Here is a 142,957-nt window from a genome sequence, read left to right as displayed (position 1 = left end):
GGGTTTGGCGACATGTATGAAGCGAGGGCCAGCCAACGAGAGTGTACAGGCCGCAATGGTGGGTAGTGTATGGGGCTTTGGTGACAAAACGGATGGCACTGTGATACACTGCATCCAGTTTGTTGAGTAGAGTGTTGGAGGCTATTTTATAGATGACATCACCGAAGTCGAGGATCGGTAGGATGGTCAGTTTTACGAGGGTGTGTTTGGCAGCATGAGTGAAGGATGCTTTATTGCGATATAGGAAGCGGATTCTAGATATCATTTTGGATTGGAGATGCTTAATGTGAGTCTGGAAGGAGAGTTTACAGTCTAACCAGACACCCAGGTATTTGTAGTTGTCCACGTATTCTAAATCAGAGCCTTCCAGAGTAGTGATGCTGGACGGGCGAGCAGGTGCTGTCAGTGATCGATTGAATAGCATGCATTTAGTTTTACCTGCGTTTAAGAGCAGTTGGAGGCCACGGAAGGAGAGTTGTATGGCATTGAAGCTCGTCTGGAGGTTAGTTAACACAGTGTCCAAAGGGTGTCCAAAGGAATGCGGCTACACAGTATTGTTTCTTATCGATGGCGGTTAAGATATCGTTTAGGACCTTGAGCGTGGCTGAGGTGCACCCATGACCAGCTCTGAAACCAGATTGCATAGCGGAGAAGGTGCGGTGGGATTCGAAATGGTCGGTATTCTGTTTGTTGACTTGGCTTTGGAAGACTTTAGAAAGGCAGGGTAGGATAGATATCGGTCTGTAGCAGTTTGGGTCAAGAGTGTCCCCCCCCTTTGAAGAGGGGGATGATCGCAGCTGCTTTCCAATCTTTGGGAATCTCAGACGACACGAGAGCTTGAACAGGCTAGTAATAGGGGTTGCAACAATTTTGGCAGATCATTTTAGAAAGAAAGGGTCCAGATTGTCTAGCCCGGCTGATTTTTAGGCGTCCAGATTTTTTTAACCCGCTATGCTCCTTTGGCTGTTTAGACAGGTAGCCCAATGCTGATATTTTTTCAGGATCACAATTAGTCTGCCTGTCTAAACGCAGCCTTTGAGACACCGCTCTCCCACCCATCCAGGACATCTACTCGAAACGGTGCCTGAGGAAAGCCAGCTGCATCAAGGACCCCACACACTAGAAGTCGACCGATTATTCGGCATGGCCGATTTCAAGTTTTCATAACAATCGGTAATCTGCATTTTTGGACGCCGATTACATTGATCTTCACGAAGAGACTGCGTGGCAGGCTGACCACCTGTTACGTGAGTGCAGCAATGAGCCAAGTTAAGTTGCTAGCTAGCATTAAACTTATCTTATAAAAAAAACTATCAATCTTAACATAATCACTAGTTAACTACACATGGTTGATGATATTACTAGTTTAACTAGCTTGTCCTGCGTTGCAAATAATCTATGCAGTGCCTGTTAATTTATCATCAAATCACAGCCTACTTCGTCAAACGGGTGATGATTTAACAAGCGCATTCGTGAAAAAAGCACTGTCGTGTTACCAGTGTACCTAACCATAAACATCAATGCCTTCTTAAAATAAATACATAAGTATATTGTTTTTAAACCTGCATATTTAGTTAAAATAAATTCCTGTTAGCAGGCAATATTAACTAGGGAAATTGTGTCACTTCTCTTGCATTCTGTGCAAGCAGAGTCAGGGTATATGCAGCAGTTTGGGCCGCCTGGCTCGTTGCGAACTGTGTGAAGACCATTTCTTCCTAACAAAGACCGTAATTAATTTGCCAGAATGTTACATAATTATGACATAAAATTGAAGGTTGTGCAATGTAACAGCAATATTTAGACTTAGGGATGCCATCCGTTTGATAAAATACGTAACGGTGCCGTATTACAAATATATATAAAAATCGTCCGATTTTAATTGGTATCGGCTTTTTTTTGGTCCTCCAATAATCGGTATCAGTATCGGCATTGAAAAATCATAATTGGTCGACCTCCACCACACTCCCCAGCTACGAGCTGTTCACTCCCTTACTGTCTGCCCGACAGTATCGGAGCATGAGGTCCGATACCATCAGGCTCAGAGACAAGAAAATATGTTTTGCCCTCACTATAGAAGGCTATATCGGTTTACAGGACTAGTAAAGGCCCAGTGCACTACTTCTGGAAGATGTTTTTTTTTTTATTACAGATTTTTTAGGGGGTGCTGCACCCCTACTTCCCGCGGCTATGGCTTCATACACTCATCACAACTGGTACTACCAGACTCTTATTATGATTGCTAAATACTGCACAATTTAAACACTTCCCCAAAACACATGTAAATATTGGACTATAAATTGTGCCTTCCTGTATTATATTTATGCTAAAATGTTTATTCTATTCTACTGAGCCATTTACTTTATGTTCGTATTCTTACCTTTTTATTATTTCTTATTGTTATTGCATTGTTGAGAAGGACCCTGCAAGTAAGCATTTCGTTGGATGGGTATCCCATAAGTACCACTATTACATCTTGAAACTTTCGAAGTCACTGAGATCTCTTCTTCCAGCCATGGAGGCCAAAATAATGGGTAACTTGGCATTTTTATACATGACCCTAAGCATGATGGGATGTTAATTGCTTAATTAATTCAGGAACCACACCTGTGTGGAAGCACCTGTTTACAATATACTATGTGTCCCTCATTTACTCAAGTGCGTCCATTATGTAGGCCGCTACCTGTATCTCAGATTTGCTTTTTGGATACTCTTTGTCAGGGGTAGGCAACTACACTGAACACAAATATAAACACGATTTGACTGAATTACAGTTCATAAAAGGTAATCAGTCAATTGAAATAAATACATTTGGCCCAACTCTATGGATTTCACATGACTGGGAGTACAGCTATGCATCTAGTAGGGGAGTGGATCAGAAAACCAATCAGTTTTTCGGTGTGACCACCATTTGCCTCATGTAGTGCGACACATCTCATTCTCATAGAGCTAATCAGGCTGTTGATTGTGGCTTGTGGAATGTTGTCCCACTCTTCAATGGCTGTGTGAAGTTGCTGGATATTGGCGGGAAGTGGAACACGCTGTCGTTCACGTTGATCCAGAGCATCCCAAACATGCTCAATGGGTGACATGTCTGGTGAGTATGCAGGCCATGGAAGAACTGGAACATTTTCAGCTTCCAGGAATTGTGTTCAGATCCTTGTGACATGTTGCCATGCATTATCATGATGAAACATGAGGTGATGCAGTGGATGAATGGCACTACAATGGGCCTCAGGATCTCGTAACAATATCTCTGTGCATTCAAATTGGCATCAATAAAATGCAGTTGTGTTCGTTGTCCGTAGCTTATGCTTGCCCATACCATAACCCCACCGCCACCATGGGGCACTCTGTTCACAACATTGACACCAGCAAACCGCTCGCCTACACGACGCCATCAACCCAGTACACTTGAAACCAGTATTCATCCGTGAAGAGCACATTTCTCCAGCTTGCCAGTGGCTATCAAAGGTAAGCCTTTGCCCACTGAAGTCGGTTACGACACCAAACTGCTGTCAGGTTAAGACCCTGGTGAGGATGATGAGCACTCAGATGAGCTTCCCTGAGACGGTTTCAAACAGTTTGTGCATAAATTCTTCGGTTGTGCAAACCAACAGTTTCATCAGCTGAGGCTTATGGTAGAGAAATTAACATTAAATTCTCTAGCAACAGCTCTGGTGGATATTCCTGCAGTCAGCATGCCAATTGCAAGCTCTCTCAACTTGAGACATCTGTGGCATTGTGTTGTGACATTTGCACAGGAGTGGCTTCGGGACAAGTCTCTGAATGTCATTGAGTGGTCCAGCCAGAGCCCGGACTTGAATCCGATCTAACATCTCTGGAGAGACCTGAAAATAGCTGTGCAGCGACGCTCCCCGTCCAACCTGACAGAGCTTAAGAGGATCTGCAGAGAAGAATGGGAAAAACTCCCCAAATACAGATGTGCCAAGCTTACGTAATGGCGCCGGAGAAGATGGCTGCCGTTTATTGGCTCTTAACCAACAGTGCTATTTCTTTAGTTTTTTTTCGCATTGTTTGTAACAACTTACTTTGTACATAATGTTGCTGCAACCATCTTGTATGACCGAAAAGAGCTTCTGGACATCAGAACAGCGATTACTCACCTTTAATGAGTTGGACGAGAGGGATTTACTCCAGACACCCGAACAGGCCCTCATCCCCATCATTTGCAGGAGAAAGAGACGGAAGAGGTATCGCAGAAGGAGACCGGGGTACCTTGTGAGGATCTGCCGATGAGTGGCTAATCTGCCTTTGCCATCAGTCCTATAGGCCAACATACAATCTCTGGATAATAAATTGGACGAACTAAAAGCACGTATAGCCTACTAACGGGACATTAAAAACTGTAATATCTTATGTTTCACCGAGTCGTGGCTGAACAACGACATGAATAACATACAGCTAGCAGGTTAAACACTGTATCGGCAGGAAAAAACAGCAGCCTCTGGTAAGACAAGGTGCACTATATCTAAGGAAGTCTCGAGGTTTTGCTTGCCTGACGTAGAGTATCTCATGATAAGCAGTAGACCACACTACCTAGAGAATTTTCATCTGTATTTTTCGTAGCTGTCTACATACCACCACAGATGGATGCTGGCACTAAAACCACACTCAATGACCTGTATAACACCATAAGCAAATAGGAAAACGCTCATCCAGAGGCGGCACTCCTGGTGGCCAGGCATTTTAATGCAGGGAAAAAAATCAGTTTTACCTAATTTCTACCAGCATGTTAAATGTGCAACCAGAGGGGAAAAAAACTTTAGATCACCTTTACTCCACACGCAGAGAAGTGTACAAAGCTCTCCCTCGACATCAATTTGGCAAATCTGACCATAATTCTATTATCTGACCTGATTCCTGCTTACAAGCAAAAACTAAAGCAGGAAGCACCAGTGACTCGGTCAATAAAAAAAGTGGTCAGATGAAGCAGAATCTGAGCTACAGGACTGTTTTTCTAGCACAGACTGGAATATGTTCTGGGATTCTTCCGATGGCATTGAAGAGTACACCACATCTGTCACTGGCTTCATCAATAAGTGCATCGATGACATCGTCCCCACAGTGACCATACGTACATACCCCAACCAGAAGGCATGGATTACAGGCAACATCCGCACTGAGCTAAAGGCTAGAGCTGCCGCTTTCAAGGAACGGCACTCTAACCCTGAAGCTTAACCTGTTGAGGACAGACGTTCTGCTAGCGGAACCCCTAGCCAACAGCCAATGGCATCGCACGGCGCGAAATACAAAACCAACTAAAATACCAAATTTCCATTTTCTCAAACAATCAACTATTTTACACCATTTTAAAGATAAGACTCTCGTTAATCTAACCACATTGTCCGATTTCAAAAAGGCTTTACAACGAAAGCAAAACATTCGATTATGTTAGGAGAGTACATAGACACAAATAATCACACAGCCATTTTCCAAGCAAGCATATGTCACATAAACCCAAACCACAGCTAAATGCAGCACTAACCTTTGATGATCTTCATCAGATGACACTCCTAGGACATTATGTCATACAATACATGCATGTTTTGTTCAATCAAGTTCATATTTATATAAAAAACTGCTTTTTACATTAGCATGTGATGTTCAGAACTAGCATACCCACCAAAAACTTCCGGTGAATTTACTAAATTACTCATGATAAACGTTGACAAAATACATAACAATTATTTTAAGAATTATAGATACAGAACTCCTTTATGCAATCGCTATGTCCGATTTTAAAATAGCTTTTCAGCGAAAGCACATTTTGCAATATTCTGAGTACATAGCTCAGCCATCACGGCTAGCTATTTTGACATCCGCCAACTTCGGGGTCACCTAAACTCAGAATTACTATTAGAAAAATTGGATTACCTTTGCTGTTCTTCGTCAGAATGCACTCCCAGGACTTCTACTTCAACAACCAATGTTGTTTTGGTTCCAAATAATCCATAGTTATATCCAAATACCTCAGTTTTGTTGGTGCGTTCAGGACACTATCCGAAGGGTAACGCGCGAGCGCATTTCGTGACAAAAATAAAATAAAATATTCCATTACCGTACTTAGAAGCATGTCAAACGCTGTTTAAAATACTTTTTTTTCCTATTTTTCTCGTAAAATAGCGATAATATTCCAACCGGGCAACGTTGTATTCATTCAAAGAGAGAAAGAAAAACATGGCGAGTTCTCATGACCGCGCATCTCCAGTCTCACTGTCCCCAGGCTGACCACTTACAAACTCTGCTCCTATACTTTGCCCAGAGACAGCAGACACCCCATTCCACTTTCTGGCGGCTTTAGAGAGCCAATGGAAGCCTTAGAAAGTGTCACGTTACAGCACAGATGCTGTAATTTCGATAGAGATGTAACAGAAGGACAACAAATTGTCAGGCAGGGCACTTCCTGCATGGAATCTTCTCAGGTTTTGGCCTGCCATATGTGTTCTGTTATACTCACAGACACCATTCAAACAGTTTTAGAAACTTTACAGTGTTTTCTATCCAAATATACTAATTATATGCATATTCTAGTTTCTGGGCAGGAGTAGTAACCAGATTAAATCGGGTACGTTTTTTATCCGGATGTGAAAATACTGCCCCCTATCCCAAAGAAGTTAACCTCTCTGGGCTAGGTGGCACCAAATCGTCCCACCTACTTAACAGCCAGTTGAATCCTGTGGCGCGATTTTCAAATACCTTAGAAATGCTATTACTTCAATTTCTCAAACATATGACTATTTTACAGCTATTTAAAGACAAGACTCTCGTTAATCTAACCACACTGTCCGATTTCAAAAAGGCTTTACAACGAAAGCAAAACATTAGATTATGTCAGCAGAGTACCCAGCCAGAAATAATCAGACACCCATTTTTCAAGCTAGCATATAATGTCACATAAACCCAAACCACAGCTAAATGCAGCACTAACCTTTGATGATCTTCATCAGATGACAACCCTTGGACATTATGTTATACAATACATGCATGTTTTGTTCAATCAAGTTCATATTTATATAAAAAAACAGCTTTTTACATTAGCATGTGACGTTCAGAACTAGCATACCCCCCGCAAACTTCCGGGGAATTTACTAACAATTTACTAAATTACTCACGATAAACGTTAACAAAAAGCATAACAATTATTTTAAGAATTATAGATACAGAACTCCTCTATGCACTCGATATGTCCGATTTTAAAATAGCTTTTTGGTGAAAGCACATTTTGCAATATTCTAAGTACATAGCCCAGCCATCACGGGCTAGCTATTTAGACACCCAGCAAGTTTAGCCTTCACCAAAATCAGATTTACTATAACAAAAATGTTATTACCTTTGCTGTTCTTCGTCAGAATGCACTCCCAGGACTGCTACTTCAATAACAAATGTTGGTTTGGTCCCAAATAATCCATCGTTATATCCAAACAGCGGCGTTTTGTTCGTGCGTTTTAGACACTATCCGAAATGGTAAATCAGGGTTACGAGCATGGCGCATTTCGTGACAAAACATTTCTAAATATTCCATTACCGTACTTCGAAGCATGTCAACCGCTGTTTAAAATCAATTTTTATGCAATTTATCTCGTAAAAAAGCGATAATATTCTGACCGGGAATCTCCGTTTCGGTGAATAGAGGGAAAAAAAGAAAGACGGGGGCGACCAGTGCACGCGCCTAAGCCCACTGTCCCCTGATCGGCCACTTGACAAAGGCGATAATGTGTTTCAGCCTGGGGCTGGAATGACGACATTCAGCTTTTTCCCGGGCTCTGAGAGATTATGGGAGCCGTGGGAAGTGTCACGTTGCCGCAGAGATCCTTTGTTTTGGAAAGAGATGTCAAAGAAAGCCAATAAATGGTCAGACAGGCCACTTCCTGTAAAGGAATCTCTCAGGTTTTTGCCTGCCATATGAGTTCTGTTATACTCACAGACACCATTCAAACAGTTTTAGAAACTTTAGGGTGTTTTCTATCTATTCTATCTAATAAGTATATGCATATTCTAGTTACTGGGTAGGAGTAGTAACCAGATTAAATCGGGTACGTTTTTTTATCCGGCGGTGTAAATACTGCCCCCTAGCCCTAAGAGGTTAAAGAAATCCCGCTATGCCCTTAAACGAACCATCAAACAGGCAAAGCATCAGTACAGGACAAAGATCAAATCGTACTACACCGGATCTGACGCTCATCGGATATGGCAGGGCTTGCAAACTATTACAGACTACAAAGGGAAGCACAGCCGAGAGCTGCCCAGTGACACGAGCCTTCCAGACGATAAATTACCTTTATGATCGCATCGAGGCAAGTAACACAAACATGCATGAGAGCATCAGCTGTTCCAGACGACTGTGTGATCACACTCTCCGCAGCCAATGTGAGCAAGACCTTTAAACAGGTCAACATTCACAAGGCCGCAGGGCCAGACAGATTACCAGGACGTGTACTCTGAGCATGCGCGGACCAACTGGCAAGTGTCTTCACTGACATTTTCAACCTCTCCCTGTCTGAGTCTGTAATACCAACATGTTTCAAGCAGACCACCATAGTGTTATTGGGCACAGGGACCAAGGTAACCTGCCTAAATGACTACCGACCCGTAGCACTCATGTCTGTAGCCATGAAGTGCTTTGAAAGGCTCACATCAACACCATTGTCCCAGAAACCCTAGACCCACTCCAATTTGCATACCGCCCCAACATATCCACAGATGATGCAATCTGTATTGCACTCCACGCTGCCCTTTCACAGCTCATCACTAAGCTAGTTCCTGGGACTAAACACTTCCCTCTGCAACTGCGTCCTGGACTTCCTGATGGGCCACCCCCAGGTGGTAAGGGTAGGTAACAACACATCCGCCACGCTGATCCTCAACACAGGGGCCCCTCAGAGGTGTGTGTGCTCAGTCCCCTCCTGTACTCCCTGTTCAATCATGACTGCATGGCCAGGCACGACTCCATCACCATCATTAAGTTTGCAGATGACATAAGTGGTACGCCTGATCACCGACAACGACGAGACAGCCTATAGGGAGGAGGTCAGAGACCTGACCGTGTGGTGCAAGGACAACAACCTCTCCCTCAACGTGATCAAGACAAAGATGATGATTGTGGACTACAGGAAAAGGAGGGCCGAGCACACCCCCATTCTCACCGACAGGGCTGTAGTGGAGCAGGTTGAGAGCTACAAGTTCCTTGGCGTCCACATCACCAACAAACTAACATGGTCCAAACACACCAAGACAGTCGTGAAGAGGGCACGACAAAACCTATTCCCCCTCAGGAGACTGAAAAGATTTATCATGGGTCCTCAGATCCTCAAAAGGTTCTACAGCTGCACCATCGAGAGCATCCTGACAGGTTCCATCAGTGCCTGGTATGGCAACTGCTCGGGCCTCCGACCGCAAGGCAATACAGAGGGTAGTGCGTACTGCCCAGTACATCACTGGGGCCAAGCTTCCTGCCATCCAGGACCTCTATACCAGGCGGTGTCAGAGGAAGGCCCTAAAAATTGTCAAAGACTAAAGCCACCCTAGTCATAGACTGTTCTCTCTGCTACTGCACGGCAAGCGGTACCGGAGCAACAAGTCTAGGTCCAAGAGGCTTCTAAGCAGCTTCTACCCCAAGCCATAAGACTCCTGAACATCTAATCAAATAGCTATAGTTAGTTAAACTATAGGCATAAATAATCCTGAAAGGGTAACCTTGCAAAACCTCTATTAGGTAAACGGAAGCATCCTGTTACGGAGTCTAGTTGATAGGTAATCGACTAGTCGGACTGTTCCCCGCAATCCGCGAGTAGGGATTTGTACAATGCATGAACAAGGCTATTGAACTAGACATTGGTGTCTGTCTTTATTACTTTATCCAATATATCATACTGAAACATGGTATCAGAAGTGGCTCGAAAACCACACGTTTGTTATTTTTGTAGCTAAGTACAGTATAGGCGCGGTTACGTTCCATATGCGAACACACGCCGATTCCTACTCCTAATCACAACACTGATCAACTAGTTGTTAGCTGGTTAGCTAGCATCACTACCTACCTCGATGACTGAAGGCAAAGAAATCTCCTATTCCATCGCTATGGCAGCGAACATTCCGCCACCAAATCCCATGGTTCTCACAGGGGACTGGAATACTAATTGGGACAATTTCAGGGATGAATTCGAGGACTATGCGCTGGCGACCGGTCTACATGAGAAACCCAACGAGGTACAAGCGGCAACTCTGAGGAGTTTAATGGGCAGCGAATGCAGGCATATCTACCGGCACAATCTCACCCTCACAGCGCGACAACAGGCTATATTGGATGCATTGGAGAATTACTTCAAACCCGCCAGAAACGTAATTTACGAGCGGTTCGTTTTCAGAAGCTGCAAACAGGAAGAGGGTGAGTCAGTACACAACTTTGTAACCCGTTTGAGAGAAAAATCCGCCACTTGTGAATACGGGGGATTGAAAGATGAATTGATTCGTGACAAAATAGTACTGGGAATTGCAAATGAGGATACGCGCCGGCGTCTACTGAGAGAGGCTTAACATTAGTAACTGCCATCAAAATGTGCCGCACTGCCGAAGTCACTGACATGAGAATGAGAGCAATGGAAATCGAAACCCCACGCTCCGACGTTGATACTGTTCACGCTGTTGCTAGGCAGACATTCAGGCAAAACCAATCGAGGCTGAGTAATTCACCACGAACGGTGAACACAGAGAGCCCAGTAGCATGTAAATACTGTGGGAATACGCACACACGTGGCAAAGAGCACTGCCCTGCCTATGGAAAACCATGCAGAGCTTGTGGAACTAATAATCACTTTGCAAAAGTGTGTCTCAAAAGCAAAAGAAGGGTGAGTGAGGGCAAGATTCACTGTGTTGATGATGTCACTCAATGTTCAGAGCTGAACAGTGAAAGTGACATTTACATGCATGAACCCAGTGTACACTCAAGAGGGAAGAAATGGTTTGTGACACTACGATTACACAACAAGCAACAACAATGTCAACTGGATTCCGGTGCTACATGCAATGTAATGAGCTACAAAGACAAAATCAATCTGGCACCTGACACACATCTATTGCCCAGCGACACTAGACTAAAGCTGTACTCAGGAGAGCTAATGAGCTCTATGGGCACCTTTGAGACCGAATGTGTTATTCGGGGAGGCAAACACAAGCTGGAGTTTGAGATTGTGAAAACCAGTCAACATCCTCGCCTCTCAGGCTCTACATGCGAACGCCTGGGACTGATGCAGTTCACTGTACCAAATGACCTGCACGTTGTGGATCATGTCCAGCATGGACCCCTGTCCAAAGAACAACTACTCAGCAGATATGACGATGTATTCAACATGCCCGTTGAATCAGTGCCTGGGGAGGTACACTTTGAAGTGGATGAGAGCATCACTCCAGTCCAGTGTGTTCCTCGCAATGTGCCCATTGCAATGAAAGTGGCTGTGAAGACCCAGCTGGACAAGTATGAGGCCGATGGCCACATGACATCTGTGACCGAACCAACTGACTGGATCAGCAATATGGTCATAGTGAAAAAAACAGAGAAGCTGAGGGTCTGCATCGACCCAAAGCATCTGAACCAAGCACTGAAACGATCCCACTACATCATGCCGACACTAGAGGATGTCCTCTACAAGCTTCCCAAGGCCAGGATTTTCACCTTGGTGGATGCCCGAGATGCATTCCTTCAATGCAAGCTGGACGAAGAAAGCCGCTTCATGACTACCTTCTGGACCCCCCTGGGGTCGGAAACGCTGGCTCAAGCTCCCGTTTGGTGTCTCAGTGGCACCTGAGGTATACCAACGCAAGCAGCACGAGTTACTGGCTGGGCTCAAGGGCATTGAACCCATCGCTGATGATGTCCTGATCGTAGGCTGTGGTGACACAGATGAAGAAGCAAACCGCGAACACGATGTGAAGCTCCTGGCACTGATGGAGCGCTGTCGATCAGTTAAGCTTCGTCTTGGCCTGAAGAAGCTACAGTTCGAGGTGAAAGACGTCCACTTCCATGGCCACATTCTCTCGGCAAAAGGCCTGAAGCCGGACCCAGACAAGGTCCGAGCGATCCTCGACATGCCAAACCCATCTGATGCAAAAGGAGTACAGCGTCTCATCGGTTTTGCAAACTATCTTGCGAAGTTCATGCCACACCTATCAGCAGTCTGTGAGCCTCTGCGCCGATTGCTGGACAAAGACACACCACGGCACTGGCTACCCAAGCACGAGCCCGCGGTGCAGGAGATGAAATCTCTGGCTTCAGCCATGCCAGTGTTGCGCTACTACGACGTCACGAAGCCTGTCACAATCCAGAGTGACTCCAGCCAAAGGGGACTTGGATGCTGCCTTATGCAGGAAGGCCAACCCGTTGCGTTTGCCTCGAGAGCGCTCACCCCCACCGAACAGAACTATGCACAAATTGAGAAAGAGTGCCTCAGCATCGTCTTCTCCTGTCAGCGATTCCATCACTACTTATATGGTCGAGAGCTGGTCACCGCTGAAACTGACCACAAACCACTCATTGCCATAATTAGTAAACCTCTCCTCAACGCGCCCAAGAGGCTTCAAAGCATGCTCCTGACTCTGCAAAACTACAGCCTGAAGGTCATTTACAAGCCAGGACCAGAGATGTACATCAGCGACACACTGAGCAGGGCAACGGCACAATGTACAGGCAGAGGCACTGCCTATCAGCGGCAGGCCATCTGTTCGCTACAGCAGGAACAACAAGATGTTCAACAGATCAATCAGGCAGACTACTTAAACGTCACAGATCACCGCCTAGCCCAGATCAGGCAACACACTGACAAGGACGAACACCTACAATCACTGAAGTCCATGGCTCTTGCAGGTTGGCCATACCTGAAAGAGGAGACACCTTTCACATTGAGAGAATACTGGACCTTTCGAGATGAGATCAGCGTGCAAAATGGCGTCTTGTTCAGAGGTCAGAAGGTCATTATTCCCAAATCACTACGTCCAGAGATGCTTACCCGCATACACTCCAGTCACGTTGGAGGTGACGCATGCTACCGCCAGGCTCGTGAAACATTATACTGGCCAAACATGCAAGCAGAAATTAAAGACTTTGTCAGCAACTGTACCACATGCAACGAGTACGCTCATGAACAGCAAAAGGAAACCATGATGTCACACGAACTGCCCACAAGGGCCTGGCAAATCGTCAGCATGGACTTATTCAGCCACAGACAAAAGGACTATCTTCTCATTGTTGATCACTACTCTGACTATTGGGAAATTGAACTGCTCCCTGACTTGTCTGCAGAGACGGTCATAAAGCGCTGCAAGGCGCAGTTTGCCAGGCAAGGTCAGCCTGACAAGGTAATCACGGACAATGGCCCACAATTCACTGCACCGTTCAAGCGTTTCTCCTCAGAATGGGAGTTTGACCACGTGACCTCCTCTCCAAGACACCCAAAAGCAAATGACAAGGCAGAGTCAGCTGTCAAGATTGCAAAAAACCTGTTAAGCAGGGCCGCGCGCGACAGCAACGACCCATGGAAAGCGATCTTACAGTGGAGGAACACACCCACCGAAAACATGGACAGCAGCCCAGCACAACGCCTTCTGTCCAGACGTCTGAAGACTACCATCCCCGTAACTAACAAGCTACTTGAGCCCTGCGTCATGGTTGGCGTCACAGACAAACTGCATCGCAGAAAGCAGCTTGCTAAGTGCTTCTACGACCGGACTGCTCGAGATCTACCAGAGCTGGAGGTGGGTGAAACGATAAGGATGAAACCGCTGCCGGGAGACCACACAGGACTTTGGAGGCTGGGCATGTGCCTACAGAGAGTTGCACCACGCTCTTACCTGGTGGATGTTGGTGGCTCCCTCTATCGTCGCAATCGAGTGGATCTGCGCGTAGCAGAGCAGACAAACCAGAACACGCCATACACTCACCTAGATGAGCTGGATCACAGTCCAGGCCTAAGGGTAAGAGGCGCAGAATTGAGACATGAGCCAACTGAAGGTGAGGCTTCTACCCCACCAAGCTCTCCAGCTCGTGGCCCTAATCCTACCCCTGTCAGAGCCCATACTTACTCACGGGTGGGTCGGCTGTGCAAGCCACCGGACAGGCTTACTCTGTAAGCAAGAGACTGTGTTAACTTGTCCTCCTGTTTATAAAAATAAAAAAAAGAAAGGAAGATGACAACTGAAGTAAAAAGAAAATGTCATGCTTTTTTAATTGTTATGACTTGATTGTTAAGAATTTAATGTTATGCTGTTATGTTTGCACTTTCTATTGAAAAGGATGATGTTACGGAGTCTAGTTGATAGGTAATCGACTAGCCGGACTGTTCCCCGGACTCCGTGAGTAGGGATTTGTACAATGCATGAACAAGGCTATTGAACAGACATTGGTGTCTGTCTTTATTACTTTATCCAATATATCATACTGAAACACATCCTTCTCTTCATTCAGTGAATTATTGATTGTTAATCCCTTCTGGGGGCTTTCTTTAAATTTGGTCTGGTTTTCAAAACAGGGTTTGCACATGTTGCTTGAAGTAGTTCGATGTGGCACTCTGAAATTACTGGAATATCTTAAATATATTTATCTTAAATCCTATATTTTCTTAAATTGGTAGCCTACTTTAAAAATATCTGAATTTAAATGAGAGGAGAACAGAATGATAAAATATGTTAATATTATTAAAAATATATTGGTCTTGCGAATGAATTTCCAGGCAGACTACCGAAAGTATTTTTTTCTCCCCCTCAAGTGTTTCGTGCTCTGGTTGTCAGGCGAGCACGCTCATTCCAGCCATACTTCAATTTAGCCAGGCAGGTACAGACTTGACTAAGTCGCTGCCAAACATCACTGCCTGGCAGGATATTAATGTTTATGAATGGGTTTTACCAGACCCAACCAACCCGCAAAGTGGAAAAAAAATGCGTAAAATACTGACATTGTGAGCATGGGTGAATCAGCCCTGAAGAGCCTCACGAAGGGGGAGAGACAAAGTTGCAGCAGGGGCTAGCGCCAGTTCTACATTGCATGACCTTTTCTCTGCAGTAACCTCCAGAGCGTCAGCACCAACAAAACAACCAGCAGCACAACCAGACCAACAGGTACATAAACATTTCAAACATGAATTAGTTATCTGTATAGCTACGTTTTGAATGATGAAAAGAGCTTGCTAGCTAAAGTTAGCAAACTGAGTTTACCAGCTAGCTTAAGCTAGCCAATTAGCGAGCTAGTTTTCTTAGCCAAGGAACTGAAGCTGAACTGCTGAAGTATTAAACTATTTATAGATAACTATAGCACTTTATCTATGCCTCCTTCAAGGAAGTTGATATGGGATAGTGAGTGTGTTGAATGAGTTGGGCGAAATGATGCTAGCCAGCATACGTTAGCCAACTTGGCTAAAATAGATAGCAAGCCACTACAATGTTAGTTAGTTGGCTAACATTTGGCTAGTTAGCTAGCAAACTCGACCACTGCACTGTTAATTTCTGTATACAGAACACTAACGTTACATTTTTCCATCAAAGCCATTGAAGATCTACTAAGTTATGAACTAGGCATCATTCAGCACCATTGTTGAAAGTAGTTTCTACATCTGCTCTTTATGGCAAACAATAACGTTAGACATCTAATACATTTCTCATGAAACCATAGTTTTAATTACCATTGTTCTATTTGTTTGTTTAATGTCTAATATGGTATGTATGTTTATTATGTCTGTTCAGTGATTATAAAGCTACAGGCATGGGTTTGAAGGGAATATTAAAATATTTGCAATATGTAGGTACGGTAATACTGAGAAGTTAATAATTGTTAATTGTTTTCTTGCTTGCAGAAATCTCAACCTGAGTCCTCTTCAAACCTCTCTTCATGGGTCCGAAACAATGATTCATGGCGTGCAGAGATCCTATGGACAATGAAGTGTGTCTTCTCCCACTACTGCAAAAGTGCGGAGGACAACTCCACAATTTTCACCTGGATGTTTCCAGACAGTGCTATTGCCAAGTCATATGCCTGTGGGGAGAAGACAGCCTACATGATCAGTCATGGTCTTGCGCCATACTTTCGGCACCACATCCTGGACAAGTTGCAGAAGAATGAAGGTTATGTGTTGCTTTTTGACGACCCCACAACCAACAAGGTTAACATGCACTATCTGGACTCGCACTTCATGGGACATGACACAGCTAAGGACTGTCTTTCTCACTTCACAGAGTTGAGAGAGAAACTTAACATGTCTCACCCCCTACAATTTTGATGGATGGACCAAATGTTAACCACAAGTTTTACGAGAATTCACATCTGTCCTTGCAGAAGCCACAGATTTAGAGCTAATTTACACTGGAACATGTTCCTTGCAGTGTCGACAAAGCGTTTCGAAATGCATTTGACTTCATAAACTGGGGTGTAAAGGGCACTTTAAATACTTTCTGTAGACTGATGCATGACGTTCCAGCAAGACGGGATGATTTTGTGACAATCGCAGGTTCCTCAGTTTTCTCTAAAGTTTTGTTGACATTACTGGGTAGAAAACAGAAGTTGCAACTAGAGCCTTAGAGGTTTTACCAAACCCAGTAACAATTGTACAAGTGGTCAAAAGCGATAAATCCTACAGAACACCGACATGCATTACATTCACAGCTGTAAAAGAAGCAATAGCAGACCAACTTCTCCCAGCAACCAGTTTGTTACCTTCAAAGCTACCATACTGATAGTCCCATAATCACATTCCTGACAGCAGACTGGGCAGACCTATTGACCAATGTCATGAGTAGAGTCTTGAAGAAAGAGGTGAGACACACTTACACAGCCCCCAAAACTCTCAAAATGCTCTGTGACAGGTTGATGCCGTGGACATTGGGATTTCAACATGTAAGGTGCTAAAACAAGTGGCTAGCAAAGTGAGTGAGAGCAGGACTTTTTTTGTTTAAGTGACACAAAGTACCTCTTTCAGTTGTTGAGGCTCAAAACCCCAATCAAGTTCAGTTTTGTGAGACAGGCTGCTTGTCCCGACCCACAACAGATGGCATGGAATCTTGCATTTTGAGAGCAAATTCAAACATCTTTTCACACGCTTCATTGACCTGAAGCGTTTTCCTCAGGCATGATGTCACGATGCCCAAAGGCAGGTGGAGTGCTTCATACAACAGGAGGTGTTCAGACATCGCGAGTATGATCTGCAGAGGACTGCTCTGGACACCTTTTTAGAGCATCTGAAGGGTAAGGAGAACTACAGAGACCTGTGACAAGTAAATTGTCAAATTGTCCTTGTGCTCTTCCACTGACAGACCTCAGTAGAAAGGGGGTTTTCAGTCAACTCCGCTCTCACTGTTGTCAACAAAAAGGAGCAGTGCTACACAGCACAGAGACTGGTGTATGACACTAGAGAATTTGGGTAGACCTCACCAATTACATCCTCCTCCAAGGCAGAAATATCAAGACTACCTAGATGCACAGCAGGACCACAGGATGGCAGAGAAAAGAAAAGGGGAAGAACAAAGACCTGAAAGAGACGCCTGGAAAAGGACATAGAACTCCTGCAAAAAGAAATGGAAAAGGTAGCTGCAGAGGCAGACCTCAAAGTCCAGAGAATGTATAATCCAGTTTAGCAGCTTCTGAAGATAAAAAGGTTGAGCTTGGACTGTTGTGAGCAGTTGTTGTGACACACTCACTCACTCTCTTTAGTATAATTTTATTAACTTTATTGACATGGATTCAAAAAAATATATGTATTCAGAGATAGAAAGGTCTGAATGATCTATCAGGTGAGTGGTGAAGTTGATCTTTGCAATATCCACACTCTGTTAAATGTGTGCTATACCATAGATGTTTTTTCATTAGACAACAGGTCGCTAGTTTTCTCACCTTCATCCACCATTTGCTTTCAACGTCTTTCTTTCAACCATTATGACTACCGTAATTTCCGGACTATTAAGCGCACCTGAATAAAAGCCGCACCCACTGAATTAAAAAAAAAGATATAATTTTGAACATAAATAAGCTGCACATGTCTGTAAGCCGCAGGTGCCTACCGGTACATTGAAGCAAATGAACTTTACACGGGCTTTAACGAAACACGGCTTGTAACAAAAATAAATAGGCTTTAATGAAACACGGCTTGTAACAAAAAAAAAAAAAATTAGCAGTAAGCTTTAGTTGTCTTTTTGCACTGAGTCAATTCCTCACGCTGCTGTTTCCAACGTCTTATCATCGACTCATTAAGACCAAGCTCCCGTGCAGCAGCTCTATTTCCTTTTCCAACAGCCAGATCAATCGCCTTCAACTTGAAAGCTGCATCATATGCATTTCTCCGTGTCTTTGCCATGATGAGAGTGACAAAATGACTACCGTAATCAGAATGATGGGAAGTTTCAGAGCGCTTGATTTAATCTAAACAGTAAACAAAAAAGTTGTTTGACCTTAACCCGTTCGGCAATTTCATTTGTCTAATGAAAGCTTCATGCCGCCAAAAAACTGAGCACGTCACAGAATGTGTTTTTTTTTGAAGAAAAAAATTGAAAGCGGGAAAAATCCATATATTGTTTAAGCTGCGAGGTTCAAAGCCTGGGAAAAAAGTTGCGGCTTATAGTCCGGAATTTACGGTATTAGCTAAACAGCTTGTTGCATAGTCTCATCCCTCTGATATGCTGTTCAGACTGCCACCTGTTATACTGTGTATATATAATGTCAAGAATACATCTGAACATACATCTCTCTCTTCCCCCCTCTCTCGCTCCACTTCAATGAATTTTATTTACATAGACATTTTTTTAGATGGTTGCAAATGGTTAAACACAACATTTTGGCCTGTAACTAGTGCTGAGCGATTAGTGCTTTTTGAGGTCAGTTCGGTTTCAGTCAGATTCTAAAAAAATTATCAGGGTTTTTATCTCATTTTTTTTTACATGAAATGCACTATGCATTATTTGGGTTGAATGCTGTAACAACACTGAATAAAACAATTCATAAAAGGCCCATGATGGTAGTGACTGCCGATTTACTGATATCACTTATTAACCATCGTTATTCACATTACTTAAATCAAATATTTGTTTTATTTGATAACTTCATTATTTCATTCCAAGTCATCTCATCTCTTTAGAGCTGCTGCCTATGCTGTAAATAAATAAGGCATACTTTTATGATTGTTGAATACCAACTATCAATCACTTAGATCATGTATTTTCAGGCTCACGAAGCAACTGCTTTCTATCCTTCTTGATTGAGCATTCTCTCTCTTAGTCTGTGTCTGCTCCACACCGTCCAGACAAGTTTAAGCGGGCTCGCAATGGATTATGGTCATTGTAGTTAATTACCATGTTTTCTGAACTAAACAATGTAGGATATTGTCCTGTTGGAAACTACAACTCCCTACTACATCGCACAGTTCAGGCTTCATCTGATTTATCTGTACAGAAACTGCACATTGTGCTCACAGAAAACCCTCGAAATAAATGGAATTCCAGTAACTGAACTGATGTCGGGTCAATTGGTTGTTTAAAAAACAAAAAATACCAAACATTTCGGTTTAATCGCTCAGTACTACTGTAACCTAAAATAGTTTGCTTGATTGTTGTCACTGAGTCTTAGTTTAAAAAACGTATCATGTTGATCTCATTGACTGTCCTGATGGTTGATCTATAGCTCCATTAATTAACTAGAATTCTCCAGCAGCAGTCTGTTGTGGCTTCAACAATGATTGCGGCTATAGTTTATAAATAAAATTAAACATATATTGGGATATCAATTAAACAATATGTACACAATTGCATAGTTACCACACTACTTAGTAGCTATTCATTCTTCAGAGTCTAAGATGTTGGGGGGTGCTAAACTGACATATGGAATTGTTTTAATTTTAGGACCTTTTAGGTATTAAAAAAATATATGGATTTTGGCCTTCTAAAGCCCATAGACAAGCATTGAATAACACGTTCATAAATGGCAAAATTAACAGTAAAAAAATAAAACTTTTTTTTGTTGAGAGAAGTTTTAAATAAAAAATATTCTTATTTACAATGACAGCCTACCCCGGCCAAACCTGGACGACGCTGGGCCAATTGTGCGCCGCCCTATGGGATTCCCAGCCATGGCTAGTTGTGATACAGCCTGGAATCGAACCAGGGTCTGTAGTGACACCTCTAGCACTGAGATGCAGTGCCTTAGACCGCTGCGCCACTCGGGAGGTCAATAAGAAATATATACAGTACCAGTCAAATGTTTGGACACACCTATTCATTCAAGGGTTTTTCTTTATTTTTACTCTTTTCTACATTGTACAATAATTCTGAAGACATCAAAACTATGAAATAACGCATGGAATCATGTAGTAAACAAAAATGAAAATATTTAATATTTGAGATTCTTCAAAGTAGCCACCCTTTGCCTTGATAGCTTTTCACACTCTTGGCTTTCTTTCAACCAGCTTCATGAGGTAGTCACCTGGAATGCATTTCAATTAACAGGTGTGCCTTGTTAAAAGTTATTTTGTGGAATTTCTTTCCTTAATGCGTATGAGTTGTGTTGTGACAAGGTAGGGGTGGTATACAGAAGATAGCCCTATTTGGTAAAAGACCAACTCCATATTATGTCAAGACAGCTGAGCTAAGCAAAGAGAAACGACACTTCATCAATACTTTAAGACATGAAGGTCAGTCAATGCGGAACATTTCAAGATGCAGTCGCAAAAACCATCGAGCGCTATGATGAAACTGGCTCTCATGAGGACGGCCACAGGAAAGGAAGACCCAAAGTTCATTAGAGTTAACTGGATCTCAGATTGCAGCCCAAATAAATGCCTCGCAGAGTTCAAGTAACAGACACATCTCAACATCAACTGTTCAGAGGAGAATGGGTGAATCAGGCCTTCATTCACAAATTGCTGCAAAGAAACCACTACTAAAGGACACCAATAAGACTTAGAGACTTGCTTTGGCCAAGAAACACGAGCAATGGACATTTTATTTATTTTATTTTTATTTAATCTGGCAAGTCAATCAAGAACAAATTCTTATTTACAATGACAGCCTACCAAAAGGCCTCCTGCGGGGACGGGGGCTGGGATTAAAAATAACAACAACAAAAAATATATATATAAATAGGACAAAACACACAATATATATATATATATATATATATATATATATATATATATATAAATAGGACAAAACACACGTCTCGGCAATAGAGACAACACTACATAAAGAGATACCCAAGACAACAACATAGCAAGGCAGCAACACATGACAACAACATGGTAGCAACACAACATGACCACAACATGGTAGCAGTACATAATATGGTACAAACATTATTGGGCACAGACAACAGTACAAAGGGCAAGAAGGTAGAGACAACAATACATCACGCAAAGCAGCCACAACTGTAAGTAAGAGTGTCCATGATAAAGTCTTTGAATGAAGAGATTGAGATAAAACTGTCCAGTTTGTGTGTTTGTTGCAGCTCATTCCAGCTGCTAGCTGCAGCGAACTGAAAAGAGGAGCGACCCAGGGATGTGTGTGCTTTGGGGACCTTTAACAGAATGTGACTGGCAGAACAGGTGTTGTGTGTGGAGGATGAGTGCTGCAGTAGATATCTCAGACGGGGGGAGTGGAGGGCTAAGAGGGTTTTATAAATAAGCATCAGCCAGTGGGTCTTGCGACGGGTATACAGAGATGACCAGTTTACAGAGGAGTATAGAGTGCAGTGATGTGTCCTATAAGGAGCATTGGTGGCAAATCTGATGACCGAATGGTAAAGACATCTAGCCGCTCGAGAGCACCCTTACCTGCCGATCTATAAATGATGTCTCCGTAATCTAGCATGGGTAGGATGGTCATCTGAATCCGGGTGAAGAGGAGCGATTACGATAGAGGAAACCAAGTCTGGATTTAACTTTAGCCTGCAGCTTTGATATGTGCTGAGAGAAGGACAGTGTACCATCTAGCCATACTCCCAAGTACTTCTATGAGGTGACTACCTCAAGGACTAAACCCTCAGATGTAGTAAACACACCTGTGGGGAGAGGGGCATTCTTCTTACCAAACCACATGGCCTTTGTTTTGGAGGTGTTCAGAACAAGGTTAAGGGTAGGGAGCTTGTTGGACACCAAGAAAGCTTTGTTGAAGAGCATTTAACACAAAATCCAGGGAGGGGCCAGCTGAGTATAAGACTGTATCATCTGCATATAAATGGATGAGAGCTTCCTACTGCCTGAGCTTTGTTGTTGATGTAAATTGAGAAGAATGTGGAGCCTAGGATGGAGCCTTGGGGTACTCCCTTGGTGACAGGCAGTGGCTGAGACAGCAAATGTTCTGACTTTATACACTGAACTCTTTGAGAGGGATAGTTAGCAAACCATGCCAAAGACCCCTCAGAGACACCAATATTCCTGAGCCTGCCTACAAGAATTGAATGGTCTAACGTATCAAAAGCTTTGGCCAAGTCAATTAAAATAGCAGCACAACATTGCTCAGAATCAAGGGCAATGGTGACATCATTGAGGACCTTTTAAGGTTGCAGTGACACATCCGTAACCTGAGCAGAAACCCAATGTCCATACCAGAGAGAATACTATAGACCTCAAGAAAGCCAGTCAGTTGATTATTGACAAGTTTTTCCAACACTTTTGATAAACAGGGCAAAATAGAAATAGGTCTATAAGAGTTAGGATCAGCTTGATCTCCCCCTTTAAATAAAGGATGAACCGTGGCTTCCTTCCAAGCAATGGGAACAGGTACAGGCCGGTGCTGATGGAGGACGATAGCACCCAGCAACAGTCAACAAAGAGCTATTTGAAAGTTTAATGCTTAAAACCTTGAAATCATATTGTTTGGGGACAGACTTGGTGGAGACAACCGAGCACTGAAGGTGATCCTTGGTAAAGATTGCCACTCCCCCACCTTTGGAAGATCTTTCTTGCCGAAAAAGGTTATAACCAGAAGGATTAACATCAGTATTCAAAACACTCTTCCTTAACCACGTCTCAGTATTGACCAACACATCTGGATTGGAGCTGTGAACCCACACTTTCAGTTTATCCGTTTTAGGTAATAAGCTTCTAGTGTTAACGTGCAGAAAACCCAGGCTTTTACGAGAGCAGAAATCAGTGAAGCAGATATCAGAGCAAAAGTCAGAATTGGGGCTAGCAACAGTAGATGGGCCAGGGTGTACATGCACATTTCCAGATATCATCAACTGTAATACAATCAAGGCACGGAATAGGACAGGGAGAGCTCTGCAGTGCTCATTTATGACATCTGAATTTGCATCAGATGGCAACAAGATCATATTGTACTGCAATTTCATCAGGTAAGATGAATACAAAGCCGGCGAGAGGTGTTTAGAATGGGATGGGATGCCAAAAGTCTGTGTAATCAATAAAGAGTCAAGAGTCCCGAGTCTGGGAACAAACATAGTCTGTCCCACGGTTGGGTAAAGAATGTTCGTAGTCAACAAAGCATGCAGGAGTTAATAGGCAAATAGCAAAATGCACAAGAAAAAAATAAATATGTAACAACTTGGGCCCCAACAGTGCGTGTGTGCTGGAGGCGAGCGAAAGCTTGGGAGAGAGGGGTGAGTGTGGTGGGGGCACCTGTACCAGACGGGGAGACAGTCCAGGGCAGACAGTGAACAGATCGGCAGGTGGAATCCAAGCAGCAGTGCAACAGGAGTAGGTGTCACACCCACTTGGGAGAAACTTTTATTTCTGGATTCTAATTTCTTGTAGAAAATGCCAGTTGATGGTCTTTGAACAGCAGGAGGGGGTTTCAAAGGGGGCTTCAAAGTCTCCTTCCACTTGTTGGGCCCAAAGGCCTCGACACCTTTTACTTCACACATCAGTGCTAATTGAAGTTGTATCTGGTCTGTCCTAGCAAGCCTGACAGCCCAAAAAATCCAAGTTTATCCAACTCAAAATCTATCCTTTTGTAAAAAAACATGTAGACAAATGTGAGAGCTCACATGCAGCTGTGTCTCACTCTCTGTCCTTTGGTCTGATTAGTCAAAATTTGACATTTTTGCTTTCAACCGTTGTGCCTTTGTGAGACGCAGAGTAGGTGAACGGATGATCTCCTCATGTGTGGTTCCCACCGTGAAGCATGGAGGAGGAGGTGTGATAGTGTCACCAGCAAAGCACCCCCACACCGTCAGTGATTTATTTAGAATTCAAGGCACACTTAACTAGCATGGCTACCACAGCATTCTGCAGCGATACGCCATCCCACCTGGTTTGCAGTTAGTGGGACTATCATTTATTTTTCAACAGGACAATGACCCAACACACCTCCAGGCTTTGTAAGGGCTATTTGATCAAGAAGGAGAGTGATTGAGTTCTACATCAGATGACCTGGCCTCCACAATCATCAGACCTCAACCCAATTGAGATGGTTTGGGATGAGTTGGACCGCAAAGTGAAGGAAAAGCAGCCAACAAGTGCTCAGCATATGTGGGAACTCCTTCAAGACTGTTGGAAAAGCATTCCTCGTGAAGCTGGTTGAGAGAATGCCAAGTGTGTGCAAAGCTGTCATCATGGCAAAGGGTGGCTACTTTGAAGAATCTAAAATATATTTTTCTTCTATGTAGAAAATTGAAAAATTAAAGAAACACCCTTGACTGAGTATGTGTGTCCAAACTTTTGCCTGGTACTGTAAGTATTCAGATCCTTTACTCAGTACTTTGTTGAAGCACCTTTGGCAGCAATAACAACCTCAAGTCTTCTTGGGTATGACGCTATAAGCTTGGCACACCTGTATTTGGGAAGTTTCTACCATTCTTCTCCGCAGATCCCCTCAAGCTCTGTCAGGTTAGATGTGGAGCGTTGATGCACAGCTATTTTCAGGTGGAAGGTGATCCTTCGCCCCAGTCTGAGGTCCTGAGCACTCTGGATCAGGTTTTCATCAAGGATCTCTGTACTTTGCGCCATTCATCTTTCCCTCGATCCTGACTGGAGTCCTAGTACCCCCACCATGCTTCACCGTTGGGATGGTGCCAGGTTTCCTCCAGACGTGACGTTGGCATTCAGGCCAAAGAGTTCAATCTTGGTTTCATCAGACCAGAAAATCTGAGTGAGTGCATGTGTGCACACAATCAGAGCAGGTGGTCAGTCCAATTCAAGTGTTCAGCAGTCTGATGGCTTGTAGATAACAGGCTCAGAGACAGTTTCTATCAGACGTTGTGCTCCGATACTGTCTACCTGATGCTTTTTATTTTTGATTGAACCTTTATTTAACTATGCAAGTCAGTTAAGAACACATTCTTATTTTACATTGATGGCCTACCCCGCCAAACCCTCCCCTTACCCAGACGGCGCTGGACCAATTGTGCACCGCCATATGGGACTCCCGATCATGTCCGGTTGTGGTACAGCCCGGGATCGAACCAGTATCTGTAGTGATACCTCTAGCACTGAGATGCAGTGCCTTAGACCACTACACCACTTGGGAGCCCAAGGGAGTGAACAGCCCATGTGTGGGGTCCTTGATAATGCTGCGGCCCTTCCTCGGGCACCGTTTTGAGTAGATGTCTTGGATGGGTGGGTGCACGGTCCCAGTGATTTACTGGTCCATCTTCACCAACCGCTGGAGGGTGTTGCAGTCGTGGATGGAGCAATTTCTGTACCAGGCCATGATGCAACCAGTCAGGAAGTTCTCAACGGTGCAGCAGGAGTGTTTGAAGGGGACCCGGGGTGCCAAATTTATCCAGCCACCTTAGGAAGTAGAGACGCTGTTAATCACTTTATTGGTCAATTGCACACAAGGTCCAACCCCTTCTGAAAGACACACATATACGTACATACATACATACATACATACATACATACATACATACATACATAAAAAGAAACGTCCCTTTTTCAGGACCCTGTCTTTCAAAGATAGTTCGTAAAAATCCAAATAACTTCACAGATCTTCATCATGAAGGGTTTAAACACTGTTTCCATTGCTTGTTCAGTGAACCATAAACAATTAATGAACATGCACCTGTGGAACGGTCGTTAAGACACTAACAGCTTACAGATGGTAGGCAATTAAGGTCACAGTTATGAAAACTTTGGACACTAAAGAGGCCTTTCTACTGACTCTGAAAAACACCATAATAAAGATGCCCAGGGTCCCTGCTCATCTGCGTGAACATGCCTTAGGCATGCTGCAAGGAGGCATGAGGACTGCAGATGTGGCCAGGGCAATAAATTGCAATGTCCGTACTGTGAGACACCTAAGACAGCGCTACAGAGAGATGGGACGGACAGCTGATCGTCCTCGCAGTGGCAGACCACGTGTAACAACACCTGCACAGGATTGGTACATCCAAACATCACACCTGCGGGACAGGTACAGGATGGCAACAACAACTGCCTGAGTTACACCAGGAATGCACAATCCCTCCATCGGTGCTCAGACTGTCCGCATATAGGCTGAGAGAGGCAGGACTGAGGGCTTGTAGGCCTGTTGTAAGGCAGGTCCTCACCAGACATCACCGGCAAACAAAGTGCTCTTCACTGACGAGTTGCGGTTTTGTCTCACCAGGGGTGATGGTCGGATTCGTGTTACATTGAGGCCTGTACTCTGAAGCGGGATCGATTTGGAGGTGGAGGGTCCGTCATGGTCTGGGGCGGTTTGTCACAGCATCATCGGACTGAGCTTGTTGTCATTGCAGGCAATCTCAATGCTGTGCGTTACAGGGAAGACATCCTCCTCCCTCATGTGGTTCCCTTCCTGCAGGATCCTCCTGACATGACCCTCCAGCATGACAATGCCACCAGCCATACTGCTCGTTCTGTGCATGATTTCCTGCAAGACAGGAATGTCAGTGTTCTGTCATGGCCAGCAAAGAGCCGGATCTCAATCCATTGAGCACGTCTGGGACCTGTTTGATTGGAGGGTGAGGGCTAGGGCCATTCCCCCCAGAAATGTCAGAGAACTTACAGGTGCCTTGGTGGAAGAGTGGGGTAACATCTCACAGCAAGAACTGGCAAATCTGGTGTGCAGTCCATGAGGAGGAGATGCGCTGCAGTACTTAATGCAGCTGGTGGCCACACCAGATACTGACTGTTACTTTTGATTTTGACCCCCCCCCCCCCCCCCCCCCCCCTTTTGTTCAGGGACACATTATTCCATTTCTGTTAGTCACATGTCTGTGGAACTTGTTCAGTTTATGTCTCAGTTGTTGAATCTTGTTATGTTCATACAAATATTTACACGTTAAGTTTTCTGAAAATAAACTCAGTTGACATTTCTTGTTTTGCTGTTTTGCATATGCTACCGTTCAAAAGTTTGGGGTCACTTAGAAATGTCCTTGTTTTCCATGAAAACATATATGAAATGAGTTGCAAAATGAATAGGAAATATAGTCAAGATATTGACATGGTTATAAATAATGATTTTTAATTGAAATACTAATTGTGTCCTTCAAACTTTGCTTTTGTCAAAGAATACTCAATTTGCAGCAATTACAGCCTTGCAGACCTTTGGCATTCTAGTTGTCAATTTCTTGAGGTAATCTGAAGAGATTTCACCCCATCCTTCCTGAAGCACTTCCCACAAGTTGGATTGGCTTGATGTGCACTTCTTACGTACCATACGGTCAAGCTGCTCCCACAACAGCTCAATAGGGTTGAGATCCAGTGTCTGTGCTGGCCACTCCATTATAGGCAGAATACCAGCAGACTGCTTCTTCCCTAAATAGTTATTGCATAGTTTGGAGCTGTGCTTTGGATCATTGTCCTGTTGTAGGAGGAAATTGGCTCCAATTAAGCGCCATCCACAGGGTATGGCATGGCATTGCAAAATGGAGTTATAGCCTTCCTTTTTCAAAATCTCTTTTACCCTGTACAAATCTCCCAATTTACCACCACCAAAGCACCCCCAGACCATCACATTGCCTCCACCATGCTGGACAGATGGCATCAAGCACTCCTCCATCATCTTTTATTTTTTCTGCATCTCACGAATGTTCTTCTTTGTGATCCAAACACCTCAAACTTAGATTCGTCTGTCCATCACACTTTTTTCCAATCTTCCTGTGTCTGTGTTCTTTTGGCCATCTTAATCTTTTCTTTTTATTGGCCAGTCTGAAATATGGCTTTTTCTTTGCAACTCTGCCTAGAAGGCCAACATCCCGGAGTCGCCTCTTCACTGTTGACGTTGAGACTGGTGTTTTGCGAGTACTATTTATTGAAGCTGCCAGTTGAGGACGTGTGAGGCGTCTGTTTCTCAAACTAGACACTCTAATGTACTTGTCGTCTTACTCAGTTGTGCCCCGGGGCCTCCCACTCCTCTTTCTATTCTGGTTAGAGCCAGTTTGCGCTGTTCTGTGAAGGGAGTAGTACACAGCATTGTACAAGATTTTCAGTTTCTTGGTGATTTCTCACATGGAATAGCCTTCATTTCTCAGAACAAGAATAGACTGATGAGTTTCATAAGAAAGTTCTTTGTTTCTGGCCATTTTGAGCCTATAATTTAACCAACAAATGCTGATGCTCCACATACTCAACTAGTCTAAAGAGGGACAGTTTTATTGCTTCTTTAATCAGACAACAGTTTTCAGCTGTGGTATTATCATTGCAAAAGGGTTTTCTAATGATCAATTAGCCTTTTAAAATGATCAACTTGGATTAGCTAACACAAAGTGCCATTGGAAAACAGGAGTGATAGTTTCTGATAATGGGCCTTTGTACGGTGATGGTTGCTGATAATGGGCCGTAGATATTCCATTAAAATCAGCCATTTCCAGTAACAATAGTCATTTACAGCATTAACAATATCCGCACTGTATTTCTGATCAATTTGATGTTATCTTAATGGAGAAAGAAAATGCTTTTCTTTCAAAAACAAGGACATTTCTAAGTGACCCCAAACATTTGAACGGTAGTGTACATATACAGGGTTTTTGGAGAGGTGCGGGGGGCTGCCACACTGGGTGCCCGGGGAGCTGCTGTTAAGTGCCTTGCTCAAGGGCATAACGACACGCAATGGCATCTAGGATTTAATACCAGCAACGCTCCGGTTGCCAGCTCACTTCCCTCCAGATTTTTCCAGTCAGACCTGGTATTCAAACCGGTAACTCTCTGGTTGCTGGCCCCCCACTAACCGCTACACTACCTGCTGAACACATTTTTCACTTACCAGGGGGTTACCCCATGCCACCGTATGTGTGTGTGACATTAATATTTGATGAGGAACATAGTGGTGAAATCATCATTCACCTTATTTCAGCGTGCATCACACATTCTTGCCTTGATCCTAAGAATATTGGATCTATAGGCTACTCTCATCCAAGCGCTCATGTTTTTTACAGAATTATCTGGTGATTGACTGTCTAGACTAGGAGTGTATGTGAGTGACCACCTAAGAAAGGTATTTTGTTATCTGCTCTCTGAACAGCCTTAAAAAATGGACCATAATTTCAGGTCCAATACCATTGTTGGGCCACGGGTGTGAAAGATTCAGCAGACTGCTGGCATTACACATCTGGCTAATAGACTACTGTAGCTCTGCAGGAGTCACTTTTATTGATAACTTTGACACCTTCTGGAAACAGAAGATACTCTACAGGAATGACGGAGTCCATCCAAAACATCTTGGCTCCTGGACTCTGTCCGCGCATTTCAAGGCTGTGTTGAAACAATGACTGGTAAATGATCCAAGACCAGCTCAGTTAATCCCTACCATTGTGACAATGAGTTGTCATAATGCTGCATCAAATGTACATGATCTTAGGGGCATTGGCAAACACAATGTAAGTAATTTAATTTATGTACCCCTAATTGCACCGTATACATCTGTTTATCCTACAGCTATTGTAAGCAGTAATCATGAGCCTATAAACCAGAGTTACACTGTTAGCACTGACGCGGTGTGCAATTGTAGGTAGACCACTTTATGCAGCTCACCCTGCACTATCAGCTCCAATGTAAATAACATGAGTAAGTCTACCTCTGATAAGCTTCCCAGTAAAGCATTAAAAACAACCAAGCAACCCAGAAAAGTGCCCATATTAACATATGTAGCCTAAGAAACAAGGTCCATGAAGTCAATAACTTGCTTGTAACAGATGCCATTAATATTCTATCTCTGAAACTCACTTAGATAATACCTTTGATGATACAGTGGTAGCAATACATGGTTATAACATCTACTGAAAAGACAGAAATGCCAACGGAGGCGGTGTTGCGGTCTATATTCAGAACCACATTCCTGTAAAGCTTAGAGACTATCTAATGTTAAATATTGTTGAAGTAATATGGCTACAGGTTCATCTGCCTCACCTAAAGCCCATTCTTGTGGGAAGCTGCTATAGACCACTAAGTGCTAACAGTCAGTATCTGGATAATATGTGTGAAATGCTTGATAATGTATGTGATATCAACAGAGAAGTATATTTTCTGGGTGACTTAAATATTGACTGGCTATCATCAAGCTGCCCACTCAGGAAAAAAACTTCAAACTGTAACCAGTGCCTGCAATCTGGATCAGGTTGTCAGTCAACCTACCAGGGTAGTTACAAACAGCACAGGAATTAAATCATTAACATGTATTGATCACATCTTTACTAACGCTGCAGATATTTGCTTTAAAGCAGTATCCAAATCAATAGGATGTAGTGATCACAATATAATAGCCATATTTAGGAAAACCAAAGTTCCAAAGGCTGGGCCAAATATAGTGTATAAGAGGTCATACAAGAAGTTTTGTAGTGATTCATATGTTGATGATGTACAGTGGCTTACGAAAGTATTCACCCCACTTGGCATTTTTCATATTTTGTTGCTTTACAACTGGAAGAAAAAGATTTTGGGGGGGGTTTGTATCATTTGATGTACACAACATGCCTACCATTTTGAAGATGCAAAATATTTTTTATTGTGAAACAAACTTGAGCATGCTTAACTATCCCCCCCCCCCCCAAAGTCAATACTTTGTAGAGCCACCTTTTGCAGCAATTACAGCTGCAAGTCTCTTGGGGTATGTCTCAAAAGCTTGGTACATCTAGCCACTGGGATGTTTGCCCATTCTTCAAGGCAAAACTGCTCCAGCTCCTTCCTTCAAGTTGGATTGGTTCTGCTGGTGTACAGCAATTTTTAAGTCATACCACAGATTTTCAATTGGATTGAGGGCTGGGCTTTGACTAGGCCTTTCCCCTTAAACCAGTCGAGTGTTGCTTTAGCAGTATGCTTAGGGTCATTGTCCTGCTGGAAGGTGAACTTCCGTCCCAGTCTCAAATCTCTGGAAGACTGAAACAGGATTCCCTCAAGAAGTTCACGGTATTTAGCGCCTTCCATCATTCCTTCAATTCTGACCAGTTTCCCAGACCCTGCCGAGGAAAAACATCCCCACAGCATGATGCTGCCACCACCATGCTTCACTGTGGGGATGGTATTTTTGGGGTGATGAGAGGAGTTGGGTTTGCACCAGACATAGCGTTTTCCTTGATGGCCAAAAAGCTCAATTTTAGTCTCATCTGTCCAGAGTACCTTCTTCCATGCCTTTTGGCAAACAGCAAATGTGTTTGCTTATTTTTTTTCTTTAAGCAATGGCTTTTTTTTCTGGCCACTCTTCCGTAAAGCCCAGCTGTGTGGGGTGTACGGTGTAAAGTGGTCCTATGGACAGATAGTCCCATCTCCGCTGTGGAGCTTTGCAGTTCCTTCAGGGTTATCTTTGGTCTCTTTGTTGCCTCTGATTAATGCCCTCCTTGCCTGGTCCGTGAGTTTTGGTGGGTGGCCCTCTCTTGGCAGGTTTGTTGTGGTGCCATATTCTTTCCATTTTTTAATAATAGATTTAATGGTGCTCCGTGGGATGTTTAAAGATTCAGATTTTTTTTATAACCCAACCCTGATCTGTACTTCTCCACAACTTTGTCCCTGACCTGTTTGGAGAGCTCCTTGTTCTTCATAGTACCGCTTGCTTGGTGGTGCCCCTTACTTAGTGGTGTTGCAGACTCTGGGGCCTTTCAGAACAGGTGCACAGTATATATACTGAGATCATGTGACAGATCATGTGACACTTAGATTGCACATAGGTGGACTTTATTTAAGATAATTATGTGACTTCTGAAGGTAATTGGTTGCACCAGATCTTATTTAGGGGCTTCCCAGCAAAGGGAGTGAATACATATGCACGCACCACTTTTCCGTTTATTAAAAACAAAAAAAGAATAAACAAGTAATTTTTTTTATTTCACTTCACCAATTTGGACTATTTTGTGTATGTCCATTACATGAAATCCAAATAAAAATCAATTTAAATTACAGGTTGTAATGCAACAAAATAGGAAAAACGCCATTGGGGATGAATACTTTTGCAAGGCACTGTAAAGAATATTTGCTGTTCTGTGATGTGTTATGAGGAGCAACAAGATGCTGCACTTGACGCATTTATGAAACTACTTATTCCAGCTACTAATAAGCATGCACCCATTTAGAAAATGACTGTAAAAACTGTTAAATCCCCTTGGATTGATGAGGAATTGAAAAATGGTATGGTTGAGAGGGATGAGGCAAAAGGTATGGCAATTAAGTCTGGCAGCCCAACTGATTGGCAAATGTGCTGCAAGTTAAGAAATCATGTGACTAAATTAAATAAAAAGAAAAAGAAACTACACTATGAAACAAATATAAATTATATAAAGAATGATAGTAAAAAGCTTTGGGGCACATTAAATGACATTTTGGGAAAAAAATGTATTGAATCAGATGGCTCATTCATCACAAAGTCCCCTGATATTGCAAACTACTTGAATTACTTTTTCATTGGCAAGATAAGCAAACTTAGGGATGACATGTCAGCAGTAAACGCTGACACTACACATCCAAGTATATCGGACTAAATTATGAAAGATAAGCATTTTCTTTTGAATTCCGTAAAGTCAGTGTGGAAGAGGTAAAAAATGTATTGTTGTCTATCAACAATGACAAGCCACTGGGGTCTGGCGATGTGGATAGAATATTACTGAGGATAATAGCATACGATATTGGCACTCCTATTTGCCACATCTTCAATTTAAACCTACTAGAGAGCGTGTGCCCTCAGGCCTGGAGGGAAGCTAAAGTCATTCCGCTACCCAAGAATTGTAAAGCCCCCTTTACTGGCTTAAATAGCTGACCAATCAGCCTGTTACCAACCCTTAGTAAACTTCTGGAAAAAATGGTGTTTGACCAGATACAATGCTATTTCACAATAAACTAATTGACAACAGAATTTCAGCATATAGGGAAGGACACTCAACAAGCACAGCACTTACACAAATGACTGATGATTGGCTGAGAGAAATTGATGATAAAATGATTGTGGGGGCTGTCTTGTTAGACTTCAGTGCAGCTTTTGACATTATCGATCATAGTCTACTACTGGAAAAACGTATGTGTTATGGCTTTACACCCCTTGCTATAATGTGGATAAAGAGTTACTTGTCTAACAGAACACAGAGGGCGTTCTTTAATGGAAGCCTCTCAAATATAATCCAGTTAGAATCCGAAATTCCCCAGGGTAGCTGTTTAGGCCCATTGCTTTTAAAATGTTTTACTAACGACATGCCACTGACTTTGAGTAAAGCCAGAGTGTCTTTGTATGCGGATGACTCAACTAGGGGCGGAAATCGCGGAGGGGGACGGGGGGACATGACCCCCCCATCCTGGGAAAAATAGGATTTGTCCCCCCCCAATATATCACTGAAACATAACTATGTAATTTAAATAATATTAATAATACGCAATGAAAGCAATTGTGCTGATTATAGACACTTAATAGCGCGTTTTTAAGTTTCAAAAGATTGCGACCCCCCCCACCCTTTTCCTCACAATGGTTTGATCCACTGGCAAGGTAACAGAGGGGTCGTAGCCACTGTCTGAAAGGCACTCAATGAACGTAACTGACGTGAGGTTAATCCAGTCAATCGCGCACACACACCAGCTGAATATGCAGAGCTAGCGCGCAAATATGAACTATTAAGCTAGCTAGTACCTATTCCATTTATGTGGCCTCGTCAAAGATGGAATCTTTGCTATCGTCAATTTATTCCGAGATCAGCATGCAGATGATGTAAGTTAGTGCTTCAAAGTCCCTGTGATAAGGTTAGCGATAAACTGAAGTCCAAACTGAACAGAACTACACTCTCTTCTACCATTGTCTTAAATATATTTAATGGTCTCATTGCAAAAGCTAAATTGTCGCAAGGGAACTTTTATTTATTTATTTTATTTAACCCGGGTAGCAAAGATTATAGCAAACACCACTGAAACTGAATTGGTGCTCGCTAGCTTTGCAAATTCAGCTATTGTTGGAAGCCAGCCAATATGAAACAAACTATTAAAATTACAAAAGGTTGCAGCATATGTTGTGTAAATGGTGAACTCATACAGCTGTCAACTCGTCATTTTAATCCGTTTCACATTTGCTAGCTACCTTTTAGATCGAAGCCCAAATAGAATGATAAAAGATAAGATGATAGAAGCCCATCTCCTACTGTAAATAACCTACACACTGTGTGTGTGTGTGGGTGTAGCCAGCCAGCCAGGTAGAAAAATGGCAGAAAAATAAAAGACGGACATCAGAGTATTTTTCAGTACACCAAAACGCAAAGTAAGAACCCTAGTAGCCTAATATCTCAAAGACTAGTTGATTAAATGTTCATAAGAAAGAAATGAAATTCCAATGGAAATGTTTCACAATGATGTCATTAGGCAGAGCAGGCAACAGATGGCACACAGACAGCAGAGTTGGGGACAGATATGCAGGGACAGACTGGCAGAGACAGGGAGTCTCAGGTAAGTTTGTTGAGTCTTTGTTTGGCAACATTATGAAAGGTTCTCCATTTTTTTTACTTGTAAAATAGGAACATAATTGGAAAATGCCATGGATACCCCCACTCTCAACTTAAACTGGTGACTGAACTCAGATTTGTTAAAGGCAATGGTATTGCTGTTGTGAGTAGTTGTGTAGTTTTGGGTACCGGTAGTTAGGAGTACGGCAAACACCTTATTTCTTTGGTTCCTCAATATACATTTACCATATTACAATGTAGGCTATGTGTTACAGCACTACTTTTGGTGTCCCCCTCAGGAATTGCTCTTGAGAAAATTTCATGTAATTGTCCCCCCCAAAGTTGATATCAGATTTTCGCCCCTGGACTCAACGCTATACACGTCAGCTACTACAGCGAATGAAATTACTGCAACACTCAACAAAGAGCTGCAGTTAGTTTCAGAATGGGTGGCAAGGAATAAGTAATCCCTAAATATTTCTATAACTAAAAGCATTGTATTTGGAACAAAACACTCACTAAATCCTAAACCTCAACTAAATCTTGTAATAAATAATCTGGGAATTTAGCAAGTTGAGATGACTAAACTGCTTGGAGGAACCCTAGATTGTAAACTGTCATGGTCAAACATATTGATGCAGTAGAAGCTAAAATGGGGAGGTCTGTCTATAATAAAGCGATGCTCTGCCTTCTTAACAACACTATCAAGAAGGCAGGTTCTGCAGACCCTAGTTTTGTCGCCCCTTGAGTACTGTTCAGTCGTGTGGTCAGGTGCCACAAAAAAAGTTGCAATTGGCTCAGAACAGGGCTGCACAGCTGGCCCTTGGATGTACACAGAGAGCTAATATTAATAATATGCATGTCAATCTCTCCTGGCTGAAAGTGGAGGAGAGATTGACTTCATCACTACTTTTATTTATGAGAGGTATTGACATGTTGAATGCACCAAGCTGTCTGTCTAAACTACTGGCACACAGCTCGGACACCCATGCAGACCCCACAAGACATGCCACAAGAGGTCTCTTCACAATCCCCAAGTCCAGAACAGGCTATGGGAGGCACACAGTACTACATAGAGCCATGACTACATGGAACTCTATTCCACACCAAGTAACTGACGCAAGCAGTAAAATTTGATTTAAAAAACAGATAAAAAAACACTTTATGGAACAGCGGGGACTATGAAGCAACACTAACATTGGCACAGACACACACACACACGATAACATATGCACTACACATACACATGGATTTAGTACTGGAGATATGTGGTAGTGGTGGAGTAGGTTGCCTGAGGGCACACAATGTGTTTGTGAAATCCGTGAATGTATTGTAATGTTTTAAAAATTGTATAAACTGCCTTAATTTTGCTGGACCTCAGGAAGAGTAGCTGCTGCTTTGGCAGCAGCTAATGGGAATCCATAATAAATACAAATACAACATTTGAGCTGGTGTTGCATTTTTCCTTTTGTGAATTTGGTGATAATTAATTTCAGTGAAAAACATTAATATGATGCCTTATTATTTCTGCATAAAAAAAATTCTCAATTCATTAATTAAACAGTTGGGCTTTTAGGTGTGTGGTTAAACATTGACATTATCATTACGCTATTTTCTATAGAGAATTGATGCACTGTTGCCATTAGTAATTGTGTGTCGCATTTATGGGGTCTGGGATTAATCACACTTCCTGGAACACTTCCTGTTGTTGAGGGTTTTGTTATCCTTTACCCATTTGGTTTGCATTAGGCCTACTGGCTGAGCTTTTGCATAATAACACCTACTGTGTAGGGGGAGGAGGAGGAGGGTGCACGCTGCCTGGCTGCCACCTGTTTTTCTGTTTGTTTTCGAGAGAGCATGCATTCACGTTGTAATTAAACTGATGCAATGAAACAGGACCCTCCGTCATACAGACAGTGACTCGGCAGCTATGGTTTTATGACCACGTCGCGTTTGAATAAATGAGCAGTAAATAAGCCCTAGTCTGTCGTTTGCCCGCCTGCGCCAAAACACTGGCCACCAGACAGGCTGCATCATGGCTGGCACCTAGCCTAGCTATTGTGCTGGTCCCTGCCGCAGTGAGCCAAGCACTGATTGTCCAGAGAAGGGAGGAGGCACATACATAGGCAGACAGTTCATGATAGATGGCAGGAGAAAACAGTGGTCTATTCTGTTCGTCTGATACATTTGATACCACTTCTACCTATTCAAACTGAAGTTCCAAAAAAACTCAACCACTCAACAAGGATGCTACATGTTTTTTTATTAAACCATTTATTTGTGCACGAGTCACCCTCCATCTTGGCCCCGACTGGCTGAAAAATTTGCAAAGAAAGAGATTTATGAATCTAGCCGTAGCACCAGAGGTGCCGGCCTCTTTTGTGGGAGCAAAAGGCTATTTAAATATTGGCAGCTTTGGGTTCACACCGCTGGCAATCTGCAGAATAGAAAGCAGCAGAGGACATTATTTTCAAAGCCATTCAACACAGATATTTTCCCCTTTTTGTTCACTGACGTCTTTTTCTTCCATGAACTGGATATCAATCAACCGACACCTCTTTAGTCGGTATAAAGCTTAAGAATATTACCCAGCCCCCCCCCCCAAAAAATGGGTTCTATAACTGATTCAAGTACTTTTAGCCAGATCCTAATTGGTATGTCAAATTTTATGTTCCTTTTGATTGCATAGAAGGCCCTTCTTGCCTTGTCTCAGATCATTCACAGCTTTGTGGATGTTACCTGCGGCGCTGATGTTTAGACTGAGGTATGTATCGTTTTTGTGTGCTCTAGGGCAACGGAGTCTAGATGGAATTTGTATTTGTGGTCCTGGCAACTGGACATTTTTTGGAACACCAGTCTTTTTGTCTTACTGAGATTCAATGACAGAGCCCAGGTCTGACAGAATCTGTGCAGAAGATCTCGGTGCTGCTGTAGGCCTTCTTGGTTGGTGACAGAAGCACCAGACCATCAGTAGACATTTGACTTCAGATTCTAGTAGGGTGAGGCCGGGTGCTGCAGACTGTTCTAGTGCCCTTGTCAATTTGTTGATATATATGTTGAAGAGGGTGGGGCTTAATCTGCATCCCTGTCTCACCCCACAGCCCTGTGGAAAGAAATGTGTGTTTCTTTTGCCAATTTTAACCGCACACTTGTTGTTTGTGCACACTAATTTTAGAATGTTTTATCTTTTTCCCCCAACACCACTTTCCATCAATTTGTATAGCAGACCCTCATGCCAAATTGAGTAAAAAGCTTTTTTGAAATCAACAAAGCATGAGAAGACTTTGCCTTGGTTTTGGTTTGTTTGTTTGTAAATTACGGTGTGCAGGGTGAATTAGTGGTCTGTCGTACAGTAATTTAGTAAAAAGCCAATTTGACATCTGCTTAGTACATTGTTTTCACTGAGGAAATTAACTAGTCTGCTGTTAATGATAATGCAGAGGATTCCCCCAAGGTTGCTGTTGAACTTGCCTTCGATAACAGATATTTTAAGAGACTAGGACCATTATACTGGCAGTCATTGTGGTTTAGGCATTTCGAGGCACCATCTGAACCATATTTTTAGTTTGGCATTTTTTTGTTAATTTAGCTAGGTGACATGCATATTTCAATCCCAACCTTGTGACGATAAGTGGGCAATGGTCTCTTTATGTGCTGAGTGTCCTCAGCGTTCCCCCTGCTCATGAGTATTGACAGAGACTGAGGTAAAGAGAGCGAAGGACGGGGAAAGGGAGTGACAGAGAGAGGCCCTGTCATGGGTAGGTTGCAGGCAGAGCAGGCTTCAGACCTCAGGCATGCCATGAACCATGCAGCCAAAGCCAGAGTTATATTCAGCAGAAAATGCCTCGATCTGCTTCTTCATGTCAAGCCAGCAAACGAGAAATGTATTTAACGTATGAAGAAACATTCATTTCAAACCGCAGGGTTATAAATCGTTATCTCAAGCCCCTTCAGTTAGTTTTTTCAACTCCATTAATTTGGCCTCCCCTAGCTCCCGCCCCAGATCAGAGGGACTCACTAAGAGCATTGTTTCCCCTGCCAAATCCCTTGGCATATCTAGTTTTATGTATAAGCCGTGAAATATTTGGCAGGAGGAGTGAATAACTTGCATTAAAGGTATTTATGAGATTGTCCTCAAGAAACCTTTCTTTATATCAGCAGTTTGACTGTTCTATATGACAGTGAACTTAATTTTTGAGAAGGTTTTGAAAACCCCTTTCTATAGTGAGTGATGTCCGACGTGTCCTTGCCAAACCTAAATGTATTAATTATGATACGTTTACAAACACAGGCGCTCTCCATGAAAGAACGTTTGCATGTTTGGCGTCTCCTTCTCTGCCCACACTCTTATGTATTACAATTTCCAACAGTTTTTATTAAATAAAAATATATGTTCGATTTGATCCTCACCCTTACCTGGAGCATAGATTTACACTGGATGTGATAGAATTTAGAGCAGAGTATGGATAAGAACTTTATTGTGGTTGAGTGACTTCTAAACTTTACACTGCAAGGGGAAAAGATTTAAAAGTGAATGATGCATATTAACGTGTTCACTGTGAAATTCCCTTTGGAAAATCCTATTATTTGTAACATAGACATACTGTATATCATTACTTATTTGTTTCATGTTCTTAATTTTATATATTGGTGGTAGTTTGTCTTTTAAGCAGCTTATAATTAAAGTATTTGCTAATCAGATGTATGATTTATATCATAAAAGAACTCTACATACTGTAGTACTGCCAGCTTCAACTGCAAAGACACTGGTCGTGGCCAAATGGAGAACAACGTTTGCCATCATTCCTCTCCCTAATTTGCAGTTGACATGTCATCCAAAAAACACAGAGACTATGGGGTTAGTGAGTTAGCTGAGTTCATTCAAGCAGCCGGTTGTAATTGTCCCTCATTTTCATCAGAAGGTTTGGATGCAGCCTGAGCCCTGCGTCTGCGTCATCCACTCATACCCAGTGAGCTGTGTTATTAATCTATCAGCAACACATTTCTCCCTGGCTGGGAGCATGCGTGATTCTGCCTTGTTTATAACTTTGTTAGGTCAGACTGGATAAAGACAGGACTGAGGAGACATCCTCCTCCCCCATTTCAGGGAGTTTGCAAAGTAAACACCTAGTTTGGTAGACTACTCTCTTTTGTTTTATCTATCCACCCTCTGTAACTGCTCAATGGAAAGCAATGGGCGTAAGTACAGTGTCTTCAGAAACTATTCATACCCTTTGACTTATTCCATTTTGTTGTGTTACAGCCTGAATTCAAAATGGATTAAATATCTTTTTTCACCCTTCTACACACAAAACACCATAATGACAAAGTGAAAACATGTTATTAGACATTTTTGCAAATGTATTCAAAATTAAATACAGAAATATCTAATTTAGTATTCACACCCCTTCGCTTTGACACTCCAAATTGAGCTTTGGTGCATCCAATTTCCTTTGATCATCCTTGAGATGTCACTACAACTTGATTGGAGTCAAACTGTGGCCAATTCAATTATTTGGACATGATTTAGAAAGAAACACACCTGTCTACAGTTGTGGCCAAAAGTTTTGAGAATGACACAAATATTAATTTTCACAAAGTCTGCTGCCTCAGTTTGTATGATGGCAATTTGCATATAATCCAGAATGTTATGAAGAGTGATCAGATGAATTGCAATTAATTGCAAAGTCCCTCTTTGCCATGCAAATGAACTGAATCCCCCAAAAACATTTCCATTGCATTTCAGCCCTGCCACAAAAGGACCAGCTGACATCATGTCAGTGATTCTCTCGTTAACACAGGTGTGAGTGTTGACGAGGACAAGGCTGGAGATCACTCTGTCATGCTGATTGAGTTTGAATAACAGACTGGAAGCTTCAAAAGGAGGGTGGTACTGGAATCATTGTTCTTCCTCTGTCAATCATGGTTACCTGCAAGGAAACACGTGCCGTCATCATTGCTTTGCACAAAAAGGGCCTCACAGGCAAGGATATTGCTGTCAGTAAGATTGCACCTAAATCAACCATTTATCGGATCATCAAGAACTTCAAGGAGAGCGGTTCAATTGTTGTGAAGAAGGCTTCAGGGAACCCAAGAAAGTCCAGCAAGCGCCAGGACCGTCTCCTAAAGTTGATTCAGCTGCAGGATCGGGACACCACCAGTACAGAGCTTGCTCAGGAATGGCAGCAGGCAGGTGTGAGTGCATCTACACTCACAGTGAGGCGAAGACTTTTGGAGGATGGCCTGGTGTCAAGAAGGGCAGTAAAGAAGCCACTTCTCTCCAGGAAAAACATCAGGGACAGACTGATATTCTGCAAAAGGTACAGGGATTGGACTGCCAAGGACTGGGGTAAAGTCATTTTCTCTGATAAATCCCCTTTCCGATTGTTTGGGGCATCCGGAAAAAATCTTGTCTGGAGAAGACAAGGTGAGCGCTACCATCAGTCCTGTGTCATGCCAACAGTAAAGCATCCTGAGACGATTCATGTGTGGGGTTGCTTCTCAGCCAAGGGAGTGGGCTCCCTCACAATTTGCCTAAGAACACAGCCATGAATAAAGTATGGTACCAACACATCCTCCGAGAGCAACTTCTCCCAACCATCCAGGAACAGTTTGGTGACGAACTGTTTCCAGCATGATGGAGCTCCTTGCCATAAGGCAAAAGTGATAACTAAGTGGCTCGGGGAACAAAACATCGATATTTTGGGTCCATGGCCAGGAAACTCCCCAAACCTTAATCCCATTGAGAACTTGTGGTCAATCCTCAAGAGGCGGGTGAACAAACAAAAACCCACAAATTCTGACAAACCCCAAGCATTGATTATGCAAGAATGAGCTGCCATCAGTCAGGATGTGGCCCAGAATTTAATTGACAGCATGCCAGGGCGGATTGCAGAGGTCTTGAAAAGGAAGGGTCAACACTGTTTTCAATCAAGATCTCAGCCATCACTATCTCATTGCCTGCACCCACCCCTCATCAGTATCAAACACTCCCTAAAACACTTCTGTGAGCAGGTCTTTCTAATCGACCTGGCTGGGGTATCCTGGAATGACATTGACCTCACCCCGTCAGTAGAGGATGCCTGGTTATTCTTTAAAAGTGCCTTCCTCACCATCTTTAATAAGCATGCTCCATTCAAAAAATGTAGAACTAGGAATAGATATAGTCCTTAGTTCACTCCAGACCTGTCTGCCCTTGACCAGCACAAAAACATCCTGTGGCGTTCTGCATTAGCATTGAATAGCCCCCGTGATATGCAACTTTTTAGGGAAGTTAGGAACCAATATACACAGGCAGTTAGGAAAGCTAAGGCTAGCTTTTTCAAACAGAAACTTGCATCCTGAAATACAAACTCAAAAAAGTTCTGGGACACTGTAAAGTCCATGGAGAATAAGAGCACCTCCTCCCAGCTGCCCACTGCTCTGAGGCTAGGAAACACTGTTACCACAGATAAATCCACTATAATTGAAAATTTCAAGCTGGCCATGCTTTTGGCTACCCCTACCCCGGTCAACTGCCCGGCACCCTCCACAGCAACCCGCCCAAGCCCCCACCATTTCTCCTTCACCCAAATCCAGATAGCTGATGTTCTGAAAGAGCTGCAAAATTTGGACCCCCTACAAATCATCTGGGCTAGACAATCTGGACCCTCTCTTTCTAAAATTATCTGCCGAAATTGTTGCAACCCCTATTACTAGCCTATTCAACCTCTCTTTCGTATCGTCTAAGATTCCCAAAGATGGGAAAGCTGCCGCGATCATCCCCCTCTTCAAAGGGGGTGACACTCTAGACCCAAACTGCTACAGACCTATATCTATCCTACCCTGTCTTTCTAAGGTCTTCGAAAGCCAAGTTAACAAACAGATTACCAACCATTTCGAATCCCACCGTACCTTCTCCGCTATGCAATCTGGTTTCAGAGCTGGTCATGGGTGCACCTCAGTCACGCTCAAGTTCCTAAATGATATCATAACCGCCATCGAGACATAAGAGACATTACTGTGCAGCCGTATTCATCGACCTGGCCAAGGCTTTCGACTCTGTCAATCACCACATTCTTATTGGCAGACTCGACAGCCTTGGTTTCTCAAATGATTGCCTCGCCTGGTTTACCAACTACTTCTCTGATAGAGTTCAGTGTGTCAAATCGGAGGGCCTGTTGTCCGGACCTCTGGCAGTCTCTATGGGGGTGCGACAGGGTTCCATTCTCGGGCCGACTCTCTTCTCTATATACATCAATGATGTCGCTCTTGCTGCTGGTGATTCTCTGATCCACCTCTACGTAGACGACGCCATTCTGTATACTTCTGGCCCCTCTTTGGACACTGTGCTAACCATACTCCAGACGAGCTTCAATGCCATACAACTCTCTTTCTGTGGCCTCCAACTGCTCTTAAATGCAAGTAAAACTAGATGCATGCTATTGAATCGATCACTGCCTGCACCTGCCCGCCCGTCCAGCATCACTACTCTGGACGGCTCTGACTTAGTTAGACTGTAAACTCTCCTTCCAGACTCACATTAAGCATCTCCAATCCAAAATTAAATCTAGAATCGGCTTCCTATATCGCAACAAAGCATCCTTCACTCATGCTGCCAAACATACCCTCGTAAATATGACCATCCTACCGATCCTCGACTTCGGCGATGTCATCTATAAAATAGCCTCCAACAATCTACCCAACAAATTGGATGCAGTCTATCACAGTGCCATCCGTTTTGTCACCAAAGCCCCATACACTACCCACCACTGCGGCCTGTACGCTCTCGTTGGTTGGCCCTCGCTTCATACTCGTCGCCAAACCCACTGGCTACAGGTTATCTACAAGTCTTTGCTAGGTAAAGCCCTGCCTTATGTCAGCTCACTGGTCACCATAGCAGCACCCACTCGTAGAACGCGCTCCAGCAGGTATATCTCACTGGTCACCCCCAAAGCCAATTCCTTCTTTGTTTGCCTTTCCTTCCAGTTCTCTGCTGCCAATGACTGGAATGAACTGCAAAAATCACTGAAGTTGGAGACTCATATCTCCCTCACTAGCTTTAAGCACCAGCTGTCAGAGCAGCTCACAGATCACTGCACCTGTACATAGCCCATCTGTAAACAGCCCATCTATCTACCTCATCCCCATACTGTATTTATTTATTTATCTTGCTCCTTTGCACTCCAGTATCTCTACTTGCACATTCATCTTCTGCACATCTACCATTCCAGTGTTTAATTGCTATATTGTAATTACTTTGCCACGATGGCCTATTTATTGTTTTAACTCCCTTATCTTACCTAATTTGCACTCACTGTATATAGACTTTTTGTTTTCTTTTGTTCTACTGTATTATTGACTGTATTTTTTGTTTATTCCATGTGTAACTCTGTGTTGTTGTATGTGTCGAATTGCTATGCTTTATCTTGACCAGGTCGCAGTTGCAAATGATAACTTGTTCTCAACTAGCCTACCTGGTTAAATAAAGGTGAAATGCTTGTAATTATACTTCAGTATTCCATAGTAACATCTGACAAAAATATCTAAAGACACTGAAGAAGCAAACTTTGTGGAAATTAATATTTGTGTCATTCTCAAAACTTTTGGCCACGACTGTATAAGGTTCCACAGTTGACAGTGCATGTCAGAGCAGAAACTATACCATGAAGTCCAAGGAACTGTCCGTATATCTCAGAGATTGTGATGAGGCATATATCTAAGGAATGGTATAAAACAATTTCTAAAGTGTTGAAAGTTTCCAAGAGCACAGTGGTGTCCATCATTGGGGAATGGAAAACATTTGGAACTATCCAGACCTAGAACTGGTCGTCCAACCAAACTGAGCAACCGGACAAGAAGGACTTTGGTCAGGGAGGTCACCAAGAACCCAATGACCATTCTGACAGAACTATAGAGTTCCTTGGCTGAGACTGGAGAACCTGCCATAAGGACCAACAGCACTTTACCAATCTGGGCATTGTGGCCAGACGGAAGCCACTCCTGAGAAAAAGGCACTTGACGGCATGCCTGGAGTTTGCAAAAAGACGTGAAAGATCATAAAGCAAAAAAAACTTCAAGATTGCTCTTCACCACCGCTTCCTATCTAACTTAACAGAGCTTGAGAAAGTCTGCATGGAAAAATCAAATCAAATCAAAGTTTATTTGTCACGTGCGCCAAATACAACAGGTGTAGTAGACCTTACAGTGAAATGCTTACTTACAGGCTCTAACCAATAGTGCAAAAAAGTTATTAGGTGAACAATAGGTAAATAAAGAAATAAAACAACAGTAAAAAGACACACTATATACAGTAGTGAGGCTATAAAAGTAGCGAGGTTACATACAGACACCGGTTAGTCAGGCTGATTGAGGTAGTATGTACATGTAGATATGGTTAAAGTGACTATGCATATATGATGAACAGAGAGTAGCAGTAGCGTAAAAGAGGGGTTGGCAGGTGGTGGGTGGTGGGACACAGTGTAGATAACCCGGTTAGCCAATGTGCAGTAGCACTGGTTGGTTGGCCAAATTGAGTTAGTATGTACATTAATGTATAGTTAAAGTGACTATGCATATATGATAAACAGAGAGTAGCAGCAGCGTAAAAATAGGGGTTTGGGGGGCACACAATGCAAATAGTCCGGGTTGCCATTTGATTACCTGTTCAGGAGTCTTATGGCTTGGGGATAAAAACTGTTGAGAAGCCTTTTTGTCATAGACTTGGTACTGCTTGCCGTGCGGTAGAAGAGAGAACAGTCTATGACTGGGGTGGCTGGGGTCTTTGACAATTTTTAGGGCCTTCCTCTGACACCGCCTGCTGTAGAGGTCCTGGATTGCAGGCAGCTTAGCCACAGTGATGTACTGGGCCGTACACACTACCCTCTGTAGTGCCTTGCAGTCGGAGGCCAAGCAGTTGCCATACCAGGCAGTGATGCAACCAGTCAGGATGCTCTCGATGTTGCAGCTGTAGAACCTTTTGAGGATCTGAGGACCCATGCCAAATCTTTTTAGTTTCCTGAGGCGGAATAGGCTTTGTCGTGCCCTCTTCACGACTGTCTTGGTGTGTTTGGACCATTCAAGTTTGGTGTTGATGTGGATGCCAAGGAACTTGAAGCTCTCAACCTGCTCCACTACAGCCCTGTCGATGAGAATGGGGGCGTGCTCGGTCCTCCTTTTCCTGTAGTCCTGTAGTCCATGCAGTCGTGGGTGAACAGGGAGTACAGGAGGGGACTGAGCACGCACCCCTGGGGAGCTCCAGTGTTGAGGATCAGTGTGGCAGATGTGTTGCTACCTACCCTCACCACCTGGGGGCGGCCCGTCAGGAAGTCCAGGATCCAGTTGCAGAGGGAGGTGTTTAGTCCCAGGATCCTTAGCTTAGTGATGAGCTTTGAGGGTACTATGGTGTTGAACTCTGAGCTGTATTCAATGAATAGCATTCTCACATAAGTGTTCCTTTTGTCCAGGTGGGAAAGGGCAGTGTGGAGTCCAATAGAGATTGCATCATCTGTGGATCTGTTTGGGAGGTATGCAAATTGGAGTGGGTCTAGGGTTTCTGGGACAATGGTGTTGATGTGAGCCATTACCAACCTTTCAAAGCACTTCATGGCTATGGATGTGAGTGCTACGGGTCTGTAGTCATTTATGCAGGTTGCCTTTGTGTTCTTGGGCACAGGGACTATGGTGGTCTGCTTGAAACATGTTGGTACTACAGACTCAATCAGGGACATGTTGAAAATGTCGGTGAAGATACCTGCCAGTTGGTCAGCACATGCCCAGAGCACACATCCTGGTAATCCGTCTGGCCCCGCAGCCTTGTGTATGTTGACCTGTTTAAAGGTCTTACTCACGTCGGCTACGGAGAGCGTGATCACACAGTCGTCCGGAACAGCTGATGCTCTCATGCATGCCTCAGTGTTGCTTGCCTCGAAGTGACCATAGAAGTGATTTAGCTCATCTGGTGGGCTCGTGTCACTGGGCAGCTCGCGGCTGTGCTTCCCTTTGTTGTCTGTAATAGTTTGCAAGTCCTGCACATAAGACGAGCGTCAGAGCCGGTGTAGTATAATTAAATCTTGGCCCTGTATTGACGCTTTGGCTGTTTGATTGTTCCTCGCAGGGCATAGCAGGATTTCTTGTAAGCTTCCAGGTTAGAGTCCCACACCTTGACAGCGGCAGCTCTACCCTTTAGCTCAGTGCGAATGTTGCTTGTAATCCATGGCTTCTGGTTGGGGTATGTACATACAGTCACTGTGTGGACGACGTCCTCGAAGCACTTATTGATAAAGCCAGTGACTGATGTGGTGTACTCCTCAATGCCATCCGAAGAATCCTGGAACATTTTCCAGTCTGTGATATCAAAACAGTCCTGTAGTTTAGCATCTGCTTCATCTGATCACTTTTTTATAGACCGAGTCACTGGTGCTTCCTGCTTTAATTTTTGCTTGTACGCAGGAATCAGGAGGATAGAGTTGTGGTCGGATTTACCTAATGGAGGGCGAGGGAGAGCTTTGTATGCGTCTCTGTGAGTGGAGTACAGATGATGTAGAATTATTTTCCCTCTGGTTGCACATTTAACATGTTGATAGAGATTTGGTAGAACTGATTTAAGTTTCCCTGCGTTAAAGTCTCCGGCCACTAGGAACGCCGCCTCTGGGTAAGTGGTTTTCTGTTTGCTTATTTCCTTATACAGCTGACTGAGTGCGGTCTTAGTGCCAGCATCTGTCTGTGGTGGTAAATAAACAGCCATGAAAAGTATAGCTGAAAACTCTCTAGGCAAGTAGTGTGGCATGCAATTTATCAAAATATATACTTCAGGCGAGCAAAATCTAGAGACTTCCTTAGATTTCGTGCACCAGCTGTTGTTTACAAATATGCACAGACCCCCCCCTCATCTTACCGGAGTGTGCTGTTCTATCTTGCCGGTGCAGCGTATATCCCACTAGCTGAATATCCATGTCGTCATTCAGCCACGATTCCGTGAAACATAGGATATTACAGTTTTTGATGTCCCGTTGGTAGGACATTCGTGATCGTACCTCGTCTAATTTATTGTCCAATGATTGCACGTTGGCAAGTAGTATTGACGGTAACTGCAGCTTTCCCACTCGCCTTCTCCGTGTCCTGACCAGGCATCCGGCTCTTTGTCCTCTGTACCTGCGTCGCTTCCTCTTGCAAATAACGGGGATGTCGGCCCTGTGGGGTGTTTGGAGAATGTCTTGTGCGTCTTCCTTGTTGTAGAAAAAAATCTTTGTCTAATCCGAGGTGAGTGATCGCTGTCTTGATATACAGAAGCTCTTTTTGCCGTAAGATATGGTTGCCGAAACATTATGTACAAAATAAGTTACAAATAATGCGAAAAGAAACATATAATAGCACAATTAGTTGGGCGCCTGTAAAACTACTGCCATTTTAGAGCAAATCAATTTTTGGAGAAAATACCCAAATACAGATATGCAAAGTTAATAGAGACATACCCAAGACGACTCAAAGCTGTAATCGCCGCCAAATGTGCTACTACAAAGTCTTTCCTCGGGTGTGAATATTTATGTAAATTAGATATTTCTATATTTCATTTTCAAGAAATTTGCAAACAATTCTAAAAACATGTTTTCATTTTGTTATTGTGGGGTATTGTGTGTAGATTTGTGAATAGATTTAATACATTTTGAATTCAAGCTATAACACAACAAAATGTGGAACAAGTCAAGTGGTATGAATACTTTCTAAAGGCACTGTAGTTTGTGAAAATCTTAGTGTTAGGTAGTAAAGTTGAATTGTGAATCATAGTGAAGTTAAACTGACTATCTTGCAGTTAATTAGGTCTGGGACGATGCCAGTATCGCAATATGCCTTAGTATTGCACACAATATTTACATACAGCAGATTTTTAAAGGACTAAATTGTTTGGTCTGCTTCGTGTTTTCATTTTTGCCATTAAAAAAATATTGCGATACTGATATCGTCACAGCCCTAATAACCATGCGAGTGATGCTAGTAGTATTTACGTCTGCTGCTATGGGAGTAACTAGATACCGCTTTATCTTTGTTAAGTGGCTCTAGTTCAGGTTATGCGATCTCATGACACACACACACACACACACACACACACACACACACACACACACACACACACTTCAACCCCCTCTTCTCCATTCCCACTTCTCCATTGCTCGCTCGCTGTGTCTGACCCTTGGGTCACTGTGCAGTGACTCTGAGGCTTGTCTAACTGGGCCTCTTGAAACTCTGGCCTTTACATTCCAGGGCCCCAAGGAGGGGGTCGTAGCCAGGCTTATTAACAGAGAAGGAGAGGGGGGAGAGAGAGGGAGTGTGGGAGAGAAGGAAGTCTCTGCCGGCAGGGATTATGTGCTGTTTCCTTGCCTGGAAGCTCTTGCCTTGTACCCTCCCACTCTCTCTCCCAGCTGAGCGGTTCTCCCACAAACTAAAGGAAACGGCAAAAACGTAAACCTGCTATTCTCCAGCTGCCACTGCCTTCTCACTGACTGCCCTTCTTGCTTTATTTTGTGCTCCCTCTTTCCCTCTCTCTGTGCTGCTGCTGGTGTGTGTGTGTGTGTGTTGTGTGTGTGTGTGTGTGTGTGTGTGTGTGTGTGTGTGTGTGTGTGTGTGTGTGTGTGTGTGTGTGTGTGTGTGTGTGTGTGTGTGTGTGTGTGTGTGTGTGTGTGTGTGTGTGTGTGTGTGTGTGTGTGTGTGTGTGTGTGTTTCCATTGCCTTTTTCTGCTGTGCCGCAGGCACACATAGTGTAGAGGATTGGTGAAGATACTGATGGGGATGCACAGCTGCACGGAGGAAGCAGAAGCCGGTTCTCACTCTTCAGCTCCCCATCCCAACAACGGGACTACTGCCATCCTCCCTCTCCGAAGATGGGGAGGGGGGGGGGGTCGCCATATAGGAGCTCAGAAACATGGAGTGGATCCGAGGAGGGAGAGAGGAATCTTTTCACTCCTGGTGCTGGATGTCATGCTCTGCTATGCGTAGTGGTGAGTGTTTGGTTCTCTCTCCTTCTCCTTCTTTTTCTTACTCTGTGGAACAGTTACTTAAGCACCTAATGGTGCTCTTAGGAATGCGCGGGTTCCGAAACTGATGCTTCATATTCTTGTTGTTCATTATTTGTTGATTATGTTTATGATCTCTATTTTCTTATCATCATTTTCTATTTTCTTATCATACTTTTCAATCTTTTCCTTTTTCTATTTTGATTTCTAACTTTTCTCGGTCTCTAGTCGGCAGAGAACTGTTGATGTATTATCTGTTTGAATTGCAGTGTTACAGTGAAAGAGGGCTTTGTGCTTTTGAATCGTGTTGGAGGGTCAAGGTAGAGGTGGGGGGGGGGGGGGGGGGTACAAGGTAGGGTGATGGGGGAAGGGAATGTGTGTGAGGGGGTTGTGTGTTTTAAACAAATCAGATTCATAATATCAGGTCAATAATAATGGCATAAACTCAGCAAAACTGCTGCTTGTCTTTTTCCTCAGCACAGCTCACAGTGCTTGTCAACTCTGCTTGTTCTAGTGAAACATGCCTGCCTTAAACTGGAAAAGGACTGAGCCTCAACTGTGGCTCATTGGTGTTATCGTATTACTGGTGCCATCTTCATTGATTTATCGAAAGCATTTAGTTTATCATTCTATCTTACTAGGAAAACTTAAACATTGGTTTCACTAACAGATCACTAAACTGGTTCCATGCATATCTTAGCAATAGAAAATATGTTTTCATAGGACACAAATCACAACTTCTTGGACTCAGTAGAGGTGTACCTGAAGGCTCAGTATTGGCCCCCCTTTTCTCTATATTCATAAATTAATTACTTCTAATTTGTCAGAATACACGTGTTCACTTATACACTGATGATACAGTGCTCTATACATCAAGTTCAAATATTTTACAGATTTTAGCGCAACAAAAATGGTTTCTAGCAAAGATGTTGGTTTTAAATAAAACAAAGTCCTTTTTCATGCTTTTTGGTACACAGCAAAGAATAAACTCCACAACTGGCAATTTCAAAATTCATGCAAGTGATAGAAAAATGTTGATACCTGGGTTAGAGGATAGATTCTGAATATCTTTTGGAAAGCATATTGATTATATTACTATAACCTTAGGTTACTATAAAGATCTAAGAATTGTTTTACTGTATCCATTAGAAAGACCTTAGTAACCCAACTGCTGCTTCCTGTCCTAGACTATGATGACATCTATCACAACACAACTAAGACTCTCTTTTATAACAATCTTTGCAGATTCATTCTTGTTTGCCATTATAAGACACATTGCACAATGTATGAATCAATAAATTGGCTGTCACTCCCAAACAGATGACTGCATTGGTACCAATTTCTTTTAAATGTGTCAACTTAAATTTCACAGTATATATTAAGGAACTTAATTTACAAGACTCACACAATAGCAATGGCAGCAATGACAAATTCCAAGGGCACATCATGTCATTTGGAGCAAGATCTTTCAAACACAAAGGCCCAATTGACTGGAATAATTTACCTATGGAAATCTGAGAATTAAAATCACACAGTGAGTTTAAGAAAGCACTTTTTCAAATGTTAAGAACAAACTGTGTTTTAACTAATAGAATCATCACAATGTGAAAATATTTGTAAACATGCATGTATATTTTATAGGTACTTAGATTTATTCAGGGGTTTTTCTGCATGGAAAAGTCTTGTGCGGGCCGCCTAAGTATTTTTTGGGGCGCCTATGTCCAAACAGTAAAATGTGTAAATTGCAGGAAATTTGCTTTAAAAAATAAATAAAATTGTCACTGCTACCAGCAGGAGGGCCTCTAAAATGTTCAGTCAGCGAATGCACCATTGGCCACGCCCTCACCATGGCCACAACCAAAGTCCCATTTTGATCCAGAAATTACCCTGGTTTTATTATTTGTATTAGTAGTTGCACAAGTTGTTATTAGTTGTAGGCCTATTAATAGTTGCACAACTACTTTTTTTATGCGGTTAATATACGTTTTTTGTGTTTAAGAATTTCATTGTTATTATTATTATTATTATTAGACAGCCATATTATTATTTTTACTAAGTATTGTTTTGATTTGTTTTATTGTATTTGGACATTCTTGCAAACGAGATGGTGCATCTCAAGAGATTTCATCCTGCAAAATGCAAAATAAATAAATAAATTGTGTTGCAGCTCATTGAGCTAATTTAGAGTGTGCCATTTGTACTGTGTGGTTCACTGTTTGTCCACAGACAGAGGCACAATCCTCACTTTGTCAGGCTCTGGACTGCTAGTATGCCTCATGAATCCTGATTCAAATGAAAAAGTTATTGAAAGGCTGCTTGTTGGCATTTTGTTTGGGGTTCGTCTTTATGAAGTAGCATCTCGTAACTGGTTATGAGGAAAATATGGCCTTTTGTTCAGAGAAACTTTGCTATTTTGGCATCAAAGGATTTCATTTTAGCATATCAAAGAAGTGTGTGAATTCGACTGCTGAAGGATTAAAAACAGCCTGATAAAGACAGTGCACACAATAACTTGATTATTGTGGATAGTCAGATTTAATATATTAGTACGTTTAAAACATTTACATGCTTTGCAAGAAAAACTATTTCCCTAATAATCCTGTTTATATGGACACGTCTGAAGACAGTCTACCTGATCTGACTTTTGATGAATGTAGAAAATCGGCAATCAAAATACACGTTTTACCACATTATATTTTTGCTAAGCCTATTTGATTCTGAGTTCGGACATATCGAGTTTGTATGGAAAAACTATTTCTTATTAAAAAAAATTAATAACCCCCTTTTCATGGTATCAAATTGGTAGTTAGTCTTGTCCCATTGCTGCAACTCCCGTATGGACTCGGGAGAGACGAAGGTCAAGATCCTCCGAAACACAACCCCTCCGAAACACAACCATGCCAGACTTCTTGACACACTGCTCGCTTAACCCAGCTTGCCACAGGAGTTGCTATTATGCGATGGGACAAGAACATCCTTGCCGGCCAAACCCTTCCCTAACCCAGACGACGCTGGGCCAATTGTGCACCGCCCCATGGGTCTCCCGGTTGCGGCTGGCTGCGACAGAGCCTGGACTTGAACCAGGGTCTCTAGTGGCACAGCTAGCACTGCAATGCAGGGCCTTAGACCACTGCGCCACTCAGGAGGCCCCTGTGAAAACTATTTCTAAGATACATACTTTCAGTTTTTCTGAACACACTTCACTTGCTCATAAGAGAGAGGCTTGCACTACCGGTGTTGGCGCATGTGAAGATCAAATACGCTGCTGGAACGGCGATTAAGCTGTTTACATGCCCTAATAATTCGAAAGATTTGTTCAGAAAACCAGGTTTTTTAATCGGTGTATGCTTACTTCAGTTTTGACCTTACGATTTAATATAAGCAGTGTGTTTACATTAATATTTCCATACTCGGCCTACTGCCATAATCAGTTTAATATCGAATTATTAGTGTGCATGTAAACATACTCATTGTTACACATTATATTTTTATAAATTGACTGTGACATTGTTTAACTTCCCAGGATTATAACAGGGTTTGATTCTCCGAATGTCAGATGTGATTGGCTGACAGCCGTGGTATATCAAACCGTTTACCATGGGTATGACAAAACATTTATTTTTACTGCTCTAATTACATTGGTGACCAGTTTATAATAGTAATAAGGCACCTTGGGGGTTTGTGGTATATGGCCAATATACCACGGCTAAGGGCTGTGTCCAGGCATGACGCCCTTAACTGTCGTATATTGGCCATATACCACATCCCCTTGTGCCTTATTGCTTAACTACTGTATCCTCGCTCAAAGGGATCAATCAATCTGATTTGTCTGACTGATTAGAACTATGAAACGGGTTGAGTTGGTTCTTCTCACTTCTCATTAGACTATATGAAATCCCATTAGACTATATCAAGGACCCTATCATTTGACATGTAGACACAGGCTTTTTAACGTGAAATAGCTACTAGCAATACTCTGAGAATTACAGTCGATTTTACTCTGAATGACGCAGCAACTTTATTTAGCCTACACACAGAATATTTAGCCTCCTTGATGGAGTTCTCTGCTATGCTCTTTTAGAAAAAAGGGTTCGGAAAAAGGATATTTGGCTGTCCCCATAGGGGAACCTTATTTTGGTTCCAGGTAGAACTATTTTGGGTTATTTCAAATGGTTCTCCTATGGGAACAGCCGAAGAACCCTTTAAGGTTCTAGATGGCACCTTTTTTTCTAAGAGTGTATACAACTGTGGTGAACAGCACAACCCACTGTGAATGGAGAGACCTGGAAATAGCTGTGCAACGACGCTTCCCATCCAACCTGACAGAGCCTTAAAGGATCTGCAGAGAAGAATGAAAGAAACTCCCCAAATACAGGTGTGCCAAGCTTGTAGCGTCATACCCAAGAAGACTCGAGGCTGTAGTCACTGCCTAAGGTGCTTCAACAAAGTACTGAATAAATGGTCTGAATACTTATGTTAATGTGATATTTTAATACATTTTCGAATATGGCTGTAACGACACAAAATGTGGAAAAAGTCAAGGGGTCTGAATACTTACCGAATGCACTGTATGTTTACATTGCCAAAGCAACTGAAATAGGCAATAAACAAAAGTGAAATAAGTAATCAGAAATTAACAGTAAACATTCATCACAAAAGTTTCAGAAGAATAGAGACATTTCAAACGAGTGTCCATCCATCAGATGTCCCTGTGACACAGGAATGAAGTGTTTTGACAGGCGTTAATGGACTGCTTTCTCCTGCGAATGTTTGTATTTCAGAACATGGCCCCCGGCCTGGAAAAGGAAAGCAAAAAAAGGTAGAGTAGCGCTAGCATGATTTTATTTTGGTCTCCGCTCGCTGTCACTGCCAACGTCTTTTTCTGGGGCACAACTTGAAGTGTTCGTATGAAGAGAGGCAAGATATCAAGGGCATTGACTGTCTGTCATCCCTGCACTTTTATAAATACACACAAAGTATGTCCTCTACAGAATCTAGTTCTCTATTTTGGGCATGTAGGTCACTATCTCCTGAAGTAGCAGAATCACACACCTTCCCTAACGAGGCCTGATGATGAAGTCATTGTGGTTTTATTTTGGGCAGATAGAAGTGGCTGCTGCTCCACATTACAGGCCCTTCAGTCATACACCTACTTCTACTGCTCTCTCTCTCTCTCTTTCTCTCTCTCTTTCTCTCTCTCGCCACATGGCTTTCTGCTTTCAATCTGTCCTCCTTTAATCCCAGCTATCTATCACATCCCACCAGCTATTCTTGGTGTGAAAGTAACCTGAGACAAACTGAACTATAGGTGCCTTCTAGGAGATGTGCGCTTCTATAATACAGCAGTGTAGCTTCAACTAATTTCTGGAAACACGGTGGCAAGAACCACCAGACTTGTGAAGCCAGAATGATTTCTTTTTGGCTGTTTTGGTGGAGATCTGGTGACATCTTTTACCTGTGTCCGGTCGGGGTGAGTGTCTTATTAACCTGTGTTGTACCTTAAGCTTATGTCAGGTGTGTCTATGTTTCTGCCTCTGTAAAAGTAAGTTGTCTGTGTCTGTACCAGGTCATGTCTTTTTCTATGCCTTGGATAGGCATCTGTTTATCTATAATGTTGTTTAGCCCGTGTCTGTATGTCTGTCTGTGACAGGTTACTCAGTGTGTCCCTCCCTCAGCCTCTCATCATTCTATGTATTAGTCTCATTGCTGTTAGTGGGGAATAGAAGGAAAAGCTCAATTAGCCCTAGTGTTTTATTAACTGCTAGCCTGCCGCCAACTGCTAGTTGCTAAGTGACTGACAGAGGCACCATTCAGGATGAAAACACAACCCAGAGACCCTAACAGGAACTAAGACTCAGATTCAGGAAACGGATTTTCTCAGAACAGCAGGAAAAGAGAGAGAGAGGCTTGCGACGTGTACTGTATGTTGCCATGGTTTGAAGGTGTTATGAGTTATTTTGTGTATGGACTGATTTTTATTAATGTCATTTTTGGCGCATGTGATGCTGAGCCATAGTTAAGGGGTTTAAACAAATGACCAGATGTGAATGTTGATATCATTATTACACTCATTGATTTGGCCTTGTATAAATCAGATATGATATGTTACAAGCCCATATTCCATATGGAAGAAATTGGTACAGTTAGTAGGTCTATGTCAATTAAATTGATAGGGCATCCAAATCCATCAAATATATGCAATACACTCAGCAAATATGCAGACACACACATGTGTGCGTGTTTGTAGTGTTGGACCTGCACAGGATAGAGCTCTCCCACTACTGGCTCCCATCGGGTTGGTTGTACAGAGAATGATGTCATGTCTGCCATGGCGACTGTGTGTCCCTCCACCACTGATCCGTTTCTTATCCAGCTGTCCTGACTGACACAAAACAGAGAATGAAAGGGGGGGGGGGGGTTGTATTTTCACCCTCAATGCCACCCACCACCATTCCCAATTCTCAAGCAAATGTATCCCTTTTTTTTATTTAGCCAGCTTTACATAGATAAATGTATTCACGACTAATAAAAGAGATTAGGGCCAGACTAAGAGACTCTGCCCAAACTTGAACGATTCCAACACGTTATTTATGTAAAGTGCTGATGTTTCTTCTCTGGCTGGTTGCTTGCCGATTTACGTATTGTAAAATTTCAATTAAATGCAGATTCTCAAATAGCCACCTGTCACTTTTAATAGCCGGGCAATGGCACACATTTCAGCAGATAAATGCCTGTTTCAAATAAATGGCAGGTCAAAATGAATTGTTTACGAGGTTTAATGTGTTGATTTGTTACATTAAATATTTCAGTAATGACTGTAAATAATTATGTCAATCATCCATTTTTATCACTAGTAAGAAACTGCTAGACATTGGCTGCTAACAGCTGAGAACTGCTAGCTTACTGGCAAGCACAAAACCAGTCAAAAACTTTGGAAGTACAGACTCCAAGAAATCGGCCGATCTCCCTCTAGTGGTGAACTGCTGAAAATTCACAGTCAAAGATGAGAATTATTATTCTGTCAAGAAAAAGTTCTTTTTGTATTTTTCTTTATGGAGGCATATTAAGACAAAAGAAACGTGACAGTGTGTAAATAATAACACATTAGTGCAGGAAATTAAGAAATTGGTTAAAATGCTGGAATTAAACAATTAACAATGCAAATAAGCAAAAGCTGTGTGCATTAAGGAAATAGAAGCCTGGCTCAAATAGAAGCCTGTCTCTAATAAGCACCTGTTGTGTTCAGTAATTTAAACAAATAAACACCTGGGCTATTAATTTAAGTTTTACAGTATTTTCCATTGGGCAGAACTAAGTTGTCCAATTTAGTTTTTCATCAGTTTAAGAGCAGTTTATTTTGGGCAGTTACCCTGTGTTTGAGGGTCAAGAGATCATGGGGCAATTTGTCTCCTCTCCTTTGGAGCTGACAGGACCTCGTCCTCTGTGTTTGCAAGGGGGGCTTGTTTCATTGGCTTGTGAGTTGTGTGTTGGGCTGACTGGTGTGAACCACATGACACTAGCCTCTGGACCATTTTAACCACCTCTGCTCCAGGCCGGCTTTTTGATGGGCCAGTCATACATACATACATGCATGCATACATACATACATACAGACAGACAGACAGACAGACAGACAGACAGACAGACAGACAGACAGACAGACAGACAGACAGACAGACAGACAGACAGACAGACAGACAGACAGACAGACAGACAGACAGACAGACAGAGGTGGGGGTGAGTGGGAGGGGACTGTGAGGGGGAGGAGTGGACGTGCCGTACTTAGGGGGTATATTTGGAAATGGCTTCAATAATAATATTTTTTGTCTCCATCGTGTGTGTGTGTGTGTGTGTGTGTGTGTGTGTGTGTGTGTGTGTGTGTGTGTGTGTGTGTGTGTGTGTGTGTGTGTGTGTGTGTGTGTGTGTGTGTGTGTGTGTGTGTGTGTGTGTGTGTGTGTGTGTGTGTGTGTGTGGAGGGGGTGGGGTAGAGGTGGAGGATAATGCAGGCACAAAAGGCTAAGGCAAACATTGGCTGTAAGACAAAGGACTGCCCTATGCAGGTCACCGGGGGGTTAACTCGTCCCATTGTCTGGCACTAGTGATCGTAATTGAGGGAGGTTTTAAACCCCACTGGCAAATTAGGGACTCTGCAACTGAGTGCTGAGACACTGGGGTGTAGGGTAGGGTCATGGTCAAAGCCTGGAAGATGGGGAGAGAGAGGAAGGCTGTAGTTTGGACAGCAGTCAGTCAGACACAGCACCACACAACATGGGGTTGGGTTAGCACAGAGCTTGAATATTCACTATGGTATTATCATAGCCAGGCTATTTACTCAGACCAGGGGAGCCAGGGGGAAAGCACTCCCATCCCTTCCCATCTATCTGATGAACTATGGATGTTAGTTGTTGAGTAAAAAGTGATTGTTTTTGATATTATCAACATAATATTACACAGTTGCAATTAGAATAATACACATTTTAAAGGCTACAGTTCTCTAAAGACAAGGTGCTTTGACTGTAAATTCAAAATCAGAAAATATTATTCTTGCTTCTTGGTGACAAAAAAAATCATTCTTATGTCAAACCATAAAGAAATGACCCTAATGTATAAATTACTGTCATATGTTTGGTTTAACAAATATTTTATTATCCAGTTATCTACTGATCTAATCAGCAGTTTGCCCACAATAATGATAGTTTAGTCGAGCATTTACAATAAGGGTAGTAACTATTTATTCAGTTATGACACACTTTACCACATGAAATGCTTTACCATAACATGACAATGGCGTGGTTATTATGTGCTAGTAAAGCTAGAGGGGAAAACATTCTTGCTATTGTTTTTTAGATTCTCCCTCATCTTTTTTACTAAACGTAAATCTACTATTAATTGGGTTTATTTTAAGAATGTACATTTTAGGAACCATTTTAATTCTAGAGAAATGTGAACATTCCACTCAAATCAGGTACAGGACAAATATCTATTTACTATTTTTCAAAATGTTTCAAGTGAGGGTGTGTGTATGTGTGTTATTCTGTGTATGTGTGACTAAAGGGCTGTAGTGAGACAGGTTTAGAAGCTTTTAAGGAAGATTGGGGGAGTGGAAACCTAACACTGCTTGGCTGTTGCTCTGTGTACATGAACCTTACAGCTGCTGGATTGAAAGAGGGAAGAGGGAAGAGAGTGAGGGAGTGTGGTGTGCGCAGTAATTAGTTGTCTGGTTTTCTATTGACCAGTCTGGTGCGGGGGCCTTGGGGACTGTTAAATTTGCCATTAAAAGTGAAAGGATTACGCACCCAAAAGAAATAAAAGAGCCAATGAATAGATGGTGAGCCAAATGGAGGACTGCTGTTTTCCCCTCTTTTCCCCTCCATCTGTCCTGACATATTTTCCTGTAAAAACCAGAAACCTGGTGAAACCTCATTCTTTTATGATGAGTGAATAATAAACATATAGGTCATGATATGTTTATGTAGTGGTTATGACCACCATTCTTTAAGGAGAACTAAAATAGTGTTTCTATAATAGTATGTTAAGGGTGATTCCTCACGACATTTAATCAAAAGGGTGCTTTGGAGGAAGTATTGTTGACATATGTTTGACATTTGTATCTTCTAGTATAATTGAGAAATAATTAAAGTTGGAATGTTTGTGACATTTTGTCCTTACTCAGGCCTCCTTTGTGATTCATGACAACATAATGTTTTATTTGTAGGTGCTAAAGCAAACATTGGTGTCATATTGAGCTTTACCGCTTGCTCTATTATAGGAGTAGTATTTTGATTTCAATAACAATGATCATAGATTAATTTATAAATATTGAAAATATTGAAAATAGACTATTTTTGATTTTGCAATATGTTCCATATATTGTTTAACATAATATACTCTACGGGCATATCAAAGCTACTTTCAGTTATGATCCAATTTGTAAGCATTACCAACAATGTGAATGTGAAAATAGATTTTTAAATGGTCACCCTATGCTGGTGATTTGCAGGATGTGCAATGATACAAGTGAAAGGTGGGCTGTGATTGGTTACAGTGCCTACTATGCCAATTTCTCTGTGTAAAATGGGCCATACCTTTGAAACTAGCAGAGATCCCACTCTGGAACTTTGATATGCCCATAGAGTATACTATGTTCAACAATATATTGACAAATTAGCCAAATATTTTTTTTATCAATGTAAGAAAACAAAACACTACTCATATTAAAGGAAGCTGTAGTGCTTCATATAACACACATTCTTGCTATGTAGCACCTACAGATGAAACATTATGGAGTAATTATGGGGTAAGGCCAAAATGTCACAAATGTTCCAACTTCAATTCATTATCAAATATGTCAACAATTCTTCCTACAAAGGACACTTTTATATGGATTAAATGTCATGAAAATCCAACAAATCCTGGTCTTTTTCTTGTTCTAGTTTCATGAGGAATCACCCTAAACCAGGGCTCATCAACTAGATGTTTTTTTCATCAGCGTTTTATTATGTTTTCTGGAACATAATTACAAATAATTTGTAGATTGACATAATCATTTCAAACCTTGCTTACATGTGTATACTATCAGATGTGACTTTCTATTATGTATGGGAATACTTGGGAACAGATTTCTAAAATTCAAATCACTTGGAGCTGGTTTCCGGGTGTTTTTATTTTGCTCAGAACTTAGGGGGCCCAATAAAACCACCAAAATAAAACCACTACATTTGGCACGTGACCCGTTAGTTGGGGAACCCTGCCCTAAACTCACTGTCAAAGTTTCAAACATTGGGCAGCGCATGTTTGTCATAGAAGGCTATTTCCAAATCATTTCCTGGTGTTCGCCATGAACGGTGCGACATTAACTGTGCGTGCCTGCGTGCATGTGTTCAAATGTGTGTGTTTAATAAAACTCCTGCTGTGATTGGTCTCACTTTCAGAGAGAGAGCTCGAGACAGACAGGCAGAACATCTGCCCTAGTCATTGGGCCCACAGAGAGAGAGAGCTAGAGACAGACCGACAGACAGACGGCCAGAAAAGAGGGAGACCAAAAGAGACTGTTCTCGGTTGCTGCTCACTTACAGTCTAGCCCGGTCAGTTCGCAGCAGGGGTGAGCTGTCTAAAGCTCTCTGTCGCCAGACATATGGGGGTCTGGCGTGGTGGGGGGTCAGGAGTGCGGCTAGGGGGAGGGGGGTCAAAAGCCCCAGACCAAGCAGTAACACGATCTCCTTGTGATGACTGCCAAGGTCTGTTTGAGAGGGACGGTGGCGGGACGGCTGGTTGAAGAAATGGTGCGTACAGTATGAGGGATCTGTCATAGTGAGTTAACATTAGCCTTCTTGTGCGTAGCCTGCTGAACTGTAAGCCTTGAGCATATCTTTGGGATGACAGAGGAATGATGTCATGTTCTCTCTGTTTGTCTAGCTGGTACAGCTGAGGAGAGGCGGAGGGAGACCTTACTTACTCTATGACTCAGTTAGGACACACACAGTTTGGGCCATCAGGACACTATCCAAACAAGAAGATAAAAACCACAGGCCTTTTTCTCTTTTGGGTTTTGTAACTCTCTCACCACAAAACTCTATGGCTCGATTAGAAAAAAATGTAATGACTTCAAACAACTTTTTTGTTGCCTTTGTTGGATTGTATTTTTCCTTTGATTGGGTTTGACATGATTTGAACTCTGAGTTTGTTTAAACTGGAGGATTTTATCAGACTTGGCTCATATTTCTGGCAGGCAGCTTTTTGATCCAGGCGAGAGTGAGCACCCTTGTAGATAAGACACCCAATCTGGTTGAGATCCCGGTGTGATTACCCCAGTGTAAATACAGCAGAGAGACTGGCCTACAGTTGGCCAGGCAGGGAGGGCCTGAAGGGAATCAGACAGAGACCCAAATATCCAATATGAATTTATCACTGTGTATCATATGTTTTAATGTGTTTGATTCCATTCCATTTATTCTATTCCAGCCATTACAATGAGCTCGTCCTCCTATAGCTCCTCCCACCAGCTTCCTCTGGTGTATGAGTGTCACAGAAGAACAGTTAGAAGAATAGAAGGCATGAATCCCAGTTTGTTACAGCATATCAATATCATAAAAGAAAAATAACAATATCACAATGAGTACATGCAGACAATAATGCAATTTATTGTGGATAGTACAATTAATATAATAGTTTGATTAAAACATTTACATGCTTTGCAAAGTGAACGATTTCCCTAATAATCCTGTTTACATGGACACATCTGAAATCAGGTTACCTGATGGCACTCGGATAAATTCGGACATATGAAGTTTGTATGTGAAAACTACTTCTCAGACACATACATTCAGTTGTTGGCCCGCTCAGCTGGTGCTATCACATGCCGATTAAGGTGTTTACCAGTGGCGGTCAGTGCCGTTTAAGATGAGGGAGGACAAAAAAAATGTATGAGCATATCCTTATTTCTATTACAGCATATTGGATGACTGTCATTCATATTCCATTCAGCCAGCTCAATGTAACAGCGACAGGCTAATACATGATACTCTAATTTTCCCTATACCCATCATGAGGTTACTACAACCTAGCCTATGAATGAAACGTATGTGCACAGGTTGAGAGAAATTTGAGTAATCAAGGTGACAGACACTGACACATTGAATACGGCCTTGCATACTCTTGCCTGCATCTAGCTGATCTAGTGTGTAATCATTTGTCAGAGGGGATGGATGCTGTTTCACAGGCTCCTAACCAACTGTGCTATTTTGTTGTTTTTTTTGCATTGTTTGTAACTCCTTTTGTACGTAATGTTGCTCCTACCGTGTCTTATGACCGAAAAGATCTTCTAGATGTCAGAACAGCGATTACTCACCTCGAACTGGAGAAGATTTTTTCTTTAATGAGTCCAAGGCGAAGGATATTCTGCTTTGTCGAGACAAGGCCCAAATCCACGTCATCCGCGTGAAGAAAGGATAGAGAAAAAGGTGGAGGAGGGCGTGGTGCCTTGTAAGAATTTGCTGACGAGTAGGTAAACAACCACTACCATCTTTTATTGTCCAACGTGCAATCATTGGAAAACAAACTGGACGATCTACGATTAAGAATATCCTGCCAACGGGACATTAAAAACTGTAATATCATATGTTTCACTGAGACGTGGCTAAACAACGACACAGATAATATGGAGCTAGCTGGCTTCTACGTGCATTGGCTGGACAGAGCAGCTACGTCAGGTAAAATTAGGGGCGTGGGTGTGTGTCTATTTGTCAATAACTGCTGGTGCGCGATGTCTAATATTAAAGAGGTCTCGAGATATTGCTCGCCTGAGGTAGAATACCCCATGATAAGCTGTAGACCACACTATCTACCAAGAAAGTTCTCATCTATATTATTCGCAGCCGTCTATTTACCACCACAAAACAATGCTGGCTCTAAGACTGCACTCAACGAGCTGTATAAGGACATAAGCAAACAAGAAAATTCTCATCCAGCAGCAACACTCCTAGTGGCCGGGGACTTTAATGCAGGCAAAATTTATTCCGTTTTACCTCATTTATACCAGAATGTCACATGTGCAACCAGAGGAGAAAAAAAACCTCAAGACCACCTTTACTCCAAACACAGAGACGCATACAAAGCTCTTCCTCGACGTCCATTTGGCAAATCTGACCATAATTCTATCCACCTGAATCCTGCTTACAAGTAAAAACTAAAGCAGGAAGTACCAGTGACTCACTCAATACGGAAGTGGTCAGATGATGCGGATGCTACGCTACAAGACTGTTTTGCTAGCACAGACTGGAATATGATCCGGGATTCATCCAATGGCATTGAGGAGTATACCACCTCAGTCACCGGCTTCATCAATAAGTGCATCGATGACATCATACCCATAGTGACCATACGTGCATAGCCCAACCAGAAGCCATGCAATACAGCCAACATCTGCACCGAGCTAAAGGCTAGAGCTACCGCTTTCAAGGAGCGGGACACTAACGCCCTCAGACGAACCATCAAGTAGGCAAAGCGTCAATAAAGGACTAAATTGAATCCTACTACACCGGCTCTGACGCTCGTCGGATGTGGCAGGGCTTGAAAACTATTACGGACTACAAAGGGAAATCCAGCCGCGAGCTGCCCAGTGACACGAGCCTACCAGACGAGCTACATTTATTTTATGCTCGCTTCGAGGCAAACAACAATGAAGCATTTATGAGAGCACCAACTGTTCCGGACAACTGTGTGATCACGCTCTCCGTAGCCGATGTGAGCAAGACCTTTAAACAGGTCAACATTCACAAAGCCGCGGGGCCAGACGGATTCCCAGGACGTTGTACTGAAATCATGCGCGGACCAACTGGCAAGTGTCTTCACTGACATTTTCAACCTCTCCCTGACCGAGTCTGTAATACCTACATGTTTCAAACAGACCACCATAGTCCCTGTGCCCAAGAAAGCGAAGGTTACCTGCCTAAATGATTACCGCCCCGTAGCACTCAGGTCGGTAGCCATGAAATGCTTTGAAAGGCTGGTCATCACTCACATCAAAACCATAATCCCAGAAACCCTAGACCCACTCCAATTCGCATACCGCCCCAACAGATCCACAGATGACGCAATCTCAATCGCACTCCACACTGCCCTTTCCCACCTGGACAAAAAGAACACCTATGTGAGAATGATGTTCATTGACTACAGCTCAGCAATCAACACCATAGTACCCACGAAGCTCATCACTAAGATAAGGACCCTGGGATTAAACACCTCCCTCTGCAACTGGATCCTGAACTTCCTGAGGGGCTGCCCCCAGGTGGTAAGGGTCAGCAACAACACATCTGCTTCGCTGATCCTCAACACTGGGGCCCCTCAAGGGTGCGTGCTTAGTCCCATCCTGTACTTCCTCTTCACCCACGACTGTGTAGCCAAGCACAACTCCAACACCATCATTAAGTTTGCTAACAACACAACAGTGGTAGGCCTGATCACCGACAATGATGAGACAGCCTATAAGGAGGAGGTCAGAGACCTGGCAGTGTGGTGCCAGGACAGCAACCTCTCCCTCAATGTGAGCAAGACTATGGAGCTGATTGTGGACTATTGGAAAAGAAGGGCCAAACAGACAGGGCTGAATTGGAGTGGGTCGAGAGTATCATGTTCCCTGTTGTCCACATCACCAACAAACTATCATGGTACAAACACACCAAGACAGTCATGAAGAGGGCACAACAACACCTTTTCCCCCTCAGGAGACTGAAAAGATTTCGCATGGGTACCTAGATCCTCAAAAGGTTCTACAGCTGCACCATCGAGAGCATCCTGACCGGTTGCATCACCGCCTGGTATAGCAACTGCTCAGCATCTGAACGTAAGGTGCTGCAGAGGGTAGTGTGTATTGGCCAGTACATCACTGGGTGCAAGCTTCCTGCCATCCAGGACCTATATACTAGGCAGTGTCAGAGGAAGGCCCTAAAAATTGTCTACGACTCCAGTCACCCAAGTCATAGACTGTTCTCTCTGCTACCGCACAGCAAGCTGTACCGGAGCGTCAAGTCTAGGACCAAAAAGGCTCCTTAACAGCTTCTCCCCCAAAGCCGTAGAATGCTGAACAATTTGTCATATGGCCCCCTGGACTATTTACATTGACACCACCCCCCCCTCTTTGATTTTACACTGTTGCTACTCACTGTTTATTATCTGTGCATAGTCACTTTACAAATTACCTCAACTAACCTGTACCCCCGCACATTAACTCTGTACCGGTACCCCCTGCATATAGCCTCGTTACTGTTACAGCATGTACATTTCTTGTGTTACTTGTTTGTTTTTTTTACTTTAGTTTATATAGAAAATATGTCAATATTTTCTTAACTGCATTGTTGGTTAAGTAAGTAAGTAAGCTTCTCTCGGTAAGGTACCTGTTGTAGTCGGCGAGATGTGACAAATAAAATTTGATTTGATTTACAGTTGCAAACAAAAGTTTCTATTGGACAAATTCAGGTACGTTTATTCCCGTTTCGTTCTGTTTGCTTCCGTTTAAAAAACGTTTTTCAACAGAATCTGCAAAATTAATACACCGCTGATTACACTTAAGCACAGTTCACTTTCATAGCAGCCACATACAAACAGCATGATCCCTTTGGTCGTTGTATAATTAATTCTCACATCTACGTGCTCTCCTCCTCTCACATTTTCCCTTCACTTGTGGACTTCAGTGTACAACACACATGATGTCTGTGACCAGGCGAAAAAACCTTTCCAAGCCAAACCTCCATATCATAACTGCTAACCACTACACACAAACTACATCGCTGTCACCATATTAACGTCATAGTCAACATAGCTACTAGAAATAACGCATTAGTAAACCCGCTACAATCATGCAGTACTATGTACAGTCTACAGCAAGCAATTTAGCAGTTACAACGGCGGGTCCAGGTGCCAATAAATTAATACAATCAAAAGCTTTCTTTGACTTGGAAGACTTCCAGTTTGATGCCCATAGCCAGCTAGATAACATAGCATCGCCCTCTGTTTGAGCCGGGTGTTTGAGTAGGCTAAACTAGCTAGCTGCATTCGCTAGTGTTGATGATTAGTTATTTGAGAAGGAGACAAGTCAAGACGCTGGACCGGGTGATTCAGTTTATAGTAAGGCAGTTTATTATGAGACAAAGATATTTGGCAAAGCGTGCACGGACTCCTTCGTTTAGCTCATAGGGAACTAGCAGAAGAGAGCCCCGAAACATAGTATACATCCAATTTATACAATGAAATAACAGTGTGTTGACGTTGAGTCTAGTAGGTCCGCTCTCCTGACTGGTCGATGAGTGGAGGGACGGTCCACTCTCCAGGTGGTGTCGACTTCCCATTGGCCCTTGGCAGTGTCCTTTGTCCTCGGAGTCCAACACACCTAAGTGTGTGTGTGTGTGTGTATTTCTGGTAATTCGTGTCTGGGTGCTTGCGATATTCATGGAATGTTGTTCTTTACACCAGTGGTCAGTTCGGGTGGCTAGGGCTTAAGTCAGCCATCTGTCTCTGGGTGTGGTCGTGATTGGTATCAGTTGGTCGCTCAATATGTCTCTGGAATTTTGTTGTGTGCTGTTGTGAAACATGTTGTGCTGTTGCCCTCCTTATATATCATTAGGTAAAACGTTAGATTATCTTTATTACACTAGCTAATTCAAAGTGAAAGTGAAAATAAAAACTAAATATCTCTCTCTCTCTTGCTTCTCCTTCATTTTTGAAGAAATTAATTTGTTCAAAACTGTTCAACAATTGTCTGTCTTTCTCTTTGAGTCAACTACTCACCGCATTTTATGCACTCCATTGCTAGCTGGCTGTAGCTTATGCTTTCTCTGATCCTTTGATTGGGTGGCCATGTTAGTTGATGCTGCAAGAACTCCGATAGGTTGGAACACATTCTCCGGAAGTTGTAATGATTGCGGCGTACAGTGCATTCGGAAACTATTCAGACCCCTAAACTTTTTCCACATTTTGTTACGTTACAGCTTTTTTCTAAAATGGATTAAATAAATGTTTTTCCTCATCAATCTACACACAGTATCCCATACTGACAAAGCGAAAACAGTTTTTTTATTTTAGCGAATTTCTATAAAATAAAAAACAGATACCTTATATACATAAGTATTCAGACCCTTTGCTATGAGACTCGACATTGAGCTCAGGTGCATCCTGTTTCCATTGATCATCAACTTGATTGCAGTCCACCTGTGGTAAATTAAATTGATTGGATATGATTTGGAAAGGCACACACCTGTCTATAAAGTTCCACAGTTGACAATGCATGTCAGAGCAAAAAGCAAGCCATGAGGTCGAAGGAATTATCCATAGAGCTCTGAGACAGGATTGTGTTGAGGCACAAATCTGGGGAAGCTTACCAAAACATTTCTTCAATATTGAAGGTCCCCAAGAACACAGTGTCCTCCATCAATCTTAAATGGATGAAGTTTGGAACCACCAAGACTCTTGCTAGAGCTGGCTGCACGGCCAAACTGAGCAATAGGGGGAGAAGGGCCTTGGTCAGGGAGGTGACCAAGAACCCGATGGTCACTCTGACAGAGCTCCAGAGTTCCTCTGTGGAGAGGGGAGAACCTTCCAGGAGGACAACCATCTCTGCAGCACTCCACCCATCAGGCCTTTATGGTAGAGTGGCCAGACTGAAGCCACTCTTCAGTAAAAGGCACATGAGAGCCTGCTTGGAGTTTGCGAAAAGGTGGCCCCTAAAGGACTCTCAGACCATGAGAAACAAGATTCTCTGGTCTGATGAAACTAAGACTTAACTCTTTGGCTGAATGCCAAGCATCACGTCTGGCGGAAACCTGGCACCATCCCTACGGTAAAGCATGGTGGTGGCAGCATCATGCAGAGGGGATGTTTGTCAGCGGCAGTGACTGGGAGACTCGTCAGGATCGAGGGAAAGATGAACAGAGCAAAGTACAAAGAGATCCTTGATGAAAATCTTCTCCAGTGCACTCAGGACCTCAGACTGGGGTTCACCTTCCAACAGGACAACGACCCTAAGCACAGTCAAGACAATGCAGGAGTCTCTGAATGTCCAGAGCTCGGATTTGAACCCGATCAAACATCTCTGGAGAGACCTGAAAATACAGTTGAAGTCGGAAGTTTACATACACCTTAGCCAAATACATTTAAACTCAGTTTTTCACAACTCCTGACATTTAATCCTAGTATAAATTACCTGTCTTAGGTCAGTTAGGATCACCACTTTATTTAAAGAATGTGAAACTGTCTGAATAATAGTAGAGAGAATTATTTATTTCAGCTTTTATTTATTTTATTACATTCCCAGTGAGTCAGAAGTTTACATACACTCAATTAGTATTTGGTAGCATTGCATTTAAATTGTTAAACTTAGGTCAAACGTTTCAGGTAGCCTTCCACAAGCTTCCCACAATAAGTTGGGTGAATTTTGGCCCATTCCTCCTGACAGAGCTGGTGTACCTGAGTCAGGTTTGTAGGCCTCCTTGCTCGCACACGCTTTTTCAGTTCTGCCCACAAATTTTCTATAGGATTGAGGTCAGGGCTTTGTGATGGCCACTCCAATACCTTGACTTTGTTGTCCTTAAGCCATTTTGCCACAACTTTGAAAATATGCTTGGGGTCATTGTTCATTTGGAAGACCCATTTGCGACCATGCTTTAACTTCCTGATTGATGTCTTGAGATGGTGCTTCAACATATCCACATAATTTTTCTCCCTCATGATGCCATCTATTTTGTGAAGTGCACCAGTCCCTCCTGCAGCAAAGCACCCCCACAACATGATGTTTCCACCCCCGTGCTTCATGGTTGGGATGGTGTTCTTCGGCTTGCAAGCATCCCCCTTTATCCTTCAAACATAACAATGGTCATTATGGCCAAACAGTTCTATTTTTTTCATCAGACCACAGGACAAAAAGTACGATCTTTGTCCCTATGTGCAGTTGCAAACCTTTGTCTGGCTTTTTTATGGCGGTTTTGGAGCAGCGGCTTCTTCCTTGCTGAGTGCACTTTCAGGTTATGTTGATATAGGACTTGTTTTACTGTGGATATAGATACTTTTGTACCTGTTTCTACCAGCATCTTCACAAGGTCCTTTGCTGTTGTTCTGGGATTGATTTGCACTTTTCACCAAAGTACGTTCATCTCTAGGAGACAGAACGCATCTCCTTCCTGAGCGGTATGACGGCTGCGTGGTCCCATGGTGTTTATACTTGCGTACTATTGTTTGTACAGATGAACGGGGTACCTTCAGGCGTTTGGACATTTTTCCCAAGGATGAACAAGACTTGTGGAGGTCTACAATTTCTTTCTGAGGTCTTGGATGATTTATTTCGTTTTTCCGATGATGTCAAGCAAAGAGGCACTGAGTTTAAAGGTAGGCCTTGAAATACATCCACATGTACACCTCCAATTGACTCTTATTATGTCAATTAGCCTATTAGAAGCTTCTAAAGCCATGATATCATTTTATGGAATTTTCCAAGCTGTTTATTAGGCACAGTCAACTTAGTTTAAGTAAACTTCTGACCCACTGGAATTGTGATACAGTGAATAATATGTGAAATAATCTGTCTGTAAACAATTGTTGGAAAAATGGCTTGTGTCATGCACAAAGTAGATATCCTAACCGACTCGCCAAAACTATGGTTTGTTAACAAGAAATTTGTGGAGTGGTTGAAAAATGTTTTAATGACTCCAACTTAAGTGTATGTAAACTTCCGACTTAAACTGTAACTAACCTGACCTAACAGAGCTTGAGTGGATCTGCAGAGAAGAACGTGAGAAACTCCCTAAATACAGGTGTGCCAAGCTTGTAGCATACCCAAGAAGACTCGAGGCTGCAATCACTGCCAAAGTTGCTTCAACAAAGTCCTGAGTAAAGGGTCTGAATACTTATTTTTTTGCAAAATGTTTATAAAAACCTATTTTTGATTTGTCGTAATGGGGTATTGTGTGTAGATTGATGAGGGGGAAGAAAACAGTTTAATAAATTTTAGAATAAGGTTGTAACCTAACAAAATGTGGAAAAAGTCAAGGTGTCTGAACACTTTCCGAATGCACCGTCTATGGAAGGGGGTAAGAACCACGAGCCTCCTAGGTTTTGTTTTGAAGTCAATGTACCCCGAGGAAGACGGAAGCTAGCTGTCCTTAAGCTACACCATGCTGCTACCCTACAGAGTGCTGTTGGGGCTACTGTTGACCTTCATTGCAAAACAGTGTGTTTTAATCAGTTATTTGGGCACATGTGAATATATTTTGTTTAGTTTCATCTTAAAAGGATAACTTTTTTTAATGTTTCACTGTTTTTATGAAGTTCACTAAGGATGGTCCTCCCCTTCCTTCTCTGAGGAGCCTCCACTGGTGTTTACATGTCCTAATAATTTGAAAGATTGCTCAGAAAACCAGGTGTTTTAATCGGTGTATGGTTACTTCAATTTTGACCTTAGGCAGATTAAGATAAGCAGAGTAAGGTGTTTACGTGACTTTTGCATAATCGGCATACTGGCACACTCAAATCAAAACACAATGTATTTGCCACATGTGCCGAATACAACAGACCTTACATTCAAATGCTTACTTACAAGCCCTTAACCAACAATGCTTTAAGAAGCTAAGAAAAAAGAATGTGTGAAGTAAAAATAGATGAGTAGAAAATAGAAAATAAAAGTAACAAGTAATTAAACAGCAGCAGTAAAATAACAAGCGAGGCTATATACAGGGGGTACCGGTACAGATTCAATGTGCGGGGGCACCGGTAAGTCGAGGTAATTGAGGTAGAGTTAAAGTGACTATGCATAGATTATAAATGGAGTAGCAGCAGTGTAAAAGAGAGGTCTGGGTAGCCCTTTGATTAGCTGTTCAGGAGTCTTAAGGCTTAGGGGTAGAAGCTGTTAAGAAGCCTTTTGAACCTTGACTTGGCGCTCCGGTATGGCTTGCCGTGCGGTAGCAGAGAGAACAGTTTATGACTAGGGTGGCTGGAGTCTGACAATTTTTAGGGCCTTCCTCTGACACTGCCTGATATAGAGGTCCTGGGTGGCAGGAAGATTGGCCCCAATGATGTACTAGTCCGTACGCACTACCCTCTGTAGTGCCAACTGCCGAGCAGTTGCCATACCAGGCAGTGATGCAACCAGTCAGGATGCTCTCAATGGTGCAGCTGTAGAACCTTTTGAGGATCTAAGCACCCATGACAAATCTTTTCAGTCTCCTGAGGGGGAATAGGCTTTGTTGTGCCCTCTTCACAACTGTCTTAGTGTGTTTGGACCATGACAGTTTGTTGGTGATGTTGACACCAAGGAACTTGAAGCTCTCAACCAGTTCCACTATAGCCCTGTCGATGAGAATGGGGGCTTGCTCAGTCCATCTTTCCCTGTAATCCACAATCATCTCCTTTGTCTTGTTTAATATTGAGTTTAATATTGAATTATTCGTGTTCATGTAAATGTGTGTCACAGAAAGTACACTATCACAGTTCAGAGATTGTGACTATGTTCTAATATCCAGACTGGCAATAGGCTAAAACCTAGAATGAATCAATGTCTCAGCGGCATGCATTGTAAGTGGTATCCTTTGCTAGTATGGACGTTGGAACGTAGCTCCAGTTTATCCACCACCAGAGGAAAGGAGGCTGTCTGTCCTCCCTGGATGAGGAGCCTGTATCCTGGCCTCCTGATTGGCTCCTTCTAAATAGAAAACACACACAATGCTCACTGTGTGCCAACGATGCACAGCAACAAATATTTCTGATAGTCTCTCTCGCGCGCTGGGACTTAGGCACGTGTGGAATGAAGCCTGGTCTGCTCTGAGTCCTCCTCAGGAAAACACTGATGTGAGAGAGAAAAATAACAGAGATGGAGGAGGAGAGCTTCACTCCCGCCAAGCGCTCAGCGCAGCCAAGTATTTACGGTTTTATATGAATGCAATTAGCTAGCGCCCAGCTTTGTTTTAACCAAATCACACTGCGATATTATCATAGTGGAGTGCTGCTTGCTTTTGCGCTGTGTTGATTGTTTATGATTACTGCCGTACAGGCCAGCTTGCGCTATAGCCCCTCCACCAGACAAGGAGAGCACAGTGTCATCGTTTCCACACAAGCTTTGATGTGGTTGATGACCTGAATAAATTATTCGTTTTTTTCTTTTAGATACTGTGAAGTTTAACTTAAAATAAGTCTCCCAGCCAGGATTCATTATCCACTACATCAGGTGGTGTGTGTCTGTGTTTGTGTGATGTTCTGCTCTTACTGTGCGCTCTGATCCAGTGGTGGAGGTAGGCTGGCGGTGGCTCTGCACTGTGCTCTGTGGTAGTCATAAACCATACAGGCTGATCTCTCTTGTGTCTGCATAGAGGAGCTATGTACATCACCACACGTTTCTTATGGCCAGTTCAAGTTTGTGGATGTATTAATTATTGCAAGTGTATGTCCGTAATCGTTTTTTGTATACATATGTGAGAACAAAGGTGTTCTGATTTTCTCTTGTTCTTGGTTTGTTTGTGTCTATTCGGCATGTGTGACTGTTTGAAATATCAGTGTGAGTCGCTAGCGTTGTCGCAGTGCTGCTTACTGCTCCTCGCTGTAGAGTCACTCTGGCTCCACTCTTTGTCTAGATGAACTTTGTTACTGAGGTGCTGGGGTGCAGCTTGGGCGGAATTTTAAGTGTGTGTGTATGAGTCTACACGTGCGTATGCATTAGTGTTTTAATTCACAAGCTGCTGTGCTGACAATGGGGTTGACCTTTGTGTGTGTGAGTGCACGCACGGCTGTCCGTGTGTGTGTGTGCCTGTGTTTGCTGTTTACGACGTGCATATGGCAGGGTCATCCACATGATCTGAGAGCTGGGGAGGTGCAGGGGGTCTGTGAACTATGTAGTATCCAGGGGAGAAAATGTGTGTTTTCCCTCCTTGCGTCGCCTCCTTGTTCTAGGGATCCTGCGGTTTTCTTAAGCATTCATATGGAAATGGTGGGGTAGGTTCTCACGTTAACTTGATGTGGTAATGAATGGCAGCCAGTGTTTGGGCTGACTAATAGCTGGCTTAAAGCTGAGATCTGCATTAGGGGAAAGAGCGCCACTGACCGCCACAGGCACATTTGTTATTGTTTTTGTTTTGTTTCTTAAAACCCGGAGAGGAGCTCGAGCATCAAGAATATTTGTTTAATCTACTCTAGGGTTGGGGCGGTATCCAGATTTTCATATCCTCATACCGTCCTTCTCTCACACTGGGATTTACGGTATTACCGATTTAGAACACAAGGGGGCGCACACAAAAATACGCAAAAAAGCCCATTGGGCGTCTATTACCAGAATGCTAACAAAATTAGCACAAGTAATAATACATTTCCATGGAGACTGCTAGCTAAATATGCTAACGAGCGCAAACGAAAATTGCAAAGACAGGCAATACAATACAGCTCATAAAGTTATACATAAATAGGTATAACAAAATTATAATCTTCCTGTGTTTTGTAAACACAGATCTAAAATGCTTCTTATTGGAATTTCGGCTCAATTTCAAACAAAGTTTGTGCTTCAGTTGCACTTCTACACTCCAATGAAAATTCACAAATGGGCATTCTATCCAAAGACAGGCTGTGTATCTACTTTTCTCTGGTTCTTTTCTCTATGTAGCCAGCCTACTTTTCTCCTGTAAAATGCAAGATTAACTTTAAGCAAAACATTAGAAAATGTAGCTGGTTATATTCTTTTTATGATAAACATTAGAAATATGATGGCCATGCATTGTTTTTTTTCCCCAAATATACCTTGCTTTTTCATTTACTTGTGTGGCTGCCAGCCAAATAGTGTTGCACTTCTGTTGTCATCTGATGACAATGAAGCTATTTTCTGCAGATTGTGTGGCACTAATGTATTTTCTGTGAAGGAAAACTATAGTTGCACGTCCCTGATCACTCTATTGAAGCAAAAAAACACTGACTTTCAATATAAAACGTGACCCTGTCAATAGACAGCTGGACTCACCTGCTCCCGCTTTCTCCTGTGACTGGCTCGACTGTTTTGGGGAACTACAGTAAGCTTCATAATGTAAAATAATGTGACAGGTGAAATGAAGAACGCAATCTGCTTTATCTCCTAATGTATTGCACAAGCTTACTGCATGTATTTACTTAAAAAGTAGCTACAAATATATTCAAATGTATTGAAAAACGTAAAAAACTAAATGTTTCAAAGGTATTGACGGTATTGAAAAACCATCCTGTGGCTATTTCCAAATACCCCGGTATACGGTATACCGGCCAAGCCTAATCTCCTCTGCTGTTCTATCACGCATGCACTGATGTGCAATCAGAAGAAAAGTAAACAGTGTTCGTTGTTTGAAGTAATGTCTTTGTTGGTGTAATATCGCAAACGGACGTGGCAGTTTCACCACTACGGATTCCAGCTTTAATGCCACTGGCGGCCTTCGGCTCCCGGACCAGGAGAGAGCTGAAAGGAAAGCACATTCCAACAGCACTATACACACTCACACTCACACACATTCTGAAACTCACACACACTCAAACTCATACATTCACACACATATGTGCACGCACACTCACTCTCACCAACAGACACTGAAACTCGTTCTCATAATGTACACACACTTGCACAATTAGGTACACATGAATATACAGTAGACGGATAGTCATGCCCCAAGATTCGTCCTCTTCTGTCATTTTGTATCCTTTCCCCTCCTCATGCTCTCTCTTTCGTGTGTTGCCCAGCCAAACTGTTAGTATAGCTCTATGACCATGATTCTCCTTGACTAAGCGGATGCATTTCCCTTTCCTAAGCGGCCTTCTTTTCAATTTACATTTTGATTGGTTTTAAGTTTTCACTGTAAGCCACCTAGGCAGTTTTTTCTGCCTTAATACCCAACAATATTACTCAATGAAATACTGACCAATTTCAAAGTTCTTTGATTTTTTTTTCTCTTAGATCAATTGAATTTGACATTTGTTGTTCAGATTTTGCGTTATTAATTTTAGTTATTGTATTTGTTTAAATTGTGTATTGCACTCAATTTGGCTAAGCAATATTTTAAGTGTAAAATGTCATTCAACATCCTAGGCTTCTTGCCAAAACGTACTGTGGCTGACTAAAGACGAATGAGTCACAATGTATAACCTCAAATGTTCTTTAATTCAATTCCATGGTAATTCGTAAACAAATGAGATTGTGTTTTTATTTGCATTTTAGATTATCTCCTTGTATTATATGTGAATTTATATCATATTTCAGGACCTCCATCTTTAATACATTTCTATTGCATTTCCTTGTATGTGTTCCTGTCATACAAAGTAAAGGCATCTCCAGACTGAACTATATCAGCAAGGTTCCATAATGAGATTTGTCTCAGTGGATTTGCTGTTTTTGTCCTACAGGATTAAATGCTATCACCCGATCGGCTGCTAATATTACTCTGTGTTGCAAAACGGTTAAATACAGACAGGGTGCTGTTTGTGCACTTATTTATTTTAAACATTTTAAAAAGAGATATACTTATTTGTTTCTTAAAAATAATTAATAGCTCGTTATTTCAAAAATATGGAATCACACATTGAACGAAATGTTCTTTATTCAAACATTAATTGGCAGTCTTTTCCCCCCCATGTGTCAAACAAAATCATCTTCACATATTAAAGAATAATCACACATTTTTACATAACTTTTATTTATTTTTCATCTGAGAAACCCCATTTAAAAACATGTTTACATAAATTATATAGGTTGTAGTAATTATGTCTGCTCAGAAAATGAGAGAAAATGGTCAGCCTTGTATTGCCTTCTGAAATCTATAGGCTGCTAAAGCATGTGTAATTTTTCCCTGAAATTGTAATATTATATTTAGATTTTGGGGGGAAATATATATTTAGTTAATTTGCATGTTTATTTAGTCATATGTATTTAGTAATATGGGAGTATAGAGTTCCCTGACTGTATACCATTTAATCATATAATTTTGATCTTGATATTTACCGTTTTCTTTATGACATTTTCAAGACTGTCATCAGCTCATTAGCAGTGATGTGTAGTGCATTAGGTAAAAGACACCATAGTGTGGTGATCACTAAAAGAGCAACCACTCTCCTAAATGACTGTGTGCTGCTGTTTTGTTTCTCCATTAGGCCTAATTTAAACAACAATTGAGCAGGACAAGCAGACGGTGGGCTTGTTAACACACACAGGCTATTTGTAAGGCGGCGCGGTGTGTGTGTCTTAGTGAGAGGGACGCTCCTTCAGTGGCGTTCTGACGACGAGTGTCTTTCAGTGACGATCCACTCCACCACCACAAGTGTCCTCTTCTCGGTGAATAGGGAGGATTTGTTGCTTTCCACCTAATTAAAGGGCCTTCTGAGTTGTGGTAATGGGACTGGCTTCTTTGTTCTGAAGCACAACAGCATCTTCTAAAGCTAGTGTTTTTCTGTGGCGACAGAAGCAGGGTATGTGCGGAGCCTTACATTATGATGACACAAACAGTAGCTGGCTTTCACACTGCTTTTGTGATTATCTCTCACACCGTGCATAGGTTCTGTATCCTAAAGTAGTCTACTGCTTAGCCTATCCTCTTACAAATGATATACATGAGTTATATCAGATTCATTTGTCAAGCTAAATTTGTTGAAATGAGAGGCTTTTCTGTGTTTGTATGTACTACACAACTGTACCAATCTACCACAGCATTATCCTAGTTTCTGTGTTTGTGAGAGAGTCGTAACAAAAATTTTATTTTTGCAGTCAACTCCAGAATTTGTTAACAATAAAATTATGGAAAACATTTCTGAGCACTGCCAAATATGGTATGTGTGTAATACAGTATTCTGGCAGAGTTGTGGATTTTAGGGAAATGTACTCAAATGACTTTGTCAGCTCATGTTATTTGCTTTAAAATGAACCATTTAAATGTAATTCGTCAGCTTGTGTAATTCTCTTTTTAAATGAACTTTTAAATGTTGTGGTAATTTTGGGAACCATGAAGAGCCAGATTAGTAATGATGTTTTCTTCTGTTGCCTGCCTGCCTGCATGCCTTAGGCTAGTGTTGGAGGGCCCTAACTACGTAGGATGGGGAGATTATGATGCACTCAATGCTTTGTGTGGGTGCCTGTGGGCTTGACCTGAGAGAGGGTGTGACAAGCCTTTGTGGGTGTTTGAGAGGGGAAGAGGGATTGAGAGCGACAGTGTCGGTGTTAAACTAGTGTGTGTGGGGGGTGGGGGGTGTATGTGCACTAGTACGTGGGATGGTGGTGGAAAGCAACAGTGTCAGTGAAGGTCCCCTCCCCAAAGCACACAGTACCGGGATCAAAACTTCAATGCAGAGATGTCACATGTTAGCTTATGAGTCACATGGTATGCTGCCCATCCAATCGCCATTCAAAAAGGCAAGAATGGTCTAGACACGACCAAAACGTAGGGGACAGACAGAGTTATCCATCTGACAACTGAATGGACTGTGCATTTCTCCAAGTTTTGAATATTTCTAAAGTTTCCCTTGTGGCTCATTGACATTCTCTGCTCTTAACGATGTGTAGTGGTTCTGTGCTAGGATCCTTGGGTCACCTCTCTGCTGCTCTGACATTGCGTCGCTAGATTGTATTGTAGTGTGTAGTTTGCTGATGCTGCTGCTGTCTCTAGGCAGGGCCATGGTGACGGAGCTGCTTGTTTGCATTCAGGTCACGGGCCAGGCTGACCATCGGAGATGGGCTTGTGATGAGGATAGCTGGTGGGGGAGAGGGGGGGGGGCAACAAGGACCGAGACAGTGACTTGCACCGAGGAAATGAAAAGATGTCTCGTTACCTTTTAATCGATTTCTGTTGTGCTGTCATTCAAATGTGATGAGCCAAATGTGATGGATGGTTTACAATATGTGCAATATCAGGCTGGACCCACTTGGTCCAATGCTGAAAGCTTGCTTTAATTCTTCTCGGCTTTTCATTATAAGTGGTGGTCAAGGTTAAGTTGAAAATTGTGTTGAACTGAATTGTGTCTTATCATGATGACATGACTGATTTTTTCCAGCACTTGCTGTGGCTTGACTATTTTAGGCGAAGATGCTCATAGCTATTCATTCTATACAAAATTGTATATTTTATATTATGGCAGTACTTTATCCCATGCAGATTAGTTCATTAAATAGACTGAGATTGCAGAGAGTAAATATAACACATTAATTGCTTCTAGAATAACTGAATTCAATGTTATTAATAATACTATAATGAATGCAAGTTAAAGTATTTGCTGTATTTTATCATTGGGTTTGAGTGTGCCCGTCTTCATGTTGCCCTACACAGTGGCTGATTTTGTCAGTCTTTCCGTGTCGGTGTGGCACATATCTTCACAGAGAGGTTTAAACTCGTACCCTCCGCGCTCTGTGACCACGTTTGGGCTATTGTTCCCACCGATGGGGCACTGTCTGTGTGGCAGTCCTTATGTCCTCTCCTGGCCAATGAGCCCCAGTCACATACTTATCTCCCTCCCTATCTCCACCACTCTCTCCCTCTTAGTTTCTCTAGACTTCAATACACATTTCTCTCCTCAGATGTCTCACCATATCTCTCACAACTCACTCTTTCACCCTTCAGACTTAAATTGTTCATACGTTGACATGCTCCCATATAAGGCATGTAATTAGCTTTATTTCAAGCAGTTCAATTGAATTAGCAAAGTACAACTTATTTGTTAAATATCTATTATTGACATTCATGAATTTGCATATAAAAGTCATACTAATTTTTGATTATAAATCCTCACAAACCGAACTTATCATACAGACTGAAGCTCATATACAAATATATTGATGTGGTTTTATTTGACCAAGAAATACCTACGTTAATGAATTTATAATCTGATGCTTAGTTTTCACACAAGTTGAATCATAAAAGTAACAGAAACAATGGTTCAATTGTTTTAGTTTGATTGGTATTATTTGAAAGGAATTCATAATAAACTATTCAATGTCAGTTTATAATACTATATAATATCTAATGTAGCCTAGATTATTATCACAATATTAATATGACAGAAATACAAAAGGTTGGCTTCAAATAATATACTTTCTTAACCTCAGCTTCCAAAAACATTTTAACTAAACATTTAAAATCATACTTAAACGGATGTTTATGTGAACATGTCAGTATGGTGTATTTCTATGTTAATATTTTAAATCCATTGTCATAGTTGTATGCACTCTGTGGTTTGTATTGTATGTTGATTCAAGTTTTCAATTATACTAATCTGTTAGTCCATTTTACCCACAATCTACCATTTAATTTGTTCCTTGCCACAACATGCCATCTTAGTAATTTACATGTATTCATCATATGCATTTAGATGCTTATGTTCACCCAGGTTTCACATAATTGCCTGGATGTGTTTTTTCTGTAGCTCAGAACAAAGTGCTTAGGAAGTTCATCTGTTCTCTTTTCTATCTCTGTGGTATAACCCCAACACCAGCCCCCTCAGTCTGTCTGTTAAAGTGATGTGGTTGTGTGTTTATGCACTGTTTCCTTTACTGTGTGTTGTTCTGTGGTGGATGTGGGCTGTGGCAGCAGTAGAAGTGGTGGCAGCAGCAGTAGCAATGCGTTTCAAGGCAGGCTAGTGTTCATTATGGAGGCTTTGATTGTTTTAGGGATCCTGAGGACACAATGCCTTTGTCTTCTCACTCCACACATTATTTTTCTTCCTCTGCCTTTGAATTTGCTCATTTTCTGCCCCGTTTTGTCCTGCTTATGCCCCGCCTCCTCCTCCTGCATAGCAACATGTCAAATGGACAGCAGTAGATAGCTGCTTCTCATTGCAAGGCTCTAGAATTTAGAACTACGAAAATCAACATAATTATGTTTAGCAAGTTTTCTCTCCTGAATTAGATTTTTTTATGTTCTATTGTAATCACATTTTATTGTGTAAAATAAGCCATCATTACCAGTGACAATAGACATGGGTCATATGTTTAACTCGGCATTAAAAAATATGTTACATTTACGTCTGTATTTAGTTGTATCCCTGACAACGTGCGTAGCATACCAATATATTCAAGACAATAGAGTAAATGGAATAGGAACTTCTCAATAAATGTCCTCAATTATATTCACATAGCAAAATATCAATTGTTTTGTTGCACATTTGCTTCTAAACAAAATCTATGTAAAATAAGTCACTGATTAATTAAGGAATACAAATCAATAACCAATATTTTTTAACAATTTAGATCTAAAAATAAATCAAATTGTAACATGAGGAATACAATAAAATACACAAGAATGGAGCTATATACAGGAATTACCAGTACCAGATCACTGTGGAACTATATACAGGGAGTACCAGTACCAGATCACTGTGGAGCTATATACAGGGAGTACAGGTACCAGATCAATATGGAGCTATATACAGGAATTCCCAGTACCAGATCACTGTGGAGCTATATACAGGGATTACTAGTACCAGATCACTGTGGAGCTATATACAGGAATTACCAGTACCAGATCACTGTGGAGCAAATGATGTATGTGTGTGTGGGGGGGGCGTTTGTGTGTTGTGTGTGTGTGCATGTACTGAATGTGAATGTGTGTAGGTTTAGTGTAGGCCCTAGTCACACTTTTACAATAATTTTTCTTGCCTAGAAGTCTATTCCTACTTTTTGCATTTTACTGCAAACTCATTAGTGAGTCAAAAATAAGAGGTAAAAAGTCATGGCAAAGATGTAATACATGTGCAAGCAGAGCTTGTGCTGATGGGGCTGCAGATCATTGTGTACACATCCTCAATTGAGCAACGGTGAAATGTTGACATTGATCTTCTCACTCTTTTGCTAAGGCTATTGGTGAGTTTGGGAGAGCTAATCCACCTAATGCACACACACACACACACACACACACACACATAAACATACGCACAGCAGGAGGTTAGTCTAACTGAAAACACAAACTATATAAATGTCAGATGTAATTTTGTTTGTGTTGAAACCATCATTATCTTGAGTTGTTTTGGTCTGGGCTTTTATGTTGGGATAGACTGCCATTTGGGATTTACTGTTGATTGCGGAAAGCTGAAAATAGTTATTATTTAAGCATTGTTTCCACATTTTTTATAATACAAACAAATAATACTTAGAAAACATCATTAAACAAAGTATAATAAAAATCTTCATATGCACAGTATGAATATGCAATCATTAACTTACTTACCTTTTTAAAATATAAAGGAGGCAAAGGAGATATAATATCACTTTAAATTGATGTGACCATTTTCAAAACAAGCTAAAGAGTAAAAATGTGAAGTTAGAAATATTTTCAGAAATGATCATGTTTTAATGAATACTGAGGACATAAAAAATAGATATATTTTATAACAAAAATATTTTCCTAACTACATACAATTCCAGCTATTTCTCTGTACTTCATCATAGTGATAATAACTGATGCTAATGAGTCATTTTATTTACCATGGATTCATAATTATTAATCTAAATTAATGGTGGGGGAATGTATTAAAATCACAATATCAAAATATGACAAGATCAATAGATATAGTGGAGGACAAATTATACCAGTGAGTTGTACTGAAATGATTAGATAACCGCTATTATCTAAGTCAGTTATAACAAGCTAAAATAAGGTTAGTCAATGATTGAATAATGGTTCTGTTGTAGCATCAGTAAAAAGAGATTGAAATGAAAATTAGTCTTATAAGAGAGAACGGAAAAATAAACACTGATCTGGCCCACAACACGAACCAGACCTGAGCAGAAAAAAAATGCTTGCTAAGCTATCTGTTTCACACATGCACGGACAGAAGGTTCGATATTCATTCGATCGATGAATGAAAAGGCACAATGGCAAAATCGGACGGGCTCCTTTTCAAATCCACGTCTCCGATGTCCCCCCCGCCACCCTTCCACAGTCTGTAGTCGCTCGGCGGCTGGTGTGGCAGGCACAGTGGAAGGAGAGGAGAGAGAAAGAGTGAGGGGAGAGCAAGGGTTACATCAAGGCTGCTCCCTGGACCGTGCAAACAAGTCTAGACCAGTGACCTGTTCAATGGCTCCTTTTGAGGAGCGGTGCAAGTTCGGTCAGGGCGAGGAGAAAGCCAGGCGGGCCCTTCTTTTCAGTGCCGGAGCAGCTCAAAGCCCGCGGCTGCCAGGAGGTAAGGAGGGCCGGGAGGGCAGGCATCTGCTTCCATGGTTACGGGCCGGGTATGGGAACCCCGCTATTGAGGAAGCTCCGTTCTCATGCTCCCTCTGAGGCAATGTCACGCATTTTAAAATACGGGCGGGCCGGGCTGGGGCGAGGACCATATCCACAGCAGCAGCAGAGTGGTAAATAAAATTATAGCACATGGCATGTTTGAGGAAAAAATAGGAGTAGGGGGATACGTTTGGGGATGGGGGCGGCGGGGTGCGTAGTAGAGAGGAAAGGAAAGTGCGTCACATGATCACTGCGAAACAAAATTCAAAGTAAAATATTTTGTGATGAGGAGGTGAGATATCATTTTTATTCTTCTTGCTTTTAAGCGTCTTTGCTTTTGTTTGCGGGAAGGGTATTGTTCTGTGTAAGTCAGCAGCGTAGATGATTTATCTTCTTCCCAGAACAAAGGTCAAGGTTTATGTGGTGAACTCTTTTTTTTGAAAGGCAGGGATAGCTTCTTAATGAGGATTCACCCCCAGCCTTTAACTTAAAAGTTTTAGCCTCAGTTTGTCAAATACAATTAATAGATTCATAATGTGAGCAAATGACTGCGGAACTGGCTGTACTCTTTAACTGTTTTGTTTTTTTATTGTCTAAAATGGATGAGCAACTTTATATATATATTTTAATTTGTATTGTATAATACGACATTATTATTGAACCAGATGTACAGTGGGAAGAAAAAAGTATGTGAACCCTTCGGAATTTCCTGGATTTCTGGTCAAATTTGATCTGATCTTCATCTAAGTCACAACAATAGACAAACATAGTGTGCTTAAACTAATAACACACTAATTATTGTATTTTTCTTGTCTATATTGAAAACATCATTTAAACATTCACAGTGTAGGTTGGAAAATGTATGTGAACTCCTAGGTTAATGACTTCTCCAAAAGCTAATTGGAGTCAGGAGTCAGCTAACCTGGAGTCCAATCAATGAGACGAGATTGGAGATGTTGGTTAGGCTGCCTTGCCCTATAAAAACACTCACAAAATTTGAGTTTGCTATTCACAAGAAGCATTGTCTGATGTGAACCATGCCTAGAACAAAAGAGATCTCAGAAGACCTAAGATTAAGAATTGTTGACTTGCATAAAGCTGGAAAGGGTTACAAAAGTATCTCTAAAAGCCTTGATGTTCATCAGTCCACGGTAAGACAAATTGTCTATAAATGGAGAAAGTTCAGCACTGTTGCTACTCTCCCTAGGAGTGGCCGTCCTGCAAAGATGACTGCAAGAGCACAGCGCAGAATGCTCATTGAGGTTAAGAAGAATCCTAGCGTGTCAGCTAAAGACTTACAGAAATCTCTGGAACATGCTAACATCTCTGTTGACGAGTCTACGATACGTAAAACACTAAACAAGAATAGTGTTCATGGGAGGACGCCATGGAAGAAGCCACTGCTGTCCCAGAAAAACATTGCTGCACGTCTGAAGTTTGCAAAAGTGCACCTGGATGTTCCACAGCGCTACTGGCAAAATATTCTGTGGACAGATGAAACTACAGTTGAGTTGATTGGAAGGAACACACAACACTATGTGTGGAGAAAAAAAGGTACAGCACACCAACATCAAAACCTCATCCCAACTGTAAAGTATGGTGGAGGGAGCATTGTGGTTTGGGGCTGCTTTGCTGCCTCAGGGCCTGGACAGCTTGCTATCATCGATGGAAAAATGAATTCCCAAGTTTATCAAGACATTTTGCAGGAGAATGTTAGGCTATCTGTCCACCAATTGAAGCTCAACAGAAGTTGGGTGATGCAACAGGACAACAACCCAAAACACAGAAGTAAATCAACAACAGAATGGCTTCAACAGAAGAAAATACGCCTTCTGGAGTGGCCCAGTCAGACACCTGACCTCAACCCGATTGAGATGCTGTGGCATGACCTCAAGAGAGCAGTTCACACCAGACATCCAAAGAATATTTCTGAACTGAAACAGTTTTGTAAAGAGGAATGGTCCAAAATTCCTCCTGACCGTTGTGCAGGTCTGATCCGCAACTACAGAAAACGTTTGGTTGAGGTTCTTGCTGCCAAAGGAGGGTCAACCAGTTATTAAATCCAAGGGTTCACATACTTTTTCCACCCTGCACTGTGAATGTTTACACGGTGTGTTCAAAAAAGACATGAAAACGTATCATTGTTTGTGTTATTAGTTTAATCAGACTGTGTTTGTCTATTGTTGTGATCTAGATGAAAATCAGATCAAATTTTATTACCAATTTGTGCAGAAATCCAGGTATTTCCAAAGGGTTCACATACTTTTTCTTGCCTCTGTATAGTTGTTTATTTGAACCTTCTCTAATAATGTAATAACATACATTTTAATGCGAAAATATTTTTTTGTGATAAGTCACATACCTAAAAAATAGCAATCACATTTGCTTGTTTTAGTTTTTTAGGGCCTGGGCTGTGACCATTGAGTTTGTTTTGTTTGATGTCTTTTAGGGGGCAGGGGGATAGGGGTAGAGTGGGAGACAGGCAGGCAGGGGGAGTGTTGGAACGTTGAATTTGGTCATGCAGCTGATGCTTGCCCCCTAACACACACCAAACAGACCGGACAGATGGCCGCCCCTGAGGAAGGGCTCGGGGCGGAGGATTTGCTCCCGGACCGTGGGAAAGTCTTTGGCTGACTTCACCTGCTCAGGGAGCTGCGACCGGATTAAATACCAATGAGAGAAATGAACACTAACGTAGAGAAAGGGACTCAACGCTAGGCTCTGTGAGCACACCTTAATGCTGCGTTTGGTTTTGAGCTGCTTAAAATGGTGTTGGTAATCCATGGGAAATATTTTCTCTCAATCTTCTTTTCAAATAATTTAAGTATATTGGAATTATTATTATATTTTAACTTGCTATATTTGCATGGTAACTGTGTGGCGATGCATGACCTTTTTCTTATCGTAGGTACAATATACTTCTCTTCTGGCACGTATTCTTTGTAATCCTTCATTGGAAGTGGTTGTGTGAGAACACCAACTTGGCTTTATCAAATATTAGACATGATACATTGTGGTTTGTGAGGGCATAGATAGGTCTGTGTAAATAGATGTGCGAAGTAAATATTATTTATTTTGTTGATGTAAGCAGTATATCTTAACATAAAGAATAAAAGGATTGATGTAAATTGAGGTATATAGTGACAAATAAAATCATACATTTTACAATTATGTGCTATATAATAAGCATGATTAGAGTACTTTAAAAATGTAATGTAGCCCTATACATCAGCTATTTCTGTCAAGTCATTCCATGGTATTTTCTACTTGGTTTACACCTGGCAGATGGACTCAAGTAAACTTGTGGAAAAATTGTTGGGCATTTTAGTACCCATTCTATTAGCTAAAACAAATAGTTTGGACAGTTAACACACTGTTAATAATTACATGTAGAATATTCTGGCATACTTGAGCCCTTTGGCTTTGGGTCACGCTTCATATCCAAATGTCGGGCTAAGCAGGGCCAGCTACAGGCATAAGCGGTCGCTTAGGGCCCCAGGCTGCTATGGGGCCCCGACCCAAAACCCAAAACAAAAATAATTCCCACTGGGAACTAGGAGCTTCCAATAGCACTTGAAATCAGTCATAGCAAAATGTGTAGAATTGCAGAAAATTTGCTTTAAAACTGAAATTATCTCCATCCCATGGTGAAATGGGTAGAATTTCAGAAAATTTGCTGTAAAACAGATTTTATTTTTCTCTGACTCATGGAAAAATGAATAGAATTGCATAAATTGTGTTATAAAATTGCTACATTTTCTCTCTGCCCCATGGCGAAATATGTAGAACTACAGAAAACGTACTTTGAAACGGCAACCTTTTTTCTACATCCTGTGGCAAAACGTTTAGAATTGCAGGAAATGTACTTTAAAATTACTTTATCTCTATTACAGCAACCACTTTAGTTGTTATTGGTCTTGTCAATGCTTTAGACACTAAAATGAAATGTGCTGTTTGTTTGTGGACTTGTCAGAAGCTTTTGATACTGTTGATCATGCTATTTTATTGAACAAGTTGTCCTCGATAGACCTGAGCTCTGATGCCTGTTCATGATTTCATGATTATCTTAGTGACAGAACTCAGGCAATTGTGATTAATGGGGTTAAGTCTTCTTGAAGTACATAAAGGTGTACCACAGGGGTTGATTTTGGGACCTATTCTCTTCACTATTTATATAAACACTATTGGTCAATCTGTTAAAAATTGTGAACTTCATATACATGCGGATGACCCTATTACAGTATGTCTGCTATTGCCCCACCTGTTGACCTGGCTGTGTCAAAACTACAGTCAGATTTTATTGCTATGCAGGAATCCCTTGCTGATTTTAAAACCTTTGCTTAATACGGGCAAAATGAAATACATGTTGTTTTCAAACTCTAGTAAGAATGTTTCAGATGAACTACATGTTCACTCATTAAATGGTTCTCTAATTGAACATGTTCCTGCTTATAAATACTTAGGAATTTGGATTGATCTGGATTTGATGTCTAAAAAATATATAGATGAGCTGGTTAAGAAGCTATGATTTAAAGTTGGCTTTTTCTACAGAAACAGATGGTGTCTTTCTCTAAGCAGTAGGAAGCAAATTATTCAGTCAACCTTTTTATCTGTTCTTGATTATGGTGATATTATTTATCAAAGTGCAGCTACTACTACTCTCAAACCTTTGGATGCCATCTACCATAGTGTGCTTTATTTGTTATAGGTGACAGTTTTTAAACTCATCACTGCATCCTGTATCAAAACGTTGGCTGGACTTCGGTAATGACCCGTAGATCTCTACATTACTTATTGTTTACAAGGCCCTACTTCATAAACGTCATTCATAACTAACTCTGCTGTTGAAGTATAGACACCTGAGTTGCCTAACCTTTCACATGACTGGTTAACTCTTGAGGTTCCTAGGGTCTCCACTGAGCTAGGTAAACCTGCTTTTAGTTTTAATGCACCATATTGCTGGAACAAAATTCAAAATACAGTTCGTCTTGATGTTCTGGTGCCATTCGGATAATTTAAAGTATTGATTTGGGACTTATTGTGGAGGAATATAACTGTTCTTCTGGGTGATATGTGATGTTTTATTTGTGCTTCCCATGACTGTTTTTGTATTTTTTTATATACACAGTACCGGTCAAAAGTTTGGACACACCTACTCATTCAAGGGTTTTTCTTTATTTTTACTATTTTCTACACTGTAGAATAATAGTCAAGACATCAAAACTACGAAATAACACATATGGAATCATGTAGTAACCAAAAAAGTGTTAAACAAATCAAAATGTATTTTATATTTGAGATTCTTCAAATAGCCACCCTTTGCCTTGATGACAGCTTTGCACACTCCTCGCATTCTCTCAACCAGCTTCATGAGGTAGTCACCTGGAATGCAATTCAATTAACAGGTGTGCCTTTTTAAAGTTAATTTGTGGAATTTCTTTCCTTCTTAATGCGTTTGAGCCATATCAGTTGTGTTGTGACAAGGTGGGGCGGGAGGTATACAGAGTATTGCCCTATTTGGTGAAAGACCAAATCCATATTATGGCAAGAACAGCTCAAATAAGCAAAGAGAAATGACAGTCCAACATTACTTTAAGACATGAAGGTCAGTCAATACGGAACATTTCAAGAACTTTTCAAGTTTATTCAAGTGCATTCGCAAAAACCATCAAGCGCTATGATGAAACTGGCTCTCATGAGGATCGCCACAGGAATGGAAGACCCAGCTAGCTGCAGAGGATAAGTTCATTAGAGTTACCAGCTCCAGGAATTGCAGCCCAAGTAAATGCTTCAGAGTTCAAGTAACAGACACATCTCAACATCAACTATTCAGAGGAGACTTTGTGAATCAAGACTTCATGGCCGAATTTCTGCAAAGAAACCACTACGTATGGACACCAATAAGAAGAAAAGATTTGCTTGGGCCAGGAAACACGTGCAATGGACGTTAGACCGGTGGAAATGTTTCCTTTGGTCTAGAGTCCAAAATGGAGATTTTTGGATCCAACCTCCATGTCATTGTGAGACACGGTGTAGGTGAACAGATGATCTCCGCATGTGTATTTCCCACCGTAAAGCATGGAGGAGGAGGTGTTATGGTGTGAGGGTGCTTTGCTGTTAACACTGTCTGTGATTTATTTAGAATTCAAGGCACACTTAACCAGCATGGCTACCACAGCATTCTGCAGCGATATGACATCCCATCTGGTTTGGGCTTAGTGGGACTATCATTTATTTTTCAACAGGACAATGTCCCAACACATCTCCAGGCTATGTAAGGGCTATTTTACCAAGAAGGAGAGTGATGGAGTGCTGCATCAGATGACCTGGCCTCCACAATCCCCCGACCTCAACTAAATTGAGACAGTTTGGGATGAGCTGGACCACAGAGTGAAGAAAAAGCAGCCAACAAGGGCTCAGCATATGTGGGAACTCCTTCAAGTCTGTTGGAAAAGCATTCCAGGTGAAGCTGTTTGAGAAAATGCCAAGAGTGTGCAAAGCTGTCTTCAAGGCAAAGGGTGGCTATTTTAAGAATCTCAAATATAAAATATATTTTGATTTGTTTAACACTTTTTTGGTTACTGCATGATTCTATGTGTTATTTCATCATTTTGATGTTTTCACTATTATTCTACATTGTAGAAAATAGTAAAAATAAAGAAAAACCCTTGAATGAGTAGGTGTTCTAAAACTTTTGACCGGTAGTGTGTGTGTGTACCAAACTATATATAAAAATAGTTTGGGTATAATCTGTATATTTATATATAGTTTAAATATACACATTACATTATACCCAAACTATCTATATATATATATATATTACTATCTCTCTCTCTCTCTCTCTCTCTCTCTATATATATATATATATATATTACTATCTCTATATATATATATTGATATTGATAGTTTTGGTATAATGTGTATATTTATATATAGTTTGGGTATAATATGTATATTTATGTTGTATATAAAGGGTGCATTTGTAAAAGATATGTCTTCCCTGTTAGAATAAAAGTTAACTACAATGAACAAAAAATTCTCTCCACCGTCATGAAGGGGGTTCACTAAGATGTTTTGCCAGAAAGGTGGGGGGTGACCTAACCAAATCTTGCTTAGGGCTCCCAAATGGCTAGATCTGGCCCTGCAGTTAAGACAAAGGGACTTGGATAGACAGAGGACCCTGATTGCTATTCCAGGTTCCATGCGCCAAAAAAAAGTCTATCACAGTTACCAGCGAAAAGGCATTTGGTTCAATAGTAGTTAAAAGGTACTATTGGGTTGGAGACAAGTGCACTCCAACTGAAAATGGGGTTGGTGTGTGGGTGGGGGGATGATTGTAGAGATCAAACACAGAGAATTGGTTATGCATACTGCAGTGCGGTAATGTAAATAGTATTTGACTTGCAATGTGAACTTCACTTATTTCAAGAATGTTTCAAAAGACCTTCCAATAATTCTGCACAGTGCAGTGCAGTGCAGCAGTCACAGGGGTATTGTGTAGTCCCCGTCTGGCCTCTAAAGCCAAAGCTGTTCTTCTCCTCTGACTGAGAAATATTGGGTCAATTAGAGTTAGTTTCTTTGTGTACATCCATTTTACAATATTACATGGGATATCTCGAAATGACAAAATAGTGTGAAAATCAAAGGAATTGTCAGAGCTAACCAATTATTTTTTAATATGTTCTGCCAATTACATTTGCACAGCCATTGCATTATAATAGTCTATCATATTTCACTTCAGATCATTTCACACTTAAATACTTTGCGTTTTGAATCGTTGGAAAATTATATTGTTCTTCCGATAATTAAAAAAGATTTCTTTACTCTCAAATTTGTCCAGACTGACCCATTTGAAGAACTTCACACCAAAAAAAATTTGAAATTCATTTGTATATATTCAATTATCCTATATTCTCATAACAATCGTTTAACTTACATTCATATAAGTCAGACATTTAAACACTTGCATATACACAAATATACACACTCACACAGAACCACACATTGACATACATTACAGCACATATATTGTCGTGGTGTGTATGAGGCTGAGGAGGAAGCACTAATTGGCCGCCGTTACCCGTATGTGCTCTGTACACTGTATATAAATACAGACTGGGAGACATTTTGTGCTCAGCCTTGTTCACATCAGCTGCTATTTTTAAAAAGGGTAATCTGCCATTGGCCCAATGTACTGGTTTTGGCTGTTGCAGAGACCCACATCATTAATCATGGAGGGCATTGCTGCAGTAATTACACTTTCTACCAGTCACGTTGTACCCACAACACCATGCACAGCTCTCTGTCTTTGGCACTCACACACACATACACACACACACCTTGATAGTGCAGCAATTAGACTTTTCCTGTAGTGTCCATCATGTTGCTTACAAGCACACACACACAATCATGTCTTGGAGAGTAATTCTGCGGTGTTGACACATTCTTGCAGAGCACACATATACACAGATTATACACTCACACACAGAATTCCATAGGGCACTACTGCAGTAGTTCTGTTTTGTACATAGTTACCGGGTGCAATGCTCCAACACTCACACTAAAACAAATCGTACTCATGAACAACTGTGAGATACCACTGAATACCCTCTGTGTGTTCTTATCAATGACTATGGGTGTTGATTGAGTGCCTATTGTCTTACCAGGAGAACACTCCCTTCTTTAGGGGTGCGTTTGTTGTAAGAGGTATTTACGACGACTTGAGACAGTTCATAAGAATAACAAGTGAATATACAAGCCTCCCAGGAAACAAAAAGGAGGGGGAGAATCAGTGGCAATACTATGTAACCCCTTTAAGATCATTGTTCCATGCCAAATGGCCCCCTGGGGTGTGTGACACAAGCCTGAATGGGCTCTTCCGTGGGATTTAACGGGTTAACACCAGACAAAAGGAGCTGTGAACATGTAGCGCAGCAGGGGAGGCCCCAGTAGAAGCACCAGGGCTGCAGTGTAATCCTCTGCTCTGTCCCATCCTGTTTGCTTTGCCTGGAACAAGGGGCCAGGGTTCCGGTCTGGAAGCACGCTTTCGACTGCACCTACAGTCTTGCTTCGATACTGCAGTTTAACTGATGTCCAACTCAGAAAGACAATTCTCATAGATGGCCCCATAGAGAAGTCAGATTAGAAAATTCAGAATAAGACAATAGTAATTACCTTTGCACAAAACATCCATTGAATTATTCAACTAATTATTGCTGAGGCCAAACTATTTTTATTTTATTTTTATATTATAATTTTTTACTCACAGCCGAAGATACTGTTTAAATATTTTATATTCATCCAATGTCTGCCATGTTTTTGGATGACGTGATGACGTCATTGCTGCTCGCTCTCCCTGTGCGCACTGAGTGCTAGTGCACATGTGAAGTTGGGCCGACTAAACCGAATGCAACCCTGATATAGACAGTCCATGAATCGTCATTTGCGAACATGAATAGATTACGTTGAAAGCGGCCATCTTGGACTCATTCTCTAGTTCTTTTATACCTCAATGGCCTGGAATCATCATCCATGACCTGGGCTGACTACTCTGACTGACTGACTAAAACACGTGCTGCTCTGCTCTGCTCCCTCTGTCGCTTCCTTCCTGCATAGGCTACTGCATATGGCTTTCTTGGTGAGGAGCCACATGTTATGTTTTAATCAGGAACACTTATTTCTGACTGCTCCCCCACTATACCACTAGTTCCAGGCCATGCATGGATGTCAGTCACCTTGGATAAAGCCAGGCCAGAGAGATGATGATAATGGAAGACACATTTTTTAATTCCAATGGACAAACGTAAACTTTGAGCCAATGCTTGGCACGGGTCCCCTCCTACAGCATGTTAACCTAGGGTCTAGTCTTTACCCTGCAACATGTCATGTAGAATTAAGTTATATACTTTATGCTGGTTGATGCAACAACATTTCTCGAAATACTTAAATTACTCTCATTTTCGTTTATATATTCCTTTATATTTTGAGAGCTCTTTTTTTTTACATTCCTGAACACTATGGTTTACCACACTATATTGCTGAACACTATGGTTTACCACACTATATTCCTGAACTCTATGGTTTACCACACTATATTCCTGAACACTATGGTTTACCACACTATATTCCTGAACACTATGGTTTACCACACTATATTCCTGAACAATTAGCTGAAATAGTATTGTTCCTGTACCAATTTTCCACTTATCTTGCGGATAAAAATCATTGTGATTTTATTATCATGAACGATTATATTTGTTTTGCAGTGCAGAAACAATGTGAATTTGTCATACAGTGAGAGTTGTGTGGGGTTATTTGTTAAGGAAAAGTTGAGCAATATCTCAAAAAATGTCTAGATACCAAATTCTGTTTTGTAAGAATTGAGAAACATAACAGAGACCATCAAAACATTAAGTAGTTGTGAGATGTAATGTATACTGCATGAGTATTCAAATCAGGGAGCTTTTGGATGTAGGAGCTTTATTTTCACATCCAACATTATTGTGGTATTTTCAGACAGCACAGAAAGATTGGTGCAGAAATAAAAACCTGAATCCAATCAATCCTCTCTGTAACCTACATTATTTGTGGGTTTTGTAAGACTTTCAGGCAGCTTGCGATATACAGTGTACATATTTTGGTCAATGTTTTTGATAGTAGATGGTGAATTATTGTTTTTGTGAATCCTTAATTTAAACAATAACAAAGCCACCACCCCACCTCAGTTTTGGTAAAAAATAAATTGTCTGGCCTGGAGAAATTAAACAACTCTCAAATTCATAGACCGAGCTATGGACGCAAGGACTGACCATACATGGTATCAAAATTATAGTAATAGTAATTTGAGGCTATACAGTGTTTGTTTACATTTGTTTTACTCCAAAGTTTGTAAACAATATTATATTTTGGGTTCTGATGCGGTATGACAGTTGAACTAAGCTCATGAGGCATTTATAAGCTAAGACTAGAGAGAAAGTTGGTATAGGTAGACTACACCAAAACCTGGCTATGGGAATGTACATGTAATAGTTATTTGGCAACCTGAGAAATTGTGCCAGCAGCAACACAGTAATGTTAAACATTCTGATCATACCTACAGAACGTCCTCAGTCGAAGGCACTAAGACTGCCAATTACAGCCTAATGGTTTTCCTCATTGTGAGGCAATACAGCTGATTCACCTGCAAGTCACCTGGCTGGCTGCTTCATACCACTTGTTTTGGGAGAAGAATTAGCCTAGAAACTGACTGCAGCAGCTGGAAAGACTAAGGCCCTACCTAAACAATGGGCTTCGCATTACAGGGGATTGGGGAAAAGGCATCTAATAGCACAAATAGTAATTTAAAAACAATAAAATATTAATTAATCTCCCCTCGGCTTGTGAATTTTACCTTATTGACTGGTACTTTCTAATTGTGTCTGATTGCTTTGCAAAGAGCCTAATTACAGTCTTAGATGGGTAATATTTTTTTCCAAAGGCGTACACTAATTTGTGTCATTTCCAGTGCTCCTTTTTCCATTGTCAGTCAATTGCTTTGATAATGAGAGGTTGTGAAGGGGATTATCTTTGGGGAAAGCATTTGGTTAGGACATGCTGAGAGAAGGTATCATTATGGAAACGGCCTACTCTGCTTGCCAAATGAAAAGTTATCCTTAATACAGTAGATTACAGCCTGTTCGTTGTCTGTCTGTCTGTCTGTTTGGAGAGGCCTGTGGAAAATATCTGGTGGGATAAAGAAGTGAACGGTGTTTGATGTTTTCAACCTGTTTTAAACATTTCTCTCTGGACTCCAGAAAGGGGTCAATGGGTTGAAATAATTGACATAATCTTACAAACAGCACATGTTTAACGCTTCCACAATAGGACCTTATAAGATATGGGATAGCTCTAGTAACAGTGTATGATTTTAAATATGAAATCTTTTTGTGATAAGAAATGTAATAACTCAGATTTGTACCATTTCATTAATTATTTGCAATGTTCCATATGGAAGTGCCATAGCACATTGCCTGCCCAAATTGTTTTGACATGGTGACATAAAAAGTTGTGGTCATCTTGGTAAATCTTTCATCACGCCATCCTGCAGCAGCATCTCCCATATCTCCATATTACCGGGCAGACTTTGGCCCATCAGTCTGGAACTTTGTATTACATTGCATACGGTGGCAATACTGGAGTTTTATCTCAATCCTTTCGTAATTCAATCAGGCCTATCACTTTTTAAATGTTAAAGGCCCAATGCAGCTGTTTTTATCTCAATATCAAATCATTTCTGTGTAACAATGAAGTACCTTACTGTGAGTGTTTTAAATTAAAATGGTAAAAAGAAACAAATAGCTTCTTAGCGAAGAGCAATTTCTCAAGCAAGAATTTAGCTAGGACTGTCTGGGAGTGGTCTGAGTGGGAAGGAAAAAACAGGTTTGGAACTCTTTTTCTTATTGGTCTATTTATTTGCTCTTACACTAAAGCTCTTACACTAAAACGGCATTTTCATAATTTTCACAATTTCACAGTATTATTCCAACTTCATAGTATGAAAATATATATAAAACACAGGAAAATCATATTTTTGATTGCACGGGGCTTTTAAGCCAATGGCTATGTGTAAAGATTTGCATTTTCCTGTGTCCTTGTTCTAATGTTCTAATGCCTGAGAGCTGTGATATGAAGCCTTGGTAATTAAAACGCAATGCCAGTTCATGAGGGGAGTCAGCGACACAATGTAAAGCTCTCAGAGATCCCAGGATGAAAGGGGCAATAGAAATCCAATCAATTTGAATTGTCTTTTGAATTAATTTGAAATGGCTCAGGTCAATTAAGACGATGCATTTCTCCAGCTTTGTGTAATGCCATATCCATCGATCCATCGAGAGGACTTTGTGCACGCACGTGTAGGACATATTTGATTTCCAAACTCCTGGTGTTTGGAATTCATTAGGTATTGATCATTTTTAGTGATGCTTGTATAAAAGCACAAGGTCTGATAGCGGTCCTATCTGAAGGCTAGCCAAGCCCAGGCCAGGTAATCAATTCGGTGCTATTCAAAGACTGATGGCCTTTCATTTTGTTATTGTTTGGCTGCCTTCAACATTTGCTGCCTTTGCAAAAGCATCCACTATCTCTACATCCGTGTAATGACTTTAACTCAAAGCTACTACTGTATAGCGTATCTTAATTGGATACCATATCTTCCCCAAAGACTAGGCTTTGTTTAAGGTGAATGTCATTTTATAGGGCCTATCGGTGGACATTTACCACTAGAGACACCCTGTGGCCCCGGACCAATTCATTGTTAGACAACCTACCCTGAATTATTAATGTCTCATTTCAGTGAAAAAGACTTGATAGCAGGAAACAGAAAGTCATTCTGTCAGGAAGAAAAAGTCCAGATTGATTGTTGTTCCTGTCGTGTGATATTTCCTTCTTTCGAGGCTGTACCTATCTAGGTTGGTTGGTTGGATTTTTTGTGTGTCTGTTGTCTCTGCACAACTCTCTTCCTCTCCCCACCACTCAGAACCCTGGTCCGTGTCCTTCATCCCTCCCCTCCCTGCTGATTGGCCCCAGAGAGGGCAGCTGCAGCCAATGAGGCTTGTCGAAAGTGTCAGTGTTTAGTCTGGCGCTAGGCAGCAGGATCGACTGACAGGCAGATCAGGCAAAGTCATCGTCTTGGCTGACTGCCTGGCAAACCTCTGTTAGCATTTAAGAAGAGGGGCCAGAGCAAGACAAGGCCTCTGCAGGGAAAACAACCTCAGCCTCTTTCTCTGTCTCAGACAGTCTCTCTCTCTCTCTCTCTCTCTCTCTCTCTCTCTCTCTGCCTGAGAAGCTGTCAATCTCTAAAAAGGCTCAAGAGAAAGGCCGAAGATTTGTTTTTTTCGATGCTCGAACGGATTTGATTGCTTTGTTTTTTACACTGCAGACTCTCCCTCTTGCTTTAACGGTGAGGGAGCACAAAACAGACCTGTTGCCTGTGCTGTAACCTATGCTAACCACACATAAACCAACGTGGACCTCTGTATAGAGAATGATTATAAAGTACAATCCTCTCCTCAGCCTGACCCAGTCAGAGTACAGGACAGGACAGTGTGAACCTTCATCTGGATTAACCTGTGGGCTGTATGTTTTCTGTCATGGCTGGAGGAGACATCATTAAATTAGTGGTGATAAGGGTGGACTCACTTGCTTTGAGACATAAATAACACTGTCCATGGTGAGCCTTTGGAGAAGGCTGCCTGTAGCGCTGGCTTGTGGTGAAGATTAACAAACCGTGTAAAAAATAATGTTTGACATTTCACTCTCACAGCAAATGGCATGCCTCAGAAATGTGCTGATATATTAAGGGTAAATTAGTATTTCACCAGAGAGGCTTTTTGTAAGTACAAGCTCACTCACATAATGCATAAGGTTTGATCAACATAGTCGTCTTTTAATCATCTTGTGATATTGTTTTGGTAGTTCACATCAGATGAATTACAATTAGAGAAATGCAGTAAATGTCAAAATCCACATCTAATGGTTTCCTCTCTCCAGTGGTGGAAAAAGTTCTCAATTGTCATACTTAAAAAGTAAAAGTAAAGATGCCTTAATAGAAAATGACTCAAGTAAAAGTGAAAGTCACCCAGTAAAATACTACTTGAGTAAGTCTAAAATATATATTTTTAAATATACTTAAGTATCAAAAGTAAATCTAATTGCTAAAATATACTTAAGTATCCAAAGTAAAAGTATAAGTCATTTCAAATTAAGCAAACCAGACGGCACAATTTTCTTGTTTGTTTAATTTACGGATTAGCAGGGGCACACTCAGACATCATTTACAAACAAAGCATTTGTGTTTAGTGAGTTCGCCAGATCAGAGGCAATAGGGATGACCAGGAATGTTCTCTTGATAAGTGTGTGAATTGGACCATTTCCTGTCCTGCTAAGCATTCAAAATGTAACGTGTACTTTTGGGTTTCAGGGAAATGTATGGAGCAAAATGTAGATTTTTTGGGGGGGATGTCGTAAAGTAGAAGTTGTCAAAAATATAATTAGTAAAGTACAGATACTCCAAAAAACGACTTAAGTAGTACTTTAAAGTATTTTTACCTAAGTACTTTACATCACTGACTCTTTCCCACATTTCAACCCTCTTCCCTGCCCTGAATCTCAACTGTTTCAAATTACTGTCTGTCCGTCTGATTTTTCACCCCTGTCTGGTTTGCGATGGTATATTCCATTCCATCCCAGGGAAACCTTTTTTTCCTCCCTGGTCTCATTTGAACTTTGATCCTGGCCTCCTGCCTCTCAGGATATGAGATGACCCCCTCAGTGGGAGTGAGGGGCACGATGGTGGGGGGTTGAGGGGTATGTTTTGGACAGTTTCAGCTTAATCTGTTTGGAACGGAGCTGAGAGCAGATGAGACCCTGGCTGGGCCCTGCATGGCCCTTTGTTTGCAGATCTTATTAATACTGAGGTTATTATTAAAGGTCCCAGCCACAACACTGACTGACCCATCAGCTGATGGACTGGAGTCATTAGAAATGATAGAGACTGGACCCAATGGCTTTTTAATTAATGGATCAAATTATTAGTTTATAGATGGTTTCTAAATCTGTAATAAACTATTGTAATACATTGGTTGAAGTTGTGTGCTTGACGTTTAGGTGTCAAAAACTTAGCTTATACGGCAGCACTGGCAATAATAACAGTATTATGAGTTGGCACTACTCATGCATTTGTGTGTGTCGGCCCTAATTGATATTCATTTTTTATCATCGTCACCATGTTACTACATTTTACTAGACAGGCTGGGAGATATCATCACCATGTTACTACATTTTACTAGACAGGCTGGGAGATATCATCACTATGTTACTACATTTTACTAGACAGGCTGGGAGATATCATCACCATGTTACTACATATTACTAGACAGGCTGGGAGATATCATCACCATGTTACTACATGTTACTAGACAGGCTGGGAGATATCATCACCATGTTACTACATTTTACTAGACATGCTGGGAGATATCATCACCATGTTACTACATGTTACTAGACAGGCTGGGAGATATCATCACCATCTTACTACATATTACTAGACAGGCTGGGAGAAATCATCACCATGTTACTACATTTTACTAGACATGCTGGGAGATATCATCACCATGTTACTACATGTTACTAGACAGGCTGGGAGATATCATCACCATGTTACTACATGTTACTAGACAGGCTGGGAGAAATCATCACTATGTTACTACATGTTACTAGACAGGCTGGGAGATATCATCACCATGTTACTACATGTTACTAGACAGGCTGGGAGATATCATCACCATGTTACTACATGTTACTAGACAGGCTGGGAGATATCATCACCATCTTACTACATGTTACTAGACAGGCTGGGAGATATCATCACCATGTTACTACATGTTACTAGACAGGCTGGGAGATATCATCACCATGTTACTACATGTTACTAGACAGGCTGGGAGATATCATCACCATCTTACTACATATTACTAGACATGCTGGGAGATATCATCACCATGTTACTACATTTTACTAGACAGGCTGGGAGAAATCATCACCATGTTACTACATTTTACTAGACATGCTGGGAGATATCATCACCATGTTACTACATGTTACTAGACAGGCTGGGAGATATCATCACCATGTTACTACATGTTACTAGACAGGCTGGGAGATATCATCACCATCTTACTACATATTACTAGACAGGCTGGGAGAAATCATCACTATGTTACTACATGTTACTAGACAGGCTGGGAGATATCATCACCATGTTACTACATTTTACTAGACAGGCTGGGAGATATCATCACCATGTTACTACATTTTACTAGACAGGCTGGGAGAAATCATCACTATGTTACTACATGTTACTAGACAGGCTGGGAGAAATCATCACCATGTTACTACATGTTACTAGACAGGCTGGGAGAAATCATCACCATGTTACTACATGTTACTAGACAGGCTGGGAGATATCATCACCATGTTACTACATGTTACTAGACAGGCTAAAAGATATCATCACCATGTTACTACATGTTACTAGACAGGTTGGGAGAAATGAAGCCATATACATTTACCTCCTGAAAGAAAAGGGGAAAAAAACATTTTGACTTGGTTTTGGCACTCCCTCCCTCCCTCTCTCCCTCCCGCCAGCAAGTCAGTCAGTCAGTCAGTTAGTCCCAGACAGTCTCAGGCTCTCAGTGTATGTGTTTAAAAAAAATCATTACCGGAGGTGAGGAAACATGGCAGATGCTCAGCCCTTTTGATTTAAGGCTAAATTATGTGAGGGAAACACATGTAAAATAGGCTTTTGGGGCATAAATTACAGCTCCTCCCTGGTGGATGGCTGGCTCTGTGTGAGTCAGATGTCATATGCATGAGTTATTGCCTTGAACCGCCTGACTTTGTGTGTGTGTGTGTGTGTGTGTGTGTGTGTGTGTGTGTGTGTGTGTGTGTGTGTGTGTGTGTGTGTGTGTGTGTGTGTGTGTGTGTGTGTGTGTGTGTGTGTGTGTGTGTGTGTGTGTGTGTGTGTGTGTGTGTGTGTACTCCTACTATACTGTACGAAGGAGGACCCCATGGCCAAATTGTGTGTGTGTTCCTACTGTACCAAGGCCTCCCTGTGTGTGTGAGAGAGAGAGAAAAAAAGGAGAAACTTTCCACAGTGCTATTTATTCATGGAACTTTTACAGGAGAAACACAGCAACATAGGATAGCTTTGCCTTTATCTGTACATTACCTGTACGTTCCCAGCCACAGCAGCAGGCTTGCTGTTTGTCGTGGCAGCTGGAAGTAGAAATGGTAGAAATGTAATTTTACAACTGAGAACATGAGGAGAAGAGCTGTATGAAGGACGAATGCCCGGTTACACAGACCAGACAGACAGCAGAGAAGACCTAGTACAGATGATATTATACATGAATGTTAAGCCTGGTAGATAATGTATATTCCAAGCTCTCTCTGTGTGTGTGTGTGTGTGTGTGTGTGTGTGTGTGTGTGTGTGTGTGTGTGTGTGTGTGTGTGTGTGTGTGTGTGTGTGTGTGTGTGTGTGTGTGTGTGTGTGTGTGTGTGTGTGTGTGTGTGTGTGTGTGTGTGTGTGTGTGTGTGTGTGTGTTTGCGCACATGTGCGCAAGGGCCAGAAGGTGTCATCTGTAGAGCCCTTTTCGTTTATTCTATCAAAAAGGCAACTGGTACCGTATATGAGGCGAAATGGAAGCTCCCAACATGAACATTAAATTGACTTTGGAAGGCTCCAGGCATTCCTGCTCGACACCACATTAGACCCGGCTACTCCCCACCTCGAGATGATGGGCAGCCTGCCAGGTAGGGGTTGCCATGACTCCTAACACCACCCCTTCCCTCTGCACTCCCTCCCCCTTGAAGGTGCCAAATTTTCGGGCAGGCTGGGCTGGCCAAGGTTTTGATTTAGACAAAAGATGTCTTCACAATGTCAGCAGAATGCTTTATGGAAATGCTGTGGCTTTCTGGTAGGAAACCATGTGACCCCCTCGGCCAAGGTTTTGTTATGGTGCAAGGAGGAAGAAAAAGAGAGAATGCGATGCCAGCAAAGGGTTATGCTTTCTTTTTTTTTGTCTTTCTTTGATTCTTGTGTTTGCTTAGAAAATGGCGGATGGTGCGGTGCTGAAATTAACCCGACTTGCCAATGGAGATGGGCACAAAAACATAACTTCACTTTTATTTTATCAGAAGCGGATGCTTTTTTGCATAGCACCCACGTTTCATCTATTTTTGATTCAAGCTCAATCCTGCCTCCTGTCTGTCTGTCTCCAGCCGCGTACAAAAGAGAGGTCAGAACAATCCAAACCAAATAGAGATGATGAATGTCAAATGGTTAGTAGAGATCTGGGGGTAAGTGGCACTGGCACTGGCACACTCGCACTGTTCTGTTTCTATACCTGGCTTTGTCGCACTGCGGCCATGCAGCCACGGCCAGGAATATTCCGATGTGTTTGGAACTCTGAAGTTGGCACCGTTAACCCTAGGTGACCATGGCATGCTCCATTACACTGGCATCCCATTCGCCATGGCATCCAGTTCACCCGGGCAGATTTATTCAGCTCCTTGCCATGATTTTCTACATTGCTGCTGCTATCTAGGCTTAGTTGGGCTAACCTATCCTATCTTCTTGCCACAGCCTCCGCCTCAGTGCTGCATGATGGCCAGGAGGAAAGCAGGACTCCCTGGCGTGTCTCTCTGGGGACTAGACGGGGAGATAAATCTCCTCCACAACATTATTATTATTCTCACTGAAAATGGAATTCCATGCAAATGTTCTATCTGGGAGGGAACTGCTGAAGCATTTGATGCTCCTTATATGAGCGGCTGCAACTGTAAATGGAATCTGCTTTTATATGATTTGACGTTACCAGTATAAGAATGGAAAGAATACTGTTGCAATACAATTGTCGGTACTATCAGGGTTTTTGTGAAGACATTCTGTCTTTTTCTTTCGTTGCTTTATTATTCACCAGCATGTATTTTCAGTTGCAAATATTTTGTTAGGTAATTGAATGTACTGTTGCTATTGATTTAATCCTTCCATTTCACGAACCACGAGGCCGTGCAGTAGGGTGTGGAACTGCTGCTATTGTTCAAGCCTATTAATGTTGTTATTTTCTTTTGTGTTTTCAGATAGGAAGAGAGTGAGATTACTCCATACCCTGTAAGGCACACAATCAACAAGGTAAGTTACCTTCAGAAAGAAGTTACCCTCTACAATACATTGTGTTATGTGTATCCTGATTTACCGAAATATCCAACAGTAGTTTCTTTAACTGTGGGCCTTGGATGTGGCACAGACATTCTGTTGTGTTCCCCTCCTCAACATGGTCTCTGTGACATGTCTATAGGCCAGACAAAAATGTGTGGAGTCATTCTTTACCTTTGCCGTCTCACCTGTACATTCAATCAATATATAATTTACGTTATTTAGGTTTTGTAGCTATATTCATTTTGATCTTACTTAGTTTAGACAGGTACAGTATGTTTTCAGATCGTTTCTGGGAGATTCGGCCCTGCGGTCTTGTCTAGTCCTTTCCATTGTGCTGTTCCAGCTTAATTCCTGTGTTGCAGCCAACATCTCTCTGCTCTGCTCAAAACACTTCAGAGTCAATGCTTATATATGATTCAACACATTTATCAGAATTTATCCACTTAGTGATTGAGGGGGTTTATTGTCCTAACTTTATTATTGATTAGGATAGTGTAAGGATGACATACCAGAGGTAACGTTATTTTGATTTGACGACTTGTTGCATGCATGGTACAGTAGACTCATACATAAAGTAACATCTATGGACAAAGTTTGGCCCAGGTTTGTGGCATAGGGTAACGTTGTATTTTTCTGTGTAATTTAACATATTTATTTTGATACTTTCCAACTAACCACTTGGCAAAAACCCGTAGATCCGATCTTGTGGCGAATCTGACATCACAAGCTCGCCTCTGTGGGCCTCTGTCATTGTGGTGTGAACAACATATTTTTTTATGGTAACTTTTGTCTCTTTGATGTCCTTTATTTGTAAAATGACTAATCCTGCAGTAATAGATATTTGGTGTCCTGTGTGGTGTTAAGGAGCTCCAGGTAGAATAGAACATTTTGATTATTCTAACAAAGCATGAACCATAATGTTTCAGTTTTATTTAATAGCATATTCCAAACTTTTGATGTTAACGGAAGCAACCTTATCCTCCAGGATGGAAAAGGAGACTACAGTACAATTCAGAAGATACTATTGTTCTTGATTTGGAAATAGAGGACAAGACAAGAAGAAGGCCTACTGAAAATGTGTGCATCCGGGTTGAGGTAGTAGGTTGTATGGTTTAGAATGACACCCTAGGAGTTAACTGTACAACCTTCTAGCTTTCCTTGGAGCACACTCATGACATCAAGCAAAGAGATGACCCTCATCATGTCTTTCAAAGCATAGCTTGGCTTGGTTTACATTAGCCAACTGTTTTTGAGGGCCATGATGTCAAAATCTCTCCATCAATGTTTTTTCTCTGTGCACTATTTTAATTTAAGTGTGCATGATAAAAGATGATGAATATAGGAAGTAAATTACCTAAATGTATTACATAGTGGAAAAAGAGAGAGTTATACATGTTTCTCATTTCAAATGTGCAGCTGTTTGAAGAAAACACAAATATCAAGTCTCATGATGATCCACAATTAGATTAGCTTTGTTTTATCTGTATGTTCTCATTAGAATGAATTGTTGGAGTGTTTTGTGAGGTGACAATGGGTATCGTGTTATAGCCTTTCCTTTCCCTACACAGGCTTCTAATTGACCTTTCCTGCCAGTAGACCCACGGTCAGTCTGCCTTTAGGGGCACAAAACCTTCAATTAGTGTTAGGTTGAAAGGTTGTGTATTTTTAGAGTGGTTGTCATCCACTCTGGTAGGGAGGGAGGAATGACCACACTGCGTCAATCACACAGAGGATCTGTAATGTTAGACATCCACTGTATAGTATCTCTCCAAGCACAAAAAAAGCACACAGCAAACAAAGGATTTTTTTCATTGTTCTTTCACTATCCATGAATATATAGCAAATTAAAGGAATTACTGATTTATCTGCAGAGGGAATACAGTGAATGCACGATTCTTCATGCTTTTGAAAAATAATTATAGTGTCTTGCTATCGTGTGGTTGTGTTTTTTGTAAGGCCATTATGTAATAGATCTAATTTAATTTGTATTTTGTTAAAACAGCAATTCACCATTTACTGCTGGTGATGTAGTTCGCAGCAAGGGAATCTGTTACGTTTTTCACATCCTAATACTGTCAAGCTATTCTGTTATTGCTAAAGGTCAATTTCAATTTCTCACCAAGACATCATTTTGTGGTGGAACCTATTTCACACAACCAGTTTCCCCTGGTTTCACATTGCTCCCTGAGTCATTTGAGAGTTCCTGTGTTTTCGTAGCCTCTGTCAGTCAAGGCGACTCCAGTGCAGGCCAGGGCCTTCCCACATGAAAAAATACACTGAACAAAAATATAAATGCAACGTGTAAAGTGTTGGTCCTATGTTTTATGATCTGAAATAAAAGATTCCAGACATTTTCCATATGCACAAAAGCTTATTTCTCTAAAATGTTGTGCACTCATTTGTTTACATCCCTGTTAGTGAGCATTTATCCTTTGCCAAGATAATCCATCCACCTGACAAGTGCGGCATATCAAGAAGCTGATTAAACAGCATGATCATTACACAGAAGACCTTGTGCTGGGGACAATAAAGGCCACTCTAAAATGTGCAGTTTTGTCACACAACACAATGCCACAGATGTCTCAAGTTTTGAGGGAGCGTGCAAATGACAAGCTGGCTGCAGGAATGTTCACCATAGCTGTTGCCAGAGAATTTAATGTTAATTTCTCTACCATAAGATGCTGACCCCACCACCCACATTGCGTGTGCGAGCGTTTCAATAAAAATGTACACATACATGTTATTCAATAATTGATCCAAACTGCTCGAGCATCTGCGTAGCCAGGTGCTAAAATAGACCTTGGTTCTATTTTTGACGTGTGATGCGCTGCAAGTCTTGACTCTCCCATCTCCTCATTGGTTTTTAAGAGTACGGTATATTCTGTACCCACGTGGGGGATTGAAAGATGATCTGAGGTCCACACAGTCCAGTTGGTGGCAGTAATGCACCTTAAAGTTGGTTGCCAACCACTATATAAAGTCAGAAGAAGACTGAAGGAGGAGAGATTACTAGAAACTAACTAGATTTCCTCTTATCTGTGGATGAATTATCGGAGTAGAGAACACACCATTTTGGTGACTCAAAATGGGTAAAAATTCAACAACAAAAAGGGACGTTGTGCTTTCAGGTAAAATAACAAGCCAATGTTTATATCCCAGGACAAATTAGCTAGCAACAACAAGCTAGCTAGCTGAATGTCCATGAATGTTTAATGTGTTTCGACCTGTCCCCAAATTAATATAGTTGGTTCAGAGTTAATTTTGCTATTTCAACTTGTGTGTCCTGATTGCGTCTGGTGTGGATGGACAAAATCTATTTGAATACACAGAGATACTGTGACAAGATCCTGAGGCCCATTGTCGTGCCATTCATCCGCCACCATCACCTCATGTTTCAGCATGATAATGCATGGCCCCATGTCGCAAGGATCTGTATACATTTCCTGGAAGCTGAAAATGTCCCAGTTTTTCCATGGCCTGCATACTCACCAGACATGTCACCCATTGAGCATGTTTGTGAAAGGCTGGATCGACGTGTACGACAGCGTGTTCCAGTTCCCGCCAATATCGAGCAACTTTGCACAGCAATTGAAGAGTAGTGGGACAATATTCCACAGGCCACAATCAACAGCCTGATCAACTCTATGCGAAGGAGATGTGTCGCACTGCATGAGGCAAATGGTGGTCACACCAAAATACTGACTGGTTTTATGATCCACGCCCCTACCTTTTTTTATAAAGGTTTCTGTGACCAACAGATGCATATATGTATTACCAGTCATGTGAAATCCATAGATTAGGGCCCAATAAATGTATTTCATTTTCTTTCTTTATTTCACCTTTATTTAACCAGGTAGGCTAGTTGAGAACAAGTTCTCATTTACCACTGCGACCTGGCCAAGATAAAGCAAAGCAGTGTGACACAGACAACAACACAGAGTTACACATGGAATAAACAATAAACAAGCCAATAACACAATAAACAAGTCAATATACAGTGGCATGAGGAGGTAGGCAATAAATAGGCCATAGTAGCGAAGAATTACAATTTAGCAGATTAACACTGGAGTGATAAATGAGCAGATGATGATGTGCAAGTAGAGATACTGGTGTGCAAAAGAGCAGAAAATTAAATAAAAACAGTATGGGGATGAGGTAGGTAGATTGGGTGGGCTATTTACAGATGGACTATGTACAGCTGCAGCGATCGGTTAGCTGCTCAGATAGCTGATGTTTCAAGTTGGTGAGGGAAATAAAAGTCTCCAGCTTCAGCGATTTTTGCAATTCGTTCCAGTCACTGGCAGCAGAGAACTGGAAGGAAAGGCGGAAAAGGAAAGGCGGGACTGATTTCCTTATGAATTGTAACTCAGTAAAATCTTTTAGTTCAATATACTATAGTTTACTATAGTATAAATACTGGAGTATTACTATACTTATGTAAGCTGTGTTCAAATACTCATACTAACCGCACTATCTGTACTATTTGTGACATAAATTGAGTATGTAGTATGCTTATTGGTCATAGTATACTTAGTATGCCAAATGATCCCGAATGTCGTACTGAATTCGCCAAAATATGAAGTATACAAGCAGTGGAAACTATTTCTGAGCTTTTGGGGCCCATAATGCAATTCTTCAGAAAATGGGCATGGCTTCACAACATTTTCAGATTTGAAGAAAATGCAGCTGAAGTCCGACGAGCAGATCCAAACTCATTGCTTTAACTACATTTTTTACATTTTACATTTTAGTCATTTAGCAGACGCTCTTATCCAGAGCGACTTACAGTAGTGAATGCATACATTTCATACAATTTCATACTTTTTTTTTTTTTTTTTTTTTTTTTTTTTTTTACTGTGCTGGCCCCCCGTGGGAATCGAACCCACAACCCTGGTGTTGCAAACACCATGCTCTACCAACTGAGCTACAGGGAAGGCTAATTATGACAAATGTTAAGAAAATGTTCAGTAATGTAATAAAGTAATGCCTTTTCAAATAAGTTACGTTACACGTTGTGTTGTCTGACAATTTGTTAGCTACGCTAGCCTTATGAACTGCATATCATTACAGCAGTTGCTTGTATGTACCGGTATTGTTAGCTAGCTACTGTTCTAACGTTAGTTGGCTACTTGTACATCCAACTTGCCAGTATTAACTATATGCTATCTAACTAACTACCCAATGTTTATTGACTTGATTATTCACGGCATTCTTAGCTTAGCTAGGTGGTATAGTCATTGTGCGTTCTCAATGGACACTGTCAAATAAGTCGTAAGATGTCTGGCTAGTAATTTGTTAGCTATGCTAACAAACTAGAAAGAAGTTGCATAGCAACAGCATCAACTTCTGGTAGACAGGCAAAGCACTAGTACACTCAACTGAAAGGAGACTGTTCATTTACAGTATAATAAAATTAACTAATAGTACAGTATATAGTATGTAGTATAGTATAGTAAGTATGTTAGTATGGGTATTTGAACACAGCTGTAGTGTTTTGTGGACTGTAGTATACTGTAGTATTTACTATAGTGTTTTGCAGATATTATTGTAGCATACTATAGTAAAAAAACTGTAGCATATACTATAATAATTACTGTAGTGTTTTTTCAGACTTTAGTATAGGCAACTGTATTATTTACTATAGTGTTTTTGTTGTATTATCTTTGACATATAAGTGGGGGCTTTCTCCTTGAGGGAACCTACTGGACAAATACTAAAAGAGAAAATTGTCCATAACCTCTAGGACTGCGGTCAGAATGGATAGTTCAGAGCTTCTGCTCTTTTCTATAACCTGTAGGGAACACAATATGGTCTATACTTGGCATGTAGGTTTTTCACTTATGGGCGGTACAAATTGAGATATGGGGGGTATATGCAAATTAAATACTGTAGTATTACTACAGTAAAACAACTTGTTTCAGACATTACTGTAGTGTTTTTTTGCAGACTGTAGTACACAGTAGTATTAACTGTAGTATTCTACAGTATACTACAGGGTTCTATAGTAATTACTACACATGATCGAGGGATGCTACAGTGTAGTATAGAATTCTACAGTATACTACAGAATTCTATAGTAAGTATTTGTTCATGTGGGTTGACATTATCACAACCAATCTCCTGTGAGCTGAGCGGCAAATCTCAGCCACACTTTGAGGCCCAGATGGTTGGACATAGACATCAAGTATGAAATGTAATAATCATAATAAATCTGAGATTCTCTGTTTAGCAGATGCTTTTGTTCCAGAAAACAACTGACATCGCCCACAGCTTTTATTACGTATCCATTTGCACTGCAGAATATAGTTTCCAGGTTCAACCAGGTTAAGTGCCTTTCTCAAGGGGTTTAGTGGCTTGATTATCCCACCTAACTACCTGCCTGGAACCAAGGCCATTCCCCAAACTGCTTCAGCAGGCAGACAGACTGCTGTAATGTTTAAACTATTCAGCATGGGAGGGAACAGTCTGTATGTTTATATGTTTCCATGCACTGAGACTTAGTTATAATCTATGGGCCCTTGTCCCCTACAATGACGATGGGGAGGAGTAGTGATATGCGGTCTGGTCTGTGGTTTAAACCTGCCCCAGCCTTGTAGGTCTGTCTACTAAGATCAGGGCTCTGATTCTGGCTCTCTCTTTCTTTCTGGCAGTCGGCCACAGCTTGTAAAATGAGTCGGATCACCACAAAGGAGAACAAAATGCATATGTGGATCCATTTTCTTAGTCTATAGTACATTTCATACTGAATTAGAAATTTACTGAAAGCGGGACACTAATCCGGACGCTTATATGAAATCCTGCTACGCCCTCAGACGAACCATCAAACAGGAAAAGCGTCGATACAGGATTAAGATTGAATCCTACTACACCGGCTCTGACGCTCGTCGGATGTGGCAGGACTTGAAAACTATTATGGACTACAAAGGGAAACCCAGCCACGAGCTGCCCAGTGACGCGAGCCTACCAGATGAGCTAAATACCTTTTATGTTCGCTTTGAGGCGAGCAACACTGAAGCATGCATGAGAGCACCAGCTGTTCTGGATGACTGTGTGATAACGCTCTCGGTAGCCAATGTGAGCAAGACCTTTAAAAGGTCAACATTCACAAAGCTGCGGGGCCAGAGGGATTACCAGGATGTGAACTCAATGCATGCGTGGACCAACTGGCAGGTGTCTTCACTGACATTTTCAACCTCTCCCTGACCCAGTCTGTAATACCTACATGTTTCAAGCAGACCACCATAGTCCCTGTGCCTAAGAAAGCGAAGGTAACCTGCCTAAATGATTACCGCCCCGTAGCACTCACGTTGGTAGCCATGAAGTGCTTTGAAAGGCTGGTCATGGCTCACATCAACAGCATCATCCCGGATACCCTAGACCCATTCCAATTCGCATACCGCCCCAATAGATCCACAGATGATGCAATCTCAATCTCCCTTTTCCATCTGGACAAAAGGAACACCTATGTGAGAATGCTGTTCATTGACTACTGCTCAGCGTTCAACACCATAGTGCCCACAAAGCTCATCACTAAGCTAAGAACCCTGGGACTAAACACCTCACTCTGCAACTGGATCCTGGACTTCCTGACGGGCTGCCCCCAGGTGGTAAGGGTAGGCAACAACACGTCTCCCACGCTGATCCTCAACACTGGTGCCCCTCAGGGGTGCGTGCTTAGTCCCCTCCTGTACTCCCTGTTCACCCACGACTCCATCATGGCCAAACACGACTCCATCATTAACCTCTATGGGCTAGGTGGGACGCAAGCGTCCCACCCGTGGTGCACTCCATCAACAGCAGGTGCATTTCAAGAGCGGCAAATTTGAATCCAAATAAATGTCAAAATTCAAATTTTTCAAACATACAACTATTTTACACCCTTTGAAAGATAAACATCTCCTTAATCTAACCACGTTTTACGATTTCAAAAAGGTTTTACGGCGAAAGCATAAATTTAGAGTATGTTAGGACAGTACATTTACAAGAGTTGTGTGTAATGTTGTGCCAATTCAAAGACAGGCGTCACCAAAACCATATAATCAGCTAAAATTATGCACTAACCTTTTACAATCTCCAACAGATGACACTCCTAGGACATTGTGTTAGACAATGCATGCATTTTTAGTTCTATCAAGTTCATATTTATATCCAAAAACAGCGTTTTACTGTGGCGTTGATGTTCAGGAAATCGTTTCCCTCCAATAACCGGCATTCAAGTCAGCACCACAAATTAAATAATTAAAATTAGAAAAAATTGGTAAAATATTATATTGTCATTTAAAGAATTATAGATTTACATCTCTTGAACGCAATCAACTTGCCAGATTTAAAAATAACCTTACTGGGAAATCACACTTTGCAATAATCTGAGCACTGCGCCCAGAAAAATACGCGTTGCGATACAGACTAGCCGCCATGTTGGGGAGATCTAAAATCGAAAATACTATGTAAATAATCCATTACCTTTGATTCTCTTCATCAGATGTCACTTCCAGGTATCACAGGTCCATAACGAATGTAGTTTTGTTCAAAAAAGCTCATCATTTATGTCCAAAAATCTCCGTCTTGTTAGCACATGATCTAAGCCCGCCGGACTTCACTTCATGAACGAGGGGAAAAAATATATTTACGTTCGTTCAAACATGTCAAACGTTGTATAGCATAAATCATTAGGGCCTTTTTTAACCAGAACATGAATAATATTCAAGGTGGACGAATGCATTCTCTTTTATAACGTATTGGAACGAGGGTACCCAACATGAACTCGCGCGCCAGGTGTCTAATGGGCCATCATCGTTCCATGGCTCTTGTTCGGTCAGATCTCCCTCCAGAAGACTCAAAACACTTTGTAAAGGCTGGTGACATCTAGTGGAAGCAATAGGAAGTGCCAAAATATTCCTCAGCCCCTGTGTTTTTCAATGGCATAGGTTTAAAGGTAATACAACACATCAGGTATCCACTTCCTGTCAGAAAATGTCTCAGGGTTTTGCCTGCCAAATGAGTTCTGTTATACTCACAGACACCATTCAAACAGTTTTAGAAACTTTAGGGTGTTTTCTATCATATATAATAAGTATATGCATATTCTAGTTACTGGGTAGGATTAGTAACCAGATTAAATCGGGTACATTTTTTTATCCAGCCGTGCAAATACTGCCCTCTAGCCCTAACAGGTTAAGTTTGCTAATGACACAACAGTGGTAGACCTGATTACCGACAACGATGAGACAGCCTATAGGGAGGAGGTCAGAGACAACCTCTCCCTCAATGTGAGCAAGACGAAAGAGCTGATCGTGGACTACAGGAAAAGGAGGGCCGAACAGGCCCCCATTAACATCAACAGGACTGTAGTGGAGAGAGTCGAGAGTTTCGAGTTCCTTGATGTCCACATCACCAATAAACTATCATGTTCCAAACATACCAAGACAGTCGTGAAAAGGGCACAACAACACCCTTTCCCCCTTAGGAGACTGAAAAGATTTGGCATTGGTCCCGAGATCCTCAAAAAGTTATACAGCTGCACCATTGAGAGCATCCTGACTGGTTGCATCACCGCCTGGTATGGCAACTGCTCGGCATCTGACAGTAAGGTGCTACAGAGGTTAGTGTGTACGGCCCAGTACATCACTGGGGCCAAGCTTTATGCCATCCAGGACCTATAAACTAGGCAGTGTCAGAGGAAAGCCCCCAAAATTGTCAAAGACTCCAGTCACCCAAGTCATAGACTGTTTTCTCTGCTACCGTACAGCAAGCGGTACCGGAGCGCCAAGACTAGGACCAAAAGGCTCCTTAACAGCTTCTACCCCCAAGCCATAAGACTGCTGAAAAATGTATCAAATTGCCACCCGCACTATTTACATTGACCCCCACCACCTTTGTTTTTACACTGCTGCTACTCGCTGTTTATTATCTGTACATAGTCATTTACATTTTTACATTTTTGTCATTTAGCAGACGCTCTTATCCAGAGCGACTTACAGTAGTGAATGCATACATTTCATACATTTTTTTCTCCTTAGTCACTTTACCCCTACCTACATGAACAAATTACCTCGACTAACCTGTACCTCCGCACATTGACTCGATACCGGTACCTCCTGTACCTTTTTTTAATTTTTGTTTTCAATTATTTTTACTTTCCTTTATTTAGTAAATATTTTCTTAACTCTTTCTTAAACTGCATTGTTGGTTAAGGGCTTGTAAGTAAGCATTTCACGGTAAGGTCTACACCTGTTGTATTCGGCACGTGACAAATAAAGTTTGATTTGAAAGCAAGAGGGTGTTGCTGTAATTCCTTTCTTCATCAGAACACCATGTCATTGTTTTTTGGCTTTGTTGATTAATGTAAACCTCTCATATATAGTACACTGCTGCTATGGTATCGTTGGATACTATTGTCTCTTTCACTTACACTGTCAGTAGTTGGAAAGCAATCTCTCCATTCTAGAGTGGATGTGGGAGTCAGATTGGCACTCCAACTCAACCTTAGCTATCCAATCCACTATGACTTTATTCATACTTTGGTTTGCTATTCACGGCTTTACCAATACCAGAACACTGATATCATTACAGCGAGACCAAGATGTCTTGATCAAGATGTCTTGGTAAAGACCAGGGTCCTTTCAAACATAGTACTAAACCCATAACGGCCCTAACCTGACAGAACCTTCCACTTACTTGGAGCATCCTGCTCCATCCCAGAACCACAGCCCTGCAGCAGTATCTCAACAGCTAGCCTATAGGGCCTCCGAGAGCCTCTCAGCTGATGGAGCCTCTTATCAACACAGGCCGCCCAGTGAAAGGGACTTAGCAGCTATCAATTAGGGGCCAAACAAATGCAGAGTGATATTAATGGGTGTTCAATGGCAGAGCGTGAGAGGCCTCTCTATGTAGGCTCAACGATCCCCCTCAGCCTCAGATGACTCACAATGCCAACAGGTTGACAGTGTGTTGTTTAGCTTGATCCTGCTAAAACCCTGGAAACCCCAAGAGGAAGGGCCTTTTATCTGCATGGGGCCTCCTAGCTGACTCTCCTGCTGGGGTGGGATCTCTGTGTGGTGACTGCTCTGCTCTGTCAAGTCAACCACTATAGTGTTGCACTTCAGTCGGTCTGGCCCTCTGGGGCTCAGACTGAGTGAAAGGATCTAGTTTCATGTTCTGAATGATGTGGAGAACGTTCAATTAACCATGTCTGAATTTTTGGAAGAGACTTAATGTGAAATACTGTATGTCTTAATTCCAGTCCCAATTATAGACACATTTTTTGTTGATTTATCTTCTCACTTTTCACTTGAGTTTTTCAGAAACAAATATAATTCTGTTGTAGTATGTACTATACACATACGTTTTTCAAATTACAGCCAGGTACTCAAAAGCCTAGGTTGGCTTCATACTGTTCCTCCTCAACCCTCCACACACAGTTATTAAACAGACTAGAGGAGCCAAGCTGCGTTGGGCCGGAGCCCAGAGTTTATTTTAAGAGTTCAGTTTTTCTCCATCTTTCCTCACCTCTGAACTGAATGGGTCGTCCAGATGTAGCTAACTAGTGGGGCCAAGGCGAAGAGAACCGTGGTCCTGGAGAATTCTGCTGCCTCAGCGCTCCCTGGTCCAGCTGGCTCAGCGGCCAGGCCAAGCAGGGTAGGAGTCATTGGTTCCAGCTGCGCCTCCATTTATGGGATGGTTGGACAAATAAATCATGGGATTAGATAGGAGAGGAGAGACTTGGGGAAAGACTGCACCAACCAAGGCCTCCTTAACAGAACAGCACACTGACTGAGAGAGCTCTGTAATAGGCCAGTTGCTCCAAGATCCTTGGACTGATTTCATTGTATTAAGGATATATCCTGCATTCTAGGTCATGCTAGCAGCATTTATTTACTTAATTTGTGTCATGCCAGGCAAAATTGTAAAGATTAAATATTTTCCAAGCAAATTATATTAGTGAGGAGGCATGTAATTGTCTTCTTATCAAATGCAATTTACCATCAAAAAAAGTTATCTTTATTTCTTGCCACATATCAATTTAAGGTTGTTGCTGTGCTATCCCGGGATCCTTTGGATGTCCCTACCCTAAGCCCTAACCTTAACCCTAACCTTAGCTCTAATCCTTACCTTAACAATTTTAAATGTAAACTTCAATGTGGTAGGGACATCCCAAGGAACTGAGATAGCGAGGACCCTCAATTTTATGTCATCTGTACACAGGAATGAAATGTGTGAATATCAAAATCTCTCTTAGCTTAAGCCAGGTCCAGCTCCATTAGCAAAAGCAATGTTGACCTCTTGATGTTATCGTTGTGGAATATTTTTTAGCCACTACGCATGTGTAAAAAAATTAACCCTATTAATAAGAGAAGTGTATCTTGAGTATTTTTATTAAGTCTATTGTTGGACATAATACCCATGCACGCACACACATAAGCAAATTCAATTAATTCATGCTTTTGTCTGAGTGAGGGCCGTTTCAACAAGGCCATTGGTCAGCTGGTTCTGCCCTCAGTAAACACCAGAGACTTTGATAGAAAATAAAAACATGAGGGACTAGATCCTGCCACTGCTGTCACTGGCCAGACAGGTAGCTACTAATTCTCTACAAATTCCCCACTTCGCATGGCTGTAGCAGACTGTGATTTGGTGTGGTCTCTGCATGGCTGCTAGTATTTTTCCTTAAGATGAGATATCCCCTTAATGTGATTAGTTTAATGGCAAATGAATAACCATAACACATCCATGGCAGACGGGTGTGTCATTGATCTGTCTGGATTCATTCAGCCCCCCCTCCTATCCTCTCATCCTCCTCTTCTCTCCTCGGCCTGCTGCTGCGTCAGCCACTCTCCCCTATCGATATGCTCTTGCCCCTTGACCCCTGGGACAGATCAATGGTATTGATCGAGAAGAGCAGGGGCAAGGGCAGGGTCCTCTGACTGGTCCCACCAGTCCGCCCACCTCGACTGCCAGTCAGCTAGTGTGACAAGACATGATGGTCATTAATGTCCCGCTGGCTGATGAGAGGAGGGAAAGGCTAGGGAGGCACTGTGCATCTCAATCTCTGGCCTCCCCTGCCCCCCTGTGCTACTCACATTCCCTGTTCGCCACCACTGGTACTGGTACTGGTACTGCCTGCCTGCCTGCCTGCCTGCCTGCCTGCCAGCCAGCCAGCCAGTCTGTCTTCCTGCCTAGATACCTGTGTGATTGACGCGTGTCGTAAGACACCGTTATCTGATTTCAGACTTATCGTAAAATGGGTGGTGTCATAGCATTTTGATAGTGCATAATGGTTCTCAAAGTCATTGTCTGCACTGCCTTCCGCTGCAAGTTCTTTTTGGGGTTCTTTGAGAAATAGAAGTCTGGTTATTTCTGTGGTGTAAATCATTGTACTCCTGTCATGACAACATTCTCTTTTATATCATTGCTGCATCATAGAGGCTTGAGGGGATGTATTTACTGTACCAGCCTGCTACTCACATTCCTTCATCCTTTAGATTTTTACTTTAATTTATTAAAGACAACCCAGGGTCATTCATGTTTATGACATTGTACACGTTTCCTCAGCCAGTTAAAAAACGACCAACCGTGGTATTCCAAGATTCGCTATACAGTCTAGACTTGAAAAACGGAGAGGATATGGGGAAACGGGAGGAGAGGGAATAGGAGGAGGGGGAAGGAGAGGAGGGTCAAAGCGTGATGTCTAGCCGTGTGTGTGTTGGAGGGGGGGTTAGCTCTTCACTGATTGGAGCGTCTAAGGAAGCACGGTGGTGTGTGTGTGTGTGTGTGTGTGTGTGTGTGTGTGTGTGTGTGTGTGTGTGTGTGTGTGTGTGTGTGTGTGTGTGTGTGTGTGTGTGTGTGTGTGTGTGTGTGTCTGTGTGTGTGTATGAATGTGTGTTTGTGCAGGTCTGTGTGCAGGCGGGGCAGCGGTAGCTCCAGACTTTACAGTGACACGGCTGTAATGAAGCTGATTGATCACCAGTCCTCTCTCCCCCTCTCCCTTCCTCCCCTCGTTTTCTCTCCCCTTCTTCCTCCCACCCGTTGTTCTCTCTCCCCTCTCTCATACACCCCTACCCCCAGCATCACCATCGCCATCACCATGCCTGCTATGAGCCAATGGACTAACCCTTACCCACTCGCATATAGACTTCAACCTTGCCATGGTAGTGACGTTGGCTACAGGAGGAAGATAATGTAATATACCATATTTTTTAACTGTTGACGTTCTTGGTCTTGACCTTGTTCTGAGCTCAAATACAGATGCCTGTGTGTGAGGCACCAGAGTGATTTTTCTGAAGGATCTCTGCATTGCAGCAAAGCCATGACGTGGGGTTTTCGCAGTTTTGAATAAAAGCAAATAACCAATCAATGATGATATTTGCAGGCCCCCTTTACCTTTCCCCTCTTTGTTGTACGGGGTCGCAACCCTAATCCACCCAGGGTGTTGAGGTTGATAGATCGGGGGCTCTGAATTTAGGATGTGCCGCCAAGGGCAGATCTCATTCAGATAGAGAAGAAAAACACGTTGTCTGCTCCTTTGTTTTGCTCTGTCTTATGACTTCGTTCCATTTGCTGTGTCTCGTATCGTTTTAGTGTTTCGGATGGGGAGGACAGTGAAGCTTGAACGCTGTTGGAGTGTGCAGGAAAAAGACGTACAGATAGCCTATGTGAGACTATATGTCTCTAACTAATCACTATTCAGCAGGGAGTCTACAGTATGACGGAATGGTTTTGCTAAAGGTCCTTCTTTATTAACTGCAGCACTGTAGTGTGGATGTGGTGTGGAGTCTTAAGGGCATAGATAGACGGGCTGCAAGAAAGAGAGAAACAGATAGAATGCTTGAGTTTAGGTTTAGCCACTTCTGTCCAAAACCTATCCAAGCAGAGAACTCACAAACAATCATGTCCTGTGATTTCTGTGATTTTTTTTCTGCTTGTGTGTCATTCAGCATCTCTATAGGTGTATGCTGTTAATTGAGTATCTATTGAATATTTTTATAAAGCTGTTATGCTGTACTTTGTATGGTCTGACTGATGAAATACAGTCCTGTCAGACCGTCATCTGTCGGTGTGCACGCATCAGCGCTTAGGTCATAATATTGTGACAGTGTCAGTTTTCAGTGTTAGGTGACCCTGTCATTGTCTGTCGGTGTCTGTATCTTGTGTGTTGGGGGACTGTGACAGTGTCTGTTGGAGTTTTTGGTCTGTTGTCCTTGTCAATTTGTCTGTGTACTACTGTTTTGTCAACGACTGTGTCTGAGTTTTGTGTTTACACGTCTGTGATGGCGTCCGTACTCTGTGTTATTTGTCAGTATGCCTTGTGTTGTGTGTCTGTTGTGTGACAGCATGAGCCACTTTAGAGCATCTTGCTCCTTGGCCAACCAGCCAGGCGTTGGAATTGATCATCAGCACAGGTGGAACGTGTGCGCCAGCCGAGGTTGTATGGGAGTGAGAGAGAGAAAAAGAGAGAGAGAGGGAGGGCTATAGCTGCAGACTCCCGCTGCCGTAGCGTAGTACCACTCTGGGCGAGTAAGCAGCCACAGACGGGAGTCACAGAGACGAGCAGACAGGTAGAGACCTGGGGATGGGGAGGAGGGGGTGATGGGAATAGCATGTGGGCAGTGTTTTGGGAGACAAAATGTTTTGGCATCACCATTTTCTTGTGATGGCCCTGTTGTCACTGTGGTGTTGGTGTTGGACCTACGTGGAAAAAAACAGGGTAGATCACTGTCACGACACGGCTGGTGGTCCTGGAGCCTAAGGGGGGAGGTGAGATGGAGCTGATGATGCAAGTGGTGAGGGGAGGGGGGGTGGAGGAGGGGGAGAAGGGGGAGGAGAGGTGTCCCACCTCACTGACCTGCGTCTGGCTCAGCCCCGGACTCCTCAGCATCTCCCTTTCTGTTTTTCTTTTTTCCCTGCTACTTTTTCTCTCCTTTTCCCCCTCATCCCTCGCTTAAAGATAGATGACAGAGGCGTAGTCGGCACGGACACGGAGGAGTGTGTGAGGCGAGGCGCGAGGCGACAGAAAGAACACTCGCGTTTCCGGAAGCGTCCGCTTTGCTCCCCGTTCCCCTGAGAAAGGCATCTATCTAACTATTAGTGGGAGGAGTTGGGAGGGGGGAGGGGTGAGGAGGGTTTGTGTAGGGTGAACAAGGGGTGAAAATGACATGTAAATGTTTTGGCTGCGGTGCTTTGTTAAGATTCATGACAGGGCAGTTTGGTTTCTTTCATGGCAATATGATTGTGTGGCTCTGGTTACCACCGCCTGTGTCTGTACTCGGTGTGTGTCTGAACTCTGTATTTGTGATGAGAGGAAAGCTCTGTGACTGAATGTGGCTTGTTGTTCGGCTCTGTGGTGGTGACAACTTATTTCTGTACCGTGCAGAGCTCGCCACCATGGCAGTGGGGCGAGGGGGATTGGGTGTAAGCAGGGGGAGACTGTTAGCAGTAGAGACAGCAGTGTGTGTGAAGGGGGGGAGGGGGTGCAGTTAGATGCGTGGAGTGGGGGAGCACGAGTTCTGGAAGATGCTCTGCTCTGGGTTTCTTTTGTTATTATCTTACTCTGGTTAGTATCGCTTTTTACCTGCCACTTCCGCAAAAGCTGGTCAGCCAAGAGAGTGGTGGCGTCACGTAATGATACATTTTCTTATTATTTCATTTATGACTGAGGCTATCCATGGAGGGGGGGGGGGGTTAGAGTCTCCGGTCACCCCCGTAATGGAAGCCCTCAGACTGGGGCCGTCAGGTGGTCAGCTCTCCTCCCTGGCGGTGGCTGTGGTGATCAGCAGCGGTCAGTGCAGGCGACGGGTTGGAGGGTCCGGTGCAGTGGTCAGCACTGGGGCCATCCATCCCAAGGGGGAGAAGGAGATGTAGACTGATGATCCGCGTGCATGTCGACGCTCAGAGGACAAAGAGGCGAGACTGTGCCTGGCTGGGGGGCTTTCCTCTGCCAGCACAAAGGCTAGTTAGCGCAGAGCAGAGAGTGCTGGCTCGCCTGTCTGAGCCTGGCTCTGCCCTGCGACGTGGAAAATGTAACTCTGATCGTCTCCAGCGAACCTTATTGCTCTCTTTTCCTCTCTTTGACCTCTCTTATATCGCCTTCTTCATCTTTGTCTCTGCTATTATTATCTTGTTGCTGTGGTGTTACAATTTATTGTGTTTGTGGCGTTTGTGTGTTCTGATACGTCTGTCTATGCCTTTCTTTGTGTGCGGAGCATTCAGCTTATCTTTTACTTGAGCTCTCTGAAATGAAGGAATAAGTTATCTGCAGTGAAGGAGGGGAAAAATGGGGACTTTTTTTCTTCCACAGCAGGCGACTGTTGTTTGACCAAGTCTTTCAGCACATTACCCAAGCGGTCAGAACGGACAGGACACTGGCCAGACAGACACGTGGAGGTGGTTTTGGGGCAGGAGGGAGGCACCAAGGGGTGGTGGTAGTGAGAGAAGTGTGCCATGCTGCTCACACCCCTGTCCGACCGACTGACTGTGTGCGGCTCCTCAGTGCCAGGACCCTGTTGTACTTCTCCTGCTCCCTGAGACCCTAACTTGTGAGCTCTCTTCATGAAAAATCACGGGTTAGGCTCTTGGGACGCTGGCGGAGGGCATGAGCGACTACAGTAGCAACCCAATGTGCCTGCCAAGGGTGGAGTCGGGATGGAACAGCTGCTGACATCAATGTGACACACATCAGGATGTATGGGGAAAGGGAGGAAGGGGAAGACCGAGAGAGAAAAGGGGGATGAGGAAGGGGGACCGAAAGAAAGCATTGTTGGTAGTGAAATTAAAACGTAGATTTCTTTCTTGATGAGCTTTACTAATGATTTAGCCCTCGCTCACATCCCTATGTGTACAATGTATGATCGCCCTTACAGTGGGTCCTCACTTAGTAGTTGCGTCATATCGCGATACACTGCGGTATGCCATGGTACGGTACTGCACGTTACAGTGTGTGACGTCATAGTATTTTGCTGTCAGCCACCGTTGCCATTAATGCTTGTGCGAACCATCAGAGGGCATCTTTGAACACATCTACTCCAGCCTGGCGGGCCTACAGTAAGACTACAAAATAAAGCCATGTTGTCGACACTTTTATGAGTTTAACCTTCTGAATTATTATATTGAAGAAAGATTTTTTTCTTTGTTTTTCGTTTGTCTACTGTAATGTAGCCTATATTTTATTATCTTAAATGATTGTCAGGGGTTCCCCTTTCATCGAACCTAATGTGTCAAAATAAAATATAAATTTGTGACAAAACTGCATAATGGTATTCGCTTTATGAAAACTAGCCACTGCAAATGACGCAGAGTAAAATAGGCTACTTGTTACGGGAGAGGAGGACGCTGCAGCGGGAAAGAGTGATAGTCCCCAGTCTATATAAAGTGAGTTTCTGAAACACGGAGTCATTCTTTGCTGATGCGAAGAAGAAACTGAATGAAAGAGAGTACAGGGAGGAAAAAACTACAGGCAAGTCATCTGTATGGGCCTCATTTACACACATTGTGGATACGGAGGGGAAAAAGGTTGGCCGTATTTTCAAGACCTGAGCTATTTAATTTATTTGTTTTATTTATGAAATTACTAGTTTATTTAGGCTATAAATGTCTTGGTACTTTGTAAAGTTCATGGCGTCGTTAACCTTAATAAGGGCCCCAGGACCTGTGGAAGCAAAATAGTCCTATAACATCAAAGATCCACCACCATATTTGACCATAGGTGTATGAAGAACTTTTCTGCATATATGCTTCGTTTTTCGATGCCAAAGATCTTGGCCATGTCAGATGACATGAAAATAGAACCCTTGGCCACGCACACCAGTGGTGGGTTTGGTGTCCAAAATCGGAAGCATATGCAGAAAAGTACCTCATACCTACAGTAAAATATGGTGGTGCATTTTTGTTATGGGGCTATTTTGCTTCCACTGGTCCTGTTGGCCCTTGTTAAGGTCAATGGCATCATGAACTTTACCAAGTACCAGGACATTTTAGCCAAAAACCTGGTTGCCTCTGACAAATATTCCAGCAAGACAAAAACCCCAAGCACACATCAAAATCCACAAAGAAATGGTTAATTGACCACAAAATCCAAATTTTGCAATGGCCATCTCAGTCTCTGGACTTGAACCCCATTGAAAACCTGTGGTGTGAAATGAAGAGGGCAGTCCATAAGCGCAGATGTAGGATATCAAGGATCTGGAAAGATGATGATCTAAGATCCCTCCTAATGTGTTCAAATTCATCGAATTTTTGAAAAAGTTATCTTTTTGAGATGTATTTTATTATTTGTTGTATTAGTATAAAAATGATATAATTTCACTTTTTTTGCATGCATTATAGCTCAGTATTTGTATTATTTATTTTATACAGTCTTTTTTGCTCATCTTTATCAATTGTGCCAATAATTATGGACCTGACTGTATAGCAGACAGATATTTCTTCAAGTTCATCTTTCAGTAATGTATGAAGTCATCTGAAAGCATGCTTTAATTTGACCATCCCTGCAACTGCTTTATGATGTGAAACTAAATTGATAGAAATAAGTTCCCCTGAAGACTCAATTACATGTTAAGAACCCCAACCCAGCAAACCTGAAGTTAGGAATAAAAATACTCTTCTAATGGAAACATTTGCAATCATCAATGTTAACTATATGAGACAAAGCGTTTTTTTTTTAAATAAACAGTTATGAATTACTGTGTTTGCACTATAAATTCTACACTATATGGAATTATAATACACGTTTGTTCAGCACATAACATTGTTTATCCATGTAAACAGTTTACCATATTGTTTTCTGAATTGGTTTTATTTATTTACCAACATTATATGTAAAGATCTACAAGATTATTATGGAAACTAGGTGATGTTAAAGCAGTTTACCTATATATTATAATAAAAATAAGATAAATGAAGTATTTTGCATTGCATAGTTGATGAATTTCTAGCCCTAACTTATTTCAGGCATGTTTCATACATGTGTAAAGGCTTTTTATAAACCTTATTCCATGTCAAATTATCGACTTCCTTGAAATAAAGGAAAGGCCCTCAGGAATTCATCTTAATTCAGGGAGATGGAGAAGATTTCAGATAGGATGTCAAATGAAAACACATTATTTGTCACTATACAAAATCAAAACTTTTGACCAAGACAATCTAATTACAAACTCATACAAATTCCCCCTGTCCTTAACACTGATCTCTGTTAAAGAGATGTAAATTCATTCACCCTCACAGCTGACCTAATTTTTTTTACTTTCTGCTTTTCCCGAGGCAGCTTGCTTTTATAAAAAACGAATTTCTACTAAATTACCCACATTAGAAATGCAGTTTCAAAACAATTGATTTTCTCTCTATGCCCGCTCCCTCTCTCTTTCTCACACACACACTCACTCACTAATTATGTTTTTTCCCTATCTACTCCCTGTTTGGTGTTCATAGTGAACAGTGCTGATGCCAACTAATCAGTCTGTGTCTGTGCCACAGAGCCCCCAGCAACAGCTAAAGGAGTGAGTGCCATGCCCCCATGAATACCAAGCAGTCAGACACGGCGCAGCGAGTGCAGAGCTGGTGCCCACAAAACAGTTAGACAGTTTTATTAGGATGTGTCTGACACGTGGCGAAGCCTGGCAGGCACGGAGGCAGCTAGCACTCGTAGGAAACCCACTGATGAAATCTTCAACTCAGCGCTAGGCTGCTAGCTCCCACAACACTTTCAAAGCAGGCTGGCTGCCCTGCTCTTCTCAGCCCATATCCTCATCTGAAGGAGTCAATACATAAATATATTACACAGTGAAATCATCTCAGCAACCCTCAGGGCTTTAGCCTTTAACACTGTTCAATAGGGAATAGCCTAGCCCTAGAAAACTTGTGAAATTTCAAGTTATTTTACAATTAGAAACTGGTGCAAATTAGAAGGATTTATTTGGCACTGAAATGCAGTACAGTAGCCTCAAAGGCTAAAATGCTGTGCTACAGCATGGAGAGAATCCAAAAATAGAGTAAAAGAGAATTCTGGATATGACTTTTGGTTATCTCCAGGCTACAAGTTGAGAATTATATCTTTGGTCTTCCTCTATCGTCTTCCTATGTTTAGTGGATTCTACAACGTCAAATGAGAACAAGGGATAATGATAGAATTTAAGACAGACACATTTAAATAAATGAATAGCTCAAACATTGCAGGTTTCTGAGATGTAGTGTAAAATCCCTGTAAATTTAGACAATTCACAATTCAAACAATTAACTCTCCCTCCCTCATCTCATTTTGATATGTTGAAGGTTGATGACCTCTGATGGAGAAGTGTTTGTTTACTCTGCAAAAAGAAAATGAACAAAGAAAACGAAACATTGAAAATGAGCAGGGAAAAACTATCAGTGCTGACCAATAAGAAACCACCTCATACCTTGTGGCACTTTATGTGTATCATTAGACATCAGCAACTGTTTATATTATTTATGTAAAAAAAAAAAAAAAGAGGTATGCTAATTCATTCCTTTGAAGCAAATATAGACAGAAGGTACAGTAGGACAGACCTCTTGTCTGAAGCTGGTTTGGACTTTATGTAATGAGATTTTATCTTGAACCACTGTGGAGGTGGGTCCTCAAGTTAAAGAGGTAAACATACTGTGTTGTAATTTCTCCCATTGATCATCAGCAACAGCAGTTCTACATTATGTCATGTATCAAAATCCCCTCTTACCATATAGAGCAATGGTTTCCAACCAGGGGTACTAAGACTTAGTATCAGGTAAGACCCAAGTGCAGACTGTGTTGAAGTAACAATGTTTATTGCAACCGGGGCAGGCAAACGACAAGTCAAGGCAGGCAGGGGTCAATAATCCAGAGTAGTGGGGCCAAGGTACAGGATGGCAGGCAGGCCCAGGTCGGTAATCCAGAGTAAGGGCAAAGGCACAGGGCAGCAGGCAGGCTCAGAGTCAGGACATGCAAGGATCAAAACCAGGATGCAAAAAAAGAGCAACTGGAGAAAAGCAGGTGCTGAGACAAACCACTGGTTGACTTGAACAAACAAGACAAACTGGCCCAGACAGACAGAAAACACAGTTATAAATACCCAAGGGATAATTGGGGAAGATGGGCGACACCTGGAGGGGGGTGGAGACAAGCACAAGGACAGGTGAAACAGATCAGGGCGTGACACTTAGGTCATCACTAGTTACCACAATCACAGACACAGTCATACATATGGCTAAATCCTGCCTATTTCTACAATTTATCTTCTTAAAATCTGATGTTAAACCTAACCCTAACCTCACCTTATGCCTAACACTAACCTTAAATGAAGAAATCATGCATTTTTTTTTAGATATTGCCAATTTTGACTATGTGGCTGTGGTAACTAGTGACAACTGAAGACTCATGACACCATAGGCTTACTGGTAAAATGCACGAGGAGGTACTTCAGGGGTACTCCGGGCAGAGCAAAATTCAGTTGGTGGTACAGTAATCGAAAAAGGTTGGGAACCACTGATTTAGAGTAATTAAACCATATAAATCTCTAGTAATATGGATTGGAATTGGACATATTAGGATACATATTAGTGCATTCAGACATTTAGGAAGAGGCCTGGATAGTGTAGTTTAACAAAAAGGAGATCAAATATGCCTCTGACACAATAAATGTATTGAGTGAAACTCCAACCATCTATCCATTTCTATTTCCATTTAACAACCAGTGTGACATTTTGTACTGCATTCAGAATCTCTGGCTCAGCAAAAATGTGTGATATACTGCGAACCACATTCATCAAGGCATTTCTTACATAAATATCTTTCAATATGTAGTTCCATGTTCTCTGTTAGTCATCAGTTTCTTGCAGCAGAAAATATTGATTCCATCCCTGACCAGCCGTGGATAAACCCTGGTTCCAGATTATTCTAAATTAAAGTGTGTTCGCCGACGGACCCAGGGTGTATGAAGAAAAAGATTGCATTCTATTCTAAAGAGGGCACATTTTGATTGGACAGAGTTGACACAGAAATCAGATGGATTTAAAAGGAATTATCGTCTTGTTTTCTACCATTGATTGTCAGGCATTGCGGAGCTGCAGCTCAGTGGATCTCTTATCTCAGGTAGATGGGGGGGAACAGCAGGTGTGTATGATTGCATGGTGAGTAGGGGGGGTGGAGGGGACGGACCACTGAGGCACGGGGTGTGGCGGGGGGGGAACTATGTCTGAGTTTCCAGACACTGCGGCAGGAAGCCAGCCAGTCACCTGAACACACAAAAACCACACAAATGACACTTCCCCGCACACACCCCGGTGTTCGTCCCCATTAAAGCAAATGTAATTTTCTGTTTTAATCCATTTGGGGGGAATGTAGTGCTAAAGACAATATACCATTTAGCACTTTAGACAATATAACCATAATCAATGACACAAAAACACAAAGGGCCAAGTTTTCCCTTTTATGCTCAGGCCAGCGGTGGCCAGGAATAAAGTTCATTACAGTAAGTTGAACATTGGAGTGTGAACACACTATCGAATGGACAGTATCTACCTCTGGCTGCACTGAGACATCGTTTTAACCACAGGCATAGGGATGGAGTATAGAGACACTGATGTCTAGACAGTGGTATTGAATATATGGTTATTGTTCACTAAAAGACCTTAGCATGTCCACTGGCACTTTAAGTTTGCCTGAGTGTGTGTCTGTGCGTGCATGAGTGAGTGCATGTCTATGTGCATGTGTTATGTGTGCATTCTATCTATGTAAGTGCGGCCCAAGATGGTGTTCTAGCTGGGTACCCCGCCCATTCCCTCCCTCCTCCCCACATCCACGGTTGCCTCCCTGCCTCTCACTTCGTCAGAGGTGTTGCCACGGAAACGCGGTATCTGGCTGCAGGCTTGCTGGAGTTATTGAACCGCAACTGGCTGGGATAATTAGACTCTGGGACTTGAATGTGACCTACAGCTGGCTTGGCTGTGTCGCCACAGAGAAATGCTTTTAACCCGTTGGTTAGTTGGCCACCAGACACTTGGACCAATGAATGTACCTTTTACCCGGCAAGGACATGTTCAATAAAGAGACTGTAGACTTAGTCCCAGAGATACTGCACACAGACCTGCACAAACACACATTCATACACACACACACACACACACACACACACACACACACACACACACACACACACACACACACACACACACACACACACACACACACACACACACACACACACACACACACACACACACACACACACACACACACACACACACACACACACACACACACACACCAATCCTGCATTCTGGCTTCCATTGTGTCACTACAAAGAAATCATGACAGAGGAAGTTCCTTGTGTTTCCTCGAGTGCACTGCACTGCCCAACCCATGCACAGTTGGTCACATGGACACACAATCTGTTCACTCATATTTCACGGCAGGGGCAGCAGGTAGCCTAGTGGTTAGTGGTTAGAGCGTTGGACTAGTAACTGAAAGGTTGCAAGATCAAATCCCCGAGCTGACAAGGTAAATAACTGTCGTTCTGCCTCTGAACAAGGCAGTTAACCCACTGTTCCTAGGCCGTCATTGAAAATAAGAATTTGTTTTTAACTGACTTGCCTAGTTAAATAAAGGTAAAAATAAAAAATAAACTCATATTTCACACACTGAATGGTACGATGTGAATTACTCTGCCTGAATCTTTGTGTAACTCAGATATATGAATCCAAATTACTTTTTTCCACGGAATGTTCCTGAAATGTTCATCCTCCAGTCATTGTAAACATCCTTTTTCCTGGTTTTCCTTCTCTCACTAATTGCTGTCATTATCCTTTCTTGTTTAGGTACTGTGGAGCAGTTATTGAAAGAATTATAGATATACTACTCCTTAATGCAACCGCTGTGTCAGATTTTAAAATAGCTTTTCGGCGAAAGCACATTTTTCAATATTCTGAGTACAGAGCTCAGCCATCAAAGCAAGCTATACAGTTACCCGCCAAGTTCTGGAGTCAACTAAACTCAGAATTAGTATTATAAACCTTCCCTTACCTTTGCTGATCTTCGTCAGAATGCACTCCCAGGACTCCCCTTCCACAAGAAATGTTCGTTTTGTTCGAAATACTCCATATTTATGTCCAGATACCTCCTTTTGTTCGCGTGTTTAGGTCACTAATCCAAAGGCATAACGCGAGAGCGCAGAACCAGAGACGAAAAGGCAAATAGTTCCATTACCGTTCATAGAAACATGTAAAACGATGTTTACAAACAATCCTTAGGGTCTTTTTAACATAAAACGTAGATAATATTCCAACCGGACAATAGCGCATTCATTACAGAGGAAAAAGAAGGAGAGGCACGCCAACGTGCCCACGCAGTAAACAACTCACTGGTCCCAGGCAGTCCACTGATTGACTGAGCTCCTATTCTCTGCCCAGTAACAGTAGACGGATGAAACAAGTTTCTAAAGGCTGTTGACAGCCAATGGAAGCCTTAGGAAGTGCTAAATGACCCCACAGACACTGTAGTTTGAACAGGGATTAGATAGAAGAACTACAAGTCACTTCCTGGTTGGATTTTTTCTCAGGTTTTTGCCTGCCATATGAGTTCTGTTATACTCACAGACATAATTCAAACAGTTTTAGGAACTTCAGAGTGTTTTCTATCCAAATCTACTAATAATATAATATCCTACCTTCTGGGCCCGAGAAGCAGGCAGTTTAATTTGGGCACGTATTCATCTGAATTTCTGAATACTGCCCCCTGTCACCAAGAAGTTTTAACATCTCGAACCTTACCCTCAGTTTCACCATATTATTATTTTACATTTGGAAACATTAGTCTATGTGTTTTAATTATATTAGTCTCTGTGTTTTAATTATACTTTCCTCCATTTTGGTCCACATGGCGCATTGTCTCGCCATGAGTCAGTAGAAATGTCAGGCGTGTTGGCTGCTGCTCTGCCAGACAGACAGCCTGGAGCTGGGTAATTAGCCAGAGTCGTTTGGGGCATGTGGCTCTGCAGACCTAGATGCCCACTGTGCACAGGGAGACACCAGACAACCTTTTAGTCTGCCCCGTCCCACTGCAGTCACTTAAAACACTGATGTATGTCCCCTCTCTCTGCCTCTATCTCCCTCTCTCTCTCTTTTCTTGTTTCTCTTTTTTATCTAACTCTCTTTCCCTCTCACTCTTTATTTCACTCTGTCTCTTGTGTTCTCTCTCTCTCTCCCCTCTCTCTCTCTTTCTCCCTCTCTGTCTGTTTCCCCAGGATGAAGAGAAGTAGGTAGCCAAGGTGTAAGGGACAGGGTGGCTGAAGGGAGGCGTTCCTCAGACGGAGCAGAGCAGAACGCTCTCTCCTCCTCTCCCCTTGTCATTAGTATGCAGTGGCTGTTCCCCAGGCGACAGGGCCACTGGGTTCGGGCTGAGCTTACGGCAAGAGGAACGTCAGCGACACAGAGGAGAGGAGGACAGCAGGTAAGGGTAATGAGAACAGGCAGAAAAAGGGAGGAAAGAGAGGAGGGAAGGGGAATACAAGAGAAAGGAGGGCAAGATGTCCCAAGGGGCTTTGGAGGTGAGGCACCGCCTGACCCTTCACACTCCGTACACTGTCCAGACACACACACACACACCTAATCTCTTCAAAAAAGGGTTCCAAAAGGGTTATTTGACTGTCCCCATAGGATAACCCTTTTTGGTTCCAGGTAGAACCCTTTTTAGTTCTACCTGGAACCAAAAACAGTTTGTCAAAGGTTTCTCCAATAGGGACAGCCAAAGAACCCTTTTAGGTTCTAGATAGAAACAAAAAGGTGCTAAGTGTACAGTGCATTCAGAAAGTATTCAGACCTCTTCACTTTTTCCACATTTTTTTATGTTACAGCCTTATTCTATAATGGATTACATTTTTTAAATTCCCCTTATCAATCTATACACAATACCTCATAATGACAAAGCAAAAACAGGTTTTTAGACATTTTTTCACACAATGAGTAAAAAATAACACATTTACAGAAGTACTCAGTACTTTGTTCAAGCACCTTTGGCAGCAATTACAGCCTTGAGTCTTCTTGGATATGATGCTAAAAGCTTGGCACATATGTATTTGGGGTGTTTCTCCCATTCTTCTCTGCAGATCCTCTCAAGCTCTGTCAGGTTGGATGGGGAGCATCGCTGCACAGCTATTTTCAGGTCTCTCCAGAAATGTTTGATCACTTTCAAGTCCGGAATGTTTTGGGCCACTCAAGGACATTCAGAGACTTGTTCCGAAGCCACTCCTGCATTGTCTTGGCTGTGTGCTTAGGGTCTTTGTCCTGTTGGAAGGTGAACCTTCGTCCCAGTCTGAGGTCCTGAGTGCTCTGAAGCAGGTTTTCATCAAGGATCTCTCTGTACTTTGCTCTGTTCATCTTTCCATCGATCCTGATTAGTCTCCCAGTCCCTGCCATTGAAAAAACATTGCCACAGAATGATGCTGCCACCACCATGCTTCACCGTAGGATTGGTGCCAGGTTTCCTCCAGACGTGACTCTTTGCATTCGGGCCAAAGAGTTCAATCTTGGTTTCATCAGACCAGAAAATGTTGTTTCTCATGGTCTGAGAGTCTTTAGCTGCCTTTTGGCATACTCCAAGTGGACTGTTATGTGCCTTTTACTGAGGAGTGGCTTCCATCTAGCTACTCTAACGGCCTGATTGGTGGAGTGCTGCAGAGATGGTTTTCCTTCTGGAAGGTTCTCCCATCTCCACAGAGGAACTCTCACAGAGGAACTCATCTCTCAGCTCTAGGAAGAGTCTTGGTGGTTCCACACTTCATACAGTAGATGGAGGCCACTGTATTTTTGGGGACAATGCTGAATAAATGTTTTTGTACCCATCCCTAGATCTATGCCTCGACACAATCCTGTCTCGGAGTTCTACGGACTATTCCTTCAACCTCATGGCTTGGTTTTTGCTCTGACATGCACTGTCAACTGTGGGACGTTATATAGACAGGTGTGTGCCTTTTTCAAATCATGTCCAAACAATTGAATTTAACACAGGTGGACTCCAATCAAGTTATAGAAACATATCAAGGATGACCAATGGAACAGGACACACCTGTTCTCAATTTCGAGTCTCATAGCATATGGTCTGAATACTTAGATATGTGTTTTTAATTTTTTATACATTTTCACACATTTTTGAAAACTGTTTTTGCTTTGTCATTATGTCATTGGGTGAAGACTGATATGGAAAAATAAATAATGTAATCAATTTTGGAATAAGGTTGTAACGTAACAAAATGTGGAAACAGTCATGTGGTCTAAATACTTTCTGAATGCGCTGTATATGTATTAAAGGTCCAATGCAGTTGTTTTATTCTCAATATCAAATATAATTTCTGGGTAACAATTAAGTACCTTACTGAGATTATTTTTTAAGTAAAATGGTAAAAAAAAAAAAAAATTGCTTCTTAGCAAAGAGCACTGGGCCTTTAATGCCTAAACACCCGACTAGATACGTTATGTCAAGCGCACATCATGTATCCAAAAAGCAAGAACAAATGTATTCTCTCTCACAAACACACAAGGGGAGTTTGGGTAATGTTTGGTACTTTTGGCTTTTTTCTTTGTAAGAGCCTTTATGACTATATAGTGATAATGTAATGCTTCTTGAGATACACGTTATATCTTGAGCTTTACAGCATATGATTTCGTCCAATATTTTGTATTTTATTATGTTGTTACATAAACATGTTTTTTGTTTTTTTTAAACATTCAAATGATTGAATGCAAACAGTGTAAAATGTCATTACAAATTGGGTGAAAATAAACAGATTAATATTACACATTTGTCTGTCTTTTGGTATTTCTAAGGATCTCTATAGCCTACTGTATATTTTCAACCCTGGTCATATATACTGAACAAAAATATAAACGTAACATGCAACGATTTCAAAGATTTTGCTGAATTACAGTTCATATAAGGAAAACAAATCAAATATTATTTGTCACATGCGCCGAATACAACAGGTGTAGACCTGTCAGGCCCTAACCATAGAGAGCCCTCTGGGTTCTCTATGGTGTATAGGTCAGAGCGTGACTAGGGGGGTTTCTAGCGTTTCTATTTCTATGTTGGTATTTGTATGGTTCCCAATTAGAGGCGGCTGTTTATCATTGTCTCTAATTGGGGATCATACTTAAGTTGCCCATTGTTTCCACCTGTGTTGTGGGATATTGTTTTCAGTTAGTGCCCAAGTGAGCGCTGTACTGGACGTTTGTTTATTCTTTGTTGTTATGGTTAAGTTTCACTATGTAATAAAGTATGTGGAACTCTACGCACGATGCGCCTTGGTCCGCTCATTACAACGATCGTGACAAGACCTTACCGTGAAATGCTTACTTACAAGCTCTTAACAAGCAATGCATTTCAAGAAAAAGAGTAAACAAAATACTAACTAATTAAACTAGAAAATAACACAATAAAATAACAATAACGAGGCTATATACAGGGGGTACTGGTACTGAGTCAATGTGCGAGGGTACAGGTTAGTCGAGGTAATTTGTACATGTAGGTGGGGGTAAAGTGACTATGTATAGACAATAAACAGTGAGTAGCAGCAGTGTAAAAACAAGGGGGTGGGGGGGGGGGGGGTCAATGTAAATAGTCCGGGTGGCCATTTGATTAATTGTTCAGCAGTCTTATGGCTTGGGGGTAGAAGCTGTTAAGGAGCCTATTGGACCTAGACTTGGCACCCCAGTACCACTTGCTGTGCGGAAACAGAGAGAACAGTCTATGACTTGGGTGACTGGAGTCTTCGACAATTTTTTGGTCTTTCCTCTGACACCGCCTAGTATATCGGTCCTAGATGGCAGGAAGCTTGGCCTCCTCTGTTGTGCCTTACTGTTGGATACCACGCAGTTGCCATACCAAGCAGTGATGCAACCGGTCAGGATGATCTCGATAGTGCAGCTGTAAAACTTTTTGAGGATCTGGTGACCCATGCCAAATCTTTTCAGTCTCTTGAGGGGGAAAAGGTGTTGTCATGCCCTCTTCACGACTGTCTTGGTGTGTTTGGACCATGATAGTTGGTTGGTGATGTGGACACCAAGGACCTTGAAACTCTCGACCCGCTCCACTACAGCTCCATCAATGTGAATGGGGGCGTGTTCGACCCTGCTTTTCCTGTAGTCCATGATCAGCTCCTTTGTCTTGCTCATGTTGAGGGAAAGGTTGTTGTCCTGGCACCACACTGTCAGGTCTCTGCCAGGGTAGTGTGGAGTACGGTTGAGATCGCATCATCTTTGGATCTGTTGGGGCGGTGTGTGAATTTGAGTGGGTAAAGGGTTTCCGGGATGATGGTGTTGATGTGAGTCATGACCAGCCTTTCAAAGCACTTCATGGCTACCGTCGTGAGTGCTACAGGGAGGTAGTCATTTAGGCAGGTTACCTTTGCTTTCTTGGGCACAGGGACTATGGTGTTCTGCTTGAAACATCTAGGTATTACAGACTCGATCAGGGAGAGGTTGAAAATGTCAGTAAAGACACGAGCCAGGTGGTCCGAGCATGCTCTGAGTACACGTCCTGGTAATCCGTTTTGCCCCGCGGCCTTGTGAATGTTGACCTGTTTAATGGTCTTGCTTACATCAGCTACGGAGATCATGATCACACAGTCATCCGGAACAGCTGGTGCTCTCATGCATGCTTCAGTGTTGCTTGCCTCAAAGTGAGCGTTAAAGGAATTTAGCTTGACTGGTAAGCTTGTGTCACTGGGCAGCTCATGACTGGGTTTCCCTTTGTAGTCCGTAAGAGTTTGCAAGCCTTGTCACATCCGACAAACGTCAGAGCCGGTGTAGTAGGATTCAATCTTAGTCCTGTATTGATGCCTTGCTTGTTTGATGGTTCTTCTGAGGGCATAGGGGGATTTCTTATAAGTATCCGGATTAGTGTCCCCCTCCTTGAAAGCGGCAGCTCCAGCCTTTAGCTCGGTGCGGATATTGCCTGTAATCCATGGCTTCTGGTTGGGATATGGACGTATGGTCACTGTGGGGACGACCTAGTCGATGCGCTTATTGATGAAGCCAGTGCCTGAGGTGGTATACTTGTAAATGCCATTGGATGAATCCCGGAACATGTTCCAGTCTGTGCTGGTCAAACAGTCCTGTAGCACACTATACGTGTCATCTGACCACTTCTGTATTGTGCGAGTCAGTGGTACTTCCTGCTTTAGTTTTTGATTGTAAGCAGGAATCAGGAGGATAGAATTATGGTCAGATTTGCCAAAAGGTGGGCAAGGGAGAGCTTTGTATGCGTCTATTTTGTGTGGAGTAAAGGTGGTCTAAAATTTTTTTCTCCTCTGGTTGCATATGTGACATGCTGGTAGAAATGATGTAAAATGGATTTAAGTTTGGCTGCATTAAAGTCCCTGGCCACTAGGAGCACCGCTTCTGGATGAGCATTTTCTTGCTTATGGCCTTATACAGCTCGTTGAGTGCGGTCTTAGTGCCATCATCGGTTTGTGGTGGTAAATAGACGGCTATAAAAAATATTGATGAAAACTCTCTTGGTAGATAGTGTGGTCTACAGCTTATCGTGAGGTAACTTGAGAGTTCCTTAAAACTAGACATCACGCACCAGCTATTATTTACAAGTAGACACACACCCTCACCCCTCGTCTTACCAGACATAGTTGTTCTCTCCTACCGATGCACGGAAAACCCAGCCAACTGTATATTATCCATCAACTGAAATAAATTCATTAGGCCATAATCTATGGATTTCACATGACTGGGAAGGGGAGCAGTACAAATTCCCTGTTTTAGGTCAGTTAGGACCACCACTTTATTTTAAGAACGTGAAATGTCAGAATAAAATTGGAGAGAATGATTTATTTAAGCTTTTATTTCTTTCATCACATTCCCAGTGGGTCAGAAGTTTACATACACGCAATTGTTTGTTTAAGTTGTTTAACTTGTGTCAAATATTTTGGGTAGCCTTCCACAAGCTTCCCACAATAAGTTGGGTGAATTTTAGCCCATTCCTCCTGACAGAGCTGGTGTAACTGAGCCAGGTTTGTAGGCCTCCTTGCTCGCACACAAGTTTTCAGTTCTGCCCAAAAAATGTCTATGGGATTGAGGTCAGGGCTTTGTGATGGCCACTCCAATACCTTGACTTTGTTGTCCTTAAGCCATTTTGCCACAACTTTGAAAGTATGCTTGGGGTCATTGTCCATGTGGAAGACCCATTTGCGACCAAGCTTTAACTTCCTGACTGATGTCTAGAGATGGTGCTTCAATATATCCACATTATTTTCCTGCCTCTTGATGCCATCTATTTTGTGAAGTGCACCAGTCCCTCCTGTAGCAAAGCACCCCCACAACATGATGCTGCCATCCCAGTGCTTCACGGTTGGGATGGTGTTCTTCCTCTTGCAAGCCTCAGGGGGAGGCTTGCAAACATAACGATGGTTATTATGGTTAAACAGTTCTATTTTTGTTTCATCAGATCAGAGGACATTTCTCCAAAAAGTACGATCTTTGTCCCCATGTGCAGTTGCAAAATGTAGTCTGGCTTTTTTTAATGGTGGTTTTGGAGCAGTGGCTTCTTCCTTGCTGAGCACACTTTCAGGTTATGTCGATATAGGCCTCGTTTTACTCTGGATATAGATACTTTTGTACCTGTTTCCTCCAGCATCTTCACAAGGTCCTTTGCTGTTGTTCTGGGATTGATTTGCACTTTTCGCACCAAAATACATTCATCTCTAGGAGACAGAACGCATCTCCTTACTGAGCGGTATAATGGCTGCGTGGTCCCATGGTGTTTATACTTGCGTACTATTGTTTGTACAGATGAACGTGGTACCTTCAGGCGTTTGGAAATTGCTATCAATGATGAACCAGACTTGTGGAGGTCTACCATTTTCTTCTGAGGTCTTGGCTGATTTCTTTAGATTTTCCCATGATGTCAAGCAAAGAGGCACTGAGTTTGAAGGTAGGCCATGAAGTACATTCACAGGTACACCTCCAATTGACTCAAATGATGTCAATTAGCCTATCAGAAGCTTCTAAAGCCATGACATAATTTTCTGGAATTTTCCAAGCTGTTTAAAGGCACAGTCAATTTAGCGTATGTCAACTTCTGATCCACTGGAATTGTGATACAGTGAAATAATCTGTCTGTAAACAATTTTTGGAAAAATTACTTATGTCATGCACAAAGTAGATATCCTAACCAACTTGCCAAAACTATAGTTTGTTAACAAGAAATGTGTGGAGTAGTTGAAAAACTAGTTTTAATGACTCCAACCTAAGTGTATGTAAACATCAGACTTCAACTGTAGACCCACCCACTTGGGAGGTATTTTTACCTACAGTTTTTTCCCCTGACAATCCCGCAGGTGAAAAAGCCAGATGTGGAGGCCCTGGGCTGGCCGGTTACATGAGGTCTGCAGTTGTGAGGCTGGATGGACGTACTGCCAAATTCGCTGGAGGCGGCTTATGGTAGAGAAATTAACATTAAATTCTCTGGCAACAGCTCTGGTGGACATTCCAGTACATTTTTTTTTTTTGTGCGAAACATGGGACCAGCACTTTACATGTTGCATTTATATTTTTTGTTCACTGTATAAGAAACCCTGCATAGTTGTATATCCCCTGAGCGTGCATTGGTTGCCTAGGCAACACCTGGTGGAGGTGAATTAGGCACACATATCCTAGGTTCATTGTGTGTGTGTGTGTGTGTGTGTGTGTGTGTGTGTGTGTGTGTGTGTGTGTGTGTGTGTGTGTGTGTGCGTGCGTGCGTGCGTGCGTGCGTGCGTGCGTGCGTGCGCGGCCAGACTGTGCTCAGGGAGCAGTGCGGCCAGGCTGCAGATATCATCCATCTCCCTGTCACTGGCCCAGGGGCTGCTGGGAAGGCAGCAGACAGCTCCTCGGCTCTGACGATGGGAGCTGCATCCTAATTCTCCAACTCTGATCGCTCGGAACACTCGCTCCTCCCCCGCCACCCAGAGTGATACATCTGGGAACAAAGCACAGAGCTTAGCCAGTCCACCAGAGCCTGCTGCTAGCATCATCTCCATTACTCCTAATATTGAACAATTTCTCACAGATCACACCCTCACTGGGCATTGTGTTGTTATTGAGGTGAATGATAAGAGTTTGAAAACCCTAGATTGTAGAAGAATCTCAGTAAGAATATAAAGTCATGGTCATAAACATCCTTTAGATATACAGTATCTCAAGCATCATTACATTTTAGTCATTTAGCAGATGCTCTTATCCAGAGCAACTTACAGTAGTGAATGCATACATTTCATACACTTTTTCTCCGTACTGGTCCCCCATGGGAATCAAACCCACAACCCTGCAAACACCATGCTCTACCAACTGAGCTACACAGGACTTCCACTTGTTGATATCATGCGTACTCAGAATAACCTTTTTATACACAGTTCTACAGTAAATTTGACTTGGTAAAGTATTCTTATACTACATACAAAACAATAAAGACCTTGTAAGTATTACAAGACACAAAGGCATTCATATCTTCACATTTATAGGCTACATGCTTCAATGTGTCATGAACACATCACCTAGTGAGGTAACAAATTATTCTTCACGAGTGATCAAATCATTCATGAATAACAGGAAATGAATATCTCTAAAGTTGATTGTACAGAATGAACTGTTAAAGGGCAATTCAGCCACTGTTCAACCTCATATTCATTATCTCTAGCACCATGCCAACGTCTACATCCCAGCCAACATTTCCATGTGGTGCCCATATGGGTTAATGGAGGGCTGTCCCATGGGCCCTATGAGGGATACCCAACAGGGACCCACAAAGTTTTGTCCTCAACATCCATATTGGCCCCACATGTGGTTGCCATGTTGGAATTGATGTGGGTTAATGTTGGGCTTCATAAAGTTGCCCTAGTGGTTTACCCCAATGTGTTAAAATCTGGGTAAAGGATGGGTGTGTAGTGAGACCTATATTGGCAATAAGTAGGCTGTGCATGTGATTTTTAATTGGGCTGCCCCAATGTAGATACAGCTAACCAACTAGATTCAATGTTAGCTAGCTAGCTAACATTGAACCCAGCTGTTTAGCTTTAGCTACATGCAGATTCATACTACAGCATTGACAATCAGTTTGTATTCGCGGTAGTAGTATGAGTTGGGATTATGCCAGTTCAGTGTTTAGCTAGCAAACTATATGTCTAAACAAAAGACTCCACTTCGCCAGATGATTACATGACCCATCAAGTTAGCCAGGTGGGTCTGGGGGAGATTATGGCCATTAATTGTATTTCCTGAACATGTGTACATGTCTAGACAATAGCGACCCATCCACTTAGATAGATGTGGCTGGGGGATTGTTATAGAATTTATTTCACATTACCCATTAATTTAGACAAGTGTGTGTGGGAAAGCATCATCTAATAATGATAAAATATTTATAAAATATTTTTATCTGGACACTTTCTGTTTTTGCTGCTATGCACATATGCAAGTAACCATTTCACTGTACCGTTTACACCTTCTGTATCCTGTGCATGTGACAAATAAACGTTTTAATTTTATTTTATTTGATATAGTGCGTGTTTACCCCAGACACAGATCACACACGTAATGTTAGCTAGCGAGCCAGCAAGCTAACAATTGCTTGCTAGTGAAGAGTTCGCTTTAACTTGCAATGAAAATTATTTTCGGACAAAATTTGAAACTTATAATATCTGAAAATGTAACTAGACTCTTACGTCTATACATGGATGAATGTTTCATGGCAGACTGGAACCATTTAACTCTGTTTTGTTTGTAGCTACATCTTGTTTGGCCAGCGCTGTGTCAAGTCACGCCGGTTCACACTGACCGTGGCGTATGCAGAAAGTAGCCCATCAAAACATTTTTGTCAACTGATCTGTCGATAGTGCCTGCTAAATTCAGGGCATCAATGTTGTTAAGAAAAGTTGTAAAACTTTTGTAGTTCTCGATGGCTAACGTTATAACTTTAAAAAAAAGCAGCGGTAGGAAGGATTATCAATACATACTGAGCAGCTCACGTTATAAACAGAAGCATACTACATGGCAGACTAATCCAAACTCATCTCCCTGCATGTCCAGCCCATCCATTATCTCAGCCAATCATGGCTAGCGGGAAGGTTCCTGCTTTTTTCCGTGGCTAAATCAACTAGGCTCGTAATTTAACAATTTAATTCATATTTACAGATGGGGGCGGGTATTTTCCTGGATCCCACGTCACCATAAACCTCCTAGTGTTTGAAAATCACAGTTTTTAAAATGTTTAAACTTTTGATTATGTCATCAGGTAGAACTTCTAAACTTTATATTTTTTCTGCAAAAGATAGAAACGTGCCGTTTTCACATATGTAGACATGGTATTGTGCTGGAGATAATGACAATTAGGTTGAAAAGTGGTGGACTTGCCCTTTAAAGTTCTGTTTTATAATCTACCTTACAAAGTATGTATGTAACAATAATGAAGTTGTACAGTATTACCAGCCAGTAAATAACAAATAACTCTTATTCTTCAGGCTGTTGAGGCGCTCCACTGAAGATGGTGGGCTCTTTCATTCCTTTGAATCGTGGTGGGAGAGAGAGAGCTCACAGGGGGCTTCTGCCGCCTGTTTTCCCGAAATGTTGTTCTGAACTCAAAAGACCCTCTTGGACTAGCAGGCTGGGGAATCAAATCCTGCTCCACACAAAGGAGACTGATTTCTGATGAGTAAAGCAAACACCGTGCTTGTACATTTTATCAGAATCTGCTGACAGTTCTCTTGAAGTTTTGGCCCCAAGGGATCTCACATAAAAAAACAACAAGACATCATCTGCACATGGCAAAACACAAGCTTCTCACTGTTACAAATGAAGCTAAAAAGAAAAACTCAGCCAAAGCAAATAACTGTGAGAGGGATAAGATCAGTGTGTGTGTGTGTGTGTGTGTGTGCGTGTGTGTGTGTGCATGCTCACAAGCAAGCAGTTTGAAAGTACAGTACATTAACACTACCAACACCTGGTCTATTCATAGACCCCAACTTTACCTTTGACTTTGCATACCATAATTCAATGGAGTTGAAGTTGTGGACAATTTAAGTTGAAACAACATTTTAAGCCCACGGGCCTCCTGCATCCCACACCTTTGGTTGCTGAGATCATCAACCATAAACAAGTAACCTTTAAATGATCTAAAAACACACAACTTAAGAAATAAAGGAGGCTTTATCAAACCAAATATGCTCTATCGTGTACCTCATCTGCACTAAAGCCATAGACACAGAGCCTTTCGATTCATCTTTATTTCACAAAAAAAGAAAAAAACTGCAAATCAGCTCACATAACAATGATGGTTAACATGCATTTAGCTGATCTAGGGGGTAATCATTAGTCCAACAAGTTGTAAAAAGAGATTCTATTGGACAAATTCAGGTATGTTTATCCCTGTTTCGTTCTGTTTGCTTCCGTTGAAGAAACGTTTTTCAACAGAATTAACGGAATGAATAGTTTCAAGAGTTTCAAGTTCCTCGGTGTCCACATCACTAAGGATCTATCATGGTCCACACACACCACACAGTTGCGAAGAGGGCACAACAACACCTCTTCCCCTTCAGGAGTCTGAAAAGATTTTGCATGGGCCCTCAGACCCTCAAAAAGTTTTACAGATGCACCATTGAGAGCATCTTGACTGGCTGCATCACCGCTTGGTATGGCAACTGCTTGGCAGGGGATCAAACTGTAGAACCCAGTTCCTACATTTGAATATAAAAATGGATTTTATCAAACAAAACTATGCTACATTTTATCTATGGGACCCTCAGGATGACAAATCAGAGCAAGATTAATGATTTGAGTACATTATTTACATTATTTACCTTCAGAGGTGAATGTTTCAAATCAAATGCCGTGATAAAAGTTTTGTTGTGCACTCTCCTCAAACAATAGCATGGTATTTTTTCACTGTAATAGCTACTGTAAATTGGACAGTGCAATTAGATTAACACAAATTTAAGCTTTCTGCCGATATAAGACATGTCTATGTCCTGGGAAATGTTCTTGTTACTTACAACATCATGCTAATCACATTAGTGCATGTTAGCTCAAGCTCTGTTGAGGTTAACCAAATAGCCACCCAGACTATCTGTCAGACTATCTGTATTGACCTGTTTTGCACTAACTTTTTTGACTCATCACGTACGCAGCTGCTACTGTTTATTATCTGTCCCTTATTCCTAGTTGGATGTAAAATATATGTTACATTTATCATTACCCATTGTGTATTTATTATTACTTTTATATTACATGTTTTACTTTTCTAATATTTCTCTATATTCTTTCTCTCTGCATTGTTGGGAAGGGCCCATAAGTAAGCATTTCACTTAGTCTACACCTGTTTACGAAGCATGTGACGAATAACATTTTATTTTATTTGATGGACACGGCTTGCCGCGTACTTGTGGCTTGTGTGTGTGCATTTGATGTGCTCTTACCATGCGCTGTGCGCAGCAGCTTGAAGGAACAGAATAGTTGGATATACAGATGTCTCTGTTCTTCACAGGCTCACTGAGGCCTACTGTACATCCAGTCAGTGCTACTGGGGACAAGACAAAGCAGCAGTACTGTTCATACAACGTACTGTACGGTTCAGAGCAGATTATTACTGTAGTCGATAGCAGTGTTTTTTTATGCCAAGTGCTTGTGCTGGCGCGACTGGATGTATATTGACACACAGGATGATGCATTCAAATGTGTTTAAGTGATGCCTTTGACACACATCATGATTCATAATGTTTTGAACAAAAGGCCCAAGCCTAATTCCCTAAAAGACAACCTATGGTGACAGTGGTGTGAGTGGATAAAGGGGTATAATGGCAGGGAAATGGGTTAGTGGTCAGAGGGTTAATTCACTGTTGAAAATATGTCAGGGTAATAACTTGGGAAAGTTGGGATGTTCCCAATTAGTTGTGATGAATACAGTTGTGCTGGTTTTTGGTGCAGTGCGCTATGCATAACTTTCACTCTAAGAAAGAGCTCTGGCGCTATCTTGTGCAAGTTAAATATATTGCACTCTACATGTTTTGACAAACTCTTCGCATTTGAATTCCACACAATGCACACAATTACCTAACATAAATGTTTTTCTGAGATTGTATAGAACCACAAATATATAAGACAAGCACTTTTCTTTCATTGAAAGTAATACGGGTTATTCTCATTGAGATAAAGTATAGGCCTACAAGGCAGCCTAGCGGTTGGAGAGGGTTGCCAGTTTGAATGCAGGGTCTGACAGGAAATATTTGTCTGGAAGTGAGCTGGCAACTGGAGGGTTGCTGGTATCAAATCTTAGATGCCATTGCCTGCTGTTGCGCCCTTGAGCAAGGCACTTAACCCCCCACAACAACTGCTCCACGGGTGCCCAGTGTGGCAGCCTCCTGCACCAACATCTCCAACAATGTATCTGTGTCTTTCTGAGGGGTTGGGATAAAGCAGAAGTCACATTTCAGTTGGACCTTGTGTACAATTGATTAATAAATAGATCTTAATCTTAGGAGATGGCAGTTTAGAGTGTATTTTGTTTAGACATTTTGGGGCCATACTTGTGTACATTAGAAAAAGTTTACATTTAACCTGGACCTCTGTCTCAAAATGCGTATGAGCCAATTAAAATTGTCAATTTACTTGCACGTGTTAGAACGCTACATTGTGTACAGTAGCTGGTCCCATTAGATAACCTGGCACACGTTAGCCATATGCAACCTCACCAGGTGGCAGTGATTATTTCCTGTAACAAATTCAGCGTCAGCCTATCAAAGATCTTAAACCTTTTCTTCACAAACCTATGGCATTTCTTAAAATAGGTCAACCTGGCCACCAGAGGGATATATTTAAAACTCCAAATTCAAGGTTTACTTTTGTTCCCCTTCACTTAGTCTGTCTCAAGTGTAGAGAGTGCCAATATTGGTCCTTGGTCATAATGCACTATTAACGCTAGCAGGAGTTTATCGCCCACCCTCAGCTCCGATATCTGCTCTATGCAAATGGTTTGAGTTAATGTCTAATTATGCAAACTCTGAATTATTGATTATTGGAGATCTCAATCTGGACTGGCCGATGCCAGCATAGTTTAAATTAAAATACATTTGTAACAAACTAAATCTTACTCAACTAATAACTATACCTACCCGTCCTAATCTAAAAGACCCCAAAAAACGACATTAATACACCTTATCTTAACAAATACACCTCACAAATATATAGCTAGTGGGTTATTTGCTAATGACATCAGTGACCACTGCCCTATTGCATGTATCAGAGATACTAGGCTAAAAAACCCTGACCCCCGTATAATTCTAAAGAGAAACTATAAACACTTCTCAGAGCAAGCCTTTATCCATGACCTTTATTATTCCGAGCTTCTATCCGTAAACTGCATAATGGACCCAGTTTTAGCGTTCTCTTTCTTTTCATCAATTTTTACCTTCATGGCTGATAAACACGCCCAATGAAAGCGACTTAGGGTAAAAAAAAAAAAACGAATCCTTGTGATTTGAAAATCCTTTTTCTGCAAAAGAATCAAGCATGGGCCTTGGCGAGGAAATCTGGTGAAAATTGCTTTTTAGGCAATTGAGAAATAAATGGACTGGAGGAATAAAGAAGGCAAAATCTAGGTATTTTCTTGATGCTATGACAGAGTCTGCTGGTGATCCCACTAAATTCTGGAAAACTGTTAACTCACTTAAACGAGGAAATTCCTTGACTTCCCTGCCGAAGCAAATTACATCGGAATCTGGGATCATCAGTGACTGAACTGAAATTTGTGATGTTTTTAATAAGCATT

The 142,957-nt window shown here is 42.0% G+C and overlaps 1 long non-coding RNA gene and 1 other non-coding gene across 3 annotated transcripts; one reads left to right on the top strand and one right to left on the bottom strand.

The window, feature by feature from the left end:
- Nucleotides 1-49,081: 49,081 nt before the first annotated feature.
- LOC106567934 (uncharacterized) lies at nucleotides 49,082-130,953 on the top strand. Of its 2 annotated transcripts, XR_001320198.3 has the most exons (4): nucleotides 49,090-49,746; nucleotides 102,108-102,159; nucleotides 128,406-128,611; nucleotides 130,009-130,953. It is a non-coding gene; the product is annotated as an uncharacterized LOC106567934 (long non-coding RNA). The 2 variants fall into 2 exon arrangements; XR_001320196.3 differs by having other exon boundaries at nucleotides 49,082-49,746; nucleotides 128,406-130,953.
- LOC123726252 (U7 small nuclear RNA) lies at nucleotides 107,863-107,917 on the bottom strand. The gene has a single exon (XR_006758644.1). It is a non-coding gene; the product is annotated as a U7 small nuclear RNA (small nuclear RNA).
- Nucleotides 130,954-142,957: the final 12,004 nt, after the last annotated feature.

Source organism: Salmo salar, chromosome 13 (genome assembly GCF_965601325.2).
Source record: "Salmo salar chromosome 13, fSalSal1, whole genome shotgun sequence".
Taxonomy (NCBI): Eukaryota; Metazoa; Chordata; class Actinopteri; order Salmoniformes; family Salmonidae; genus Salmo; species Salmo salar.
The sequence above is the reverse complement of the archived record's forward strand: the minus strand, read 5'-3'. Positions and strand labels throughout refer to the sequence as shown.